The sequence below is a fragment of the Dendrobates tinctorius genome, unplaced genomic scaffold, assembly GCF_039654945.1.
Source record: "Dendrobates tinctorius isolate UK_male_01 unplaced genomic scaffold, ASM3965494v1 ptg000182l, whole genome shotgun sequence".
NCBI classification, from domain to species: Eukaryota; Metazoa; Chordata; class Amphibia; order Anura; family Dendrobatidae; genus Dendrobates; species Dendrobates tinctorius.
Genome location: NW_027361849.1, coordinates 726,204 through 870,382, shown reverse-complemented (window position 1 = coordinate 870,382; position 144,179 = coordinate 726,204). Strand labels below are relative to the sequence as shown.

Below are 144,179 nucleotides of genomic sequence, written 5' to 3'. Positions count from 1 at the left end.
CACCGTTTAGCTGGAACACATATCTCAGGTTCTGAAAGGATTAGGCTTCGCAAGAACCACGGCAGCGACGCTGTGACCGCCCGGATTACAAAAATGTGATTTTCATATCTCTAGGGTATTTGGTTCTTATGGTATAGTCTCTCATAGTTTTATTCGTTTCAAACAAAGAAGTTTTTCCCGCTCTGAAGAGGAGCCAAATGGTGATAGCAGGAAGTATCCTATTGCTAGCTGGAGAGGTGATAACACTTGGGGGAGGGTAGGCACTGCTATAGCTTCAGTGTGCCATGTAACTCAGAAGGGAAGGGGAGATTTCTACCACATTCCAACAGAAAACATCATATTTTGTGGACAAAACCCCATACCTCACAGACATTGTACATCACATAGACGCCTTAGGGAGAGACATACACAAAATGTGCCCCCTGATGTCCTCGCTAGGGAGGAGGACCCACCAGTGCGGATGGAGAAACCCAGACAGCCCGGTGTTGTTGGTACAAAAAAGGGGGTGTCTGCGGCTCGTTGTGGTGGGGCGTATTGCTTTTCCTGTGGGAAGCCGGGCCATTTCATGAGAGCCTGCCCAGTGCATGCCAAGTCTCCAGGCGAATCTATGCAAGTAGGAGGTGCTAGTTTGTGTATGGAACTGCCTACGGTTCGGGGAGTGGTGTCGGCATGTTTTTACTGTGGGCAGACTGGTCATGTCCTGAAGGCTTGCCCAACCCACGCCAAATTATCTATGCCATCTCAGAAGCCGCATTCCCCTGGTCGCTTGGAGGGAGACGACCAGGGAGTGTATATTTCCTCCATTTTGCCCTCCCAATTTACTATGTCAGCAGAGGTGTTGGCTGGCGGCGTACTGGAGGTGATAGATTGGCGGGCGAGGGAAGTAGTCAGCTGGGGGCAGTCGTGTGAGGGCTGCTGCCTAGGGACTACTGTCTCTGCCGTCTCTCCTCAACGGACCCCTTTCTCTCCAGTGAGAGCAGCAGATGTGCTGCAGGAGAGTAGGGGCAAGTCTCAACCCTCGCCATTAGCCAACCCTGGTAGGCGCAGACCTCATGGTGGAAGGGGTTGGAGGGTGGTGTACCCCGTGGTGAATTGCGGGGGGTGTGAGTGTGGTGACACAGGGGGACGCCTCTGTTGTCAATCCCAGAAAGAGTTCACCGAATTATGACAAACGAATGTTTGGCAATAAATGTTTGGGTCCGGACCTGTGTGTGAACGAGCATGTATGGGTGGCCACCAAAAAACATCCAGTGGAAGTGTGTTGTGGAGTCTTACCAGCTCGAGTTTTTCCCAAACATACACATACACAACTCGTTCCCCAGGTTGGCGCTTTGGAGATGTGTGGTGCCTCCAGAACATACATTGCCAATACCAGCAGTGCTCGTTTATCATAAACCTGAAGTGCAGGTAGTTGCAGGGGTGAACTCTGGACCTGGGCGTCACCGTGTAGGTGGTTCCCTGATGAGGAGCGGTCTTGAGGGTCCAGAGGCCCCTCATTAAGGGAGGGTACTGTCATGATCCATGCTGGATCATGACAGATAAAAGCACTAGTAACCTTTTCTTTCCTCACTGTGTGGTTTCAGTTCTAGTTTTGCCCCCGGTGGCCGTTAGGGTCATTGCACTTGATGTTTTCTTTGCTTTGCCTTTTGCCGCCGGTGGTCACTGGGGTTATAGCAGTTTTGGGCCCCTGGTCATTTGACCATTCCCTTTTCCTATATAGGGTCACATGGTCTATGAGCAGGTGTTGGTGATAGCGTCTTTTTGGGATTCCAACCATGGTGAAGGGAGCAGCTGACTGAGGTGTGAAACCACTGCAGAAACCTGGTGAAGTTAGCAGCTTGCTTGAAGGTTGGAGGCACTGCTGAAACTGGTGTTGAACTCTGGCTGCCCGGTGTCCGCAGCAGAGTGAGATGGTGAAGGTGGCAGCTGGCTCTGAGGTGTCGAGCCACTGCGAAAAGTTAATCCGGTGATGCACTCTGGTGCTGCAGCAGAGCAAGATAAGTCTTTTTGGTTTTTCCCTTGTTTGTATTTTTCCCTGGTGTGTATTAGTACAGCAGTGGGGCCAGTGCCTGCACCACCCAGCTTCCTAGCAAGGGATAGGTGTAGGGTGTGCTAAGGTGACTGGTATTCTGATCGGCGCCCGGTGCGGAATCGGCCTAGGGATCGTTAGGAGTGGAGGGACACTAACTCAGGGGAGTGCTGCAGGAGGTCTCCACGTCCCCGTTCCCTATCGCAGGGCCCACCGTTGTAACTGTTGCCCCTTTCCCCGTGTCTTGCTGTTTCAGTTACCGGCCTGCGGGTTGTGTCACACAAGACGGGTCCACGTGACACTGAGAAGGCCGTGGGACAGTCAACGGAGTGCTTCCGGCTGTGATGGGTATGCGACAGAGCAGGAAGAGACACCAGGCCAATAAACAATCAAGGTATACAGCAAATTGGTAGAAATTGTATATTAAAACGTAGCTTTTATTTAGCCCTTTAAAATCAACAAATGAGACAAAAAACCACAAACGGGTGCACGAAGTGCTGGTGTAAAGTGCTCTATAAAAACAAACCGTATTCTACCGCCGCAGTGTCCTATGGCAAAGGACAACAATTGGTTACATAACAAATGCCACTGTGTCCCGTTATATCACAGGTATCATAACCGTATAGACACAAATAGACAAATTGCTGGGCCTATAATCTAGATGTGAACCACCTACAGCATTAGGTCTCTAACAATGGTATAAATCTTTCTGAGGTTATCCAACGTGTCTCAGCATATATTCATGTGCGCTACTTATAGCAGTATATATTGCATATTAGCCATGGAACACAATGTATCAAGGTATAACTTCCTCCAAAGACCATTGCATTATTTTGTTCTCATGGTAATCTTAATAGCAAAAAAACGCTGTACTTCTCTTAGCTTGCGCCCATAGCGGAGGGGGATGAGAAGGTTCAGCATATTCATTATGCCCACAGTAGTGGCCTAGTCCCCATGAACGTCACCCAACGCATTTCATCTGTACTGGAATCATCAGGGCTACGTCTCAAGAAGAGATGTCAGGATACCCCTGATGATTCCAGCCCTATAGTGACCGGCTTTCGACGGACGTAGTCGTGTTCTACTCTGTTCGTGTTTGCTTGTATTGAGCCCCTGCGAGGGCAACTCTTGTTACCCCTTTGGTTGGTCAGGCTACGACTGAGGACAGTTACCTCTAGGCCTATAAACGTTATTACTAAAAGCACTAAATCGTCTCGCGCCTCGTCACTGCGTCCTGCGTACCTGCTAGTACCACATTTGGCGTAGTCGGCAGGATGCAGTCTCCGAGCGCAGACGGCTGTGCGCCCGACCAGAGTGGGGCTGTGGGTGCTGCCGATAATAGGAGCCCCCGCTCCAGCATTTCTTTGGGGGCTATGCTAAGTAACTTGCCCCGGTTTTCTGGCTCCAATACACTGCTGTGGAGCTGGACAGAGCACATGCGGGGCCTCTTCGGCATGCACCTGATGACCCCCGATTTAGAGGCTGAGGTGGCCCTCATGGCGCTGGATGGGGAAGCCCGGAGGTCTTGCAGATTCTGGAAGAAACCCACGGGGATCCAACAGACGTGGGAGAGTTGAGGACCCGGTTGTTCAGTCGGATGCAGGGGGAGGGAAAGATCATCACCCAGTATATGAGCGCTCTCCAGGAGCTATACATAGCCATAGAGCGGAAGGACGGAGTAGGGGTAGGGCCCATCGACATTACCCTGCGTGACCTGTTAGTGACTGGACTCCGGGATCCGTTAATCAAGCAGCCATTGCGGGAGCAGATCCGGGTGAACACACGCATAGCTTTCTCTAAGGTGGGGAGTCAGGCCCTGGTACGAGAGCAGGAGCAGGAGATGACGGTTCCCGTGGGGAAGGCCCGGAGCATGGAGGCTCCCGTAAGTATTGTCGGAGAGCTTCAGAGGATTGAGGAAATGAGACAAGAGCTGAAGAGTATCCAGGGGAGCTGGCCGAAGTGAAGAAGAGAACGGAGCCCGCGCCCGACCAGCTTGGCTACAATCCCGGGCCCTGGGGGGCCTCGCAATATCCGGGGTGGCCGGGCCTCACCGCCCCGGTGTTATGAGTGTGAAGAACTGGGCCACTTCGCACGAGTGTCCCCGGCGGACATTAAACTAGAGGGCTCCGGGCATGGGAGACGCCGCTCGGAGCCGGAAGCCACAACAAGGGGTGGTGGAAGTCCCGAAGATCTGGTCGCTAAGTGCCCAATAGTGTGGGCCGAAGTCGAGGGTCGTGCTGTACGGTGCCTAGTGGATATGGGGTCACAAGTAATGACCATGCCTGCAACTTACTTCCAGCAGCATTTCCCGGAAGCGGCAAGGCCCCAGTGGGTGCCCATGGTACGACTAGTAGCCGCGAACCAACTGCCGGTACCTGTCGCCGGAGTGGTGTGGCTCCAGATGATGCTGTGTGGTAAATCCCTCGGCCGCCGGGGAGTGGTCCTAACCCAAGGAGAAACTAACGACCATCATCCAGTTATCTTGGGCATGAACATACTACGGGAGTTCGGCAATCTACCCCTCAACGATCCCACGCAGGAGACCCTGAGCCAGTGGGGTTCTCGCATGGCTCAAGGGCAGGTCTTCCAGCGGTTGGTGCGGGAGGCGCGAGTGCTCCAGGAGTGCCAGGAGGGTGAGGCGCTGGGCAAATTCATCACGCCGGCGGCTCCCCCGCTCGTGCTTCCTCCAGGGCAGATGGTGGCGGCCCTGCCGATCCGCGCCCCAATGCCACTGGAGGGCGTGGAGGTGCAGGTGGAGCCATGCTACTCAGAGCGCCTGCACCCTGGCATACTGGTAGCCCACTCCCTGGCCACGGTGCGGGAAGGGACCATCCTGGTGCGTTGTGTCAACCTGGAAGACCAAGATATCGCTTTGAAGCCCCAGGCCAAAATGGCCAAACTAGTAAGGCCTTTGGAGGAGATGCTGCCAGACCCCGCGGTCCAGTTGAAGGTGCAGCCCAAAGATCCTTGGGCAGTAACGGTATGAACCCTACAGACTGCCGTATCCTCGACCCAGGAGAAAGGTAGAGCCATCCTGGAGAGAATGCGGGCCGAACTTTCCGGCCTAGCGCCAGCCCAACTCCTCCAGGTAGAGACACTTCTCGGACAATATTACAGTGTCTTCGCCAGTCATGAGGATGACTTTGGATGTACCACGGCTATCACGCATTGGATCCCCACAGCAGGAGCAGCCCCCATCAGGGAGCGATATCGGCAAATACCACCGCAGCTATACCAGGAAGTGAAAACCCTATTGGCTCAAATGCTTCGGAAGGGGGTCATACGGGAAAGCCAGAGCCCCTGGGCGGCCCCCATTGTACTAGTTCGCAAAAAAGATGGCACTCTGCGTTTTTGTGTGGATTACCGAAAGTTGAACACCTGCACCAATAAGGACTCGTATCCACTGCCCCACATAGAAGAGTCTCTGTCCGCCTTGGGGAACGCAACGTACTTCTCGACTCTAGACCTGGCCAGTGGGTACTGGCAGGTGCCGATGTCGGAGGAAGACAGCCAAGACGGCATTTATCCTTCCCGTGGGACTGTTCGTGTTTAATCGGATGCTGTTCGGGCTGGCCAACGCCCCAGGAATCTTCCAGCGGTTGATGGAGCGGTGTCTGGGAGACTTCAACTTTGACGCCACGTTGATATACTTGGACGATATCATCATCTATTCCGCCACGTTCGAGGACCACCTGCGGCGGTTGGGGCAGGTGCGCGGCTGGCTGCAGAAGTACGGGTTGAAGGTAAAGCCCCAGAAATGCCACCTGTTCCGCACCCAGATCGAATATCCGGGGCACACCGTCTCAGCGGAGGGTGTCAGACCATCCCTGGAAAAGGTTGCTGCCATCCAGGGGTGGCCTACCCCCGAGACGGTGAAAGACGTGCGGGCCTTCCTGGGGTTGGCCGGCTACTGCCGTCAGTTCGTGAAGAATTTTGCCCGCCGAGCCCAAGCCCTGCAGGACCTGCTGAAGGGGACTCCAGCCGGGGCGAATGGATGGAAAGTCCAGTGGCAGCAACCACAAGAGGATGCGTTTCTAGATCTCAAAGCTGCACTCTCGGAAGCCCCGGTATTGGCGTATGCGGATTTCTCGCAACCGTTCATCCTGCATACCGACCGGAGCCTCCAGGGACTAAGAGCTGTGTTGTCACAGGTGCAGGATGGCCGAGAGAAAGTGATCGCCTATGGCAGCTGGTCGCTGCACGACTCCGAACGCAACCTGGACATTTACAGCTCCTTTAAGCTTGAGCTCCTCGCGATAGTGTGGGCAATGACGGAGCGGTTCGCAGAGTACCTGGCGGGCTCCGAGGTGGTGCGGATTGACAACAACCCACTAGCCCATTTGGAGAATGCCAAACTAGGGGCCCTGGAGCAGCGGTGGGTGGCTCAGATGGCCAAGTTCAACTACAAGATCCTCTACAAAAGAGGGGCTGAAAACGTGCACGCTGACGTACTCTCCAGAATCCGACACACCACCCCAGGGAGGAATCGAGACGATGAATTAGGAGAAGAGACGCCGTTCGCCCTCACCACTGCCGCACTTACAGCCAACGCGCAAGAAGCGCCTCATCCGGGACCCTTAGGTGGAATGCTGGAACAGTCACGTGACAAGTGGATCCAGCAGCAACAGGAAGATGGAGAAATTGGACTCCTGTGCTGATGGGTGGCCACCGGCAAATTGCCCACTGGCTCACAGAGACAGACTTTGACCCATGATAGCTGATGTTGCGCCAATGGGAGAAACTACTCATCAAAAAGGGACTTTTATATCGGAAAGCTGTGTCATGAACAACGTCTGCTGCAATATGGCAGGTGATCGTGCCCAGAACCCATCTCAGCAAACTGGCTCGGGAAGCCCACGAAAAGTGGGCTCACTTTGGTGCTCAAAAGACTTTGCAATGGTTGCAGCAGATAGTGTACCATCCACGCTTGCACGCTGCTGATATAGAAGAGTTAATGGTTTGCTTTTATATCCCTTTAAATGCCTTTAAGACTTCAATTGCCTTTTGCCTTATTATTGCTAGAATTATTCTTATGTAGACTAGTAGTCTCTGTCTTCAAGGAAACTATACTTGTTATCATATTTGCATTCAGTATAAACTTATTACCCTCACCCACAAAGCCCTCCATGGCTCAGCACCACCCTACATCTCCTCCCTTGTTTCAGTATACCACCCTACCCGCGCCCTCCGTTCTGCTGATGACCTGAGGTTAGTATCCTCAATAGTCAGAACCTCCCACTCCCGTCTCCAAGACTTTACACGTGCCGCGCCAATTCTTTGGAATGCACTTCCCAGGTCAATACGATTAGTCCCCAATCCCCACAATTTTAAGCGTGCCCTGAAAACTCATTTATTCAGACTGGCCTATCGCCTCAACACATTAACCTAACCTATCCCTGTGTGGCAGAGCCAAAAATTTTACCATAACCAGGTTCCCAGCATCATGTTCCCACATGCTTTATGCATCCATTAGCCCTCTGTGTCTGTACTGTTACACACTTAACATTATGGCTGGTCCATACAATCAGGGCAACTGTTACCACCCACCTTTCGTGTCTAACTCTTTCCTCATAGACTGTAAGCTTGCGAGCAGGGCCCTCACTCCTCTTGGTATCTGTTATAATCTACTGTATGTGATTATTGTTATGCTGTAATGTCTATTGTCTGTACAAATCCCCTCCGAAATGTAAAGTGCTGCGGAATATGTCGGCGCTATAAAAATAAAATTTATTATTATTATTATATTTGTTCTCAACAACGTGTTCTGGGTACATTGTAAACAAGGTATGACCCTGAGGTGATGGTGGGGGCCAAATAAGCTCCATAGAGTCACATATTGTTGTAAATGGTATAAAAACATGTCTTGTATTTCATTACGTCAGATAAAGTGATTTGACCACGGCTTGTGTGTTGAAGTCTCTTTGTCTCCAAGCGTTTGCAACAGAAAGGGCGAAAAACCTCACAATTCGGACTCACTGGTGATCTGGACAGCTGACGCTTGGTCAGAACAAAAGCAGCTACGACAGTTTTTGACGCCCAACGGGGACCGTGGAAACCAGCCTATTCAGAATCCGTATGTGGGAGCTTCCTGGGAGGTTGAAAATGCAGAATCCAGGCTGCAGCAGGTGAGAACATTTATTCTTACGTTGATTCTGCATCTGCAACCTTTCTAAGGATGTCTACATATCTCTGGGTAAGACTGTACAAACACGGTTCAAAAGAACCCACATCACCAGTGAGTGGTGAGTATGTCTGTATGAGAGTTGAATAATAGAGTAATAAGATAATAATTGTCATCTGTATTATCTGTTAAACTGTTCTGGCAATATACTAATATACTAACTGGTTGTGTACTGGTGTACTGTGTAGCACAAAGTCTGGGATAGACTCTGTGCAGTGGTTATTTTGGATTGCCAGTAAATTTGTATAAGGCTGTGGTTTTTGGTTGCTCTGGTTTTCAATGTTTCTTGTTTAAGAAGTTGGCTTTGGTGTTCTCGGAGTGTCAGTGGACACTGCTGTAGGTTAAAGTGTCAATCAAATCCAAAGTGCAAGATAGGCAGGCTGTGTGAATCCTTGTATATATGTCTATGAGAACCTCTGAATAAGATGAGAGATGAGTAGTGTTGAGCATTCCGATACCACAAGTATCGGGTATCGGCCGATATTACCTGTATCGGAATTCCGATACTTAGTTCCGATACTTTTTTCATATCGAATACCGGAATCGGAAGTTCCCATAATGCTAGGAGCCCGCTCGATTTGATTCAGCCAATGGGGATCCTCAGAAGTGTGGGCATATCCTGTTAGGCATGTAGACATGTTAACTACTGGCATGGCTGTGATTGGCTGCTGAAATGATGTCATGATGCACTATAAAAAGTGCTGCAGCCGCCATTTCTGGTCACTCTGCTGTGAATTCAGTTAGGGACAGGCTGCTGTTGAAGACTGTGAGGGACAGTTAGAAATAGCGATTCCACAAAACATATAGTGCTTAACCCAGGCTACATAAACCACCACTGTAGCTTGCTTTTCCCTAGCAGCGCTGTTTTCACAGCTGTCTGCAAGGGCTGTGTGAGTGCAGACCCACGCTGTGTAGTGTGTCCTGCAGGCACGTCTGCTTGTAGGCCGGCCAGCGTGTGTCTCTGCCTCATACACATTTTTCTTTTATTGCTGCTTTTTTTTTCTCCTGTATAGTGTGCTTCCATACGTATCCATATACGTTGGTTGAAAACACTAAAGGAGTGGACAGCGGAGCCTTTCAGCAGCCTTTCAGTGCTATAGCCCATTTCTCTGCACTGTTTTTGGCTGTCTGATAGGTCTCTCTGTGTGTGAGTGCAGCTCACGTTGCAGTGTGTTCTACAGCCACCGCTAGCTGTAGTCCGCTCAGCGTGCCTCACTGCCTCATACATAGTCCTTTTTTTGCAGCTAATTTAGCCAGATTTTTGCTCCTATATTAGTGTGCTTCCAACCGCATCCATTGTCATTGGTTGGTTGCAAACACTATATAGGATTAGATAGAGGAGCCTTTTTGCTGGCTTGTGCCCTTCAGGGCCAGCCAGGCTAGTATCACCCTATTTTTTGGAGCCTCATCAATTGCATTGTAGGTTAGCTTCCTGCATTGTAATCGCTCCAAAAAGTTTGTGATACTATAGCTTTCAAACTTTGGTCACATCCTTTCCTTTCCCCCCACCCAAAAAAAAGGAAATAAAGTTCACCAAACACTCCACTTTACAGTTGTGTAGGCCACATTAGATCATATTAAAGTGTAGTACACACACTCTTAGCCAAATTAGTGTTTCTTATACTGGTTAGCAGGTGTTCAGGAATAAGAACACTAAGCCCCCCCTTTTTTACTTTTCTGCCTATCTTTATCAGTCTACCAAGATGAAGAAGGCAGGGAGTAAGGCACGTGGTCGTGGCCGTGGAGTTTCAGCAGGGAGAGGACGGGGGGATTCAGCAGGGAGAGGACGTGGGGATTCGGTGTCTGCTGCGGCCACCAGTGACCCGGCATCCCCCACTTTTACCAGGCAACAGTCCTTCATGCGCAGCTTTGTAGGACCTCGCCGTACCCCACTGCTGCGTGACGAACAAATTGAAGCCGTTGTCGGATGGATGGCAGCTAACGCATCCACTTCAATGACTTCCGCATCCTCCCAAGGCCAGAGCACTGAAGAGCAACCATCTGTCTCTTCACCTCCTGCCAAATTGCCCAGGCAGTCTGAGAGCCCTGGACAGGAGCCATCTCAATCTTTACTTCTGTTCTCAGAATCTGTTGGCTTGGAAAGAGGTGGCCAGCCAAGCAGCATTCTAGAGCGTGAAGAAGAGGGAGTATGCAGTGATGCGCAACTGCTTTGTCCCTCTGAATCTGAAGAGGCGGGTGGGCCAGTGCCTATGGTCAGCACACCTCAGTATGCATCAGATGATGATGAGACTCAGTTGCCAATTTCTGGTGCGTACGGTGCTGGCGAGACAACCCAGGACCAGCCGGTGCTTGAAGAGGGGAGTGGAGATGATGAGGTCCTTGACCCATCATGGCGTCAGCCACAGGAAGGTGGTGGGAGCAGCTCTGAGGAAGAGATTCCCCGAACGGCCAAAAGAGGAGGGAGAGGGCGGGGGCAGACTTGGTTGCCTGTAGCCTCCACTTTGGCACCCGTGAGGAGCAATCCTCTTCCAAAACACAAAAAGGGCGCTCCCAGGACTTGCAGTGCGTGGTCTTTTTTTGACACAGTTGCAGATGACATTTGCTTTGTTACATGCAAGCTGTGTCATCAGAAAGTGAAACGAGGGAAAAATGTGACCAACCTCAATACCACAAATATGTGGAAACATGTGCGTACCAAGCACGAGGTGGAGTTACACAGACACACTGAAGAAGATGTAGGCCAACCTTCAGCAGCACCTACCACCTCTTCAGCTCGTGTTGGGGCCTCTTCCTCCAGCTCACACACAGCTGGTTCGGCTTCCTCACTGGAACGCCATGGAAGAACCACTGCCACTGTTGTCCAGAGACCCAGTGAAATTCCACCCACTGAACCACGTTCGCAGTCATCAGCACACTCCCAGGCCACTCACCAGCAATCGGTAGCACAGGCATGGGAGAAAAAGCGGCCATACTCGGCAAACCATCCCCGAGCACTGGCTCTGAATGCCGGCATTGCCAAACTACTGGCCCTTGAGATGCTGTCATTCAGGCTGGTGGAGACTGACACCTTCCGGAACTTTATGTCATTGGCAGTTCCACAATACAATGTGCCCAGCCGCTTTTATTTCAGCAGGCAAGCTGTCCCTGCCCTGCAAAAGCATGTGGAGGGAAAAATTAAAAATGCGCTACTAAATGCCGTCAGTAGCAAGGTCCACCTGACCACCGATGCGTGGACCAGTAGCCATGGACAGGGACGATACCTTTCCCTCACTGCCCATTGGGTCAATGTTGTGGAGCCGGGTACAGATCTGGAGAGTGGCTCTGTACGTATTCTGCCAACTCCAAGGATTGCAGGAATGCAGTCTGTACATATTGAGTCCTCCTCCTACTCTAGTTCCTCGGAATCAGCACTGCGTGAGCCTGTTAGGCCAGATATGAGCACAGGTGTGGCCAAACGTCAACAGGCCGTCCTTAAATTAATTTATTTGGGGAATCGGAGCCACACAGCACAGGAGCTCTGGAATGCCATCAAGCAGGAGAGCGATGTGTGGTTTGTGCCAGCGAATCTCCAGCCAGGTTTGGTAGTGAGTGACAATGGCCGAAATCTAGTGGCAGCTCTGGGCCTAGGCAACCTCACTCACATACCATGTCTGGCACACGTGCTCAATTTGGTCGTGCAGAGCTTTCTGAGGGACTATCCAGATCTTGATGCACTGCTGCACAAGGTTCGCCTAGAGTGTGCTCACTTGCGGCGTTCCAGCATGGCAAGATCGCGCATTGCATCTCTGCAACGCCGATTCCGCCTGCCAGAACATCGCATCATATGTGACCTCACCACCAGGTGGAATTCAACGTTACATATGTTGGAGCGGTGTGTACAGCGAGGGTGGGGTGATGCAAAGCAGGCAGAGATGGCGCCTCAAGCTGGGGACAGCGTTTCCGGTCCAGTTGGCAGTCTGCAGCACATGGTTGATTTCATGCTGCAGTGCTTGTTAAATGACCGCCGCATCGCCAACATTCTCCACACGGCTGATTATTGGGTGTACACCCTCCTAGATCCTCGCTACCGGGACAACTTACAAAGCCTCATGCCACAGTTGAACCGGGAGCGAAAAATGCGGGAGTACCAAGAAACACTTGTGCAGGCCATCATGTTCTCCATTCCCCCCACAAGTGTTGCTGGTAGTGCTTTTCAAAGCGGCCATGTGGGTAGAGGCAGTGGAGGAAGCTCTGCACAAAGAGGTAGCAGAGGCAGTGCCGCAGGACAAGGCAAGGCCAGTATGGCCCAAATGTGGAAAAGTTTTGTGGGACCGCCACAAACGGCTACACCATCACAGACGGCTCCAGTCAGCAGGAGGCAACGTTTCCGTCAGATGGTGACAGACTACTTGTCGTGCCCTGTTAGTGTTCTCCCAGACGGCTCTTCCCCGTTCAAGTATTGGGTCTCTAAGCTGGATACATGGCCAGAGCTTAGCCAGTATGCATTGGAGGTGCTGGCTTGCCCTGCTGCCAGTGTATTATCGGAACGTGTCTTTAGTGCTGCAGGTGGTATGGTAACAGACCGTCGCACGCGGCTATCCGCCGATAATGTTGACCGGCTTACTTTTGTGAAAATGAACAAGGCCTGGATCTCACCTGAATTTGCCAGTCCTCTTCCAGAATAAATAATTGGCTGGCAACAGGATCCAGGTCTCCTGTTGTGTTCATGTTTCTATGACCTGAACTTTATTTCCTGGGCTACAGCAACGCCCGTTGTTGCTCAGAAGTGCTGTCCGCACAGACAAAACACTCGCTCATGTGTAAGTGGGGTTCGGTAATGTCAGCTGATCCCCTGCTGTGTGTATGGCAAAGTGTCCTGCTCCCTCCACAGTCAAACAACCTCAGATTTACACCTGGCTCCAAGTAGGCCTCGGCCTACTACCTCATTTTCCCTGGGCTCCGACAACGCCCGTTGGTGCTCAGAAGTGCTGTCCGCACAGACAAAACACTCGCTCATGTGTAAGTGGGGTTCGGTAACGTCAGCTGATCCCCTGCTGTGTGTACGGCAAACTCTCCTGCTGCCTACAACTTCTGACTACCTCTAATTTAATATGTTCTCTGATTTGCCCTCTGTCTCCACTCTGTTTTGAGTATTTCCTCCGGCCTACAACACCGCCTGTTTCTGCTCTCAAGTGCCGTCTGCACAATCCACACTTGTTCCTGTGGTACCTGGGTCCTGTAACATCTGCTCATCTCCAGAGTTGAGCACGGCAATGTCTCCTGCTTTGTCTACATTCCCACTACTTGTAGTGGAAATGTGGACAGAGCAGGAGACATTGCCTGACTCACCTCTAGGGAGAAGCTGCTGTTACAGAACCCCAGTAACACAGGAACAAGTGTGGGTTGTGCAGACGGCATTTCAGAGCAGCAACTGGCGTGGTTGGAAGCCAGAGGAAATACTCGAAACAGAGTGAAGACAGAGGCCTAATTGGAGTACGTTGACAGTTAGTAGTAGTCTAGAAACAATCGCAAACTGCCACCAAGTAGGCCTCGGCCTACTACCTGATTTTCCCTGGGCTCCGACACCGCCAGTTGGTGCTCAGAAGTGCTGTCCGGACAGACAAAACACTCGCTTATGTGTAAGTGGGGTTCGGTAACGTCAGCTGATCCCTTGCTGTGTGTATGGCAAAGTGTCCTGCTCCCTCCACAGTCAAACAACCTCAGATTTACACCTGGCTCCAAGTAGGCCTCGGCCTACTACCTCATTTTCCCTGGGCTCCGACAACGCCAGTTGGTGCTCGGAAGTGCTGTCCACACAGAAAAACACACTCGTTCATGTGAAAGTGGGGTTCGGTAACGTCAGCTGATCCCCTGCTGTGTGGAGGGCAAACTGCTGCTGCCTCCAAATTGTAACTACTTCAGATTTAAACATTCTCTGATTTGGCCTCTGTCTCCACTCTGTCTCTAGTATTTCCCCTTACCTCCAACACCGCCAGTTCCTGCTCACAGTTGCTGTCCACGCATTCCACACTTGTTCCTGTGTTGCTGGTGTTCTGTAACTTGAGCTGATCCCCCAATGTGTGTCCGGCACTGTCTCCTGCGCTGTCCACCTTCCCACTGCAAGTGGTGGGAATGTGGACAGAGCAGGAGACATTGGCAGACAAACATCAGGGGATCTGCTGACATTACAGAACACCAGTAACACAGGAACACGTGTGGATTGGGCAGACGGCTACTGTACGCATAAACTGGCGGTGTTGGTAGTCACATGAAATCCTGGAAACAGAGTGGAGACAGATGCCTAATTGGAGCACGTTGACAGTCTGTTGTAGCCTACAAACAATCTAAAACTGCCACCAAGTAGGCCTCGGCCTGCACCCTGGTTCTCCCTGGGCTCCAACAACGCTAGTTGGTGCTCAGAAGTGCTGTCCACACAGAAAAACACACTCGTTCATGTGAAAGTGGGGGTCAGTAACGTCAGCTGATCCCCTGCTGTGTGGAGGGCAAAGTGTCCTGCTCCCTCCAAAGTCAAAATACCTCAGCTTTACACCTGGCTCCTAGTAGGCCTCGGCCTGCACCTTGATTGTCCCTGGGTTCTAACAACGCTAGTTGGTGCTCGGAAGTGCTGTCCACACAGAAAAACACACTCGTTCATGTGAAAGTGGGGGTCGGTAACGTCGGCTGATCCCCTGCTGTGTGGAGGGCAAAGTGTCCTGCTCCCTCCAAAGTCAAAATACCTCAGCTTTACACCTGGCTCCTAATAGGCCTCGGTCTGCACCATGATTGTCCCTGGGCTCCAACAACGCCAGTTGGTGCTCGGAAGTGCAGTCCACACAGAAAAACACACTCGTTCATGTGAAAGTGGGGTTCGGTAACGTCAGCTGATTCCCTGCTGTGTGGAGGGCAAACTGCTGCTGCCTCCAAATTGTAACTACTTCAGATTTAAACATTCTCTGATTTGGCCTCTGTCTCCACTCTGTCTCTAGTATTTCCCCTGACCTCCAACACCGCCAGTTCCTGCTCACAGTTGCCGTCCACGCATTCCACACGTGTTCCTGTGTTACTGGGGTTCTGTAACGTCAGCAGATCCCCCAATATGTGTCCGCCACTGTCTCCTGCGCTGTCCACCTTCCCACTGCAAGCGGTGGGAATGTGGACAGAGCAGGAGACAGTGGCAGACACACATCAGGGGATCTGCTGACATTACAGAATCCCAGTAACACAGCAACACGTGTGGATTGGGCAGACGGCTGCTGTACGCATAAACTGGCGGTGTTGGTGGTCACGTGAAATCCTGGAAACAGAGTGGAGACAGATGCCTAATTGGAGCACATTGACAGTCTGTTGTAGCCTACAAACAATCTAAAACTACCACCAAGTAGGCCTCGGCCTACACCATGATTGTCCCTGGGCACCAACAACGCCAGTTGGTGCTCGGCAGTGTCTTTGGCACGGGGACTCCCTGTTGCCCAGCCTGGTTCCAGCACGCCTGCTGTTTCCGGGTAGTGTCAAGGTCACTATGCCACCAATCCGTTGTCCTGTTGTCTTGCGGCCGGGTTAGCCGACTCTACGGTGCCTGCAGTTTAGGTGACTCCTATGTGGGCTGCGGGAACTGGCACTGAAGGCTGGATCCGTAGTGCCAATGGGACATGGACCCCCTGTAGGACTGTGGGTTTCGGTAACTGCGGCCGGCTTGCGGCCTGGCTATTTTGCTTTGAATGGGTACCTTCTGCTACCCACCCGGGTTCCAGCACTGTCTGCTGGTTCTCGCCAGAGCCTTTGGCCTAGGTGCCTCCATCTCGGTATCCGAGGTCCAGCACCGTCAGCTGGTCCTTGGTAGTGCTTTCTAGCACAGGTACCTCCTGCCTAGTAACCGTGGTCCAGCACCGTCAGCTGTTCCTCGGTAGTGCCATTGGCTCTTGTAGCTTTTGCTACCCATCTGGGTTCCAGCACCGTCACCTGGTTCTCGGCAGTGTCTTTGGCACGGGGACTCCCTGTTGCCCAGCCTGGTTCCAGCACGCCTGCTGTTTCCGGGTAGTGTCAAGGTCACTATGCCACCAATCCGTTGTCCTGTTGTCTTGCGGCCGGGTTAGCCGACTCTACGGTGCCTGCAGTTTAGGTGACTCCTATGTGGGCTGCGGGAACTGGCACTGAAGGCTGGATCCGTAGTGCCAATGGGACATGGACCCCCTGTAGGACTGTGGGTTTCGGTAACTGCGGCCGGCTTGCGGCCTGGCTATTTTGCTTTGAATGGGTACCTTCTGCTACCCACCCGGGTTCCAGCACTGTCTGCTGGTTCTCGCCAGAGCCTTTGGCCTAGGTGCCTCCATCTCGGTATCCGAGGTCCAGCACCGTCAGCTGGTCCTTGGTAGTGCTTTTTAGCACAGGTACCTTCTGCTTAGTAACCGTGGTCCAGCACCGTCAGTTGGTCCTCGGTAGTGCCATTGGCTCTTGTTCCTTCTGCTACCCATCCGGGTGCCAGCACTGTCTGCTGGTTCTCGCCACAGCCTTTGGCCTAGGTGCCTCCATCTCGGTATCCGAGGTCCAGCACCATCAGCTGGTCCTTGGTAGTGCTTTTTAGCACAGGTACCTTCTGCTTAGTAACTGTAGTCCAGCACCGTCAGTTGGTCCTCGGTAGTGCCATTGGCTCTTGTTCCTTCTGCTACCCATCTGGGTGCCAGCACTGTCTGCTGGTTCTCGCCACAGCCTTTGGCCTAGGTGCCTCCATCTCGGTATCCGAGGTCCAGCACCATCAGCTGGTCGTTGGTAGTGCCATTGGCTCTTGTTCCTTCTGCTACCCATCCGGGTTCCAGCACTGTCTGCTGGTTCTCGCCAGAGCCTTTGGCCTAGGTGCCTCCATCTCGGTATCCGAGGTCCAGCACCGTCAGCTGGTCCTTGGTAGTGCTTTTTAGCACAGGTACCTTCTGCTTAGTAACCGTGGTCCAGCACCGTCAGTTGGTCCTCGGTAGTGCCATTGGCTCTTGTTCCTTCTGCTACCCATCCGGGTTCCAGCACTGTCTGCTGGTTCTCGCCAGAGCCTTTGGCCTAGGTGCCTCCATCTCGGTATCCGAAGTCCAGCACCGTCAGCTGGTCCTTGGTAGTGCTTTTTAGCACAGGTACCTTCTGCTTAGTAACCGTGGTCCAGCACCGTCAGTTGGTCCTCGGTAGTGCCATTGGCTCTTGTTCCTTCTGCTACCCATCTGGGTGCCAGCACTGTCTGCTGGTTCTCGCCACAGCCTTTGGCCTAGGTGCCTCCATCTCGGTATCCGAGGTCCAGCACCGTCAGCTGGTCCTTGGTAGTGCTTTTTAGCACAGGTACCTTCTGCTTAGTAACCGTGGTACAGCACCGTCAGTTGGTCCTCTGTAGTGCCATTGGCTCTTGTTCCTTCTGCTACCCATCCGGGTGCCAGCACTGTCTGCTGGTTCTCGCCAGTTTCTCAGCCTTCTTGTACCTTCTGCTACATTTCCAAGATCAAGCTTTTTGAAATTGTCTTTGGTAAGCCTTATTGATCTCCATGACGATGACCCTGATGATGACGACCCTGAAGACCACACCAAAGAAGACCAGAAATATGACCCTAAATAATAAGACCAAGAGGACAAAGAACATGAAGACAACCACCAAGATACAGAACAAAAGACAGAAGAACAAGAAGCAGAAGAAGCAAAAGCAGAAGAACAGAAAGCAGAAGAACATTAAGCATAAGACAAAAAATCAGCATAGAAGAAATCAAAATTATAAGCAGAAGAAGACTAAGCAGTAAATGGGGGTGAGTCCGTTCCTCCTCGTGGTGCCCCTGGAAAATGCCTGCTGCTGCAGGCCAAACTGAACGCGGACAAATCCTGTTGTAAATCTTTTGTGACAGGCAGAACAGAAGGTGTAATCTTATAACTTTTATAGATAAGTACTACAGGAATGCCTGTCACCATAAGAAAATGAAGAAAAAGAAGAATAGGAAGAAGATGAAGAAATAGCATATGAAAATTAATAATAGCTGAATAAGAAGAATATGAAGAATGGAAAAAAAAAATTAATGGGAAGAAGGTGAAGAAGAAGAAGATGAATAAGGTGAAGAAAAAGTTGATGAAAAAAATGCTACTGCTGCGGATCATGAAGGAGAAAGTGTGGGAGAAGTACAAAAGAAGGTGAAGAGCATGGAAGTTGCGAAACATACATATCTGACTAAATATAAAAAAGTTAACATAGTCAATATCTTTTTAACTCCGAACGTCTTGAAAAAAAAAATTGGAATTAATGCTATGCCATGTGATTTGAATAAACCACTATGCTTTTAATGTCTCCTCCACCTCCCACAATACATTCTACATGATTCTTATTTGTTTTCAATTATGTAGAATTAGCCAACAAGGAAATAAAGGCCTTTTTTTAATTCCGATACCGGAAGTCCCATTGACTTGAATGGGACTTCCGGTATCGGAATCGGCGATACCCGATATTTTTTTCGTATCGGGCGATACCATCCGATACAATATTTTTAGGTATCGAACGGTATCGCTCAACACTAGAGATGAGTAATTGAGTATAAAAAAATCCCTGAATGAGCACGTATGAATGAATCATCACACATCATTTTTGTGTCAAGAGATTTGTTACCTTTCTAGTTGTGGTGGAATCCCGGACAGATGCGTTATAGATATTTCAAATCTACATCTGAGACTGAATGAATTGAGTAATGATATAGCTCGTGTTATATGTGGAATTACATTGTAAAGTTTCCTGAATGCATTTGGCCAGAAAAAGGGCAAGGCATGGTTAATCTCATTATACAGTTATCTGCTCTTACAGTGAAATTCCGTGATTTTGAGTTTATTTGTAGAAATTGATTTTGATGAGTCTAAAGAACTACGGAATTCTGTGAAGGACGACGCTGCATTCTGATGGGAGGGGGGAATTATGCCGCTGCGCAGTTTTTCTTCTCCCTTCGCTCTTATCTCTGCTGAGTGTGAGCTGTGCTCAAAATTCTCTGTAATTCTATCCGTAAGGTACGCGCTGAAAGATTTGTGCATTTTAAAGCAACAGTACTTAATTGAAGTTGGAAGTTAAAAGTAAAATATGGTGCCTAATTTAGAAGGAAATTGTAAGTGATTGTTTGGTCATTATAAGTGATTGTTTGGTCATTGTAAGTGATTGGTAATTGTAAGTGATTGTTTGGTCATTAATGTGTTTGAACCTGCTTCTAGTTGTGTGATTGATTTGTATAGCAAATTGTGTATCAACAGAGGAGGTAGCCGACTGTACGGCTGATAAAGTAGGTCAGAGGCCTATCACACCTGGGCCTTCTTACTTTAGTCAGCGGGTTTTTTGTTGTGGGTGAGAGGCGAGGGCGAGGAGCCCTCTGGATATACCTTGGCAGGCTCACTCTGACTTGCTATGTGTGGGCTGTAAGACAGAGGTCCAGACACACAGAAGGGCATTTCAGAAGAAAGGTGAGCTGTCTAAGTTGAAGTAGCCTTCACACAATCCATGGAGCTGGGCTAGAAGGAAAAAGGCCTATTCCTATCTAGTCAGCTGATCTAGCGGGTGAGAGGCAGAGAGCCTTCCCGTTATATCCTGTAGGTCTACCGGGTGAGAGGCAAGGAGCCTTCCCGCTACACCTTGGCAGGCTCTCTCTGACTTGCTAAGTGTAGCCTGTAAGACAGAGGTCCAGGCACACTGGGAGGGCATTTCAGAAGAAAGGTGAGCTGTCGGCAGAAAAAGGTTGAAGCCATGGCAACTTTTTCTGTGTACAGTCGGTGCCCCCAATGAGATCCAAGACAGCTATGCAAATTGTAAAAGACAGAGAAGAAAGGAAGCAGTGGAACAGGTTGGACCAATATTTAAAAAGGCAAAAATACCAGAGTGTGAATGTTTGGATGTACAAAAAGGCACAGACAAGGAAAGAAAATAGCAAGTGAATAAATGATGCTGGAGAATGAATGTGCAGCAGTATGGAAGGTGTATTATGAATGTTTTGATTGACAAAATTTAACCAGAGACCCAGACAAAACAGATGAACTTGTAAACACTGTGATCATAGAATCATAGAATCATAGAATCCTAGAATCATAGAATCCTAGAGTTGGAAGGGACCTCCTGGGCCATCTGGTCCAACCCCCTGCTCAAAGCAGGATTCGCTAAATCATCCCAGTCAGATGTCTGTCCAGCCTCTGTTTGAAGACTTCCATTGAAGGAGAACTCACCACTTCTCGTGGCAGCCTGTTCCACTCATTGATCACTCTAACTGTCAAAAAGTTTTTTCTAATATCTAATCTGTGTCTCTTCCCATTCAGTTTCATCCCATTGCTTCTAGTCTTTCCTTGTGCAAATGAGAATAAAGTTGATCCTTCTACAATGTGACAGCCCTTTAGATATTTGTAGACAGCTATTAAGTCTCCTCTCAGTCTTCTCTTTTGCAAACTAAACATTCCCAAATCCTGCAACCTTTCCTCATAAGACAGGGTTTGCAGACCGGTCACCATTCTGGTCGCTCTTTTCTGAACTTGCTCCAGTTTGTTGATGTCTTTTTTAAAATGTGGTGCCCAAAACTGGACACAATATTCCAGATGAGGTCTGACCAAAGAGGAGTAGAGGGAAATAATGACTTCACGTGATCTAGACTGTATGCTTCTGTTAATACATCCTAGAATTGCATTTGCCTTTTTTGCTGCTGCATCACACTGTTGACTCATATTCAGTCTGTGATCTATTAGTATACCCAAGTCTTTTTCACATGTGCTGTCACTTAGCCCTATTCCTCCCATTCTATATATGCTTTTTTCATTTTTATTGCCCAGATGTAGTACTTTGCATTTCTCCCTGTTAAAAACCATTCTGTTAGTTGCTGCCCACTTCTCCAGTTTATTTAAATCTTTTTGAATCCTCTCTCTCTCTTCTCTAGTATTAGCTATCCCTCCTAGCTTTGTGTCATCAGCAAATTTAATCAGTTTACCCTCAATTCCTTCATCTAAATCGTTGATAAAGATGTTGAACAATACAGGGCCCAGGACAGAGCCCTGTGGTACCCCACTTGAGACATTCTTCCAACTGGATGTGCAGCCATTTACGACCACTCTTTGGGTCCGATCACTAAGCCAGTTATGAATCCACCTAACAGTTGCCTTGTCCATTCCATACTTAGTCATTTTTTCAATAAGGATTGTATGAGAGACTTTGTCAAATGCTTTGCTGAAGTCAAGATATACTATATCTACAGCATTTCCTTGATCCACCCAATCAGTGATACCGTCATAGAAGGAAATTAAGTTAGTCTGACATGACTTATTAGTTACAAACCCATGCTGACTCTGTTTAATCACTTCATTCTTATCCAGGTATTGACATACATGTTGTTTAATAATTTGTTCAAAGATCTTTCCTGGTATAGAAGTCAGACTCACCGGCCTATAGTTGCCTGGGTCCACCTTCTTCCCCTTTTTGAAGATAGGAACAACATTTGCTCTTCTCCAGTCTTCTGGCACTTCTCCTGTTCTCCAAGAATTTTCAAAGATTATGGAGAGGGGTTCAAAAATTTCTTCTGCTATCTCCTTCAGTACTCTGGGGTGTAATTTATCTGGACCTGGAGACTTGAATTCATTTAGGTTAGCTAAGTGTTTCCTCACTATCTTTCTGTTTATAGATATCCTGGATTCTTCTATTCCCTTAATAGGACAGTGAATAACAGTTGATGTTGCATTTCCTTTCTGAGAGAAAACAGATGCAAAATAGGAATTTAAAAGTTCAGCCTTCTCAACATCCTGTCTTACCATTTCATCATTTTCATCCTGTAAAAATCCTATAGCATCTTTGACTTTTCTTTTACTTTTGACATATCCCCAAAATCCTTTATTATTGCTTTTGACATCTCTTGCAAGCCTCAGTTCATTTTCAGCTTTAGATAATCTGATTTGTGCCCTGCACGTTCTGCAGACAGCATTATATTCTTCTTTAGATATGCCTCCCTCTTTCCATTTTATAAACATTTTTTTCTTCCTTTTTAGCATGTGCTTAAGTTCTGTGTTCATCCATCCTGGTTTCCTTAAATGCTTCCTATTCTTCCCTCTTTTCGGAATTGTTAACAACTGTGCTTTGAGAATTTCATTTTTCAAGATTTCCCATCCTTCCTGGACATTTTTGTCTTTAAGGATATCCAGCCATTGGATCCCTCCAATTCTCTTTCTGAATCCCTTAAAATCTGCCTTTCTGAAATCTAACCTTGACGTCTGAGTCTTCACAGGTCTTCCACCTCTAGTAATCCAAAATTCTAAAATAGCATGGTCGCTACCTCCTAGGGTCCCAGCCACTTTTACCTCCTCAACCATTTCCTCCCTGTTTATAAGGATTAGATCCAAGGTAGCAGTTCCCCTTGTTTTCTCCCTTACCTTTTGGAAGATAAAGTTGTCAGCAAGAGAGGATAAGAATTTCCTTGACCTGTTAGTTTTGCCTGAGAGAGATTCCCAACAAATGTCTGGATAGTTGAAATCTCCCATGACAACTATGTCATATTTTTTGGAGAACTTGGCCATCTGATGCATAAAGAGTTCATCTATATCTTCGGCTTGCACAGGCGGCCTGTAGTAAATGCCTACAATGGTGTCCTTTCCATTGTTCTGTCCTTGTATTCTTACCCAAACAGTTTCCACAGAACTCCCAGTCTCTGAAGCTTCAATCTCTGTGCAGATATACGTGTTTCGAACATACAATGCGACACCCCCTCCTCGTTTATCAAGTCTGTTTCTTGCAAATAAGTTGTATCCTTCTAGTCTTGTATTCCAATCATGTGTATTGTCCCACCAAGTTTCAGTGATTCCAATTACATCATATTTCTGTTCCTGTGTTAGTAGTTCCAATTCTCCTTGTTTGTTGTCCATGCTTTGTGCATTAGTATAGAAACATTTTAGTTTGTGATTGGTTTCTCTTTCTCCAATATTTTTATTAATTAGATTCTTTTGTCTTTGTTCTTCCTTTCCACTTCTAATAGCAGAGTTCTCAATAGCATTTGTCAGGTGTATGGCTTTTTCTGGTCTTTTGCTTCCCTTCCCATGTTGTTCTAGTTTAAAGCTCTCCTTACAAGTGTAGCAAGGCGACTTCCAAATACCTGCTTTCCAGTCTTCGTAAGGTGCACCCCATCTCTAGCAAGTAGTCCATCGTATAAGTAGTTCACTCCGTGATCCAGAAATCCAAATCCTTGCTGACGGCACCATCGACGTAGCCAGTTGTTCACCTGCAGAATCTTATTCCACCTCCTTGTTCCATGGCCATCCACTGGGAGGATGGAAGAGAAGACCACCTGCGCTCCCAGTTCTTTCACTTTCTTGCCTAAGTCTTCAAAGTCTCTGCAGATGATTTCCAGGTCGTTTCTTGCGGTGTCATTTGTCCCCACATGTAGTAGCAGGAATGGGTAGTCATCTGTAGGTCTGAAGAGTCCTGATATCCTGTCAGACACATCTTTAATTTTTGCACCTGGAAGACAGCACATTTCTCTTGAAGTTATATCCGGTCTGCAGATAGCGGCCTCTGTTCCTCTCAGCAGGGAATCCCCCATGACCACCACTCTCCGTTTCTTCTTCACAACATTTTTCTTTCTCCATCCAGGAGGACTCTGAGGGCGTACAAGGTTGCTGTTTGTTGGCAAAGTCTTATCCTGATGTATTTCTTCATTGTTTTCCTGCGTGAGAGCCTGGTACTGGTTCCTGAGCAGTATGGGTGCTGACTGCCTCCTGATCCTCCTGCTTCTCTGGGTCACATGTCTCCATTCCTCTGTTTCTTCAGGTGCACTTCGAATTTCTTCTCTTTCTGTAACATGAAGAGATAATTCTGCTCTGTCCAAGAACTCTTCACCTTCCTTAATGATCTTCAACGTAGCTAACCTCTCTTCGAGATTTTGCAACTTTTCCTCCAACAGGGACACAAGCTTGCATTTGTGGCATGTGAAGTTTGGCTTTTCCACTGGTAAATCTGTGAACATGTAGCAAGAAATGCAGCTCACTAATGGCTCCTGGCCTCTTCCATCTTGAGATTTCTTAAAAACGATGAAAGATGAGCGAAATATCGGCGCGCGGTTTTTCCAATTTCCTCTTTTCAGCTGCAACGGCCAAAACCCAGTGATCGTTGAGCTCGCGGAGACTCTTCACTTATCCCAGAAGGCACTGGGAATATGCAAATGATCTCCTCAAGACTCTTCCCCTGGTTTTGGATCAGACTCAGACAAACCCAGACTGAATAGCTACTTGTGTGACCTGTGCTACTGACCTAAGCGAGATGCACTAAATCCTGTCCAGACAGTACTAGTACCACACTGTAAGTGTCTGGGGTTACGGCATAATGCCCTAGAATGGCCTCTTTTACCTCCCCATACTCACAGTTCCACCGGGGGGTCCATAGCTCTATAGGCTTCAGCAGCTCCACCCTCTAAGAGCCCCACTAGATGTCTGACTCGCTCCCTTTCCGGGACTTCCATTAATCGACATTGGTGTTCGAAGTCCTGGAAGAAGTCCTCAATGTCGCCTGCAGCTTCGTTAAACGGTTAAGGCTACGTGCACACGCTGCAGAATGGGGTGCGGATTTGGCAGCGCAGATTTTGTAAAATCTGCAGGTAAATCCGCAGGTCAAAAGACCTGCGGTTTATCTGCGGATTATCCTGCGGTTTGGCCCTGTGGTTTCACCATCTCCACAATGGTGGAGATAGGAAACCGCTGCGGATTCCGCAGAAAGAATTGACAGGGAATAATGGTACTGTACACCGCAGCGGCCAAATCCGCTGCGGAACCGCAGCAGAATCCGCAGCGTGTGCACACACCCTTAAAGTCCTTACGGGACACCCTTGAGAATTCCCTCATGGTGGGTGCTGTGGTTTCAGTCTGGAGCTTCTAGCTGCTTCCACCATGCGCTGCCTCTCCTTACCTGTGCGAATGTCCTCCCTCTTATCCTCTATGGTGGCCTCATCCCCAAGAAATGCCATCTCCTCGTCATATCACACAACACACTGACCTTTAGGGGTATTTACCTCCAGCTCCCGACTTTCCTCCCCTTGCTGTGGAAATCCTTCATCTGTGCCATCTTGCAGGCAAGCTTCTTCCAGAGCCTCAATCAGTTGCTCCTTGGACAGCTCTTTATAGCCGACTCCTAATTCAGGGGCCTTTGTTTCTAAGCTCCCCACAGTCCAGGTCCTGTATCCTGAGGTTCTGGTTCCAGATGTTAATGGGTTACTGTCCTCCATTCCTTATGCTCTGATCCCGCCTCTGCCAACCAGGTTGGTTGTAACAGAGAGTCACCCCCCAGCCTGTACATAGGTGCAATGACCCAAGCAGGGATGGTTGCCCAAAAGGGGTGGAGCCCCAAAAGGGGGTGGTATTCAAAAAAGGAGCAGTTGCCCAAAAGGAGGCGGAGTCCCAAAAGGGGAAGTAACCCAAATTGGGGTGGTGGAAAAAAAGGCGGTGGTGAATGTGCCATTGGACTGTAGCTGGGAGCAGCGAAGTTCCTGCTATGCAGATCCATGCTATACTTTGGGTAGCTCGTTCAGGGAACTGACACTACAGTGCCCCTTCTGCTTGGATGGAAAACGGGTGATGGGACTGATAGGCCTGGGGAGTCAGGTGTCTGTGTAAGAGGGGGCCAGGACGGTAGTCGCAACTGAGGACATCGGGGCTCTGGTATCCTGACCTCCCACAGAGAAACCATCAGCTTCTACAGGCGTACCTGTTTGGAGTGCTGGTCCACAGACAGGGATTCCACTGCGGTGCGACCCAGCTCCTGCACTCTTGGTTCCAGTGCTCAGGGTTGAAATAATGGACACAGATACCGGTTCTGATGATCAACGATTTTACTTTATTCTTCAACGATCCCGGACACATCAGTTACATTACAGTCCACACAGCATTCCTATTGCACTTTCCTGCTTTCTTTGTTCTCACGCACATTCTGGGGTAGTAGTGCCCTTGGCGGTATCACAGCATCACTCCTGTAGGACCTCAAGGTCTAGGGGATCCCGTTCATCCGCTTCGCCTCAGACTTGCAGGCTTCAGCCCTATTTAAGATCTGCCACGATGAATACTCTGCGCCCTGCACGACTTTTGGACCACTTCATCCTTTCCGTTCCTGCTGTTGACATAAACTGTAATTTCCCCGGGCGTGCCGGTCTTATCCAGCATGGGTGCAGAAAGGAGATAGCAACGACGATTGTTCCACAAGGAAGCGCCTTTGCTGCGCGAAACGACCATTGTTGCTATCTCCTTTCTGCACCCATTCTCCCATTGATATGCTTTTACAATATAGCCTTGACTACACTACCCGGTGAGTGCTGCTCTTTTCTACCATTTTTTGCTATGTGGATTAGCTCATTTTTCATGAATGTGCACCTAAGGGTAAAACAGTTGTATTGCCGGCTGCGTCTCTTTTATACACGTATGATGGTTTGGATGTGTGGACTATTGTGATGGTGCTCGCCTTCTATTTCTGGACTTTATAGAACTACGCTTAGGCTAGTTTTGCATTTGGAGGCGCAGCGGACGCTCGCTGTGAAGCTCCGCCCCCTGCTGCGCCTCCTCTGGTCAGCTCCGCCTATGGGCACATGCCGCTGCATGCGGACTGCGTACCCTATCTTTAGTTTTGGGTATGCAGGCTGTGCGCAGGTATGCTTTTGCTGCCGCATGCGTCGTTTTGACGGTGCGGCGACCTGCGCCAAATGCAACGTGTTGCATTTTGGTGCGGTCGCCGCACCGTCAAACCAACGCATGTGGATGTAAATGCATACTTGCGCACGGCCTGCATACCCAATGCTATAGATAGGGTACGCAGTCCGCATGCAGCGGCATGTGCCCATAGGCGGAGCTGACCGGAGGAGGTGCAGCAGGGGGCGGAGCTTCACAGCGAGCGTCCGCTGCGCCTCGAAATGCAAATGTGAACCTAGCCTTACCCAGTCTATGGAACTATATACTAACAGTGGCCTCCACCATTGAACCCGAAGGATGCACTGGCTTACCCTAATCTATGCATTAATATACGCCATACAATATATCACATTACATCATGGTAACGCTTAATGTGGCAGTACCAATGAACGGGAGGTAGTACACCGGAGTGTAGCATTATCGAAACATCGTAAGATCTGTACATCAGTTACAATATATGTTGATATTAGAACTCCTTAAAGGGGAGGTGGCATTAAAGGGATATTCTGCTCAATCCCCTACATCTGTGCTGAGGACCCCTCCTGAACATTCTGTGTCGCCTGGGACAGGGCCAAGAGTAAAGGGCTCCGGTGGGGACGATAAAGGACCTCTGACAGCCTACCTCTACATTGACACGACTGAGGGGTACACATACCACGAAGAAACGGTAGTCCCGGACTTGCAGTATACTATGGTAATAGGTCGGGACTTGGAAGATCTGTGGTGGATAAAGGAAAAATTGTCTGTAGAATTAATGTGTGTCGGAGGTAATGATGTGGAGAATGCGCCCCCTAGAGTTGACAGTCCTACGTTAGGCGTATGACCAAGGGAAATGGTGGACGGGCCCAACTTAGTGACAATAAATAAGGCGGAAAAAGCGAATATATTACACACCTTCTTCTCCACGGTATTCACGATGGAAAATGAAATGCCGAGAGACAAAGAAAATCCGATATTAAGGGTCACCAATCTAACCCAAGAAGAGGGGCGAAACCGGCTACATAAGATTACAATAGATAACTCTCTGGGTCCGGATGGCATACACCCACGAGTACTAAGAGAACTAAGTAATGGAATAGACAAGCCATTATTTCTTATATTTAGGGACTCTATAGCGACGGGGTCTGTTCCACAGGACTGGCGCACAGCAAATGTGGTACCAATATTCATAAAGGCTCTAGAAGTGACCTGGAAATTATAGGCCAGTAAGTCTAACCTCTATGGTTGGTGAGATATGTGAAGGGTTTCTGAGGGACGTTATTCTGGATGATCTCAATGAGAATAACTGTGTAACGCCATATCAGCATGGGTTTATGAGGAATCGCTCCGGTCACACCAATCTGATCAGCTTTTATGAAGAGGTAAGCTATAGACTGGACCAAGGTGGGTCATTGGATGTGGTAGATCTGGATTTTTCCAAAGCAAATTGATACCGTGCCACACAAGAGGTTGGCGCACAAAATGAGAATGCCGGGTCTGGGGGGAACATGTGTGTAATGGGTAAGTAACTTGCTGAGTGATAGAAAGCAGAGGGGGGGGGGGGTTATAAATGGTATATTCTCTAACTGGGCCGCTGTGACCAGTGGGAACTGCAGGGGTCGGGGTTGGGACCTCTTCTCGTCAACATATTTATTAACGATCTGGTAGAAGGTTTACACAGTAAAATATCGATATTTGCAGATGATACAAAACTATGTAAAGCTGTCAATACCAGAGAAGATAGTATTCTGCTACAGATGGATCTGGATAAGTTGGGAACTTGGGCCAAAAGGTGGCAGATGGGGTTTACCAATGATAAATGTAAGGTTATACACATGGGAAGAAGGAATCAATATCACCATTACACACTGAACGGGAAACCACTGGGTAAATCTGACCTGGAGAAGGACTTGGGGATCCTAGTTACTGATAAACAATAATTATAGAGCAGAATTGGTTTCAGCCTCTTGGTTCGGCCTCCACAACAGTCACTGTCTCTCATGTGGCCCCTCGGGAATATTAACCCCTTTATGTCATATGACGTACTATTCCGTCCATGTGCCTGACTGCTGCCATGGTAACCCGATGTCGTCACGACGACATCCGGGTCTCCAGCGCTCAGAGAGTCCCTGTCATGCGCAGCACCGGTCTCTCAGGTCAGTGTCCAGCTCTGACAGCTCTTATGGCATGGCGATCTGCACGCTCTAGAAGCGATCAGCCCGCACAGAATGAGGGTCCCAGAGTGGGACCGGTGTAAAACACGGAATGAAGTAAAAAAATATAATAATTGTAAAAATATTCTTAAAAATAATAAATCAATATTTATTCCATGAACAAATACACAGGTCTGCGACTAAAAAGCTGTTTGATTATTTTCATCTAATTTCCATGTATTTTGGTGTGCTGAAAAGGAAAAAAGTATTGAAAAAAATCCTGGACGTCAGGATTTGCCACAAAATGCAACATTCTCTTCAAATTTAGTAAATTTTTCTCAATTTTTGTAGTTTTTTTATCTTAGGGTTTTGAAAGTCAAAATTACTATTAATTAATTCACATCAATGCATTGAAGATATACAATACCAAAAAAATATAACTTTCAAAGAAAAGAACTTGCAGAGTGAGCTAATGAAACCAGCATCAACATGTTGCAAGCTGAACGAGCGGGCTCTGACATGCCCGGGCTTGTTTCAATTGTTTTATCTTGGTTCTCGCCTGTTCTCACTTTTTAATCTCAGTTTGTGTTAGTTCATCATAGTCAACCATGTTTCCCAAAATTAGCATTAGCGGAAGTGTATTAATTCGCCTGACCGTTTCTGTTACATTTGTGGTGAATATACAGTGTTGAAGCAACAGCGGAATATTACAGACTTTGTGAAAAAAGTATACTTCGCATATTTCGGACTAAAGCTTGGAGATCAAGATAAAGCTTGGGCGCCTCATAAAGTGTGGTAACGGTGTGTTGCGGGCCTCTGAAATTGGTTCAAGGGTAAGAAAAAAGCTTTCTGTTATGGGATTCCTATGGTATGGCGAGAGCAAAAGAACCATAGTGACGATTGTTACTTTTGTTCATGCGATGTGAAAGGGTATAATTCAAAATGGAAGCATTCCATTTCATAACCCAATATTCACTCAGCAATTCGTCCCATCCCCCATGGCACAGATATACCAGTACCCATGGCCCCTGCTACCTTGGAAGAGATAACTAGCTCCGATGAAGGTGGAGTCATACCTGAACCAGATGATGAATCAAGTTCTGACTTTGAAGATGATACAAGACCAAAATTGTTTTCCCAGGAGGAGATGAATGATTTGGTAAGAGACTTGAATCTTCCCAACGATGCTGCTGAGTTACTCGGATCAAGGCTCAAAAGCAAGAATTTATTGTTGCCAGGAGTGTCTTTTCATGGTTCAGACATTGTGAAGACGGGTTTGTTCCTTACTTTGCCCAGGAAGATAAGGTGGTTTATTGCATCGATGTCGAAGGCTTGATGGGTCAATTCAAAATCCAATATGATTCAGCGCAATGGCGTCTTTTTATAGATTCTTCAAAAAGAAGTCTCAAAGCAGTTTTACTCAACGGCGGTTTTTATGCTTCCATCCCTGTAGGTCATTCCGTACACCTCAAGGAAACCTATGAGAACTTGGAATTGGTTCTTCGTAAACTTAAATATGAAGACCACGGTTGGCAAGTGTGCGGGGATTTGAAAGTCTTGTGCATGCTGCTCGGGCAACAAGCTGGGTATACCAAATACCCTTGTTTTCTGTGTCTATGGGACAGTCGAGACCGACAAAATCACTGGACCAAGAAGAATTGGCAGCCGAGGGTGCTCACAGCTGGTGAAAAAAATGTCCTCCGAGAAACATTGGTTCCTCCCTATAAAGTTCTTCTACCACCTCTCCACATCAAATTGGGATTGATGAAGCAATTCGTAAAATCACTTCCAAAAGATGGAGAATGCTTCAAATACTTGGTCACCAAGTTTCCAGGCCTCTCGGAGGCAAAATTGAAGGAAGGTGTGTTCGTCGGACCAGACATTAGAAGGCTTATAGCTGATCAAGAGTTTATCAATACCATGACGCATCCTCAAAAAGAAGGGTGGATTGCAACAAAGACCCTGACTACAAAAAAATCGTCGGACGAACGCTGAAAGCATTTCAAGCTTTAGGTTGCCTGATGAGTTTGAAAGTGCATTTCCTCCATTCCCACCTTGACAACTTTCCTGGAAATTTGGGAGCTGTGAGTGAAGAGCAAGGTGAACGATTCCACCAGGACATTAAAGAGATGGAAAGAAGATACCAGGGAAGATGGAGCATTCCAATGATGGCAGACTACTGTTGGACGCTTCAGAGCTACTCACAAGCGTATATGCACCAAGAGAAGCCTCACAGGGGAGAAGAATCGGTTCTAGTGTGTGTTAGTGAGCTCACTGCAGTTAAAAAAATGATTTTCATGAAACATTTGTAATAAAAAATTAATTTTATGAGTCTATTTTCATTTATTTTGAGGTATTGTCTTATTTAACATAGTTACTTAAATTGTCAGAAAACGTGATGTCCGATGACAAAACCGAGGTCATTTTCGGACTCAAAAACATGAAGATTGTGTGGAATAAAACCAAAACAGCTCTTGAAAAATTTTTTTTTGCAGACCTGTGATATTTAAATAAAAGAAAAAATCTACACAATAAAAGTACAGATATTTAGTATCACCGCGTCCGTAACGACCCGAACTATAAAACTGTCCCACTAGTTAACCCCTTTAGTGATCACCATAAAAAAGGCAAAAAAACTGCTTTATCATCATACCGCCAAACAAAAAGTGGAATAACGCGCGATCAAAAAGACGCATATAAATAGCCATGGTACCGCTGAAAACGTCATCTTGTCCTGGAAAAAACGAGCCACCACACAGCATCATCAGCGAAAAAATAAAAGTTGTAACTCGCAGAATAAAGCGATGCAAAAATAATTATTTTTTATATAAAATTGTTTTTATTGCATAAAAGCGCCATAACATAAAAAACGACCTAAATGAGGTATCGCTGTAACCGTACTGACCCGAAGAATAAAACCGCTTTATCAATTTTACCGCACGCGGAACGGTGTAAACGCACCCTGCCAAAAGAAATTCATGAAATGCTGGTATTTGTTCATTCTGCGTCCCAAAAATCGGAAAAAAAAGCGATCAAAAAATGTCACGTGCCCGAAAATGGTGCCAATGAAAACGTCAACTCGTCCCGCAAAAAATAAGACCTCACATGACTCGGTGGGTCAAAATACGGAAAAATTATAGCTCTCAATATGTGGTGATGCAAAAACTATTTTTACAATAAAAAGCGTCTTTTAGCGTGCGACAGCCGCCAAACATAAAAACCGCCATAAATAGTAAATCAAACCCCCCGTTATCACCCCCTTAGTTAGGGAAAAATAATAAAAAGAAAATGTATTTATTTCCATTTTTCCATTAGGGTTAGAGCTAGGGTTAGGGTTGGGATTAGGGTTAGGGGTGTGTGGGGTTCGGGTTGGAGTTAGAATTGGAGGGTTTCCACTGTTTGGGCACATCAGGTGCTCTCCAAACGCAACATGGCGTCCGATCTCAATTCCAGCCAATTCTGCATGGAAAAGTCAAACGGCGCTCTATCCCTTCCGAGCCCTGCCATGCGCCCAAACAGTGGTTCCCCCCACATATCAGGTATCGGCGTACTCAGGACAAATTGCACAACAACTTTTGCAGTCCAATTTCTCCTGCTACCCTTGGTAAAATAAAACAAATTGGATCTGAAGTAAATTTTTTGTGAAAAAAAGTTAAATGTTCATTTTTTTTTAATGATTCCAAACATTCCTGTGAAGCACCTGAAGGGTTAATGAACTTCTTGAATGTGGTGTTGAGCACCTTGAGGGGTGCAGTTTTTAGAATGGTGTCACTTTTCGGTATTTTCTATCCTATAGACCCCTCAAAGTGGCTTCAAATGTGAGGTGGTCCTTAAAAATAAATGGTGTAAAAATGAGAAATCGCTGGTCAACTTTTAACCCTTGTAGAATAATAGGGAAAACTTGTGGTTCTCATCCAAACAGCGGCCCGGTCCTGTAGATGGCGGAGAAATGGTGTTTCCTCCTCTGTCTTCTTCCTCGGGAGCTGCTCTATCTACGTGACTGCCCCGTTCTAGCAGCGCGGATGATAAGCACAATATCTGTTATACCACGATTCGGTGCTCTGTGTGACCTGGGGATCCAGTGCTCGGTGTGACCCGGGGATCCGGCGCTCGGTGTGACCCGGGGATTCGGTGCTCGGTGTGACCCGGGGGATCCGTTGCTCGGTGTGACCCGGGGATCCGTTGCTCGGTGTGACCCGGGGATCCGTTGCTCGGTGTGACCCGGGGATTCGGTGCTCGGTGTGACCCGGGGGATCCGTTGCTCGGTGTGACCCGGGGAATCCGGTGCTCGGTGTGACCCGGGGATCCGTTGCTCAGTGTGACCCGTGGATCCGGTGCTCGGTGTGACCCGGGGATCCGTTGCTCGGTGTGACCCGTGGATTCGGTGCTCGGTGTGACCCGGGGATCCGTTGCTCGGTGTGACCCGGGGATTCGGTGCTCGGTGTGACCCGGGGGATCCGGTGCTCGGTGTGACCCGGGGGATCCGTTGCTCGGTGTGACCCGGGGATTCGGTGCTCGGTGTGACCCGGGGGATCCGTTGCTCGGTGTGACCCGGGGAATCCGGTGCTCGGTGTGACCCGGGGATCCGTTGCTCGGTGTGACCCGTGGATTCGGTGCTCGGTGTGACCCGGGGGATCCGTTGCTCGGTGTGACCCGGGGATTCGGTGCTCGGTGTGACCCGGGGGATCCGTTGCTCGGTGTGACCCGGGGAATCCGGTGCTCGGTGTGACCCGGGGATCCGGTGCTCGGTGTGACCCGGGGGATCCGTTGCTCGGTGTGACCAGTGGATTCGGTGCTCGGTGTGACCCGGGGGATCCGTTGCTCGGTGTGACCCGGGGATTCGGTGCTCGGTGTGACCCGGGGGATCCGTTGCTCGGTGTGACCCGGGGAATCTGGTGCTCGGTGTGACCCGGGGATTCGGTGCTCGGTGTGACCCGGGGGATCCGTTGCTCGGTGTGACCCGGGGATTCGGTGCTCGGTGTGACCCTGGGGATCCGTTGCTCGGTGTGACCCGGGGATTCGGTGCTCGGTGTGACCCGGGGATCCGGTGCTCGGTGTGACCCGGGGGATCCGTTGCTCGGTGTGACCCGGGGATTCGGTGCTCGGTGTGACCCGGGGGATCCGTTGCTCGGTGTGACCCGGGGATCCGGTGCTCGGTGTGACCCGGGGGATCCGTTGCTCGGTGTGACCCGGGGATTCGGTGCTCGGTGTGACCCGGGGGATCCGTTGCTCGGTGTGACCCGGGGATTCGGTGCTCGGTGTGACCCGGGGATCCGGTGCTCGGTGTGACCCGGGGATCCGGTGCTCGGCGTGACCCGGGGAGTCGGTGCTCGGCGTGACCCGGGGATTCGGTGCTCGGCGTGACCCGGGGATTCGGTGCTCGGCGTGACCCGGGGATTCGGTGCTCGGCGTGACCCGGGGATCCGGTGCTCGGCGTGACCCGGGGATCCGGTGCTCAGCGTGACCCGGGGATCTGGTGCTCGGCATGACTCGGATCTGTCTATATTCCTTGGTACCATAAACACCAGGATTATTTTACCCACGGATGAGACCCATCTCTGCTCTTCTCTCCTGCAGTATTTTGCTTGGGTAACTTTTAACCCTATAACTTCCTAACAAAAAAAATGTTGGTCCCCAAATTGTGCTGATGTAAAGTAAACATGTGGGAAATGTCACTTATTAAGTTTTCTGTGTGCCGTATCTCTGTGATTTATGGGCATAAAAATTCAAAGTTGGAAAATTGCGAAATTTTAAAAAATTTTGCCAAATTTCTGTATTTTTTTTTTTCACAAATAAACACAAGTTATATCGATGAAATGTTCCCACTAACATGAAGGACAATATGTGACGAGAAAACAATGTCAGAGTCACCGGGATCCATGGAAGCTCCAGAGTTATCACCTCATAAAGGGACAGTGGTCAGAAGTGTAAGAATTGGCCCGGTCATGAACGTGCAAACCACCCTTGGGGGTAAAGGGGTTAACTGCCCCCCTGGTGTAGAGGGATCGTCACTGTTCTCATTTGCACATGGATGTGAATACTTTTCTGGCCAATGATGACAGAAGTATTCTTGGAGCGATACCTTTATTGGCGAACCAGAAAATAAGATGTCTGCAGCCTTCAGAGCACCGCCCATCAGACACCGCGACGCCTTCAGGCACAACGTTTAGGAGACATTACAGCCGGACATTGTTCAAGAGGTGGAGGTGAGGCCTCCCGAAGAGGCGCCAAGGAAAGCAAGTTAGGCATGGTCTTACAGATGGAGAGGTGGCAGGAATGGTCCGTCTGGTGGAGGTGTGAGCGGTGTCCTTGCAGCGAGGCGTAAGTCCTAGTGTCATCATTGGGCAGAATAGTCTTCACTAACTCAGCACCACAATGTGATCTCTACCAGGAAACATGAGGAGCGATGGCGAGAAGGTGGAAGGAGAAGACACAGATCAGATATTAGAAGGGCAGCAGTGAGGGGAACAGGCAGCCACGAGAGGGGGTGAGTTCTCCTTCAATGGAAGTCTTCACACAGAGGCCAGACAGACATCTGCCTGAGATGGCTTAATGATGCCTGCATAGAGCAGGGGTTGGACACAAGGACCCAATGACCCTGGAGGTCCTGATGACCCTGGAGGTCCCGATGACCCCAATGACCCTGGAGGTCCCGATGACCCCAATGACCCTGGAGGTCCCGATGACCCCAATGACCCTGGAGGTCCCTTCCAACTCTAACATTCTAGGATTCAGTGAGAGACTGAGCACAATGTTCCTTTTCTAAGGGGTGTACTCACTTCTGCCGCTCAGCGTGTGCATGGTTCCATGGCTCTGTACACAGGCGTATGTGTGATGTCTGCTTTCTTAGGGTTATTGATCGCCCACAGTCCCAGCACCAGCGGCAGCTTTGCTCCATGTAGTGTGTGATGAGGACCAGCAGGGGGCGCTGCGGGGCAGGTGGGCCGCACCACCACATCTGGGGGCACCACTGCTCTCCTGGGTTTGTTCGCTGAGCTGCCTCCTTGGGAGGCGCACACTGCCAGGCATTGCACCATTAACCCCACGGGCCTGCAGACTATTGCTCCATGCTTTCCGTCCATCTACAGAACATTGCACAATGTGACAACTTTCTGAGCGGCAGAGCATCACACAGCGCCGGAAACGTCTAGTGGTCGGACACTGGCAAACTGCCTACTCCTGCAGAGCATTGCGCAGCGTGAATTGCCTATCCCTGCAGAGCATTGCGCAGCGTGAATTGCCTATTCCTGCAGAGCATTGCGCAGCGTGAATTGCCTATTCCTGCAGAGCATTGCGCAGCGTGAATTGCCTATCCCTGCAGAGCATTGCGCAGCGTGAATTGCCTAATCCTGCAGAGCATTGCGCAGCGTGAATTGCCTATTCCTTCAGAGCATTGCGCAGCGTGAATTGCCTATTCCTGCAGAGCATTGCGCAGCGTGAATTGCCTAATCCTGCAGAGCATTGCGCAGCATGAATTGCCTAATCCTGCAGAGCATTGCGCAGCGTGAATTGCCTATTCCTGCAGAGCATTGCGCAGCGTGAATTGCCTAATCCTGCAGAGCATTGCGCAGCGTGAATTGCCTAATCCTGCAGAGCATTGCGCAGCGTGAATTGCCTATCCCTGCAGAGCATTGCGCAGCGTGAATTGCCTATCCCTGCAGAGCATTGCGCAGCGTGAATTGCCTAATCCTGCAGAGCATTGCGCAGCGTGAATTGCCTATTCCTGCAGAGCATTGCGCAGCGTGAATTGCCTATTCCTGCAGAGCATTGCGCAGCGTGAATTGCCTAATCCTGCAGAGCATTGCGCAGCGTGAATTGCCTAATCCTGCAGAGCATTGCGCAGCGTGAATTGCCTATTCCTGCAGAGCATTGCGCAGCGTGAATTGCCTAATCCTGCAGAGCAGTGCGCAGCGTGAATTGCCTAATCCTGCAGAGCATTGCGCAGCGTGAATTGCCTATCCCTGCAGAGCATTGCGCAGCGTGAATTGCCTAATCCTGCAGAGCATTGCGCAGCGTGAATTGCCTAATCCTGCAGAGCATTGCGCAGCGTGAATTGCCTATTCCTGCAGAGCATTGCGCAGCGTGAATTGCCTAATCCTGCAGAGCATTGCGCAGCGTGAATTGCCTAATCCTGCAGAGCATTGCGCAGCGTGAATTGCCTATCCCTGCAGAGCATTGCGCAGCGTGAATTGCCTATTCCTGCAGAGCATTGCGCAGCGTGAATTGCCTACTCCTGCAGAGCATTGCGCAGCGTGAATTGCCTATTCCTGCAGAGCATTGCGCAGCGTGAATTGCCTAATCCTGCAGAGCATTGCGCAGCGTGAATTGCCTATTCCTGCAGAGCATTGCGCAGCGTGAATTGCCTATTCCTGCAGAGCATTGCGCAGCGTGAATTGCCTATTCCTGCAGAGCATTGCGCAGCGTGAATTGCCTAATCCTGCAGAGCATTGCGCAGCGTGAATTGCCTATTCCTGCAGAGCATTGCGCAGCGTGAATTGCTTATTCCTGCAGAGCATTGCGCAGCGTGAATTGCTTATTCCTGCAGAGCATTGCGCAGCGTGAATTGCCTATTCCTGCAGAGCATTGCGCAGCGTGAATTGCCTATTCCTGCAGAGCATTGCGCAGCGTGAATTGCTTATTCCTGCAGAGCATTGCGCAGCGTGAATTGCCTAATCCTGCAGAGCATTGCGCAGCGTGAATTGCCTAATCCTGCAGAGCATTGCGCAGCGTGAATTGCCTAATCCTGCAAAGCATTGCGCAGCGTGAATTGCCTAATCCTGCAGAGCATTGCGCAGCGTGAATTGCCTAATCCTGCAGAGCATTGCGCAGCGTGAATTGCCTAATCCTGCAGAGCATTGCGCAGCGTGAATTGCCTATTCCTGCAGAGCATTGCGCAGCGTGAATTGCCTACTCCTGCAGAGCATTGCGCAGCGTGAATTGCCTATTCCTGCAGAGCATTGCGCAGCGTGAATTGCCTATTCCTGCAGAGCATTGCGCAGCGTGAATTGCCTAATCCTGCAGAGCATTGCGCAGCGTGAATTGCCTATTCCTGCAGAGCATTGCGCAGCGTGAATTGCTTATTCCTGCAGAGCATTGCGCAGCGTGAATTGCCTATTCCTGCAGAGCATTGCGCAGCGTGAATTGCCTATTCCTGCAGAGCATTGCGCAGCGTGAATTGCCTATTCCTGCAGAGCATTGCGCAGCGTGAATTGCTTATTCCTGCAGAGCATTGCGCAGCGTGAATTGCCTAATCCTGCAGAGCATTGCGCAGCGTGAATTGCCTAATCCTGCAGAGCATTGCGCAGCGTGAATTGCCTAATCCTGCAAAGCATTGCGCAGCGTGAATTGCCTAATCCTGCAGAGCATTGCGCAGCGTGAATTGCCTAATCCTGCAGAGCATTGCGCAGCGTGAATTGCCTAATCCTGCAGAGCATTGCGCAGCGTGAATTGCCTATTCCTGCAGAGCATTGCGCAGCGTGAATTGCCTACTCCTGCAGAGCATTGCGCAGCGTGAATTGCCTATTCCTGCAGAGCATTGCGCAGCGTGAATTGCCTATTCCTGCAGAGCATTGCGCAGCGTGAATTGCCTAATCCTGCAGAGCATTGCGCAGCGTGAATTGCCTATTCCTGCAGAGCATTGCGCAGCGTGAATTGCTTATTCCTGCAGAGCATTGCGCAGCGTGAATTGCTTATTCCTGCAGAGCATTGCGCAGCGTGAATTGCCTATTCCTGCAGAGCATTGCGCAGCGTGAACTGCCTATTCCTGCAGAGCATTGCGCAGCGTGAATTGCTTATTCCTGCAGAGCATTGCGCAGCGTGAATTGCCTAATCCTGCAGAGCATTGCGCAGCGTGAATTGCCTAATCCTGCAGAGCATTGCGCAGCGTGAATTGCCTAATCCTGCAAAGCATTGCGCAGCGTGAATTGCCTATTCCTGCAGAGCATTGCGCAGCGTGAATTGCTTATTCCTGCAGAGCATTGCGCAGCGTGAATTGCTTATTCCTGCAGAGCATTGCGCAGCGTGAATTGCCTATTCCTGCAGAGCATTGCGCAGCGTGAATTGCCTATTCCTGCAGAGCATTGCGCAGCGTGAATTGCTTATTCCTGCAGAGCATTGCGCAGCGTGAATTGCCTAATCCTGCAGAGCATTGCGCAGCGTGAATTGCCTAATCCTGCAGAGCATTGCGCAGCGTGAATTGCCTAATCCTGCAAAGCATTGCGCAGCGTGAATTGCCTAATCCTGCAGAGCATTGCGCAGCGTGAATTGCCTAATCCTGCAGAGCATTGCGCAGCGTGAATTGCCTAATCCTGCAGAGCATTGCGCAGCGTGAATTGCCTATTCCTGCAGAGCATTGCGCAGCGTGAATTGCCTATTCCTGCAGAGCATTGCGCAGCGTGAATTGCTTATTCCTGCAGAGCATTGCGCAGCGTGAATTGCCTAATCCTGCAGAGCATTGCGCAGCGTGAATTGCCTAATCCTGCAGAGCATTGCGCAGCGTGAATTGCCTAATCCTGCAAAGCATTGCGCAGCGTGAATTGCCTAATCCTGCAGAGCATTGCGCAGCGTGAATTGCCTAATCCTGCAGAGCATTGCGCAGCGTGAATTGCCTAATCCTGCAGAGCATTGCGCAGCGTGAATTGCCTATTCCTGCAGAGCATTGCGCAGCGTGAATTGCCTACTCCTGCAGAGCATTGCGCAGCGTGAATTGCCTATTCCTGCAGAGCATTGCGCAGCGTGAATTGCCTATTCCTGCAGAGCATTGCGCAGCGTGAATTGCCTAATCCTGCAGAGCATTGCGCAGCGTGAATTGCCTATTCCTGCAGAGCATTGCGCAGCGTGAATTGCTTATTCCTGCAGAGCATTGCGCAGCGTGAATTGCTTATTCCTGCAGAGCATTGCGCAGCGTGAATTGCCTATTCCTGCAGAGCATTGCGCAGCGTGAACTGCCTATTCCTGCAGAGCATTGCGCAGCGTGAATTGCTTATTCCTGCAGAGCATTGCGCAGCGTGAATTGCCTAATCCTGCAGAGCATTGCGCAGCGTGAATTGCCTAATCCTGCAGAGCATTGCGCAGCGTGAATTGCCTAATCCTGCAAAGCATTGCGCAGCGTGAATTGCCTATTCCTGCAGAGCATTGCGCAGCGTGAATTGCTTATTCCTGCAGAGCATTGCGCAGCGTGAATTGCTTATTCCTGCAGAGCATTGCGCAGCGTGAATTGCCTATTCCTGCAGAGCATTGCGCAGCGTGAATTGCCTATTCCTGCAGAGCATTGCGCAGCGTGAATTGCTTATTCCTGCAGAGCATTGCGCAGCGTGAATTGCCTAATCCTGCAGAGCATTGCGCAGCGTGAATTGCCTAATCCTGCAGAGCATTGCGCAGCGTGAATTGCCTAATCCTGCAAAGCATTGCGCAGCGTGAATTGCCTAATCCTGCAGAGCATTGCGCAGCGTGAATTGCCTAATCCTGCAGAGCATTGCGCAGCGTGAATTGCCTAATCCTGCAGAGCATTGCGCAGCGTGAATTGCCTATTCCTGCAGAGCATTGCGCAGCGTGAATTGCCTATTCCTGCAGAGCATTGCGCAGCGTGAATTGCTTATTCCTGCAGAGCATTGCGCAGCGTGAATTGCCTAATCCTGCAGAGCATTGCGCAGCGTGAATTGCCTAATCCTGCAGAGCATTGCGCAGCGTGAATTGCCTAATCCTGCAAAGCATTGCGCAGCGTGAATTGCCTAATCCTGCAGAGCATTGCGCAGCGTGAATTGCCTAATCCTGCAGAGCATTGCGCAGCGTGAATTGCCTAATCCTGCAGAGCATTGCGCAGCGTGAATTGCCTATTCCTGCAGAGCATTGCGCAGCGTGAATTGCCTACTCCTGCAGAGCATTGCGCAGCGTGAATTGCCTATTCCTGCAGAGCATTGCGCAGCGTGAATTGCCTATTCCTGCAGAGCATTGCGCAGCGTGAATTGCCTAATCCTGCAGAGCATTGCGCAGCGTGAATTGCCTATTCCTGCAGAGCATTGCGCAGCGTGAATTGCTTATTCCTGCAGAGCATTGCGCAGCGTGAATTGCCTATTCCTGCAGAGCATTGCGCAGCGTGAATTGCTTATTCCTGCAGAGCATTGCGCAGCGTGAATTGCCTAATCCTGCAGAGCATTGCGCAGCGTGAATTGCCTAATCCTGCAGAGCATTGCGCAGCGTGAATTGCCTAATCCTGCAAAGCATTGCGCAGCGTGAATTGCCTATTCCTGCAGAGCATTGCGCAGCGTGAATTGCTTATTCCTGCAGAGCATTGCGCAGCGTGAATTGCTTATTCCTGCAGAGCATTGCGCAGCGTGAATTGCCTATTCCTGCAGAGCATTGCGCAGCGTGAATTGCCTATTCCTGCAGAGCATTGCGCAGCGTGAATTGCTTATTCCTGCAGAGCATTGCGCAGCGTGAATTGCCTAATCCTGCAGAGCATTGCGCAGCGTGAATTGCCTAATCCTGCAGAGCATTGCGCAGCGTGAATTGCCTAATCCTGCAAAGCATTGCGCAGCGTGAATTGCCTAATCCTGCAGAGCATTGCGCAGCGTGAATTGCCTAATCCTGCAGAGCATTGCGCAGCGTGAATTGCCTAATCCTGCAGAGCATTGCGCAGCGTGAATTGCCTATTCCTGTAGTGCATCGCAGTGTCCGCGTTGGCGCTCCTCTGGGCTGGCGTTGACCTGCGGGGTGACAGCGCAGTGACTGCTGGATTCTCGTCTCTGTCCCTGGAGGGTAATTAGAGGTGTGTGACGGGGCGGTGGGAGCAGCCAATTTGTGTCTCACTTTACATATTCCTCCAGCAGCATGAATAAATCATCAAGAGCGACAGGCGAGGAATGGAAACAAGCGCCACCCGCGCCAGCCGTACTACTGGGGGTGACGCTGAAGGGCCTGGAAGTGGGGGGATCCTGCCGGGCGCAAAAATAGAGGGACGAGGTGGGGGACGAGGCGAGGGATGGCGCCATGTCTGGATGGAGTGAGGCGAGACGGGGAACGCTGCTGTGTCTGGATGGAGCGAGACGAGGTGGGAGATGCCACCGTGTCTGGATGGAGCAGGATGAGGTGGGAGATGCCACCGTGTCTGGATGGAGCGAGAAGAGGCGGGAGATGCCACCGTGTCTGGATGGAGCAGGACGAGGTGGGAGATGCCACCGTGTCTGGATGGAGCAGGACGAGGTGGGAGATGCCGCCGTGTCTGGATGGAGCGAGAAGAGGTGGGAGATGCCACCGTGTCTGGATGGAGCGAGAAGAGGCGGGAGATGCCACTGTGTCTGGATGGAGCAGGACGAGGTGGGAGATGCCACCGTGTCTGGATGGAGCAGGACGAGGTGGGAGATGCCACCGTGTCTGGATGGAGCAGGACGAGGTGGGAGATGCCGCCGTGTCTGGATGGAGCAGGACGAGGTGGGAGATGCCGCCGTGTCTGGATGGAGCAGGACGAGGTGGGAGATGCCACCGTGTCTGGATGGAGCAGGACGAGGTGGGAGATGCCACCGTGTCTGGATGGAACGAGAAGAGGTGGGAGATGCCGCCGTGTCTGGATGGAGCGAGAAGAGGTGGGAGATGCCACCGTGTCTGGATGGAGCAGGACGAGGTGGGAGATGCCGCCGTGTCTGGATGGAGCAGGACGAGGTGGGAGATGCCACCGTGTCTGGATGGAGCAGGACGAGGTGGGAGATGCCACCGTGTCTGGATGGAGCGAGAAGAGGTGGGAGATGCCGCCGTGTCTGGATGGAGCGAGAAGAGGCGGGAGATGCCACCGTGTCTGGATGGAGCGAGAAGAGGCGGGAGATACCGCCGTGTCTGGATGGAGGAGGATGCCGCCAGGTCTGGATGGAGCGGGATGAGGCGGGAGACACTGCCGGGTCTGGATGGAGTGGAACGAGGCGGGAGACGCTGCCGTGTGTGGAAACAACATTGTTTCCGTTCGGTGACAGAGAGCAGAGGGACAAGGGGCAAGGAAGCGGCCGTGATCATTCGCCACCGAATGACCGCTGACATCGGGGAGGACACCGATGCCACGCCTGAGATTCCGGGGTCCATGGGGAGGTGACCTCCACTGGTTCCTATACACATCGGGGTCTACGGGAAGGCGGCCTCCACCAATTCCTCTGCACATCGGGGTGTATGGGAAGGTGACCTCCACAGGTTTCTCTACACATCGGGGACTACGGGAAGGCGGCCTCCACAGATTCCTCCGCACATTGGGGTCTACAGGGAAGCAGCCTCCACCAATTCCTCCACACATCGGGGTCTATGGAGAGGCGACCATTACCTCTCTTAACCTCAGCATGTTGCAGGGAGCTCAGATTATAAGAACTATTGGTACAATGTTGGGTGTAGTAGTTGTGACTGATGATTTCTTTGCCTTCAGCTTTGTGGCTGTCACCTGGGGTTTCCCTGAGACTTCAGGCGTCTTTTCTTCCACCATCATGTTCGGAGCTGCACTCGCCTTGGTGGTATCACTAGACCATGTTGCTCCCGAGATGGCAGCAGTGCCGATACAAGGACACTACACAACGCTGGAGTCCAGGCCTGGCGGAGTGAAGGCCACGCGCTTGTCCAATTCCCACCCTCTGCGGATCTTCTTCAATTTCTGATTGATACACGGCAGGAGGAAGACGATTCTGCACCAGATGATGAGGAGCGGAAGCGGCAGCGTCAAAGTGAAGGTCGGAGGCAGATAAAACACGTAGCGACGCCATTCAAACGCCCGCTTCCATCCGTATGTAAGAGTGTGGAGAGTGCAGAGCACCAGAGCTGCAAACCCCAGGCGAGACTGCAAGTAGACAGAGGCACATGTCAAAAGGGCTGAAAACAGAGAGCAGACGAGCAGGTGCCCAACAACGAGAAAAGACTAAACATACATTACTGATCCTGAGTTACATCCTGTATTATACTCCAGAGCTGCACTCACTATTCTGCTGGTGCAGTCACAGTGGATATACATTACTGATCCTGAGTTACATCCTGTATTATACTCCAGAGCTGCACTCACTATTCTGCTGGTGCAGTCACTGTGTACATACATTACTGATCCTGAGTTACATCCTGTATTATACTCCAGAGCTGCAATCACTATTCTGCTGGTGCAGTCACTGTGTACATACATTACTGATCCTGAGCTACATCCTGTAATATACTCCAGAGCTGCAATCACTATTCTGCTGGTGCAGTCACTGTGTACATACATTACTGATGCTGAGTTACATTCTGTATTATACTCCAGAGCTGCACTCATTATTCTGCTGGTGCAGTCACTGTGTACATACATTACATTACTGATCCTGAGTTACATTCTGTATTATACTCCAGAGCTGCACTCACTATTCTGCTGGTGCAGTCACTGTGTACTTACATTACATTACTGATCCTGAGTTACATCCTGGATTATACCCCAGAGCTGCACTCACTATTCTGCTGGTGCAGTCACTGTGTACATACATTACATTACTGATCCTGAGTTACATTCTGTATTATACCCCAGAGCTGCACTCACTATTCTGCTGGTGCAGTCACTGTGTACATACATTACTGATGCTGAGTTACATCCTGTATTATACTCCAGAGCTGCACTCACTATTCTGCTGGTGCAGTCACTGTGTACATACATTACTGATGCTGAGTTACATTCTGTATTATACTCCAGAGCTGCACTCACTATGCTGGTGCAGTCACTGTGTACATACATTACATTACATTACTGATCTTGAGTTGACTCCTGTATTATACTCCAGAGCTGCTGTAATGTAATGTCTGCAAAGTATGATGTTTACTGTTGGAACCTTCCAGAATCCCCCCTTGCCTTCTGAGTTACATTGTACACTGTAAGCTTGTAGCAGTCCCTTCCCCCAAGTCTTATCAGCTCTGCCAGCATCTGAAACCTGAGAGCGAGCATTTCCTCTTGAAGTCTCCCCCCCCTTGGCCATGCCAGGACAGGAAGCCTTTGTCTCTAGACATGTGCTGGGATCAATATGAGAAGTATTAAAACAAGTCATATTGCAAAAACCATACACAGCACGGATATAACAATCATATTTCTGTGATCTGCGCGGACCCGGCTTCGCTACGGTGCCTCTTGCGTAGTTCTAGGACCTCCAGAAACTGATAGATGGATTGCTCCCAAACAGAGCGTCCTGTATACGGCATGCTTGGTGTCTTCGGATTCTATTCGGTGAATCACAAACAATGATGCCCTATGTGTGTTGGTACGGGTTTTTATCGTTTAGATATAGTTATTCTAAGTTTTGTAGTTTGATTCTAAATCCAAGAGTAGGGGGCAGACCCTCTCCAGACTGCCCCTTCCATGATGTCACACAGTAGAGTCTATAAGGCATTCCCTGGGCAAAACCAGGTCAGAGCAGCTCAAGTCCTTGTGCCAGAGAGACGTGCAGATGAGTGGAGATGTGTGGCCCCGCCTTCTCCTCCCAGCCACATGGTTTGCCTGATACCAACTGACCACATGTGAGTGTACTTTCTTCTTTCATCCACTTTGCTTTATATTTGTATTGTACCTATGTAATGTCTCAACTTTATAGCAACTTTTATCTGTATAATCACTGCCCGACTTTTCGGGGAATAAATGATAAAATTATTTAGTCTGTCTTCATGCTCTAGGAAATGAACTATACGCCTTGTTTAGATAATCGCTACTAATTCAAGGGGTTTGCCACGGACCCTCTTAATTTAACTCTGTTGATTAAGAAAAGCGTGGATGGTGGCAGCGTGGTGGTGTGTGCGGTTGTTTCGGCTAGTTGGCAGGACAGAAGGGTCTTATATTGCTAAGGGGGGGCTGCGGCCACAGCATTGATAATTCCCTTACTGCAGTAGCCTAATTGCCCGTGCACAACAAGCAGTCAGTCCGGTGATTAATTATCCGAGATGCAGTTCCAAAGTGGAACTGAGAAAGTGGGATATACATAAATCCCCGCAGTTCTTGGAAGGTTGTTAGCAGTGGTGGGGCATCCAAAATACCCCCCTGCAATAAATTGTTAGAGCAAGGTTAGCTTGCTGCATTTTTTGTCACATGGTGCCAGTGGTGGGATAACTAAGATAAGCCCCCACTGTGCCTGTGACCGCCATGTGCCGGCAGTGCGTCGCGTCCCTCCGTCCGCTGATACACCCGTGTCAGTGATGGGATTGTGACATATTGGCGAACAGAGGTGGGATGTTCATCACATATTGGTAGCAGCGGTGGGCTGTTCATCACAGCGATTATCTAAAAAAAGGCACATAGTTCGTTTCTTAGAGCATGGAGACAGAGCTAATAGATTTTATCATTTATTCCCAAAAGAATGCGGGCAGTGAATACATAAATAAAAGTTGCTATAATGTTGAGACATTGTTTTATATTTGTATTTGTACATATGCAAAGTGGATGAAAGAGCAAAAAGTAACACTCATATGTGCGTAGTTGGTATTAGGCAGACCATGTGGCTGGGGAAGGGGCGCTTAACCAAACGTCCCCACTCATCGGCACGTCTCTCTGGCAGGAGGACTCCAGCTGAACTGACTGGAATTTGGTAGGGAATACCTATAGCCTAGGGTCTGTGACCTCACGAAATGGGCGGTCTGGAGAGGTCCAACCTCCCTCTCTCCAAGTTATGATTTGGCTACAAAACTTAGAATAACTATATCTAAACGCGAAAAGCCCATACCAATACACATAGGGCATCATTGTTTGTGATTTACTGAATAGAATCCAAAGACACCAAGCATGCCATAATTAAGACCCTCCATTCGGGAGCAATCCATATATCAGTTTCTGGAGAGATTAGGATTTTGCCAGAGCCACCGTAGGGAAGCCGGGTCCGCGCAGATCACAGAAATGTTCGTTTCATTTTTCTGTCGCGATCGGAGCCCATGCTAGCCTATTTTAATATCTCTCATAGTTTTATTTCAGACACATGACCTGAGAGGACAAAGGACTTCCTTTAGCTGTGCAGGGAGGGGGAAGGAGAAGAATTCTACACTGAGGCTTCAGGTTTAACAGAGCTGCATGCATGAAGACACTGGTGTGTGTGCTGTGGGGGAAGATAGGGGGGGTTGCAGCTACATGACAGAGGGATTTTCTAGAATGTTCCAGAAACATATCTACAGTACATTACACCGCCCCCTTTTAGAGGGCGCTACGGAGGCATTACCTGTTGGTTAGCGGCCATGCGCACCTCAGCGGGTTTGCCCCGGCGGGACAACCCATCAGCATTTCCATGTTCGCTGCCCTTTTTGTGTTGTACAGTTAAGTCGTACTGTTGAAGGGCAAGGCTCCAGCGGAGCAACCTTCCATTGGTTCCAGATACTGTGTGCAACCAGCTCAGAGGGTTGTTGTCAGTTACCACCGTGAAGGTGCGCCCGTACAGGTAGGTGTTGTGAGTTCATTTTCCCCTTCACCTTTGATGTCTGATGAACTCCCTCTGCTGGTGAAGAGAGGTAGTGAAATTGATTGGGATGGGAAGAACCTGTTATCTGAACAGGCGGAGTGTGATTGGACATCTGGAATTTCTGAGTGGATATAAGGCAGCCGACGCCCTGCAGGGTTTGCTGGTGATCCTTTCTGCTCTGAGCTCTGGCATCCAGTTTTAGTTCCTGTCTACTAAAAGCTAAGTTTTAGCCCTGCTATTATTCCATGAGATTTTGTCTGGTTTCCTTAGTGTTTGTATTCAGACAGTCCTGGTTGGGACTGGCTGAATTCCATTTTTGTCTGTGATCAGTTGATCTCTTTGCTCTGTTTTCAGAATATACCTGAGTGCTGATATAGTGATTTTGAAGTCTAGCGACTTCAGGGCATTTTTTCCTATCAGACGGTTGGAACATTTTTGTAGGGTTTTTTGCGGATTGCAGCCAGCATCTTTTCTGTCCTGTCCTATCTAGTTAGTTGGGCCCCATCGTTTGCTCAGCCTGTCTTTCTGTCTGTGTTTGTGTTTTCATCTGTTTTTCACCGACAATACATGTTGGGGGCTGTCTGTTGCTTTGGGGCCGTTTAGATTTCCCCTTTCCTTCTTTAGGCTTAGGTAGTTCTCCGGCTGTGACGAGGGGTCTAGGGCACCATAGGAACCCCCCACGGCTACTGTTAGTTGTGGTGAATAGGATCAGGGGTCTGCAATCCGATAGCTAACAACCTCTCCGGTTTTCTGGACTTAGCTTGTATTTTTGTTTTCTCCTCCTCCGGTGATTCATTCATAACAGGTAGGGCTGCAAACGTTGCAGTGCCCACACCATGGCCAGACTCTCCTTCTCGATGGTCGAGTATGCCACTTCCCTCGGCAAAAGTTTCCGGCTCAGGTGCAACACGGGGTGCTCCTGGTTCCCCGAGTCGACCTGGCTGAGCACAGCACAGAGGCCAAACTCGCTGGCGTCAGTCTGTACCAGAAATGGGTGACTGCTGTCGACTGCTCTCAACACTGGAGCGTTGCACAGGGCTACTTTCAAAGCTTGGAAGGCCGCCTCACAGTCATCTGTCCAGTTGACTGATTGGGGTAGCCTCTGCTTGGTGAGGTCAGTCAAGGGTTTTGCAAGGGCGCTATAGTCTTGAACAAACTGCCTATAGTACCCTGCAGTGCCCAAGAAGGACTTCTGTTTCTTGGTCCTGGGGGTGGGCCAGGACGCGATTGCGTCCACCTTTTCTGGCTCCGGACTCATGGAACCCCCGCCTACCCGGTGCACCTGGTAGTGGACCTCGCTCATGCCCATCTGGCACTTTCCCGGCTTGATAGTCAGGCCTGCCTGGTGAAGACGCTTGAGCACCTCCTGGAGATGCTGAAGGTGTTCCTCCCAGGTGGAACTAAAGATGGCGATGTCATTCAAGTACGCCACCGCGTACTCCTCCAGTCCCCGAAGCAGGTGGTTGATCATCTGCTGGAAAGTGGCAGGGGCATTTTTCATGCCGAAGGGCATGACCGTGGACTCGCACAGTCCAAAGGGGGTGATAAAGTCGGATTTCTCCTACGCCTCAGGGGAATCTGCCAGTATCCCCGACTCAGATCCATGATGGATATGTACCTTGCTTTTGCCAACCGCTCAAGCAGATCCTCGATGCGTGGCATCGGGTGGGCATCAGAGGGTGTGATGGCGTTGAGCCCCCTGTAGTCAATGTGAACAAAAATGGAGGGCACCACTGGAAAGAGGGGTTCACCAGAGACTAGTCAAAAATATGTGACAGAAAAAAAGAACAAAGCGACCAGCCTATGAATAGGGAACACCACATGTATGAGTAAAAAATGTATGAAGTTTATTGAATACATCCAACACAGACATGAAATAACACAGACTCCATAAAAACATTTAAAAACATGTGGAAAAGTGGTAAGTCAAATCATGAAATAATGATATGATAAACCTCCCACATCAACAGACCCCACAGACAATGTATGAATGAGCACTATAAAGTGTCTAATGAGGAACAGTCTCTAAAACAAACAAATGAAAAAAGGCATTAAACATGAAAAATCAAAATGCCTGACTGGTTTGGAAAGAGAACTATTCACAGCACCATGAATATATTAAGCACATATGAAACCCCTGAACTGGCATCTGTGATGTACAATGTCTGCAAGATATGTATTCTGTTGGAATGTGCTACAAATCCTCCATTTTGTGAGAAGCTGCCTGCCAGTGTCTCAGTTACATTGCACACTGCAGCAGCTTCCCTTCCCCCAAGTGCCATAAACCAACTTCCTGTCACACCATTTGGCTTCTCTCAGCTGAAAGAGAAAAAAGTGCGGGAAATAAACTTTGTTTGAAATCAGGAGTTAGAAGTAAACCTTTAAGAGCCTGCCCTGCGAAAACCGTACCAAGTAGAGATATGAAAATCATATTTTTGTGATCCGAGCGCTCCCAGCTCCGCTACAGTGTCACTTCCGAAGTCCTAACATGTTGGGAACCTGAGATATGATTTGCGCCCAAATGGACGGTCATATCGCATAGATGTTTGATGTTTTCTTGATGGGCTCATTACGCTGGGAAACATGATACCACTGATGAGTCCATACCAGCTTCTCCCATAAAGTTATAGCTAATCTAAGTTTTGTAGCCAAATTATAACTTGGATGAGAGGGATGGGATTAACCCAGAATGCATCTCTCCGTGATGTCACATAGCAAAGTCTATAAGGCCTTCCCTTGGCAAAACCAGCACAGAAGAGCTCCAATCCTTGTGCTGAGCAGAACCCAGATGAGTGGAGACGTGCAGCTCCGCCTCCACCCCCCTTAAAGCCACATGGGATGCCTAACAACTAGAGTTGAGCGACTTTTGGTTTTTTAGGGTCGCGTTTCGTTTCGTGAAACCCTACTTTTCCAAAAGTCGGGTCGAGCAAGATCGTCCGATTATAGGGAAAAGTCGGGGTCGTCCCGAAACACGAAACCCAATGTAAGTCAATGGGGAATAAAAGTCGGCAGTGAGAGGAGGACAGGAAAGACACCTACAGTGCCCATGTGAATGCCAAAAGCATCAATTCTTCTTACTTAAGCTTGTCAACCTTAATTAACTTCATAATACAAGTTACGCACTGAAAAATGGGGGTTATTTGGCTAAAGTTGTGGGGGGGGAGGGCTGGCTGCAGGTTTTCATGTGCCCTGGGCGAAAGAGCGCCCCTTTAACACATACCACAACTCATCATGCTCCGATACTGCAGAGAAATAGCGGTATAGTACAATGAAAAATACTTCACTTTTTACATCTCATGACGAGGCCCATCTATTTCTCCATACAGAATCATTGGTCCCATATAATGTTTGAAACAGTATATGATGAGCTCCACATAATGCTACAGTATATGTTGGTCCCCATGGATGAAGCTCCACTGTCTTATGGGCCCAAATAATGCTCCAAACATAATGGGCCCCATTTATAATGCTCTAGTGTATAATGGGCCCTGTAAATGCTGCTCCAGTGTCTGATGTCCACCTTTGGAATGTTCCAGTGTATGGTGGGTCCCATCTATCATTCTCCAGAGTATAGTGCTCCCCAAAAATTGCTGTCCCAACATTGAAAACAATCAAATAAGTCTCCTCGCTAGGGAATCCCTGTACTAGTCTAGACTCCTTGTCGTCCCCATCTTCCATCTCACTGCACAGTATTTCAACTTTGCAAGTGCTGTGATCCTGGGCAAGCAGGGGGGGCCCACTCGTTGGCGACGGCACTGGCACAGGGCCCCTGATAGTACGGTGGTGTGTCTGATGGCGGATGGGCCGAACCTGCACTTTCATCTGCAGCTTCCTCTTTGTCACCGTGTAAGATGGAACTGTATATGGGAAGGGTAACCTGGGTTTCATCAGGGTCAGATTCAGGCCGGGTAGCGTGCGAGGGTAATGTAGTGGTCTGGGTCAATGTACCAGCAGATTCATCGAGCAGTGGCTGGGCATCAGTGCACTTGTGTCGCCCCCAGGAGTACGGTCGCCACAGTGGCATTACCTTCCTCCTAGGGAGTGTGATGTCATGCTTGGGAGCAACGAAGGATCTCTCTAGCAGGTTAACTGATTGGGCGGCGTTATTCCCACGAGTCATGACCCTCCAAACAGCGTTCATGAAGGCAAAGTGTTTGTTTTACGTGGGCAGTATGGTTGCAAAGTTGAACCTTAAAGGACTGTCCAGAAGGGCACCACCAGGAGTGGAGCCTATGGTTAAATTCGACTCCACCTGGGAAACCTCAACCATGCCAGCTACAGAACAGATGCACACATTGCAAGCTTAATTCCGTTAACGAACGAGACTCCGTCATGCCCCGCGGTCTGAGTCCGGCTTACTAGAGGGACACGTGAGGCTCTGGCACATGAGATTGGCCAATAACTGGTGTGTCATGCCCTTACGTGTCCGTGGCTGCATGTGCGCTACACTGAAAAGGCCAGCGTTTGTCGCTTACAGGTGCAGATAACCCGCTGAACAACGTTAGTGATGGGGATCACTGATTACAATTATTACCCGCGAACAATGATTTCCCAGTAAGTGCAGGTCAACCGCAGTTCCAGAATTAGGCCTAACCGTCATTCCTGAAAAAATGAAAAACTTACGTGTGCAAACCACAGGTGCTGTAGCTTGCTTAACAGCTCTCCAGCCGTTCTCACGCCCAGTATGGATTACACGTGATTGCACAAAGGTGAGAAAGGGTACCGTATCCCCGGATAACATGTATGGATATCGTACACATTCAAAATATATGTCTATACATCAGTAGGCAGGCTCAGACGGTGTCAGGCCCAGTATGGATTGCACGTGATTGCACAAAGGTTAGAAAGGGTACCGTATCCCTGGATAACATGTATGGATAGCGGTATGGATAGCGTACACATTCAAAATATATGTCTCAGGAGGCAGGCTCAGACGGTGTTAGGCCCAGTATGGATTGCACGTGATTGCACAAAGGTTAGAAAGGGTACCGTATCCCCAGATAACATGTATGGATAGCGTACACATTCAAAATATATGTCTCAGGAGGCAGGCTCAGACGGTGTTAGGCCCAGTATGGATTGCACGTGATTGCACAAAGGTTAGAAAGGGTACCGTATCCCCAGATAACATGTATGGATAGCGTACACATTCAAAATATATGTCTATACATCAGGAGGCAGGCTCAGACGGTGTTAGGCCCAGTATGGATTGCACGTGATTGCACAAAGGTTAGAAAGGGTACCGTATCCCCAGATAACATGTATGGATAGCGTACACATTCAAAATATATGTCTCAGGAGGCAGGCTCAGACGGTGTTAGGCCCAGTATGGATTGCACGTGATTGCACAAAGGTTAGAAAGGGTACCGTATCCCCAGATAACATGTATGGATAGCGTACACATTCAAAATATATGTCTCAGGAGGCAGGCTCAGACGGTGTTAGGCCCAGTATGGATTGCACGTGATTGCACAAAGGTTAGAAAGGGTACCGTATCCCCGGATAACATGTATGGATAGCGTACACATTCAAAATATATGTCTATACATCAGGAGGCAGGCTCAGACGGTGTCAGGCACAGTATGGATTGCACGTGATTGCACAAAGGTTAGAAAGGGTACCGTTTCCCCGGATAACATGTATGGATAGCGTACACATTCAAAATATATGTCTATACATCAGGAGGCAGGCTCAGACGGTGTCAGGCACAGTATGGATTTGACGGCCCAGATTACACAGCAGAGGAGCAGGGAGAGGTAAAGATTGCAAATGCTGGGGCCCTGCCCAAGCAAGGGGGGCCCACTCGTGGGCGTCGGTACTGGCACTGGGCCCCTCATAGCACAGCGGTGTGTCTGACGGCGGGTGTGCACCACCACCGTCAGAGACACTTGATTGCACTATGAGGGACCCTGTGCCAGTGCCGGCGCCCAAGAGTCGGCCTACCCACCTGTCCAGGGCAACGGCACTCGCACGGTGTCGTGCGCTAGGTGGTGACCCCGGCCATGGGGGGGGAGGCAGCACAGTTAGGGAGTTTTAGAAAGTGGCATATGTTGATGTTGGACATTCAGCTGATGCAAAAGGCGAAATAGGTGAAGTCCCAGGAAGAGGTGGACCAAAGCAAGCCATTTTTCTGTCACCCTATGTGTCATCAGGGGAAGGTGGGACAAAATCCTTGGAAACCCATGCGTGGTTCATTTTAATGAAGGTTAGATCATCCACATTTTGGGTTGACAGACGGGTCCTTTTTTCTGTCAGGATTGATCCAGCTGCACTGAAGACTCTTTCCGATAGCACACTTGCAGCTGGGCAAGCGAGCTCCTGTAAGGCATATTGGGCCAATTCAGGCCAGGTGTCCAGTTTAGCGGCCCAATAGTCAAAGGGGAATGACCTGTGTGGGAGAACATCGATATGGGAGGAAAAGTAGTTTGTAACCATAGTTGACAACTGCTGTCTCCTGTCACTTTCCATCGATGCAGTATTACCAGTTGTGTGAGCGGTACTTGAAAAATCAGTCCACAACATTGTCATGAAACCCCTGTCTCCAACGCCACTTCTGCTGTGTGCACCACGAACACCTCTGCCAAGCTGCCCCCGGCCCGTACGGCTCGTGTGAGAACCATCACCGCTGCTGTGTGCTGGGAATGCCTCAAGAAACCGATTTACCAGAGTTGCTTGTTTATTAGCCAATATTAGGTCAAGGTTCTCCTGTGGCATGATGTTTTGTAATTTGCCTTTATAGCGTGGATCCAGGATGCTGGCCAACCAGTAGTCGTCATCGTTCATCATTTTGGCAATGCGGGGGTCCCTTTTTAGGATCTGCAAGGCATAATCTGACATGTGGGCCAATGTTCCCGGTGTCAATGATGCACTGCGAGTGCTGGTTGGAGGAGCACTTTCTGGCAAATCCACATCCCTCCAGTCACGCACAAACCCTGTACCAGACCTTGCCACGCCAACATTTTCACTTGCCCCACGAGATGCATCCTCCTCCCCTAAGTAATCATCCCCATCATCATCATCCTCCTCCTCCTCTTCTTCCTCCACCTCGTCCAGGAGAGGTCCCAGAGCAGACATTGGCTGAATGTCATCAAGGATTCCCTCCTCCTCTTCCTCCTAATCAACATTGGCTGCAGACGCCTGCTCCTTAAGGTGCGTCAAAGTTTGCATGAGCAGACGCATAAGTGGGATGCTCATGCTTAGGATGGCGTCGTCTGCGCTTACCAGCCGTGTGCATTCCTCAAAACACTGAAGGACTTTACAGAGGTCTTTCAGCTTCGACCACTGCACACCTGTCAACTCCATGTCTGCTCTCAAAGTGCCTGGCCGTGTATCCTCCCACAAATGCATTATGGCCTGCCTCTGCTCGCACAGCCGCTCCACCATGTGCAGGGTGGAGTTCCACCTTGTTGCAATGTCGATAATGAGGCGGTGGTTGGGAAGGTGGAGCAATCGCTGCAGCTTCTGCATACGAACGGAGTGTACAGGCGACCGGCGGATGTGCGCGCACAGTCTTCGCACCTTCTGGAGCAGGGCTGTTAACTCCGGATAATTTTTGAGGAAGCACTGCACCACCAGGTTCAAGGTGTGAGCCAAGCAAGGTATGTGGCTGAGTTTTGAAAGGGCTATGGCTGCCACAAAATTACGGCCGTTATCACTAACTACCTTGCCTGCCTCAAGATGTACACTGCCCAGCCATGACTCAGTTTGTCGCTTCAAGTACTCGGCCAGCACCTCGGCGGTGTGTCTGTTGCCCAAACACATCATCTGCAACACAGCCTGCTGACGCTTTCCACTAGCTGCTCGATAGGGGGACACCTCGTGTGCAACAGTGGCAGCTGCAGATGGAGTGCTCGTACGACTGCGCTCTGTGGACGAGCTTTCGCTTCTGGAGGAGGAGGAGGAGGGTCGAACGCCTACAGCCAACTCTTTCCTATACCGTGGGCTAGGCAGCACTGTCCCACCACCGCTGTCCCCTGTGGACCCTGCATCCACCACATTAACCCAGTGCGCAGTGATGGACTCGTAACGGCCCTAGCCATGCCGACTGGACCATGCATCAGTTGTGAGGTGCACCTTTCCGCTCACTGACTGCTTGAGTGCATGGACAATGCGGTCTTTCACATGATGGTGGAGGGCTGGGATGGCTTTGCGAGAGAAGAAGTGGCGACTGGGTAGGTCATAGCGTGGTACTGCATAGGCCATGAGTTCGCGGAAAGCTGTGCTTTCCACCAACCGAAAGGGCATCATCTCAAACGAGATTAGTTTGGCAATGTGGGCGTTCAAACCCAGTGTACGCGGATGAGAGACTGAGTACTTTCTTGACCTACTCAGTGTCTGGGAGGGTGAGCTGGACTTGAGAGCTGCATATGGTGGAAGTAGCGGTGGACAGGGTGGACTGAGAGAGGGTTGATGATGGTGATGGAGTTGGTGTTCTTTCTGATGGCCTAGAATCAGTCTTTCGTTGATATAACAGTGGGATTCCCTGACTGCTGTGGCCTTGCAACGACACCTCAACATTTGCTGCTGTGCTAACCGGTGGGCTTACAGTGGGGGAAACAATGTAGCGTTGCTGACTACCTTTGTTGTGATCAGTTGCACATGTGGCACTTGAGGTTTGGTGTTGTGTCCACGCTTGCAAGTGCATGCTGGTTAAATGTCTAAGCATGCAACTGGTATTCAAATTTTTCAGATTTTTCCCTCGGCTAAAGGTCTTTGCGCACTTCTTACAGATAACCTTGGCCTGATCATGAGGATTTTGTTCAAAAAAGTGCCACACTGCACTCTTCCTACTTTGGCAGACATTTTGCGGCCTAGCACGCTGTGATCTTTTGACCCTCTGGACAAGCTGTCCAGCAACTCTTTTGATGTTTGGAACCTGTCTTTGGAGTGCTCCGGGCCTGCCAGATAACAGCTGTTGCGATGTCGATGTCTGCTGTGGATGCTCCTCATCTGAGCTATTGGAAGCAGCACCCTCTTCCCCCAATGGATGCCAATCTGGGTCAACAACTGGGTCATCCATCACCTCCTCTTCTATGTCATGTGCACCTTCCTCTGTGTCACCGTGTATGGTGGTATAGTGTGCGGGAAGGGGCACCTGAGTCTCATCAGGGTCAGAATCTGGCTCTGTACACTGCGAGGACAATGTAGTGCTCTGAGTGAATGTACCAGCAGAATCATCCATCAGCGGCTGTGCATCAGTGTACTCCATGTCAGATTCATCTTGGCCTGGGTAATTCACCATTTGACCTGATAATCCAGGCATGGTATGTGAAAACAGCTCCATGGAGTAATCAGTAGTATGGCCTGCGTCATCCTTCAATCTTGGTTGGGGTGAAGGACACAAGGAAAGGTGTGGTTCATGAACATGAGCCTCCAATGACGACTCAGTGCTTTTACTTTTTACAACTGAAGAAGAGGAGGCGATAGAGCTGGAGGCTGAGTCAGCAATGTAAGACAAAACTTTTTCCTGATGCTCTGGCTTTAAAAGCGGTTTGCCAACTCCTAGAAAACTAAGCGTTCGAGGCCTTATGTAGCCAGACGATGACGCAGGCTCAACACCTCCTGCATTCGGTCCTATTTTGCTCTTGCCACTACCATCAGATCCACCACCAACACCATCATTACCAGCTGCCAACCCCCGCCCAATTCCACGGCCTCTTCCACCAGCCTTCCTCATTTTTGGTAGAAATGTAGACAAAATCCAACAAACTATATAGTAATGTAAGACAAGGTACAAGGTGTCTATAGGACAGGGGAGATTTTGAATCTCTGCACACACTTTTGGACACTGGACACTTTTGGATTGTGTGAGGCCCAATGAATATCTGAGCGCTATGTGACAGGCTCGATGGCACAGCTGTGACAAAAGTGACTAGAGGATAAGGGAGATTTTGAATCTCTGCACACACTTTTGGACACTGGACACTTTTGGATTGTGTGAGGCCCAATGAATATCTGAGCGCTATGTGACAGGCTCGATGGCACAGCTGTGACAAAAGTGACTAGAGGATAAGGGAGATTTTGAATCTCTGCACACACTTTTGGACACTGGACACTTTTGGATTGAGTGAGGCCCAATGAATATCTGAGCGCTATGTGACAGGCTCGATGGCACAGCTGTGACAAAAGTGACTAGAGGATAAGGGAGATTTTGAATCTCTGCACACACTTTTGGACACTGGACACTTTTGGATTGTGTGAGGCCCAATGAATATCTGAGCGCTATGTGACAGGCTCGATGGCACAGCTGTGACAAAAGTGACTAGAGGATAAGGGAGATTTTGAATCTCTGCACACACTTTTGGACACTGGACACTTTTGGATTGTGTGAGGCCCAATGAATATCTGAGCGCTATGTGACAGGCTCGATGGCACAGCTGTGACAAAAGTGACTAGAGGATAAGGGAGATTTTGAATCTCTGCACACACTTTTGGACACTGGACACTTTTGTATTGTGTGAGGCCCAATGAATATCTGAGCGCTATGTGACAGGCTCGATGGCACAGCTGTGACAAAAGTGACTAGAGGATAAGGGAGATTGGATTGCTTTTAAAAAAGAAGTTTGCAGAGCAGTGGGTAAACAGCAATGCCAGCCTGTCAGGAAGCCTTAAAAGGCAGCCCAACAACCAACACCACTGATACACCACAATATAGCCTCCCCTTGCACTGCACACACAGTGACTGGTGTGTTGTGCAGGCCAAATCGCTAGCAGCAGAAGCAGTTTTTTTGTCTTCTTCCCTGCCTAACGCTCTCCCTACAGAATCAGCAGCAACCTCTCCCTATACTGAGATCGGCAGAAGTAAGATGGCGGTCGGCGTGCACGCCCTTTTATACCCCCTGTGACGCCCACCAAAGCAAGCCAATCACTTGCATGCCCTTCTGAAAGATGGTGGTGACCCCTGCCTATGTCATCACGTTGCCCACAGTGTCCGTGGATCCTGATTGGCTGAAAAAGAGCGCAAAACAAACTTTTGAAACGCGACTTTGGCGCGTAAGTTGCCGACCTCGTGGCCGACCTCATCCTAGGGTCGGGTTTCGTTTCATGAAACCCGACTTTGCCAAAAGTCGGTGACTTTTGAAATTTTTCGACCCGTTTCGCTCAACTCTACTAACAACAACTGACTAAATGTGAGTGTACCTTCTTCTTTCATCCACTTTGTTTTATACTTGTCTAATGTACATATTTTATGTCTCAATTTTATAGCAACTTTTATCTGTAATCACTGTCCTCTTTCGGAAAATAAATGATTTAATATTTAGCCTGTCTCCATGCTCTAAGAATCGAACTATACGCCTTTGATAGATAATCGCTACTAATTCAAGGGGTTTGCCACGGACCCTCTTAATTTTAACACTGTGAATTAAGTAACCGTGACTGGTGGCAGCGCGTTGTGTACGGCTATTGCGGCTTGCTGGCAGTACAGAAGGGTCTTATATTGCTGAATAAGGGGCTGCGGCCACAGCATTGATAATTCCCTTACTGCAGAAGCCTAATTGCCGGTTCACAACAGGCAGTCCGTCCGGCGACTAATTATCCTAGGTGCAGTTTCCTGACTGACCTGAGGGTAAGGGGGGCGCCGGAGAGCTGCGAGTTCCAAAGTGGAACTGAGAAAGTGGGATGTACATAAATCCCCGCAGTACTTGGAAGATTGATAGCAGTGGTGGGGCATCCAAATTAAACTCCCCCTGCGGCAAATTGAGAAGAGCGAGATTAGCTTGCTGGATATTTTTGGTCACATGGTGCCAGTGGTGGGATAACTAAGATAAGCCCCCACGGAACCTGTGATAGCCGTGTGCCAGCATTGTGTCACGTCCCTCCGTCCGCTGATACACCGGTATCAGTGGTGGGATTGTGACATAGTGGTGACAGAGGGTCCGCTGTCCGTCGTGTTTTGGTGGCAGCGGGACCCCCGTTAGTCGCCTCCGTATTTGGAAGAACGGCGGTGGGCCGTTCGTCACATATTGGTGGCAGCGCGGTGGGATAATCCTAGAGCATTAGTGATTTGGTTTGAGCAATCATTCCTCTCACTAAAAACCTGCACGGTTCCTGCGGGAATCCTGCATCATAAGTTTTGGAGAACAGACTCAGTGGTTACTAGTTCTGAGACATTGGTGTGTACGTACAAGTATTCCCTCCCATTTCTTTGTTTTTCTTTTCTATCTTTTATTTGGAAACCATGGCTACGTGGGGAGAATCTTATTATAAGCAGCTTAATAAGGACATCCTGAGGTCCCTGTGCACGTCAAAGCAGATTGATGTCGCCAACAAGACCAAAGCCCTGTTGGTCGCGGCTCTAGTGCAATGGGAAGAGAGCCAGGGCGCAGAAGGCAGCACCAGTGCCGATGGTGCAGCCGCAGGGGTCCAGATGGTGCAGACCGCCAGCCGGGAAGTCCTGGACCCCTATCTGCAATTGGCTCTACAGCAACTCCCTGCCGAAGACCATGTTGGACGTCTGCAGCTGATCCAGCAAGCTCAGGAGAGAGCTGAGCGCCAAAGAGAGGCTGAGAGAGCCGAGCGCCAGGCATAGAGGGCCCATGAACTGGAGGTACTCCAGCGGGGTGGGAATGCCCCCACAGCCCGAAGCAGTGATCCCAGCAGCGTCCAGACTCCTAAACCCCGGCCAGAGCATTTTCCCGTGATGGAAAAGGATGGGGACTTGGACACGTTTCTGCGAGCCTTTGAGAAAGCCTGCAGACAGTACCGACTGCCCGAAGACCAATGGGCCAGGTACTTGACCCCAGGGCTAAAGGGCAAAGCTCTGGAGGCGTTTGCTTTTCTTCCGCAAGCGCATGATGATGACTATCGTGCCATAAACGAGGCGCTGATCGCCAAATATCGGCTGACACCTGAGGTATACCGAAAGAAGTTCCGGCACCTCCAACGTGGCCCACACGATAGCTACAGTGATGTGGTGCAAGGACTCAGGACCCACTTTGACCAGTGGATCCATGGACTGTCCGTTGAAACCTTTGAGCAGCTACGGGACCTGATGATCAAAGACCAGTTCCTGCATCTCTGCCCAGCTGAGGTCCGACAGTTCATCCTGGACCGCAAACCAACGAATGCGGACAAAGCGGCGCAGATCGCCGACAACCATGAGGCCAACAGGAAGCCAGAGACGCGGAGGACAGTCACCACCAGCTGGAGAGGGGGTAAGCCTGCACCCAACCCCAGTGCCCCAGCTAGCCGTCCCTCCGGAGGCCCTGTCCCTGTTGCCAACAACAGGCCGGTTACTGACAATCGCCTGTGTCACCACTGCCAGCGGCCTGTTCTTTTACGCCTGTCCGAATAGGCCGAAGAACCCCCCAGCCAAGGCCCCTGGGCCCAACGCCTCTGTTCTTTTGGTGGGAGGTGTGGTTGGGAGGGCTGACGACAACGTTCAACCTGTTCAGGTGGGGGCCCGTCTTGCTACAGGCCTCAAGGACACCGGGGCTGAACGAACCCTCATCCGTCCTGGACTGGCGGCCCCTGAAGAGTTTGTTGAGGGGAAAACCCTGACTGTCACCGGGATTGGAGGCACCCGTTGTCCCTTGCCAGTGGCCCGGGTTTTTCTTGATTGGGGTGCCGGGAGCGGGTTGAGGGAGGTGGGAGTGTCTGAAAACCTGCCCACTGATGTTTTATTGGGGACTGACTTGGGGAGGATGGTTGCATACTATGTCCCTGACACCCTTCCCCAAACTGATAATAAGGGTAACGTTAACCCTGATGATGTTGATGATGGGAAACTGAATGTGTTACCTGCTAATGCCTTGATGAGTAATGATGCAACTAACAACCATTCTTTCCCCAGGTATGATGCTGATGCTGATGTGAATGTGCCAAAGCAAACTGATAACCACTCTTTTCCTAGGAAGGATGATGATGATGTTGATGTATCTGTGCCGACTTAACCCTTTCTTTGAAACGGTAGATGTGTCCACAGGTACCGAGGTGCTCAGCCCCGTCACTCTGCGGAGTGAGACGGCTGAGGAACCCCTTGCAGGAGCAAGCAACGGTGCTCAAGGAAATGGGGAGGTGCATGGGGACCATGAGGAAGGTAATGCCATGCAGCTGACCAGTGCCGCCGAGGAAGGTAACTGGCCCATAAGTAGCACTGCTCCTGAAGTGTTGGGGGTGGATGGGGAGGTAGAGCCCAGGGCAGCACCGGCTGGTGGGTCTGTAGAAATCCCCAGGGAGGCAGCGTACATAGCAGCTGTCACACGCAGTCAGAGTGCCCAGATCGCAGGTAACGCACTGTCTTCTGGACCCTCTGCTGCTACAGGAGAGACTGAACCAGAGGTGAACCCAGAGCCGGTTCCAGAGGGTCCCAGTAAAGGAGGTACCCTGACGTCACTTCTGGCAGCCTCCAGCATGGAGTTCCAGGCTGCTCTGCACTCAGATGCCAGCCTGGAGAAATTGAGAGGTCTCGCAGAGATGCCCACCTCCGAGTCTGATAAGGAGAGGGTGTTCTGGGAACGAGGAAGGTTGTACCGGGAGACAGTACCCGAAGATCCCCAAAAAGGAGTGGTTGAGGGAAAGACAGCTAGCCGTCCCCCTACAGTTTAGAACCGAGTTGTTGCGTATTGCCCATGATATTCCACTCGCTGGACACTTGGGGATCAGCAAAACAAAGACACGGCTGTCTCATCACTTCTATTGGCCCAAGATGGGGACAGATGTAACACAATACTGCCGCTCCTGTGACACCTGTCAAAAAGTGGGTAAGGCGGGGCCTGCTCTTAAGGCTCCCCTTATTCCTTTGCCGGTGATAGAGGAGCCTTTCCAGAGAATCGCGGTGGACATTGTAGGCCCACTGGCCGTCCCCAGCAGCTCTGGAAAGCGATACATTCTCACCGTGGTAGACTACGCTACCCGGTACCCAGAGGCAGTAGCTCTATCTTCAACAGAGCAGATAAGGTGGCTGACGCACTGGTGACCATGTTTTCAAGGGTAGGATTTCCCAGGGAGATGCTTACCGATCAAGGGACCCAATTCATGTCTCGCCTAATGGAGGCTCTCTGTGAGAAAATGCAGGTGACGCACCTGGTATCGAGTGCGTATCACCCACAGACTAATGGTTTGTGTGAACGCTTCAACGGTACCCTCAAACAGATGCTCCGCATACTGGTTGAGACCCAAGGGCGCGACTGGGAGCAGTACCTCCCACACCTGCTGTTCGCTTACAGAGAAGTTCCGCAGGCCTCGACCGGGTTCTCCCCCTTCGAGCTCCTGTACGGCAGGCGAGTCCGGGGACCCCTTGGGTTGATAAGAGAATCCTGGGAAGATGAGCCAAACCCCACAGAAGTGTCCATTGTGGATTATGTCATGCGCTTCCGTGACAAGATGCAGACCTTGACGCAGTTGGTGCATGACAACATGACGCAGGCTCAGGCTGACCAGAAGCGCTGGTACGACCAGAACGCCTGGGAGCGGACCTACCAGGTGGGTCAAAAGGTGTGGGTGCTGGTCCCTGTACCAACGGATAAGCTTCGGCAGCCTGGGAAGGCCCGTACGTCGTCCACCAACAGCTCAACCCGGTCACCTACGTGGTCACGCTTGACCATGCTCGGGGTAGGCGCAAGGCCTTTCACGTCAACATGCTGAAGGCGCACTACGAACGTGAAGCTTGCGTCCTACCGGTCTGCAATCTGCCAGAGGATGGGGAGGAAGATCCCCTCCTGGACATGCTGGCCCAGGCCAAGGCCGATGGGTCCATTGAGGACATGGAGATAAGTGGTTCGCTAAACGTATCCCAGCGGTTGCAGTTGATGGCCACCCTGGAACCCTTCCGGGCCGTGTTCACCAACCAACCGGGGAGGACGGAGTTAGCGGTTCATGAGGTGGACACCGGGAATCACGCCCCATTACGGCGAACACCCTATCGGATCTCTGAGACGGTGCAACAAGTCATGCGCCAAGAGATCGATGAGATGTTAAGGCTGGGGGTGATTCGATGGTCAAAAAGCGCGTGGGCTTCACCTGTAGTCCTCGTACCTAAAAAGGATCGGACCACGCGGTTCTGTGTCGACTACAGGGGGCTCAACGCCATCACAACCTCTGATGCCCACCCAATGCCGCGCATTGAGGATCTGCTCGAGCGGTTGACAAACGCCAACTACATATCCATCATGGATTTGAGTGGGGGATACTGGCAGATTCCCCTGAGCCCTGAGGCGCAGGAGAAATCCGCCTTTATCACCCCCTTTGGACTGTACGTGTCCACGGTCATGCCCTTCGGCATGAAGAATGCCCCTGCCACTTTCCAGCGGATGGTCAACCACCTGCTTCGGGGACTGGAGGAGTACGCAGTGGCGTACTTAGACGATATTGCCGTCTTCAGTTCCACCTGGGAGGAACACCTTCAGCACCTCCAGGAGGTGCTCAAGCGTCTTCACCAGGCAGGTCTGACTATCAAGCCGGGAAAGTGCCAGATAGGCATGCACAAGGTCCACTACCTGGGGCACCGGGTAGGCGGGGGTTCCATGAGTCCGGAGCCAGAAAAAGTGGATGCAATCGTGTCCTGGCCCACCCCCAGGACCAAGAAACAGGTGAAGTCCTTCTTGGGCACTGCAGGGTACTATAGGCGGTTCGTACAGGACTATAGCGCCCTTGCCAAACCCTTGACTGACCTCACCAAGCAGAGGCTACCCCAAACAGTCAACTGGACAGATGACTGTGAGGCGGCTTTCCAAGCTTTGAAAGCAGCCCTGTGCAACTCTCCAGTGTTGAGAGCAGTCGACAGCAGTTGCCCGTTTCTGGTACAGACCGACGCCAGCGAGTTTGGCCTCGGTGCTGTGCTTAGCCAGGTCGACTCGGGGGACCAAGAGCACCCCGTGTTGTACCTGAGCCGGAAACTTTTGCCGAGGGAAGTGGCATACTCGACCATCGAGAAGGAGTGTCTGGCCATGGTGTGGGCACTGCAACGTTTGCAGCCCTACCTGTACGGGCGCGCCTTCACGGTGGTAACCGACCACAACCCTCTGAGCTGGTTGCACACAGTGTCAGGAACCAATGGAAGATTGCTCCGCTGGAGCCTTGCACTTCAGCAGTATGACTTCACTGTAAAACACAGGAAGGGCAGTGAAAACGGCAATGCCGATGGGTTGTCCCGCCGGGGCGAACCCGCTGAGGTGCGCATGGCCGATTACCGAGAGGTAATGCCTCCTTAGCGCCCTCTTAAGGGGGGAGGTGTGATGTACAATGTCTGCAAGATATGTATTCTGTTGGAATGTGCTACAAATCCTCCATTTTGTGAGAAGCTGCCTGCCAGTGTCTCAGTTACATTGCACACTGCAGCAGCTTCCCTTCCCCCAAGTGCCATAAACAAACTTCCTGTCACACCATTTGGCTTCTCTCAGCTGAAAGAGAAAAAAGTGCGGGAAATAAACTCTTTGTTTGAAATCAGGAGTTAGAAGTAAACCTTTAAGAGCCTGCCCTGCGAAAACCGTACCAAGTAGAGATATGAAAATCATATTTTTGTGATCCGAGCGGTCCCAGCTCCGCTACAGTGTCACTTCCGAAGTCCTAACATGTCGAGAACCTGAGATATGATTTGCGCCCAAATGGACGGTCATATCGCATAGATGTTTGATGTTTTCTTGATGGGCTCATTACGCTGGGAAACATGATACCACTGATGAGTCCATACCAGCTTCTCCCATAAAGTTATAGCTAATCTAAGTTTTGTAGCCAAATTATAACTTGGATGAGAGGGGTGGGATTAACCCAGAATGCATCTCTCCGTGATGTCACATAGCAAAGTCTATAAGGCCTTCCCTTGGCAAAACCAGCACAGAAGAGCTCCAATCCTTGCGCTGAGCAGAACCCAGATGAGTGGAGACGTGCAGCTCCGCCTCCTCCCCCCTTAAAGCCACATGGGATGCCTAACAACAACTGACTAAATGTGAGTGTACCTTCTTCTTTCATCCACTTTGTTTTATACTTGTCTAATGTACATATTTTATGTCTCAATTTTATAGCAACTTTTATCTGTAATCACTGTCCTCTTTCGGAAAATAAATGATTTAATATTTAGCCTGTCTCCATGCTCTAAGAATCGAACTATACGCCTTTGATAGATAATCGCTACTAATTCAAGGGGTTTGCCACGGACCCTCTTAATTTTAACACTGTGAATTAAGTAACCGTGACTGGTGGCAGCGCGTTGTGTACGGCTATTGCGGCTTGCTGGCAGTACAGAAGGGTCTTATATTGCTGAATAAGGGGCTGCGGCCACAGCATTGATAATTCCCTTACTGCAGAAGCCTAATTGCCGGTTCACAACAGGCAGTCCGTCCGGAGACTAATTATCCTAGGTGCAGTTTCCTGACTGACCTGAGGGTAAGGGGGGCGCCGGAGAGCTGCGAGTTCCAAAGTGGAACTGAGAAAGTGGGATGTACATAAATCGCCGCAGTACTTGGAAGATTGATAGCAGTGGTGGGGCATCCAAATTAAACTCCCCCTGCGGCAAATTGTAGAGCGAGATTAGCTTGCTGGATATTTTGGTCACATGGTGCCAGTGGTGGGATAACTAAGATAAGCCCTCACGGCGCCTGTGATAGCCGTTTGCCGGCATTGTGTCACGTCCCTCCGTCTGCTGATACACCGGTGTCAGTGGTGGGATTGTGACATAGTGGTGACACGGTCCGCTGTCCGTCGCGTTTTGGTGGCAGCGGGACCCCCGTTAGTCGCCCCCGTAAGTGGCGAATGGCGGTTCGTGCTGTTCGTCACAGCATCTATGTACTCACTGATGTAGTTAATGAGCACACACTCCTGTGGAATGCATATAACAAAAAAAAAAAAAAGTTGAGCAGATGAATACAAGAATGGAAAAATATCAAAAGCCCATATGGGACAGCAGTACTAATGCCCTTGCACCTCTAATAAGGTTGTTGCAGACATACAGACCACATTTGGCAGAGACAATGAAGGCAGAAAAGGTCAAATAAACCAAAGCTCCATAATATGCCAGTGCATATGAAAAATAAAGTGCCTGGTGCTTCTGTGGGATGAGTGTGCGGGGGGAGCAAACCCCACGCGTATCGCCACCAGAAAGTGGCTTTCTCAAGGGAGAAATAAAGCGCTGTCAGCGCTTGTCTCTGCCATTTGTGGTCTGTATGTCTGCAACAACCTTATTAGAGGTGCAAGGGCATTAGTACTGCTGTCCCATATGGGCTTTTGATATTTTTCCATTCTTGTATTCATCTGCTCAACTTTTTTTTTTGTTATATGCAGTCCACAGGAGTGTGTGCTCATTAACTACATCAGTGACTACATAGATGCAAGTTCAGGGGTTTCATATGTGCTTAATATATTCATGGTGCTGTGAATAGTTCTCTTTCCAAACCAGTCAGGCATTTTGATTTTTCATGTTTAATGCCTTTTTTCATTTGTTTGTTTTAGAGACTGTTCGTCATTAGACACTTTATAGTGCTCATTCATACATTGTCTGTGGGGTCTGTTGATGTGGGAGGTTTATCATACCATTATTTCATGATTTGACTTACCACTTTTCCACATGTTTTTAAATGTTTTTATGGAGTCTGTGTTATTCCATGTCTGTGTTGGATGTATTCAATAAACTTCATACATTTTTTACTCATACATGTGGTGTTCCCTATTCATGAGCCCCCTGTAGTCCACGCAGAACCGGGTGATTCGATCCTTTTTAGGCACGAGGACTACAGGTGAGGCCCATGCGCTTTTTGACCGTCGAATCACCCCCAGCCTTAACATCTCATTGATCTCTTGGCACATGACTTGTTGCACCTCCTCAGAGATCCGATAAGGTGTTCGCCGTAGTGGGGCGTGATTCCCGGTGTCCACCTCATGAACCACTAACTCCGTCCTCCCAGGTCGGTTGGTGAACACGGCCCGGAAGGGTTCCAGGGCTTCCACCAACGGCGACCGCTGGGATACGGTTATCAAACCACTTATCTCCATGTCCTCATTGGACCCATCGGCATTGGCTTGGGCCAGCATGTCCAGGAGGGGATCTTCCTCCCCATCCTCGGGCAGGTTGCAGACCCGTAGGACGCAAGCTTCACGTGCGTGGTGCGCCTTCAGCATATTGACGTGAAAGGCCTTGCGCCTACCCCGAGCATGGTCAAGCGTGACCACGTAGGTGACCGGGTTGAACTGTTGTTGGACGACGTATGGGCCTTCCCAGGCTGCTTGAAGCTTATCCGTTGGTACGGGGACCAGCACCCATACCTTTTTACCCACCTGGTAGGTCCCCTCCCGGGCGTTCTGGTCGTACCTGTGCTTCTGGTCAGCCTGAGCCTGCGTCATGTTGTCATGCACCAACTGCGTCAAGGTCTGCATCTTGTCACAGAAGCGCATGACATAATCCACAATGGACACTTCTGTGGGGTTTGGCTCATCTTCCCAGGATTCTCTTATCAACCCAAGGGGTCCCCGGACTCGCCTTCCATACAGGAGCTCGAAGGGGGAGAACCCGGTCGAGGCCTGCGGAACTTCTCTTTAAGCGAACAGCAGGTGTGGGAGGTACTGCTCCCGTCGTGCCCTTGGGTCTCAACCAGCATGCGGAGCATCTGTTTGAGGGTACCGTTGAAGCGTTCACACAAACCATTAGTCGGTGGGTGATACGCACTCGATACCAGGTGCTTCACCTGCATTTTCTTACAGAGAGCCTCCATTAGGCAAGACATAAATTGGGTCCCTTGATCGGTAAGCATCTCCCTGGGAAATCCTACCCTTGAAAACATGGTCACCAGTGCGTCAGCCACCTTATCTGCTCTGTTGAAGATAGAGCTACTGCCTCTGGGTACCGGGTAGCGTAGTCTACCACGGTGAGAATGTATCGCTTTCCAGAGCTGCTGGGGATGGCCAGCGGGCCTACAATGTCCACCGCGATTCTCTGGAAAGGCTCCTCTATCACCGGCAAAGGAATAAGGGGAGCCTTAAGAGCAGGCCCCGCCTTACCCACTTTTTGACAGGTGTCACAGGAGCGGCAGTATTGTGTTACATCTGTCCCCATCTTGGGCCAATAGAAGTGTTGAGACAGCCGTGCCTTTGTTTTGCTGATCCCCAAGTGTCCAGCGAGTGGAATATCATGGGCAATCCGCAACAACTCGGTTCTAAACTGTAGGGGGACGGCTAGCTGTCTTTCTCTCAACCACTCCTTTTGGGGATCTTCGGGTACTGTCTCCCGGTACAACCTTCCTCGTTCCCAGAACACCCTCTCCTTATCAGAGTTGGAGGTGGGCATCTCGGCGAGATCTCTCAATTTCTCCAGACTCGCATCTGAGTGCAGAGCAGCCTGGAACTCCTTGATGGAGGCTGCCAGAAGTGACGTCAGGGTTATTTCTGTACTGGGACCCTCTGGAACCGGCTCTGGGGTCACCTCTGGTTCAGTCTCTCCAGTAGCAGAAGAGGGTCCAGAAGACAGGGCGCTACCTGCGATCTGGGCACTCTGACTGCGTGTGACAGCTTCTACTTATGCTGTCTCCCTGGGGATTTCTACAGACCCACCAGCTGGTGCTGCTATGGGCTCTACCTCCCCATCCACCCCTAACACTTCAGGAGCAGTGCTACTTATGGGCCAGTTACCTTCCTCGGTGGCACTGGTCAGCTGCATGGCATTACCTTCCTCATGGTCCCCATGCACCTCCACATTTCCTTGAGCACCGTTGCTTGCTCCTGCAAGGGGTTCCTCAGCCGTCTCACTCCGCAGAGTGACGGGGCTGAGCACTTCGGTACCTGTGGACACATCTACCGTTTCAAAGATATGGTTAACAGGTTCAGTCGGCACAGATACATCAACATCATCATTCCTAGGAAAAGAACAGTTATCAGATTGCTTTGATACATTCACATCAGCATCAGCATCATTCCTGGGGAGAGAATGGTTGTTAGTTGCATCATTACTCATCACGTCATTAGGAGGTAACACATTCAGTTTCCTGTCATCATCATCACAAGGGTTAACGTTACCCTTATTATCAGATTGGGGAAGGGTGTCAGGGACATAGTATGAAACCATCCTGCCCAAGTCAGTCCCCAATAAAACATCAGTGGGCAGGTTTTCAGACACTCCCACTTCCTTCACCCCGCTCCCAGCACCCCAATCAAGAAAAACCCGGGCCACTGGCAAGGGACAACGGGTGCCTCCAATCCCGGTGACAGTCAGGGTTTTCCCCTCAACCAACTCCTCAGGGGCCGCCAGTCCAGGACGGATGAGGGTTCGTTCAGCCCCGGTGTCCTTGAGGCCTGTAGCAAGACGGGCCCCCATCTTAACAGGTTGAACGTTGTCGTCAATCCTCTCAACCACACCTCCCACCAAAAGAACAGAGGCGTTGAGCCCAGAGGCCTTGGGTGGGGGATTCTTCGGCTTTTCCGGACAGGCGTGACGGAAGTGACCAGTCTGATTGCAGTTGAAACACAGGCGACTGTCAGTAGTAGGCCTGGTGTTGGCAACAGGGACAGGGCATCCGGAGGGACGGCTATCTGGGCACTGGGGTTGGTTGCAGGCTTACCCCCTCTCCAGCTGGTGGTGACTGGCCTCCGCGTCTCTGGCTTCCGGTTGGCCTCATAGTTGTCGGCGATCTGCGCCGCTTTGTCCGCGTTCGTTGGTTCGCGGTCCAGGATGAACTGTCGGACCTCAGCTGGGCAGAGATGCAGGAACTTGTTTTTTATCATCAGGTCCCGTAGCAGCTCAAAGGAATCAACGGACAGTCCATGGATCCACTGGTCAAAGTGGGTCCTGAGTCCTTGCACCACATCACTATAGCTATCGTGTGGGCCACGTTGGAGGTTCCGGAACTTCTTTCGGTATACCTCAGGTGTCAGCCGGTATTTGGCGATCAGGGCCTGCTTTATGGCATCATAGTCGTTGACGTCTTCTGACGGAAGAGAAGCAAACGCCTCCAGAGCTTTGCCTTTTAGCCCTGGAGTCAAGTACCTGGCCCATTGGACCTTCTCCAGCTGGTACTGTCTGCAGGCTTTCTCAAAGGCTCGCAGGAACGTGTCCAAGTCCCTGTCCTTTTCCATCACGGGAAAATGCTCTGGCCGGGGTTTAGGAGTCTGGACGCTGCTGGGCTCACTGCTTCGGGCTGTTGGGGCATTCCACCCCCGCTGGAGCATCTCCAGTTCATGGGCCCTCTGCGCCTGGCGCTCGGCTCTCTCAGCCTCTCTTTCGGCTCGCTGCTCCGCTCTCTCCCGAGCTTGCTGGATCAGCTTCAGACGTCCATCACGGTCTTCGGCAGAGAGTGCGTCCAACGCCGCTTGCAGGTAGGGGTCCAGCCTGCTCTGGTTGAATGTGGGGCCAGCACTCAGGAGTGGAGCCTCTGCTGAAGCCCCATTGTCACTTTGGCCAACTTCTGTGCCCGCTGGACTCTGGGTGTTGTCCAGCTGCACCAGAGCCGCAATCAATTGATCTCTGGTTTTGCTTGTGGCGTCAATGCCTCGGAACGTGTATACTGCAGCAAGGTTTTCCTTTTTCTGCTGTCTGTACCAGTGTTTTCCTTTTGCTGCCATGGTTGCCAAATAAAAGATAGAAAAGAAAAATGAAGAAGTAGGGAGGGAATACTTGCAAGTACACAAAAATGTCTCAGGACTAGTAAACAATGAGTCTGTTCTCCAAATCCTATGATGCAGGATTCCCGCAGGAACCGTGCAGGTTTTTAGTGAGAGGAATGATTGCTCAAACCAAATCACTAATGCTCTAGGATTATCCCACCACTCTGCCACCAAATTGTGATGAACATCCCACCGCTGCCACCAATATGTGAAGAACGGGCGGACCGCCGTTGCCAAATTGCGACGGACAGCGGACCCTGTGCCACCAATATGTCACGATCCCACCACCGACACGGGTTTGTCAGCGGACGGAGAGACGTGACGCACTGCTGGCACACGGCTATCACAGGTGCAGTGGGGGCTTATCTTAGTTATCCCACCACGGGCACCATGTGACAAAAACACAGCCAGCTAATCTTGCTCTAACAATTTATCGCAGGGGTATTTTGGTTGCCCCACCACTGCTAACAACCTTCCAAGAACTGCGGGGATTTATGTATATCCCACTTTCTCAGTTCCACTTTGGAACTTGCAGCTCTCCGGCGCCCCCCCTTACCCTCAGGTCAGTCAGGGAACTGCACCTAGGATAATTAGTCGCCGGATGGGCTGCTTGTTGTGCACGGGCAATTAGACTACTGCAGTAGGGAATTATCAATGCTGTGGCCTCAAACACTCATTCAGCAATATAAGACCCGTCCGTACTGCCTGCTAGTCTCGCCAGCCGCGCACACCACGCTGCCACCAGCCACGCTTTACTTAATCAAAGAGTTAATCAAGAGGGTCTGTGGCAAACCCCTGAAATTAGAAGCGATTATCTAAAAAAGGCACATAGTTCATTTCTTAGAGCATGGAGGCAAACTAATAGATTTTATCATTTATTCCCAAAAGAATGCGGGCAGTGATTACATAGATAAAAGTTGCTATAAAGTTGAGACATTACATATGTACAAATACAAATATAAAACAAAGTGGATGAAAGAACAGAAAGAACACTCACATGTGCGTAGTTGGTATTAGGCAGACCATGTGGCTGGGGGAGGGGCGCTTAACAAAACGTCCCCACTCATCGGGACATCTCTCTGGCAGGAGGACTCCAGCTGAACGGACTGGAATTTGGTAGGGAATACCTATAGCCTAGGGTCTGTGACCTCACAAAATGGGCGGTCTGGAGAGGTCCAACCTCCCTCTCTCCAAGTTATGATTTGGCTACAAAACTTAGAATAACTATATCTAAACGAGAAAAGCCTGTACCAACACACATAGGGCATCATTGTTTGTGATTTACCGAATAGAATCAGAAGACACCAAGCATGCCATAATTAAGACCCTCCATTTGGGAGCAATCCATATATCTGTTTCTGGCGAGATTAGGATTTTGCCAGAGCCACCGTAGGGAAGCCGGGTCCGCGCAGATCACAGAAATGATCGTTTCATTTTTCTGTCGCGATCGGAGCCCATGCTAGCCTATTTTAATATCTCTCATAGTTTTATTTCAGACACATGACCTGAGAGGACAAAGGACTTCCTTTAGCTGTGCAGGGAGGGGGAAGGAGAAGAATTCTACACTGAGGCTTCAGGTTTCACAGAGCTGCACGCAGGAAGACGCTGGTGTGTGTGTTGTGGGGGAAGAGAGGGGGGGTTGCAGCTACATGACAGAGGGATTTTCTAGAATGTTCCATATCTACAGTACATTACAATCCTGTATTATACTCCAGAGCTGCACTCACTATTCTGCTGATGCAGTCACTGTGTACATATATTACATTACTGATCCTGAGTTACATCCTGCATTATACTCCAGAGCTGCACTCACTATTCTGCTGGTGCAGTCACTGTGTACATATATTACATTACTGATCCTGAGTTACATCCTGCATTATACTCCAGAGCTGCACTCACTATTCTGCTGGTGCAGTCACTGTGTACATACATTACATTACTGATCCTGAGTTACATGCAGTATCAGTGGCGTATCTAGGGGGGGGCAGCCGGGGCATTTGCCCCGGGCGCAGCCAGCAGGGGGGCGCAGTTGGGCCGCCTAATGCAGTGGTCCGCAGTGTCCTCCCTGGTGGCTGCGTTCTTACGCCCCCCCTGGCCTGGGAGTCGGCGGTTCTCTGTGTCAGCTGTCAAGCTGACAGCCGGCGCAGAGAAGGAGCGCGTGCCGGCTCCCACGGAGCAATTGTACTGGCGTCTGTACAGACGCCAGTGAAATTGCAGCTTTGAACGCCGGGTCAGAGCGACGTTAGCAGCGTGATCAGGTCATGTGATCACGCTGCTGACGTCACTCCCCGGCGCCCAGAGAGAACCCTGGTGGTAAGTGTGCTCCACTGTGGAGCTGAAGAACCACCGAAGATGGGAGACGGGGGGGATTTGTAGAGGGGATGGGGATTAATGTGTGGGGGGATTTGTAGAGGGCATGGGGGTTAATGAATGGGGATGGGGGCTAATATGTGGGGGGGTTAATGAATGGGGATGGGGGTTAATGAGTGGGGATAAGGGTTAATGTGTGGGGGGATTTGGAGGGGGGGGCGCCGAACCGAATTCTTGCCCCGGGTGCTAGAAAGCCTAGATACGCCTCTGTCCAGTATTATACCCCAGAGCTGAACTCAGTGTTCTGCTGGTGCAGTCACTGTGTACATACTGTGGTGTAGTAACCACTGTGTCCGCTAGGGGGCGCTGGTGCAGTCACTGTGTACATACATTACTGATCCTGAGTTGCCTCCTGTATTATACTCCAGAGCTGCACTCACTATTCTGCTGGTACAGTCACTGTGTTCATACATTACATTACTGATCCTGAGTTACATCCTGTATTAAACTCCAGAGCTGCACTCACTATTCTGCTGGTGCAGTCACTGTGTATATACATTACATTACTGATCCTGAGTTACATACTGTATTATACCCCAGAGCTGCACTCACTATCCTGCTGATGCAGTCACTGTGTACATACATTACTGATCCTGAGTTACATCCTGTATTATACCCAAGAGCAGCACTCACTATCCTGCTGGTGCAGTCACTGTGTACATACATTATATTAATGATCCTGAGTAACCTCCTGTATTATACCCCAGAGCTGCACTCACTATTCTGCTGGTGCAGTCACTGTGTATATACATTACATTACTGATCCTGAGTTACATCCTGTATTATACCTCAGAGCTGTACTCACTATTCTGCTGGTGCAGTCACTGTGTACATACATTACTGATCCTGAAATACATCCTGTATTATACCCCAGAGCTGCACTCACTATTCTGCTGGTGCAGTCACTGTGTACATACATTACTGATCCTGAGTTACATCCTGTATTATACCTCAGAGCTGTACTCACTATTCTGCTGGTGCAGTCACTGTGTACATACATTACTGATCCTGAATTACATCCTGTATTATACCCCAGAGCTGCACTCACTATTCTGCTGGTGCAGTCACTGTGTACATTACATTACTGATCCTGAGTTACATCCTGTATTATACCCCAGAGCTGCACTCACTATTCTGCTGGTGCAGTCACTGTGTACATACATTACTGATCCTGAGTTACATCCTGTATTATACCCCAGAGCTGCACTCACTATTCTGCTGGTGCAGTCACTGTGTACATACATTACTGATCCTGAGTTACATCCTGTATTATACCCCAGAGCTGCACTCACTATTCTGCTGGTGCAGTCACTGTGAACATACATTACTGATCCTGAGTTACATCCTGTATTATACCCCAGAGCTGCACTCACTATTCTGCTGGTGCAGTCACTGTGTACATACATTACTGATCCTGAGTTACATCCTGTATTATACCCCAGAGCTGCACTCACTATTCTGCTGGTGCAGTCACTGTGTACATACATTACTGATCCTGAGTTACATCCTGTATTATACCCCAGAGCTGCACTCACTATTCTGCTGGTGCAGTCACTGTGTACATTACATTACTGATCCTGAGTTACATCCTGTATTATACCCCAGAGCTGCACTCACTATTCTGCTGGTGCAGTCACTGTGTACATACATTACTGATCCTGAGTTACATCCTGTATTATACCCCAGAGCTGCACTCACTATTCTGCTGGTGCAGTCACTGTGTACATACATTACTGATCCTGAGTTACATCCTGTATTATACCCCAGAGCTGCACTCACTATTCTGCTGGTGCAGTCACTGTGTACATACATTACTGATCCTGAGTTACATCCTGTATTATACCCCAGAGCTGCACTCACTATTCTGCTGGTGCAGTCACTGTGTCCATACATTACTGTGTTACCTCCTGGATTATACCCCAGCACAGAGATACCTCCCTGCAGGATATAATGGTTCGGCCCCCAGGGGCCACTTACCTGAATGAAGGTGAATTCCCTCCAGTTCAGGGAGCTGCTGACAGAGGGCAGAGAGGACACCGCCAGTATGGAGAGGATCCCCAGTGCCATAATCCCTGCAGACACATAGAGCTCCATCCTCCAGACTTCTTCCTCCACCCAGGCAGAGGTCACGTTGTTCTTCACCTGTAACACAGAGAAGTCATTGAGGTCAAGGTTCTGGGTTCTCGTTGTGTGCCGGGGTTCTAGGCTGTGTAGTATTGTGCTTATTACGTCCATCCACAGGTCTGTGATGTAACACCCCAACCACCTGGAGATCAATGGCTGCAATCTGCAAGTGAGCCGGCTACTAGCGCACAGTGATACAAAGGGAGCGTGCACTGCTGGAGGCACAGCCACTGACAGCCACTAGGAACTGGCGCTAGTAGCGTGTTTGTAGATTGTGTAGCAGGCGTTTGTTCCTCATAGCTCAGGGTTCAGCACTGTCTGTGTAAGACCCCTCCCCGACACAGCGCAGAGTCATAGATTCTGTGTGTAGACCCTGCCCTCGCACAGTTCTAGATTCTGTGTGTAGACCCCTCCTCCCTGGCACAGTTCTAGATTCTGTGTGTAGACCCCTCTCTTGCACAGTTCTAGATTCTGTGTAGACCGCTCTCTCGTAGAGCTCTAGATTATCTGTGTAGACCCCTCCTCCCTCGCAGAGCTCTAGATTCTGTGTAAACCCCTCCCTCGCAGAGCTCTAGATTGTGTGTAGACCCCTCCTCCCTCGCAGAGCTCTAGATTCTGTGTGAAGACGCCTCCCTCGCAGAGCTCTAGATTCTGTGTGTAGGCTCCTCCTCCCTCGCAGAGCTCTAGATTCTGTGTGTAGGCCCCTCCCTCGCGGAGCTCTAGATTCTGTGTAGACCCCTCCCTCACAGAGCTCTAGATTCTGTGTGTAGGCACCTCCCTCTTGAAGCTCTGGATTCTGTGTAGACCACTCCTTCGCAGAGCTCTAGATTCTGTGTGTAGGCCCCTCCCTCTTGGAGGTCTAGATTCTGTGTAGACCCCTCCCTCTTGGAGCTCTAGATTCTGTGTAGACCTCCATCGCAGAGCTCTAGATTCTGTGTAGACCTCCATGGCAGAGCTCTAGATTCTGTGTAGACCCCTCCCTCTTGGAGCTCTAGATTCTGTGTGTAGGCCCCTCCCTCTTGGAGCTCTAGATTCTGTGTAGACCCCTCCCTCGCAGGGCTCTAGATTCTGTGTAGACCTCCATCGCAGAGTTCTAGATTCTGGGTGTAGACCCCGCCCTCGCAGAGCTCTAGATTCTGGGTGTAGACCCTGCCCTCGCAGAGCTCTAGATTCTGGGTGTAGACCCCGCCCTCGCAGAGCTCAGGGTTTTGGACCCCCACGCACCTGTTGGAAGGCGTCGTTCAGGATCTGGTAGCGGGCCGATCTCCTCATGGGCAGGCACAGGCTGTAGACTGCGTGGAGCGCTGCCAGGAAGAAGCTGACCAGTCCCATCTGCTTCCGGTGGATCATCCACTTGTGCAGCCAGTCAGGGAAGCGCTTGTACTTGGTGCCATTGTGCAGTTGGTAGAGCGCAGCGAGGACACCGGGAGCGTACACCATTGACAGCAACACATAGGCCGCACATGGCAGCGTGACGTTCAGCAGCTCCAGCGGAACCTTGTAGAAAAGGCTCTTGTTATCCTGCAGGAAAGGGTGAAGCACGAGGCGCACAAAGTTATACATTACGAAGAAGACTAAGATGGCGAGCGCCAGCCTGCAGGGAAAACTCCACAGAGGCAGGAGGCGCAGAGGGATGTTCTCAACCTCACGAGCTGCACACAGCGCCCCCATGTCCAAAGGGAGGAAGCCCATACTGCGCCCTATGGAGGCAACGCGGCTCCTGGCTTCAGGGCAGTCAGAGCAGATCAGCACCTAGAAGAGAAGTACAGAGGGGGTGAGAAAAGTGTGCCCACCATCGACACCGGAGATCAGCAGCAACATCACCGAGAACACCGCTCATCCATCACCAGAGATCAGCGGTGACATCACTGAGAATGCCTCCTATCCATCACTAGAGATCAGAGGTGACATCACTGAGAATGCCTCCTATCCATCACCAGAGATCAGAGGTGACATCACTGAGAATGCCTCCTATCCATCACCAGAGATCAGAGGTGACATCACTGAGAATGCCTCCTATCCATCACTAGAGATCAGAGGTGACATTACTGAGAATGTCTCCTATCCATCACCAGAGATCAGAGGTGACATCACTGAGAATGTCTCCTATCCATCACTAGAGATCGGAGGTGACATCACTGAGAATGCCTCCTATCCATCACTAGAGATCAGAGGTGACATCACTGAGAATGTCTCCTATCCATCACTAGAGATCAGAGGTGACATCACTGAGAATGGCTCCTATCCATCACTAGAGATCAGAGGTGACATCACTGAGAATGTCTCCTATCCATCACTAGAGATCAGAGGTGACATCACTGAGAATGTCTCATATCCATCACTAGAGATCAGAGGTGATATCACTGAGAATGCCTCCTATCCATCACTAGAGATCGGAGGTGACATCACTGAGAATGTCTCCTATCCATCACTAGAGATCAGAGGTGACATCACTGAGAATGTCTCCTATCCATCACTAGAGATCAGAGGTGACATCACTGAGAATGCCTCCTATCCATCACCAGAGATCAGAGGTGACATCACTGAGAATGCCTCCTATCCATCACTAGAGATCGGAGGTGACATCACTGAGAATGCCTCCTATCCATCACTAGAGATCAGAGGTGACATCACTGAGAATGTCTCCTATCCATCACTAGAGATCAGAGGTGACATCACTGAGAATGTCTCCTATCCATCACTAGAGATCAGAGGTGACATCGCTGAGAATGCCTCCTATCCATCACTAGAGATCAGAGGTGACATCACTGAGAATGCCTCCTATCCATCACCAGAGATCAGAGGTGACATTACTGAGAATATCTCCTATCCATCACCAGAGATCAGAAGTGACATTACTGAGAATGTCTCCTATCCATCACCAGAGATCAGAAGTGACATCACTGAGAATGCCTCCTATCCATCACCAGAGATCAGAGGTGACATTACTGAGAATGTCTCCTATCCATCACCAGAGATCAGAAGTGACATCACTGAGAATGTCTCCTATCCATCACCAGAGATCAGAAGTGACATTACTGAGAATGTCTCCTATCCATCACCAGAGATCAGAAGTGACATCACTGAGAATGCCTCCTATCCATCACCAGAGATCAGAGGTGACATCACTAAGAATGCCTCCTATCCATCACTAGAGATCGGAGGTGACATCACTGAGAATGCCTCCTATCCATCACTAGAGATCAGAGGTGACATCACTGAGAATGTCTCTTATCCATCACTAGAGATCGGAGGTGACATTACTGAGAATGTCTCCTATCCATCACCAGAGATCAGAGGTGACATTACTGAGAATGTCTCCTATCCATCACTAGAGATCAGAGGTGACATCACTGAGAATGTCTCCTATCCATCACTAGAGATCAGAGGTGACATCACTGAGAATGCCTCCTATCCATCACCAGAGATCGGAGGTGACATTACTGAGAATGTCTCCTATCCATCTCTAGAGATCAGAGGTGACATCACTGAGAATGTCTCCTATCCATCACTAGAGATCGGAGGTGACATCACTGAGAATGCCTCCTATCCATCACTAGAGATCAGAGGTGACATTACTGAGAATGTCTCCTATCCATCACTAGAGATCAGAGGTGACATCACTGAGAATGCCTCCTATCCATCACCAGAGATCAGAGGTGACATCACTGAGAATGCCTCCTATCCATCACTAGAGATCGGAGGTGACATCACTGAGAATGCCTCCTATCCATCACTAGAGATCAGAGGTGACATCACTGAGAATGTCTCCTATCCATCACTAGAGATCAGAGGTGACATCGCTGAGAATGCCTCCTATCCATCACTAGAGATCAGAGGTGACATCACTGAGAATGCCTCCTATCCATCACCAGAGATCAGAGGTGACATTACTGAGAATATCTCCTATCCATCACCAGAGATCAGAAGTGACATCACTGAGAATGTCTCCTATCCATCACTAGAGATCAGAGGTGACATCACTAAGAATGCCTCCTATCCATCACCAGAGATCAGAGGTGACATCGCTGAGAATGCCTCCTATCCATCACTAGAGATCAGAGGTGACATCACTGAGAATGCCTCCTATCCATCACTAGAGATCAGAGGTGACATCGCTGAGAATGCCTCCTATCCATCACTAGAGATCGGAGGTGACATCGCTGAGAATGTCTCCTATCCATCACTAGAGATCAGAGGTGACATCGCTGAGAATGCCTCCTATCCATCACTAGAGATCAGAGGTGACATCACTGAGAATGCCTCCTATCCATCACCAGAGATCAGAGGTGACATTACTGAGAATGTCTCCTATCCATCACCAGAGATCAGAGGTGACATTACTGAGAATGTCTCCTATCCATCACTAGAGATCAGAGGTGACATCACTGAGAATGTCTCCTATCCATCACTAGAGATCGGAGGTGACATCACTGAGAATGCCTCCTATCCATCACTAGAGATCAGAGGTGACATCACTGAGAATGTCTCCTATCCATCACTAGAGATCAGAGGTGACATCACTGAGAATGTCTCCTATCCATCACTAGAGATCAGAGGTGACATCACTGAGAATGCCTCCTATCCATCACCAGAGATCGGAGGTGACATTACTGAGAATGTCTCCTATCCATCTCTAGAGATCAGAGGTGACATCACTGAGAATGTCTCCTATCCATCACTAGAGATCGGAGGTGACATCACTGAGAATGCCTCCTATCCATCACTAGAGATCAGAGGTGACATTACTGAGAATGTCTCCTATCCATCACTAGAGATCAGAGGTGACATCACTGAGAATGCCTCCTATCCATCACCAGAGATCAGAGGTGACATCACTGAGAATGCCTCCTATCCATCACTAGAGATCGGAGGTGCCATCACTGAGAATGCCTCCTATCCATCACTAGAGATCAGAGGTGACATCACTGAGAATGTCTCCTATCCATCACTAGAGATCAGAGGTGACATCGCTGAGAATGCCTCCTATCCATCACTAGAGATCAGAGGTGACATCACTGAGAATGCCTCCTATCCATCACCAGAGATCAGAGGTGACATTACTGAGAATATCTCCTATCCATCACCAGAGATCAGAAGTGACATCACTGAGAATGTCTCCTATCCATCACTAGAGATCAGAGGTGACATCAATAAGAATGCCTCCTATCCATCACCAGAGATCAGAGGTGACATCGCTGAGAATGCCTCCTATCCATCACTAGAGATCAGAGGTGACATCACTGAGAATGCCTCCTATCCATCACTAGAGATCAGAGGTGACATCGCTGAGAATGCCTCCTATCCATCACTAGAGATCGGAGGTGACATCGCTGAGAATGTCTCCTATCCATTACTAGAGATCAGAGGTGACATCGCTGAGAATGCCTCCTATCCATCACTAGAGATCAGAGGTGACATCACTGAGAATGCCTCCTATCCATCACCAGAGATCAGAGGTGACATTACTGAGAATGTCTCCTATCCATCACCAGAGATCAGAAGTGACATCACTGAGAATGCTTCCTATCCATCACCAGAGATCAGAGGTGACATCACTGAGAATGTCTCCTATCCATCACCAGAGATCAGAAGTGACATTACTGAGAATGTCTCCTATCCATCACCAGAGATCAGAAGTGACATCACTGAGAATGCCTCCTATCCATCACCAGAGATCAGAGGTGACATCACTAAGAATGCCTCCTATCCATCACTAGATATCGGAGGTGACATCACTGAGAATGCCTCCTATCCATCACTAGAGATCAGAGGTGACATCACTGAGAATGTCTCCTATCCATCACCAGAGATCAGAAGTGACATTACTGAGAATGTCTCCTATCCATCACCAGAGATCAGAAGTGACATCACTGAGAATGCCTCCTATCCATCACCAGAGATCAGAGGTGACATCACTAAGAATGCCTCCTATCCATCACTAGAGATCGGAGGTGACATCACTGAGAATGCCTCCTATCCATCACTAGAGATCAGAGGTGACATCACTGAGAATGTCTCCTATCCATCACTAGAGATCAGAGGTGACATCACTGAGAATGTCTCCTATCCATCACTAGAGATCAGAGGTGACATCGCTGAGAATGCCTCCTATCCATCACTAGAGATCAGAGGTGACATCACTGAGAATGCCTCCTATCCATCACCAGAGATCAGAGGTGACATTACTGAGAATATCTCCTATCCATCACCAGAGATCAGAAGTGACATTACTGAGAATGTCTCCTATCCATCACCAGAGATCAGAAGTGACATCACTGAGAATGCCTCCTATCCATCACCAGAGATCAGAGGTGACATTACTGAGAATGTCTCCTATCCATCACCAGAGATCAGAAGTGACATCACTGAGAATGCCTCCTATCCATCACCAGAGATCAGAGGTGACATCTCTGAGAATGTCTCCTATCCATCACCAGAGATCAGAAGTGACATTACTGAGAATGCCTCCTATCCATCACCAGAGATCAGAGGTGACATCACTAAGAATGCCTCCTATCCATCACTAGAGATCGGAGGTGACATCACTGAGAATGCCTCCTATCCATCACTAGAGATCAGAGGTGACATCACTGAGAATGTCTCTTATCCATCACTAGAGATCGGAGGTGACATTACTGAGAATGTCTCCTATCCATCACCAGAGATCAGAGGTGACATTACTGAGAATGTCTCCTATCCATCACTAGAGATCAGAGGTGACATCACTGAGAATGTCTCCTATCCATCACTAGAGATCGGAGGTGACATCACTGAGAATGCCTCCTATCCATCACTAGAGATCAGAGGTGACATCACTGAGAATGTCTCCTATCCATCACTAGAGATCAGAGGTGACATCACTGAGAATGTCTCCTATCCATCACTAGAGATCAGAGGTGACATCACTGAGAATGCCTCCTATCCATCACCAGAGATCGGAGGTGACATTACTGAGAATGTCTCCTATCCATCTCTAGAGATCAGAGGTGACATCACTGAGAATGTCTCCTATCCATCACTAGAGATCGGAGGTGACATCACTGAGAATGCCTCCTATCCATCACTAGAGATCAGAGGTGACATTACTGAGAATGTCTCCTATCCATCACTAGAGATCAGAGGTGACATCACTGAGAATGCCTCCTATCCATCACCAGAGATCAGAGGTGACATCACTGAGAATGCCTCCTATCCATCACTAGAGATCGGAGGTGACATCACTGAGAATGCCTCCTATCCATCACTAGAGATCAGAGGTGACATCACTGAGAATGTCTCCTATCCATCACTAGAGATCAGAGGTGACATCGCTGAGAATGCCTCCTATCCATCACTAGAGATCAGAGGTGACATCACTGAGAATGCCTCCTATCCATCACCAGAGATCAGAGGTGACATTACTGAGAATATCTCCTATCCATCACCAGAGATCAGAAGTGACATCACTGAGAATGTCTCCTATCCATCACTAGAGATCAGAGGTGACATCACTAAGAATGCCTCCTATCCATCACCAGAGATCAGAGGTGACATCGCTGAGAATGCCTCCTATCCATCACTAGAGATCAGAGGTGACATCACTGAGAATGCCTCCTATCCATCACTAGAGATCAGAGGTGACATCGCTGAGAATGCCTCCTATCCGTCACTAGAGATCGGAGGTGACATCGCTGAGAATGTCTCCTATCCATCACTAGAGATCAGAGGTGACATCGCTGAGAATGCCTCCTATCCATCACTAGAGATCAGAGGTGACATCACTGAGAATGCCTCCTATCCATCACCAGAGATCAGAGGTGACATTACTGAGAATGTCTCCTATCCATCACCAGAGATCAGAAGTGACATCACTGAGAATGCTTCCTATCCATCACCAGAGATCAGAGGTGACATCAATGAGAATGTCTCCTATCCATCACCAGAGATCAGAAGTGACATTACTGAGAATGTCTCCTATCCATCACCAGAGATCAGAAGTGATATCACTGAGAATGCCTCCTATCCATCACCAGAGATCAGAGGTGACATCACTAAGAATGCCTCCTATCCATCACTAGAGATCGGAGGTGACATCACTGAGAATGCCTCCTATCCATCACTAGAGATCAGAGGTGACATCACTGAGAATGTCTCTTATCCATCACTAGAGATCGGAGGTGACATCACTGAGAATGCCTCCTATCCATCACCAGAGATCAGAGGTGACATTACTGAGAATGTCTCCTATCCATCACCAGAGATCAGAAGTGACATCACTGAGAATGTCTCCTATCCATCACCAAAGATCAGAGGTGACATCACTGAGAATGTCTCCTATCCATCACCAGAGATCAGAAGTGACATTACTGAGAATGTCTCCTATCCATCACCAGAGATCAGAAGTGACATCACTGAGAATGCCTCCTATCCATCACCAGAGATCAGAGGTGACATCACTGAGAATGTCTCCTATCCATCACCAGAGATCAGAAGTGACATTACTGAGAATGTCTCCTATCCATCACCAGAGATCAGAAGTGACATCACTGAGAATGCCTCCTATCCATCACCAGAGATCAGAGGTGACATCACTAAGAATGCCTCCTATCCATCACTAGAGATCGGAGGTGACATCACTGAGAATGCCTCCTATCCATCACTAGAGATCAGAGGTGACATCACTGAGAATGTCTCTTATCCATCACTAGAGATCGGAGGTGACATCACTGAGAATGCCTCCTATCCATCACTAGAGATCAGAGGTGACATCACTGAGAATGTCTCCTATCCATCACTAGAGATCGGAGGTGACATCACTGAGAATGCCTCCTATCCATCACTAGAGATCAGAGGTGACATCACTGAGAATGTCTCCTATACATCACTAGAGATCAGAGGTGACATCACTGAGAATGCCTCCTATCCATCACTAGAGATCGGAGGTGACATCACTGAGAATGCCTCCAATCCATCACTAGAGATCAGAGGTGACATCACTGAGAATGCCTCCTATCCATCACTAGAGATCAGAGGTGACATCACTGAGAATGCCTCCTATCTGTCACCAGAGATCAGCGGTGACCACTGAGAATGTCTCCTATCCATCACTAGAGATCAGAGGTGACATCACCGAGAATGCCTCCTATCCATCACCAGAGATCAGCGGTGACATCACTGAGAATGTCTCCTATCCATCACCAGAGATCAGCGGTGACATCACTGAGAATGCCTCCTATCCATCACTAGAGATCAGGGGTGACATCACTGAGAATGCCTCCTATCCATCACTAGAGATCAGCGGTGACATCACTGAGAATGCCTCCTATCCATCACTAGAGATCAGAGGTGACATCACTGAGAATGTCTCCTATACATCACTAGAGATCAGAGGTGACATCACTGAGAATGCCTCCTATCCATCACTAGAGATCGGAGGTGACATCACTGAGAATGCCTCCAATCCATCACTAGAGATCAGAGGTGACATCACTGAGAATGCCTCCTATCCATCACTAGAGATCAGAGGTGACATCACTGAGAATGCCTCCTATCTGTCACGAGATCAGCGGTGACCACTGAGAATGTCTCCTTTCCATCACCAGAGATCAGAGGTGACATCACTGAGAATGTCTCCTATCCATCACTAGAGATCAGCGGTGACATCACTGAGAATGTCTCCTATCCATCACCAGAGATCAGAGGTGACATCACTGAGAATGTCTCCTAAACATCACCAGAGATCAGCGGTGACATCACTGAGAATGCCTCCTATCCATCACCAGAGATCAGAGGTGACATCACTGAGAATGTCTCCTATCCATCACCAGAGATCAGCGGAGACATCACTGAGAATGCCTCCTATCCATCAGTAGAGATCAGAGGTGACATCACTGAGAATGTCTCCTATCCATCACCAGAGATCAGCCCTGACATCACTGAGAATGCCTCCTATCCATCACCAGAGATCAGAGGTGACATCACTGAGAATGCCTCCTATCCATCACCAGAGATCAGAGGTGACATCACTGAGAATGTCTCCTATCCATCACTAGAGATCAGCGGTGACATCACTGAGAATGTCTCCTATCCATCACTAGAGATCAGCGGTGACATCACTGAGAATGTCTCCTATCCATCACCAGAGATCAGAGGTGACATCACTGAGAATGCCTCCTATCCATCACTAGAGATCAGCGTTGACATCACTGAGAATGTCTCCTATCCATCACCAGAGATCAGAGGTGACATCACTGAGAATGCCTCCTATCCATCACTAGAGATCAGAGGTGACATCACTGAGAATGTCTCCTATCCATCACCAGAGATCAGTGGTGACATCACTGAGAATGTCTCCAATCCATCAGCAGAGATCAGAGGTGACATCACTGAGAATGCCTCCTATCCATCACTAGAGATCAGAGGTGACATCACTGAGAATGCCTCCTATCCATCACTAGAGATCAGAGGTGACATCACTGACAATGTCTCCTATCCATCACTAGAGATCAGCGGAGACATCACTGAGAATGTCTCCTATCCATCACTAGAGATCAGAGGTGACATCACTGAGAATGCCTCCTATCCATCACTAGAGATAAGAGGTGACATCACTGAGAATGCCTCCTATCCATCACTAGAGATCAGAGGTGACATCACTGAGAATGCCTCCTATCCATCACCAGAGATCAGCAGTGACATCACTGAGAATGTCTCCTATCCATCACCAGAGATCAGCGGTGACATCACTGAGAATGTCTCCTATCCATCACCAGAGATCAGAGGTGACATCACTGAGAATGTCTCCTAAACATCACCAGAGATCAGCGGTGACATCACTGAGAATGCCTCCAATCCATCACCAGAGATCAGAGGTGACATCACTGAGAATGTCTCCTATCCATCACCAGAGATCAGCGAAGACATCACTGAGAATGCCTCCTATCCATCAGTAGAGATCAGAGGTGACATCACTGAGAATGTCTCCAATCCATCAGCAGAGATCAGAGGTGAAATCACTGAGAATGCCTCCTATCCATCACTAGAGATCAGAGGTGACATCACTGAGAATGCCTCCTATCCATCAGTAGAGATCAGTGGTGACATCACTGAGAATGTCTCCTATCCATCAGCAGAGATCAGAGGTGACATCACTGAGAATGTCTCCTATCCATCACCAGAGATCAGCGAAGACATCACTGAGAATGCCTCCTATCCATCAGTAGAGATCAGTGGTGACATCACTGAGAATGTCTCCTATCCATCAGCAGAGATCAGAGGTGACATCACTGAGAATGCCTCCTATTCATCACTAGAGATCAGAGGTGACATCACTGAGAATGCCTCCTATCCATCACTAGAGATCAGAGGTGACATCACTGAGAATGTCTCCTATCCATCACTAGAGATCAGCGGAGACATCACTGAGAATGTCTCCTATCCATCACTAGAGATCAGAGGTGACATCACTGAGAATGCCTCCTATCCATCACTAGAGATAAGAGGTGACATCACTGAGAATGCCTCCTATCCATCACTAGAGATCAGAGGTGACATCACTGAGAATGCCTCCTATCCATCACCAGAGATCAGCAGTGACATCACTGAGAATGTCTCCTATCCATCACCAGAGATCAGCGGTGACATCACTGAGAATGTCTCCTATCCATCACCAGAGATCAGAGGTGACATCACTGAGAATGTCTCCTAAACATCACCAGAGATCAGCGGTGACATCACAGAGAATGCCTCCTATCCATCACCAGAGATCAGAGGTGACATCACTGAGAATGTCTCCTATCCATCACCAGAGATCAGCGAAGACATCACTGAGAATGCCTCCTATCCATCACCAGAGATCAGCCCTAACATCACTGAGAATGCCTCCTATCCATCACCAGAGATCAGAGGTGACATCACTGAGAATGCCTCCTATCCATCACCAGAGATCAGAGGTGACATCACTGAGAATGCCTCCTATCCATCACCAGAGATCAGAGGTGACATCACTGAGAATGTCTCCTATCCATCACTAGAGATCAGCGGTGACATCACTGAGAATGTCTCCTATCCATCACTAGAGATCAGCGGTGACATCACTGAGAATGTCTCCTATCCATCACCAGAGATCAGAGGTGACATCACTGAGAATGCCTCCTATCCATCACTAGAGATCAGCGTTGACATCACTGAGAATGTCTCCTATCCATCACCAGAGATCAGAGGTGACATCACTGAGAATGCCTCCTATCCATCACTAGAGATCAGAGGTGACATCACTGAGAATGTCTCCTATCCATCACCAGAGATCAGTGGTGACATCACTGAGAATGTCTCCTATCCATCAGCAGAGATCAGAGGTGACATCACTGAGAATGCCTCCTATCCATCACTAGAGATCAGAGGTGACATCACTGAGAATGCCTCCTATCCATCACTAGAGATCAGAGGTGACATCACTGAGAATGTCTCCTATCCATCACTAGAGATCAGCGGAGACATCACTGAGAATGTCTCCTATCCATCACTAGAGATCAGAGGTGACATCACTGAGAATGCCTCCTATCCATCACTAGAGATCAGAGGTGACATCACTGAGAATGCCTCCTATCCATCACCAGAGATCAGCAGTGACATCACTGAGAATGTCTCCTATCCATCACCAGAGATCAGCGGTGACATCACTGAGAATGTCTCCTATCCATCACTAGAGATCAGCGGCGACATCACTGAGAATGTCTCCTATGCATCACCGGAGGTCAGTGGTGACATCACTGAGAATGTCTCCTATCCATCACAAGAGATCAGAGGTGACATCACTGAGAATGTCTCCTATCACTAGAGATCAGCAGTGACATCACTGAGAATGTCTCCTATCCATCACCAGAGATCAGCGGTGACATCACTGAGAATGTCTCCTATCCATCACCAGAGATCAGCGGTGACATCACTGAGAATGTCTCCTATCCATCACTAGAGATCAGCGGTGACATCACCGAGAATGTCTCCTATCCATCACAAGAGATCAGAGGTGACATCACCGAGAATGCCTCCTATCCATCACCAGAGATCAGCGGTGACATCACTGAGAATGTCTCCTATCCATCACCAGAGATCAGCGGTGACATCACTGAGAATGCCTCCTATCCATCACTAGAGATCAGGGGTGACATCACTGAGAATGCCTCCTATCCATCACTAGAGATCAGCGGTGACATCACTGAGAATGCCTCCTATCCATCACCAGAGATCAGCGGTGACATCACTGAGAATGCCTCCTATCCATCACCAGAGATCAGAGGTGACATCACTGAGAATGTCTCCTATCAATCACTAGAGATCAGAGGTGACATCACTGAGAATGCCTCCTATCCATCACCAGAGATCAGCGGTGACATCACTGAGAATGCCTCCTATCCATCACTAGAGATCAGAGGTGACATCACTGAGAATGCCTCCTATCCATCACTAGAGATCAGAGGTGACATCACCGAGAATGCCTCCTATCCATCACTAGAGATCAGCGGTGACATCACTGAGAATGCCTCCTATCCATCACCAGAGATCAACGGTGACATCACTGAGAATGCCTCCTATCCATCACCAGAGATCAGAGGTGACATCACTGAGAATGCCTCCTATCCATCACTAGAGATCAGAGGTGACATCACTGAGAATGTCTCCTATCCATCACTAGAGATCAGCGGTGACATCACTGAGAATGTCTCCTATCCATCACTAGAGATCAGAGGTGACATCACCGAGAATGCCTCCTATCCATCACTAGAGATCAGAGGTGACATCACTGAGAATGTCTCCTATCCATCACTAGAGATCAGCGGTGACATCACTGAGAATGTCTCCTATCCATCACCAGAGATCAGAGGTGACATCACTGAGAATGCCTCCTATCCATCACCAGAGATCAGAGGAGACATCACTGAGAATGCCTCCTATCCATCACCAGAGATCAGAGGTGACATCACTGAGAATGCCTCCTATCCATCACCAGAGATCAGCGGTGACATCACTGAGAATGCCTCCTATCCATCACCAGAGATCAGAGGTGACATCACTAAGAATGCCTCCTATCCATCACCAGAGATCAGAGGTGACATCTCTGAGAATGCCTCCTATCCATCACTAGAGATCAGGGGTGACATCACTGAGAATGCCTCCTATCCATCACTAGAGATCAGGGGTGACATCACTGAGAATGCCTCCTATCCATCACTAGAGATCAGCGGTGACATCACTGAGAATGCCTCCTATCCATCACCAGAGATCAGCGGTGACATCACTGAGAATGCCTCCTATCCATCACCAGAGATCAGAGGTGACATCACTGAGAATGTCTCCTATCCATCACCAGAGATCAGCGGTGACATCACTGAGAATGCCTCCTATCCATCACTAGAGATCAGAGGTGACATCATTGAGAATGTCTCCTATCCATCACTAGAGATCAGAGGTGACATCACTGAGAATGCCTCCTATCCATCACCAGAGATCAGAGGTGACATCACTGAGAATGCCTCCAATCCATCACTAGAGATCAGAGGTGACAGCACTGAGAATGCCTCCTATCCATCACCAGAGATCAGAGGTGACATCACTGAGAATGTCTCCTATCCATCACCAGAGATCAGAGGTGACATCACTGAGAATGCCTCCTATCCATCACTAGAGATCAGAGGTGACATCACTGAGAATGTCTCCTATCCATCACCAGAGATCAGAGGTGACATCACTGAGAATGCCTCCTATCCATCACTAGAGATCAGAGGTGACATCACTGAGAATGTCTCCTATCCATCACTAGAGATCAGCGGTGACATCACTGAGAATGTCTCCTATCCATCACTAGAGATCAAAGGTGACATCACTGAGAATGCCTCCTATCCATCACTAGAGATAAGAGGTGACATCACTGAGAATGCCTCCTATCCATCACTAGAGATCAGAGGTGACATCACTGAGAATGCCTCCTATCCATCACCAGAGATCAGCAGTGACATCACTGAGAATGTCTCCTATCCATCACTAGAGATCAGCGGCGACATCACTGAGAATGTCTCCTATGCATCACCGGAGGTCAGTGATGACATCACTGAGAATGTCTCCTATCCATCACAAGAGATCAGAGGTGACATCACTGAGAATCCCTCCTATCACTAGAGATCAGCAGTGACATCACTGAGAATGTCTCCTATCCATCACTAGAGATCAGAGGTGACATCACTGAGAATGTCTCCTATCCATCACTAGAGATCAGCGGTGACATCACTGAGAATGTCTCCTATCCATCACCAGAGATCAGAGGTGACATCACTGAGAATGTCTCCTATCCATCACTAGAGATCAGCGGTGACATCACTGAGAATGTCTCTTATCCATCACCAGAGATCAGAGGTGACATCACTGAGAATGCCTCCTATCCATCACTAGAGATCAGAGGTGACATCACTGAGAATGTCTCCTATCCATCACCAGAGATCAGAGGTGACATCACTGAGAATGCCTCCTATCCATCACTAGAGATCAGAGGTGACATCACTGAGAATGTCTCCTATCCATCACCAGAGATCAGAGGTGACATCACTGAGAATGCCTCCTATCCATCACTAGAGATCAGAGGTGACATCACTGAGAATGTCTCCTATCCATCACTAGAGATCAGCGGTGACATCACTGAGAATGTCTCCTATCCATCACTAGAGATCAGAGGTGACATCACTGAGAATGCCTCCTATCCATCACTAGAGATCAGAGGTGACATCACTGAGAATGCCTCCTATCCATCACCAGAGATCAGCAGTGACATCACTGAGAATGTCTCCTATCCATCACCAGAGATCAGCGGTGACATCACTGAGAATGTCTCCTATCCATCACTAGAGATCAGCGGGGACATCACTGAGAATGTCTCCTATGCATCACCGGAGGTCAGTGATGACATCACTGAGAATGTCTCCTATCCATCACAAGAGATCAGAGGTGACATCACTGAGAATCCCTCCTATCACTAGAGATCAGAGGTGACATCACTGAGAATGTCTCCTATCCATCACCAGAGATCAGAGGTGACATCACTGAGAATGTCTCCTATCCATCACTAGAGATCAGAGGTGACATCACTGAGAATGTCTCCCATCCATCACTAGAGATCAGCGGTGACATCACTGAGAATGTCTCCTATCCATCACCAGAGATCAGAGGTGACATCACTGAGAATGTCTCCTATCCATCACCAGAGATCAGAGGTGACATCACAGAGAATGTCTCTTATCCATCACCAGAGATCAGTGGTGACATCACTGAGAATGTCTCCTATCACTAGAGATCAGCAGTGACATCACTGAGAATGTCTCCTATCCATCACCAGAGATCAACGGTGACATCACTGAGAATGTCTCCTATCCATCACCAGAGATCAGCGGTGACATCACTGAGAATGTCTCCTATCCTTCACTAGAGATCAGCGGTGACATCACCGAGAATGTCTCCTATCCATCACAAGAGATCAGAGGTGACATCACCGAGAATGCCTCCTATCCATCACCAGAGATCAGCGGTGACATCACTGAGAATGTCTCCTATCCATCACCAGAGATCAGCGGTGACATCACTGAGAATGCCTCCTATCCATCACTAGAGATCAGGGGTGACATCACTGAGAATGCCTCCTATCCATCACTAGAGATCAGCGGTGACATCACTGAGAATGCCTCCTATCCATCACCAGAGATCAGCGGTGACATCACTGAGAATGCCTCCTATCCATCACCAGAGATCAGAGGTGACATCACTGAGAATGTCTCCTATCCATCACCAGAGATCAGCGGTGACATCACTGAGAATGCCTCCTATCCATCACTAGAGATCAGCGGTGACATCACTGAGAATGCCTCCTATCCATCACTAGAGATCAGAGGTTACATCACTGAGAATGTCTCCTATCAATCACTAGAGATCAGAGGTGACATCACTGAGAATGTCTCCTATCAATCACTAGAGATCAGAGGTGACATCACTGAGAATGCCTCCTATCCATCACCAGAGATCAGAGGTGACATCACTGAGAATTCCTCCTATCCATCACTAGAGATCAGCGGTGACATCACTGAGAATGCCTCCTATACATCACTAGAGATCAGCGGTGACATCACTGAGAATGCCTCCTATCCATCACTAGAGATCAGAGGTGACATCACTGAGAATGTCTCCTATCAATCACTAGAGATCAGAGGTGACATCACTGAGAATGCCTCCTATCCATCACTAGAGATCAGAGGTGACATCACCGAGAATGCCTCCTATCCATCACCAGAGATCAACGGTGACATCACTGAGAATGCCTCTTATCCATCACTAGAGATCAGAGGTGACATCACTGAGAATGTCTCCTATCCATCACCAGAGATCAGAGGTGACATCACTGAGAATGCCTCCTATCCATCACAAGAGATCAGAGGTGACATCACCGAGAATGCCTACTATCCATCACCAGAGATCAGAGGTGACATCACCGAGAATGCCTCCTATCCATCACCAGAGATCAGCGGTGACATCACTGAGAATGTCTCCTATCCATCACCAGAGATCAGCGGTGACATCACTGAGAATGCCTCCTATCCATCACTAGAGAACAGGGGTGACATCACTGAGAATGCCTCCTATCCATCACTAGAGATCAGCGGTGACATCACTGAGAATGCCTCCTATCCATCACCAGAGATCAGCGGTGACATCACTGAGAATGCCTCCTATCCATCACCAGAGATCAGAGGTGACATCACTGAGAATGTCTCCTATCAATCACTAGAGATCAGAGGTGACATCACTGAGAATGCCTCCTATCCATCACTAGAGATCAGAGGTAACATCACTGAGAATGTCTCCTATACATCACTAGAGATCAGCGGTGACATCACTGAGAATGCCTCCTATCCATCACTAGAGATCAGAGGTGACATCACTGAGAATGCCTCCTATCCATCACTAGAGATCAGAGGTGACATCACTGAGAATGCCTCCTATCCATCACTAGAGATCAGCGGTGACATCACTGAGAATGCCTCCTATCCATCACCAGAGATCAGCGGTGACATCACTGAGAATGCCTCCTATCCATCACCAGAGATCAACGGTGACATCACTGAGAATGCCTCCTATCCATCACCAGAGATCAGAGGTGACATCACTGAGAATGCCTCCTATCCATCACTAGAGATCAGAGGTGACATCACTGAGAATGTCTCCTATCCATCACTAGAGATCAGGGGTGACATCACTGAGAATGTCTCCTATCCATCACTAGAGATCAGAGGTGACATCACTGAGAATGTCTCCTATCCATCACTAGAGATCAGCGGTGACATCACTGAGAATGTCTCCTATCCATCACTAGAGATCAGCGGTGACATCACTGAGAATGTCTCCTATCCATCACTAGAGATCAGAGGTGACATCACTGAGAATGTCTCCTATCCATCACTAGAGATCAGCTGTGACATCACTGAGAATGTCTCCTATCCATCACTAAAGATCAGCAGTGACATCAATGAGAATGCCTCATATCCATCACTAGAGATCAGAGGTGACATCACTGAGAATGTCTCCTATCCATCACCAGAGATCAGAGGTGACATCACTGAGAATGTCTCCTATCCATCACCAGAGATCAGAGGTGACATCACTGAGAATGCCTCCTATCCATCACTAGAGATCAGAGGTGACATCACTGAGAATGTCTCATATCCATCACTAGAGATCAGCGGTGACATCACTGAGAATGTCTCCTATCCATCACCAGAGATCAGTGGTGACATCACTGAGAATGTCTCCTATCCATCACCAGAGATCAGAGGTGACATCACTGAGAATGCCTCCTATCCATCACTAGAGATCAGAGGTGACATCACTGAGAATGTCTCCTATCCATCACTAGAGATCAGCTGTGACATCACTGAGAATGTCTCCTATCCATCACTAAAGATCAGCAGTGACATCAATGAGAATGCCTCATATCCATCACTAGAGATCAGAGGTGACATCACTGAGAATGTCTCCTATCCATCACCAGAGATCAGAGGTGACATCACTGAGAATGTCTCCTATCCATCACCAGAGATCAGAGGTGACATCACTGAGAATGCCTCCTATCCATCACTAGAGATCAGAGGTGACATCACTGAGAATGTCTCATATCCATCACTAGAGATCAGCGGTGACATCACTGAGAATGTCTCCTATCCATCACCAGAGATCAGTGGTGACATCACTGAGAATGTCTCCTATCCATCAGCAGAGATCAGAGGTGACATCACTGAGAATGCCTCCTATCCATCACTAGAGATCAGAGGTGACATCACTGAGAATGTCTCCTATCCATCACTAGAGATCAGAGGTGACATCACTGAGAATGCCTCCTATCCATCACTAGAGATAAGAGGTGACATCACTGAGAATGCCTCCTATCCATCACTAGAGATCAGAGGTGACATCACTAAGAATGCCTCCTATCCATCACCAGAGATCAGCAGTGACATCACTGAGAATGTCTCCTATCCATCACAAGAGATCAGCGGTGACATCACTGAGAATGTCTCCTATCCATCACTAGAGATCAGCGGCGACATCACTGAGAATGTCTCCTATGCATCACCGGAGGTCAGTGGTGACATCACTGAGAATGCCTCCTATCCATCACCAGAGATCAACGGTGACATCACTGAGAATGCCTCCTATCCATCACCAGAGATCAGAGGTGACATCACTGAGAATGCCTCCTATCCATCACTAGAGATCAGAGGTGACATCACTGAGAATGTCTCCTATCCATCACTAGAGATCAGCGGTGACATCACTGCGAATGTCTCCTATCCATCACTAGAGATCAGAGGTGACATCACTGAGAATGCCTCCTATCCATCACAAGAGATCAGAGGTGACATCACTGAGAATGTCTCCTATCACTAGAGATCAGCAGTGACATCACTGAGAATGTCTCCTATCCATCACCAGAGATCAGCGGTGACATCACTGAGAATGTCTCCTATCCATCACCAGAGATCAGCGGTGACATCACTGAGAATGTCTCCTATCCATCACTAGAGATCAGCGGTGACATCACCGAGAATGTCTCCTATCCATCACAAGAGATCAGAGGTGACATCACCGAGAATGCCTCCTATCCATCACCAGAGATCAGCTGTGACATCACTGAGAATGCCTCCTATCCATCACTAGAGATCAGGGGTGACATCACTGAGAATGCCTCCTATCCATCACTAGAGATCAGCGGTGACATCACTGAGAATGCCTCCTATCCATCACCAGAGATCAGCGGTGACATCACTGAGAATGCCTCCTATCCATCACCAGAGATCAGAGGTGACATCACTGAGAATGTCTCCTATCAATCACTAGAGATCAGAGGTGACATCACTGAGAATGCCTCCTATCCATCACTAGAGATCAGAGGTGACATCACTGAGAATGTCTCCTATACATCACTAGAGATCAGCGGTGACATCACTGAGAATGCCTCCTATCCATCACTAGAGATCAGAGGTGACATCACTGAGAATGCCTCCTATCCATCACTAGAGATCAGAGGTGACATCACCGAGAATGCCTCCTATCCATCACTAGAGATCAGCGGTGACATCACTGAGAATGCCTCCTATCCATCACCAGAGATCAACGGTGACATCACTGAGAATGCCTCCTATCCATCACCAGAGATCAGAGGTGACATCACTGAGAATGCCTCCTATCCATCACTAGAGATCAGAGGTGACATCACTGAGAATGTCTCCTATCCATCACTAGAGATCAGCGGTGACATCACTGCGAATGTCTCCTATCCATCACTAGAGATCAGAGGTGACATCACTGAGAATGCCTCCTATCCATCACTATAGATCAGAGGTGACATCACTGAGAATGTCTCCTATCCATCACTAGAGATCAGCAGTGACATCATTGAGAATGTCTCCTATCCATCACCAGAGATCAGAGGTGACATCACTGAGAATGCCTCCTATCCATCACCAGAGATCAGAGGTGACATCACTGAGAATGCCTCCTATCCATCACCAGAGATCAGCGGTGACTTCACTGAGAATGCCTCCTATCCATCACCAGAGATCAGAGGTGACATCACTAAGAATGCCTCCTATCCATCACCAGAGATCAGAGGTGACATCACTGAGAATGCCTCCTATCCATCACTAGAGATCAGGGGTGACATCACTGAGAATGCCTCCTATCCATCACTAGAGATCAGGGGTGACATCACTGAGAATGCCTCCTATCCATCACTAGAGATCAGCGGTGACATCACTGAGAATGCCTCCTATCCATCACTAGAGATCAGGGGTGACATCACTGAGAATGCCTCCTATCCATCACTAGAGATCAGCGGTGACATCACTGAGAATGCCTCCTATCCATCACCAGAGATCAGCGGTGACATCACTGAGAATGCCTCCTATCCATCACCAGAGATCAGAGGTGACATCACTGAGAATGTCTCCTATCCATCACCAGAGATCAGCGGTGACATCACTGAGAATGTCTCCTATCCATCACTAGAGATCAGCGGGGACATCACTGAGAATGTCTCCTATGCATCACCGGAGGTCAGTGATGACATCACTGAGAATGTCTCCTATCCATCACAAGAGATCAGAGGTGACATCACTGAGAATCCCTCCTATCACTAGAGATCAGAGGTGACATCACTGAGAATGTCTCCTATCCATCACCAGAGATCAGAGGTGACATCACTGAGAATGTCTCCTATCCATCACTAGAGATCAGAGGTGACATCACTGAGAATGTCTCCCATCCATCACTAGAGATCAGCGGTGACATCACTGAGAATGTCTCCTATCCATCAACAGAGATCAGAGGTGACATCACTGAGAATGTCTCCTATCCATCACCAGAGATCAGAGGTGACATCACTAAGAATGTCTCTTATCCATCACCAGAGATCAGTGGTGACATCACTGAGAATGTCTCCTATCACTAGAGATCAGCAGTGACATCACTGAGAATGTCTCCTATCCATCACCAGAGATCAACGGTGACATCACTGAGAATGTCTCCTATCCATCACCAGAGATCAGCGGTGACATCACTGAGAATGTCTCCTATCCATCACTAGAGATCAGCGGTGACATCACCGAGAATGCCTCCTATCCATCACCAGAGATCAGCGGTGACATCACTGAGAATGTCTCCTATCCATCACCAGAGATCAGCGGTGACATCACTGAGAATGCCTCCTATCCATCACTAGAGATCAGGGGTGACATCACTGAGAATGCCTCCTATCCATCACTAGAGATCAGCGGTGACATCACTGAGAATGCCTCCTATCCATCACCAGAGATCAGCGGTGACATCACTGAGAATGCCTCCTATCCATCACCAGAGATCAGAGGTGACATCACTGAGAATGTCTCCTATCCATCACCAGAGATCAGCGGTGACATCACTGAGAATGCCTCCTATCCATCACTAGAGATCAGCGGTGACATCACTGAGAATGCCTCCTATCCATCACTAGAGATCAGAGGTTACATCACTGAGAATGTCTCCTATCAATCACTAGAGATCAGAGGTGACATCACTGAGAATGTCTCCTATACATCACTAGAGATCAGCAGTGACATCACTGAGAATGCCTCCTATCCATCACTAGAGATCAGAGGTGACATCACTGAGAATGCCTCCTATCCATCACTAGAGATCAGAGGTGACATCACCGAGAATGCCTCCTATCCATCACCAGAGATCAACGGTGACATCACTGAGAATGCCTCTTATCCATCACTAGAGATCAGAGGTGACATCACTGAGAATGTCTCCTATCCATCACCAGAGATCAGAGGTGACATCACTGAGAATGCCTCCTATCCATCACAAGAGATCAGAGGTGACATCACCGAGAATGCCTACTATCCATCACCAGAGATCAGAGGTGACATCACCGAGAATGCCTCCTATCCATCACCAGAGATCAGCGGTGACATCACTGAGAATGTCTCCTATCCATCACCAGAGATCAGCGGTGACATCACTGAGAATGCCTCCTATCCATCACTAGAGAACAGGGGTGACATCACTGAGAATGCCTCCTATCCATCACTAGAGATCAGCGGTGACATCACTGAGAATGCCTCCTATCCATCACCAGAGATCAGCGGTGACATCACTGAGAATGCCTCCTATCCATCACCAGAGATCAGAGGTGACATCACTGAGAATGTCTACTATCAATCACTAGAGATCAGAGGTGACATCACTGAGAATGCCTCCTATCCATCACTAGAGATCAGAGGTGACATCACTGAGAATGTCTCCTATACATCACTAGAGATCAGCGGTGACATCACTGAGAATGCCTCCTATCCATCACTAGAGATCAGAGGTGACATCACTGAGAATGCCTCCTATCCATCACTAGAGATCAGAGGTGACATCACTGAGAATGCCTCCTATCCATCACTAGAGATCAGCGGTGACATCACTGAGAATGCCTCCTATCCATCACCAGAGATCAGCGGTGACATCACTGAGAATGCCTCCTATCCATCACCAGAGATCAACGGTGACATCACTGAGAATGCCTCCTATCCATCACCAGAGATCAGAGGTGACATCACTGAGAATGCCTCCTATCCATCACTAGAGATCAGAGGTGACATCACTGAGAATGTCTCCTATCCATCACTAGAGATCAGGGGTGACATCACTGAGAATGTCTCCTATCCATCACTAGAGATCAGCGGTGACATCACTGAGAATGTCTCCTATCCATCACTAGAGATCAGCGGTGACATCACTGAGAATGTCTCCTATCCATCACCAGAGATCAGAGGTGACATCACTGAGAATGCCTCCTATCCATCACTAGAGATCAGAGGTGACATCACTGAGAATGCCTCCTATCCATCACCAGAGATCAGAGGTGACATCACTGAGAATGCCTCCTATCCATCACTAGAGATCAGAGGTGACATCACTGAGAATGCCTCCTATCCATCACTAGAGATCAGCTGTGACATCACTGAGAATGTCTCCTATCCATCACTAAAGATCAGCAGTGACATCAATGAGAATGCCTCATATCCATCACTAGAGATCAGAGGTGACATCACTGAGAATGTCTCCTATCCATCACCAGAGATCAGAGGTGACATCACTGAGAATGTCTCCTATCCATCACCAGAGATCAGAGGTGACATCACTGAGAATGCCTCCTATCCATCACTAGAGATCAGAGGTGACATCACTGAGAATGTCTCATATCCATCACTAGAGATCAGCGGTGACATCACTGAGAATGTCTCCTATCCATCACCAGAGATCAGTGGTGACATCACTGAGAATGTCTCCTATCCATCAGCAGAGATCAGAGGTGACATCACTGAGAATGCCTCCTATCCATCACTAGAGATCAGAGGTGACATCACTGAGAATGTCTCCTATCCATCACCAGAGATCAGAGGTGACATCACTGAGAATGCCTCCTATCCATCACTAGAGATCAGAGGTGACATCACTGAGAATGCCTCCTATCCATCACTAGAGATCAGAGGTGACATCACTGAGAATGCCTCCTATCCATCACTAGAGATCAGAGGTGACATCACTGAGAATGCCTCCTATCCATCACTAGAGATCAGAGGTGACATCACTGCGAATGCCTCCTATCCATCACTAGAGATAAGAGGTGACATCACTGAGAATGCCTCCTATCCATCACTAGAGATCAGAGGTGACATCACTGAGAATGCCTCCTATCCATCACTAGAGATAAGAGGTGACATCACTGAGAATGCCTCCTATCCATCACCAGAGATCAGAGGTGACATCACTGAGAATGCCTCCTATCCATCACTAGAGATCAGAGGTGACATCACTGAGAATGCCTCCTATCCATCACTAGAGATAAGAGGTGACATCACTGAGAATGCCTCCTATCCATCACTAGAGATCAGCGGTGACATCACTGAGAATGCCTCCTATCCATCACCAGAGATCAGCAGTGACATCACTGAGAATGTCTCCTATCCATCACAAGAGATCAGCGGTGACATCACTGAGAATGTCTCCTATCCATCACTAGAGATCAGCGGCGACATCACTGAGAATGTCTCCTATGCATCACCGGAGGTCAGTGGTGACATCACTGAGAATGTCTCCTATCCATCACAAGAGATCAAAGGTGACATCACTGAGAATGTCTCCTATCACTAGAGATCAGCAGTGACATCACTGAGAATGTCTCCTATCCATCACCAGAGATCAGCGGTGACATCACTGAGAATGTCTCCTATCCATCACCAGAGATCAGCGGTGACATCACTGAGAATGTCTCCTATCCATCACTAGAGATCAGCGGTGACATCACCGAGAATGTCTCCTATCCATCACAAGAGATCAGAGGTGACATCACCGAGAATGCCTCCTATCCATCACCAGAGATCAGCTGTGACATCACTGAGAATGCCTCCTATCCATCACTAGAGATCAGGGGTGACATCACTGAGAATGCCTCCTATCCATCACTAGAGATCAGCGGTGACATCACTGAGAATGTCTCCTATCCATCACCAGAGATCAGCGGTGACATCACTGAGAATGCCTCCTATCCATCACCAGAGATCAGAGGTGACATCACTGAGAATGTCTCCTATCAATCACTAGAGATCAGAGGTGACATCACTGAGAATGCCTCCTATCAATCACTAGAGATCAGAGGTGACATCACTGAGAATGTCTCCTATACATCACTAGAGATCAGCGGTGACATCACTGAGAATGCCTCCTATCCATCACTAGAGATCAGAGGTGACATCACTGAGAATGCCTCCTATCCATCACTAGAGATCAGAGGTGACATCACCGAGAATGCCTCCTATCCATCACTAGAGATCAGCGGTGACATCACTGAGAATGCCTCCTATCCATCACCAGAGATCAACGGTGACATCACTGAGAATGCCTCCTATCCATCACCAGAGATCAGAGGTGACATCACTGAGAATGCCTCCTATCCATCACTAGAGATCAGAGGTGCCATCACTGAGAATGTCTCCTATCCATCACTAGAGATCAGCGGTGACATCACTGCGAATGTCTCCTATCCATCACTAGAGATCAGAGGTGACATCACTGAGAATGCATCCTATCCATCACTAGAGATCAGAGGTGACATCACTGAGAATGTCTCCTATCCATCACTAGAGATCAGCAGTGACATCACTGAGAATGTCTCCTATCCATCACCAGAGATCAGAGGTGACATCACTGAGAATGCCTCCTATCCATCACCAGAGATCAGCGGTGACTTCACTGAGAATGCCTCCTATCCATCACCAGAGATCAGAGGTGACATCACTGAGAATGTCTCCTATCCATCACTAGAGATCAGAGGTGACATCACTGAGAATGTCTCCTATCCATCACTAGAGATCAGCGGTGACATCACTGAGAATGTCTCCTATCCATCACCAGAGATCAGAGGTGACATCACTGAGAATGTCTCCTATCCATCACTAGAGATCAGCGGTGACATCACTGAGAATGTCTCTTATCCATCACCAGAGATCAGAGGTGACATCACTGAGAATGCCTCCTATCCATCACTAGAGATCAGAGGTGACATCACTGAGAATGTCTCCTATCCATCACCAGAGATCAGAGGTGACATCACTGAGAATGCCTCCTATCCATCACTAGAGATCAGAGGTGACATCACTGAGAATGTCTCCTATCCATCACTAGAGATCAGCGGTGACATCACTGAGAATGTCTCCTATCCATCACTAGAGATCAGAGGTGACATCACTGAGAATGCCTCCTATCCATCACTAGAGATAAGAGGTGACATCACTGAGAATGCCTCCTATCCATCACTAGAGATCAGAGGTGACATCACAGAGAATGACTCCTATCCATCACCAGAGATCAGCGGTGACATCACTGAGAATGTCTCCTATCCATCACTAGAGATCAGCGGCGACATCACTGAGAATGTCTCCTATCCATCACCAGAGATCAGCGGTGACATCACTGAGAATGTCTCCTATCCATCACTAGAGATCAGCGGCGACATCACTGAGAATGTCTCCTATGCATCACCGGAGGTCAGTGATGACATCACTGAGAATGTCTCCTATCCATCACTAGAGATCAGAGGTGACATCACCGAGAATGTCTCCTATCCATCACTAGAGATCAGAGGTGACATCACTGAGAATGCCTCCTATCCATCACTAGAGATCAGAGGTGACATCACTGAGAATGTCTCCTATCCATCACTAGAGATCAGAGGTGACATCACTGAGAATGCCTCCTATCCATCACTAGAGATCAGAGGTGACATCACAGAGAATGACTCCTATCCATCACCAGAGATCAGCAGTGACATCACTGAGAATGTCTCCTATCCATCACCAGAGATCAGCGGTGACATCACTGAGAATGTCTCCTATCCATCACTAGAAATCAGCGGCGACATCACTGAGAATGTCTCCTATGCATCACCGGAGGTCAGTGATGACATCACTGAGAATGTCTCCTATCCATCACAAGAGATCAGAGGTGACATCACTGAGAATGTCTCCTATCCATCACTAGAGATCAGAGGTGACATCACTGAGAATCCCTCCTATCACTAGAGATCAGCAGTGACATCACTGAGAATGTCTCCTATCCATCACTAGAGATCAGAGGTGACATCACTGAGAATGTCTCCTATCCATCACTAGAGATCAGCGGTGACATCACTGAGAATGTCTCCTATCCATCACCAGAGATCAGAGGTGACATCACTGAGAATGTCTCCTATCCATCACCAGAGATCAGAGGTGACATCACTGAGAATGTCTCTTATCCATCACCAGAGATCAGAGGTGACATCACTGAGAATGTCTCCTATCACTAGAGATCAGCAGTGACATCACGGACAATGTCTCCTATCCATCACCAGAGATCAGCGGTGACATCACTGAGAATGTCTCCTATCCATCACCAGAGATCAGCGGTGACATCACTGAGAATGTCTCCTATCCATCACTAGAGATCAGCGGTGACATCACCGAGAATGTCTCCTATCCATCACAAGAGATCAGAGGTGACATCACCGAGAATGCCTCCTATCCATCACCAGAGATCAGCGGTGACATCACTGAGAATGTCTCCTATCCATCACCAGAGATCAGCGGTGACATCACTGAGAATGCCTCCTATCCATCACTAGAGATCAGGGGTGACATCACTGAGAATGCCTCCTATCCATCACTAGAGATCAGCGGTGACATCACTGAGAATGCCTCCTATCCATCACCAGAGATCAGCGGTGACATCACTGAGAATGCCTCCTATCCATCACCAGAGATCAGAGGTGACATCACTGAGAATGTCTCCTATCCATCACCAGAGATCAGCGGTGACATCACTGAGAATGCCTCCTATCCATCACTAGAGATCAGCGGTGACATCACTGAGAATGCCTCCTATCCATCACTAGAGATCAGAGGTGACATCACTGAGAATGTCTCCTATCCATCACCAGAGATCAGAGGTGACATCACTGAGAATGCCTGCTATCCATCACTAGAGATCAGCAGTGACATCACTGAGAATGCCTCCTATCCATCACTAGAGATCAGCGGTGACATCACTGAGAATGCCTCCTATCCATCACTAGAGATCAGAGGTGACATCACTGAGAATGTCTCCTATCAATCACTAGAGATCAGAGGTGACATCACTGAGAATGCCTCCTATCCATCACCAGAGATCAGAGGTGACATCACTGAGAATGCCTGCTATCCATCACTAGAGATCAGCGGTGACATCACTGAGAATGCCTCCAATCCATCACTAGAGATCAGCGGTGACATCACTGAGAATGTCTCCTATCAATCACTAGAGATCAGAGGTGACATCACTGAGAATGCCTCCTATCCATCACCAGAGATCAGAGGTGACATCACTGAGAATGCCTGCTATCCATCACTAGAGATCAGCGGTGACATCACTGAGAATGCCTCCTATCCATCACTAGAGATCAGCGGTGACATCACTGAGAATGCCTCCTATCCATCACTAGAGATCAGAGGTGACATCACTGAGAATGTCTCCTATCAATCACTAGAGATCAGAGGTGACATCACTGAGAATGTCTCCTATCAATCTGTAGAGATCAGAGGTGACATCACTGAGAATGTCTCCTATACATCACTAGAGATCAGCAGTGACATCACAGAGAATGTCTCCTATCCATCACTAGAGATCAGAGGTGACATCACTGAGAATGCCTCCTATCCATCACTAGAGATCAGAGGTGACATCACTGAGAATGCCTCCTATCCATCACTAGAGATCAGAGGTGACATCACCGAGAATGCCTCCTATCCATCACCAGAGATCAACGGTGACATCACTGAGAATGCCTCCTATCCATCACCAGAGATCAGAGGTGACATCACTGAGAATGTCTCCTATCCATCACCAGAGATCAGAGGTGACATCACTGAGAATGCCTCCTATCCATCACAAGAGATTAGAGGTGACATCACCGAGAATGCCTACTATCCATCACCAGAGATCAGAGGTGACATCACCGAGAATGCCTCCTATCCATCACCAGAGATCAGCGGTGACATCACTGAGAATGTCTCCTATCCATCACCAGAGATCAGCGGTGACATCACTGAGAATGCCTCCTATCCATCACTAGAGAACAGGGGTGACATCACTGAGAATGCCTCCTATCCATCACTAGAGATCAGCGGTGACATCACTGAGAATGCCTCCTATCCATCACCAGAGATCAGCGGTGACATCACTGAGAATGCCTCCTATCCATCACCAGAGATCAGAGGTGACATCACTGAGAATGCCTCCTATCCATCACTAGAGATCAGTGGTGACATCACTGAGAATGCCTCCTATCCATCACTAGAGATCAGAGGTGACATCACTGAGAATGTCTCCTATACATCACTAGAGATCAGCGGCGACATCACTGAGAATGCCTCCTATCCATCAATAGAGATCAGAGGTGACATCACTGAGAATGCCTCCTATCCATCACTAGAGATCAGAGGTGACATCACTGAGAATGCCTCCTATCCATCACTAGAGATCAGCGGTGACATCACTGAGAATGCCTCCTATCCATCACCAGAGATCAGCGGTGACATCACTGAGAATGCCTCCTATCCATCACCAGAGATCAACGGTGACATCACTGAGAATGCCTCCTATCCATCACCAGAGATCAGAGGTGACATCACTGAGAATGCCTCCTATCCATCGCTAGAGATCAGAGGTGACATCACTGAGAATGTCTCCTATCCATCACTAGAGATCAGGGGTGACATCACTGAGAATGTCTCCTATCCATCACTAGAGATCAGAGGTGACATCACTGAGAATGTCTCCTATCCATCACTAGAGATCAGCGGTGACATCACTGAGAATGTCTCCTATCCATCACTAGAGATCAGCGGTGACATCACTGAGAATGTCTCCTATCCATCACCAGAGATCAGAGGTGACATCACTGAGAATGCCTCCTATCCATCACTAGAGATCAGAGGTGACATCACTGAGAATGTCTCCTATCCATCACTAGAGATCAGCGGTGACATCTCTGAGAATGTCTCCTATCCATCACTAAAGATCAGCGGTGACATCACTGAGAATGCCTCCTATCCATCACTAGAGATCAGAGGTGACATCACTGAGAATGTCTCCTATCCATCACCAGAGATCAGAGGTGACATCACTGAGAATGTCTCCTATCCATCACCAGAGATCAGAGGTGACATCACTGAGAATGCCTCCTATCCATCACTAGAGATCAGAGGTGACATCACTGAGAATGTCTCCTATCCATCACCAGAGATCAGAGGTGACATCACTGAGAATGCCTCCTATCCATCACTAGAGATCAGAGGTGACATCACTGAGAATGTCTCCTATCCATCATTAGAGATCAGCGGTGACATCACTGAGAATGTCTCCTATCCATCAGCAGAGATCAGAGGTGACATCACTGAGAATGCCTCCTATCCATCACTAGAGATCAGAGGTGACATCACTGAAAATGTCTCCTATCCATCACCAGAGATCAGAGGTGACATCACTGAGAATGCCTCCTATCCATCACTAGAGATCAGAGGTGACATCACTGAGAATGCCTCCTATCCATCACTAGAGATCAGAGGTGACATCACTGAGAATGTCTCCTATCCATCACCAGAGATCAGAGGTGACATCACTGAGAATGCCTCCTATCCATCACTAGAGATCAGAGGTGACATCACTGAGAATGTCTCCTATCCATCACTAGAGATCAGCGGTGACATCACTGAGAATGTCTCCTATCCATCACTAGAGATCAGAGGTGACATCACTGAGAATGCCTCCTATCCATCACTAGAGATAAGAGGTGACATCACTGAGAATGCCTCCTATCCATCACTAGAGATCAGAGGTGACATCACTGAGAATGCCTCCTATCCATCACCAGAGATCAGCAGTGACATCACTGAGAATATCTCCTATCCATCACCAGAGATCAGCGGTGACATCACTGAGAATGTCTCCTATCCATCACTAGAGATCAGCGGCGACATCACTGAGAATGTCTCCTATGCATCACCGGAGGTCAGTGATGACATCACTGAGAATGTCTCCTATCCATCACAAGAGATCAGAGGTGACATCACTGAGAATCCCTCCTATCACTAGAGATCAACAGTGACATTACTGAGAATGTCTCCTATCCATCACTAGAGATCAGAGGTGACATCACTGAGAATGTCTCCTATCCATCACTAGAGATCAGCGGTGACATCACTGAGAATGTCTCCTATCCATCACCAGAGATCAGAGGTGACATCACTGAGAATGCCTCCTATCCATCACTAGAGATCAGAGGTGACATCACTGAGAATGTCTCCTATCAATCACTAGAGATCAGAGGTGACATCACTGAGAATGTCTCCTATCAATCACTAGAGATCAGAGGTGACATCACTGAGAATGCCTCCTATCCATCACCAGAGATCAGAGGTGACATCACTGAGAATGCCTGCTATCCATCACTAGAGATCAGCGGTGACATCACTGAGAATGCCTCCTATCCATCACTAGAGATCAGCGGTGACATCACTGAGAATGCCTCCTATCCATCACTAGAGATCAGAGGTGACATCACTGAGAATGTCTCCTATCAATCACTAGAGATCAGAGGTGACATCACTGAGAATGTCTCCTATACATCACTAGAGATCAGCAGTGACATCACTGAGAATGCCTCCTATCCATCACTAGAGATCAGAGGTGACATCACTGAGAATGCCTCCTATCCATCACTAGAGATCAGAGGTGACATCACTGAGAATGCCTCCTATCCATCACCAGAGATCAGAGGTGACATCACTGAGAATGTCTCCTATCCATCACCAGAGATCAGAGGTGACATCACTGAGAATGCCTCCTATCCATCACTAGAGATCAGAGGTGACATCACCGAGAATGCCTACTATCCATCACCAGAGATCAGAGGTGACATCACCGAGAATGCCTCCTATCCATCACCAGAGATCAGCGGTGACATCACTGAGAATGTCTCCTATCCATCACCAGAGATCAGCGGTGACATCACTGAGAATGCCTCCTATCCATCACTAGAGAACAGGGGTGACATCACTGAGAATGCCTCCTATCCATCACTAGAGATCAGCGGTGACATCACTGAGAATGCCTCCTATCCATCACCAGAGATCAGCGGTGACATCACTGAGAATGCCTCCTATCCATCACCAGAGATCAGAGGTGACATCACTGAGAATGTCTCCTATCAATCACTAGAGATCAGAGGTGACATCACTGAGAATGCCTCCTATCCATCACTAGAGATCAGAGGTGACATCACTGAGAATGTCTCCTATACATCACTAGAGATCAGCGGTGACATCACTGAGAATGCCTCCTATCCATCACTAGAGATCAGAGGTGACATCACTGAGAATGCCTCCTATCCATCACTAGAGATCAGAGGTGACATCACTGAGAATGCCTCCTATCCATCACTAGAGATCAGCGGTGACATCACTGAGAATGCCTCCTATCCATCACCAGAGATCAGCGGTGACATCACTGAGAATGCCTCCTATCCATCACCAGAGATCAACGGTGACATCACTGAGAATGCCTCCTATCCATCACCAGAGATCAGAGGTGACATCACTGAAAATGCCTCCTATCCATCGCTAGAGATCAGAGGTGACATCACTGAGAATGTCTCCTATCCATCACTAGAGATGAGGGGTGACATCACTGAGAATGTCTCCTATCCATCACTAGAGATCAGAGGTGACATCACTGAGAATGTCTCCTATCCATCACTAGAGATCAGCGGTGACATCACTGAAAATGTCTCCTATCCATCACTAGAGATCAGCGGTGACATCACTGAGAATGTCTCCTATCCATCATCAGAGATCAGAGGTGACATCACTGAGAATGCCTCCTATCCATCACTAGAGATCAGAGGTGACATCACTGAGAATGTCTCCTATCCATCACTAGAGATCAGCGGTGACATCACTGAGAATGTCTCCTATCCATCACTAAAGATCAGCGGTGACATCACTGAGAATGCCTCCTATCCATCACTAGAGATCAGAGGTGACATCACTGAGAATGTCTCCTATCCATCACTAGAGATCAGAGGTGACATCACTGAGAATGTCTCCTATCCATCACCAGAGATCAGAGGTGACATCACTGAGAATGTCTCCTATCCATCACCAGAGATCAGAGGTGACATCACTGAGAATGCCTCCTATCCATCACTAGAGATCAGAGGTGACATCACTGAGAATGTCTCCTATCCATCACCAGAGATCAGTGGTGACATCACTGAGAATGTCTCCTATCCATCAGCAGAGATCAGAGGTGACATCACTGAGAATGCCTCCTATCCATCACTAGAGATCAGAGGTGACATCACTGAGAATGCCTCCTATCCATCACTAGAGATCAGAGGTGACATCACTGAGAATGTCTCCTATCCATCACTAGAGATCAGCGGAGACATCACTGAGAATGTCTCCTATCCATCACTAGAGATCAGAGGTGACATCACTGAGAATGCCTCCTATCCATCACTAGAGATAAGAGGTGACATCACTGAGAATGCCTCCTATCCATCACTAGAGATCAGAGGTGACATCACTAAGAATGCCTCCTATCCATCACCAGAGATCAGCAGTGACATCACTGAGAATGTCTCCTATCCATCACCAGAGATCAGCGGTGACATGACTGAGAATGTCTCCTATCCATCACTAGAGATCAGCGGCGACATCACTGAGAATGTCTCCTATGCATCTCCGGAGGTCAGTGGTGACATCACTGAGAATGTCTCCTATCCATCACAAGAGATCAGAGGTGACATCACTGAGAATGTCTCCTATCACTAGAGATCAGCAGTGACATCACTGAGAATGTCTCCTATCCATCACCAGAGATCAGCGGTGACATCACTGAGAATGTCTCCTATCCATCACCAGAGATCAGCGGTGACATCACTGAGAATGTCTCCTATCCATCACTAGAGATCAGCGGTGACATCACCGAGAATGCCTCCTATCCATCACCAGAGATCAGCGGTGACATCACTGAGAATGCCTCCTATCCATCACTAGAGATCAGGGGTGACATCACTGAGAATGCCTCCTATCCATCACTAGAGATCAGCGGTGACATCACTGAGAATGCCTCCTATCCATCACCAGAGATCAGCGGTGACATCACTGAGAATGCCTCCTATCCATCACCAGAGATCAGAGGTGACATCACTGAGAATGTCTCCTATCAATCACTAGAGATCAGAGGTGACATCACTGAGAATGCCTCCTATCCATCACTAGAGATCAGAGGTGACATCACTGAGAATGTCTCCTATACATCACTAGAGATCAGCGGTGACATCACTGAGAATGCCTCCTATCCATCATTAGAGATCAGAGGTGACATCACTGAGAATGCCTCCTATCCATCACTAGAGATCTGAGGTGACATCACTGAGAATGCCTCCTATCCATCACCAGAGATCAACGGTGACATCACTGAGAATGCCTCCTATCCATCACCAGAGATCAGAGGTGACATCACTGAGAATGCCTCCTATCCATCACTAGAGATCAGAGGTGACATCACTGAGAATGTCTCCTATCCATCACTAGAGATCAGCGGTGACATCACTGAGAATGTCTCCTATCCATCACTAGAGATCAGAGGTGACATCACCGAGAATGCCTCCTATCCATCACTAGAGATCAGAGGTGACATCACTGAGAATGCCTCCTATCCATCACCAGAGATCAGCGGTGACATCACTGAGAATGCCTCCTATCCATCACCAGAGATCAGAGGTGACATCACTGAGAATGTCTCCTATCAATCACTAGAGATCAGAGGTGACATCACTGAGAATGCCTCCTATCCATCACTAGAGATCAGAGGTGACATCACTGAGAATGTCTCCTATACATCACTAGAGATCAGCGGTGACATCACTGAGAATGCCTCCTATCCATCACTAGAGATCAGAGGTGACATCACTGAGAATGCCTCCTATCCATCACTAGAGATCTGAGGTGACATCACCGAGAATGCCTCCTATCCATCACTAGAGATCAGCGGTGACATCACTGAGAATGCCTCCTATCCATCACCAGAGATCAATGGTGACATCACTGAGAATGCCTCCTATCCATCACCAGAGATCAGAGGTGACATCACTGAGAATGCCTCCTATCCATCACTAGAGATCAGAGGTGACATCACTGAGAATGTCTCCTATCCATCACCAGAGATCAGCGGTGACATCACTGAGAATGCCTCCTATCCATCACTAGAGATCAGCGGTGACATCACTGAGAATGCCTCCTATCCATCACTAGAGATCAGAGGTGACATCACTGAGAATGTCTCCTATCAATCACTAGAGATCAGAGGTGACATCACTGAGAATGTCTCCTATCAATCACTAGAGATCAGAGGTGACATCACTGAGAATGCCTCCTATCCATCACCAGAGATCAGAGGTGACATCACTGAGAATGCCTCCTATCCATCACTAGAGATCAGCGGTGACATCACTGAGAATGCCTCCTATCCATCACTAGAGATCAGCGGTGACATCACTGAGAATGCCTCCTATCCATCACTAGAGATCAGAGGTGACATCACTGAGAATGTCTCCTATCAATCACTAGAGATCAGAGGTGACATCACTGAGAATGTCTCCTATCAATCACTAGAGATCAGAGGTGACATCACTGAGAATGTCTCCTTTACATCACTAGAGATCAGCAGTGACATCACTGAGAATGCCTCCTATCCATCACTAGAGATCAGAGGTGACATCACTGAGAATGCCTCCTATCCATCACTAGAGATCAGAGGTGACATCACCGAGAATGCCTCCTATCCATCACTAGAGATCAGCGGTGACATCACTGAGAATGCCTCCTATCCATCACCAGAGATCAACGGTGACATCACTGAGAATGCCTCCTTTCCATCACCAGAGATCAGAGGTGACATCACTGAGAATGTCTCCTATCCATCACCAGAGATCAGAGGTGACATCACTGAGAATGCCTCCTATCCATCACAAGAGATCAGAGGTGACATCACCGAGAATGCCTACTATCCATCACCAGAGATCAGAGGTGACATCACCGAGAATGCCTCCTATCCATCACCAGAGATCAGCGGTGACATCACTGAGAATGTCTCCTATCCATCACCAGAGATCAGCGGTGACATCACTGAGAATGCCTCCTATCCATCACTAGAGAACAGGGGTGACATCACTGAGAATGCCTCCTATCCATCACTAGAGATCAGCGGTGACATCACTGAGAATGCCTCCTATCCATCACCAGAGATCAGCGGTGACATCACTGAGAATGCCTCCTATCCATCACCAGAGATCAGAGGTGACATCACTGAGAATGTCTCCTATCAATCACTAGAGATCAGAGGTGACATCACTGAGAATGCCTCCTATCCATCACTAGAGATCAGAGGTGACATCACTGAGAATGTCTCCTATACATCACTAGAGATCAGCGGTGACATCACTGAGAATGCCTCCTATCCATCACTAGAGATCAGAGGTGACATCACTGAGAATGCCTCCTATCCATCACTAGAGATCAGAGGTGACATCACTGAGAATGCCTCCTATCCATCACTAGAGATCATCGGTGACATCACTGAGAATGCCTCCTATCCATCACCAGAGATCAGCGGTGACATCACTGAGAATGCCTCCTATCCATCACCAGAGATCAACGGTGACATCACTGAGAATGCCTCCTATCCATCACCAGAGATCAGAGGTGACATCACTGAGAATGCCTCCTATCCATCACTAGAGATCAGAGGTGACATCACTGAGAATGTCTCCTATCCATCACTAGAGATCAGGGGTGACATCACTGAGAATGTCTCCTATCCATCACTAGAGATCAGAGGTGACATCACTGAGAATGTCTCCTATCCATCACTAGAGATCAGCGGTGACATCACTGAGAATGTCTCCTATCCATCACTAGAGATCAGCGGTGACATCACTGAGAATGTCTCCTATCCATCACCAGAGATCAGAGGTGACATCACTGAGAATGCCTCCTATCCATCACTAGAGATCAGAGGTGACATCACTGAGAATGTCTCCTATCCATCACTAGAGATCAGCGGTGACATCACTGAGAATGTCTCCTATCCATCACTAAAGATCAGCGGTGACATCACTGAGAATGCCTTCTATCCGTCACTAGAGATCAGAGGTGACATCACTGAGAATGTCTCCTATCCATCACCAGAGATCAGAGGTGACATCACTGAGAATGTCTCCTATCCATCACTAGAGATCAGAGGTGACATCACCGAGAATGCCTCCTATCCATCACTAGAGATCAGAGGTGACATCACTGAGAATGTCTCCTATCCATCACTAGATATCAACGGTGACATCACTGAGAATGTCTCCTATCCATCACCAGAGATCAGAGGTGACATTACTGAGAATGTCTCCTATCACTAGAGATCAGCAGTGACATCACTGAGAATGTCTCCTATCCATCACCAGAGATCAGCGGTGACATCACTGAGAATGTCTCCTATCCATCACCAGAGATCAGCGGTGACATCACTGAGAATGTCTCCTATCCATCACTAGAGATCAGCGGTGACATCACTGAGAATGTCTCCTATCCATCACTAGAGATCAGAGGTGACATCACTGAGAATGCCTCCTATCCATCACCAGAGATCAGCGGTGACATCACTGAGAATGCCTCCTATCCATCACCAGAGATCAGAGGTGACATCACTGAGAATGCCTCCTATCCATCACCAGAGATCAGCGGTGACATCACTGAGAATGTCTCCTATCCATCACCAGAGATCAGAGGTGACATCACTGAGAATGCCTCCTATCCATCACTAGAGATCAGAGGTGACATCACTGACAATGCCTCCTATCCATCACCAGAGATCAGCGGTGACATCACTGAGAGTGCCTCCTATCCATCACTAGAGATCAGCGGTGACATCACTGAGAATGTCTCCTATCCATCACTAGAGATCAGCGGTGACATCACTGAGAATGTCTCCTATCCATCACCAGAGATCAGAGGTGACATCACTGAGAATGCCTCCTATCCATCACTAGAGATCAGAGGTGACATCACTGAGAATTTCTCCTATCCATCACTAGAGATCAGCGGTGACATCACTGAGAATGTCTCCTATCCATCACTAGAGATCAGAGGTGACATCACCGAGAATGCCTCCTATCCATCACTAGAGATCAGAGGTGACATCACTGAGAATGTCTCCTATCCATCACCAGAGATCAGAGGTGACATCACTGAGAATGTCTCCTATCCATCACTAGAGATCAGAGGTGACATCACTGAGAATGTCTCCTATCCATCACCAGAGATCAGCGGTGACATCACTGAGAATGTCTCCTATCCATCACTAGAGATCAGAGGTGACATCACCGAGAATGCCTCCTATCCATCACTAGAGATCAGAGGTGACATCACTGAGAATGTCTCCTATCCATCACCAGAGATCAGAGGTGACATCACTGAGAATGTCTCCTATCCATCACTAGAGATCAGCAGTGACATCACTGAGAATGTCTCCTATCCATCACCAGAGATCAGCGGTGACATCACTGAGAATGTCTCCTATCCATCACCAGAGATCAGCGGTGACATCACTGAGAATGTCTCCTATCCATCACTAGAGATCAGCGGTGACATCACTGAGAATGTCTCCTATTCATCACTAGAGATCAGAGGTGACATTACTGAGAATGCCTCCTATCCATCACCAGAGATCAGCGGTGACATCACTGAGAATGCCTCCAATCCATCACTAGAGATCAGTGGTGACATCACTGAGAATGCCTCCTATCCATCACTAGAGATCAGAGGTGACATCACTGAGAATGCCTCCTATCCATCACCAGAGATCAGCGGTGACATCACTGTGAATGTCTCCTATCCATCACCAGAGATCAGCGGTGACATCAGTGAGAATGCCTCCTATCCATCACCAGAGATCAGCGGTGACATCACTGAGAATGCCTCCTATCCATCACAAGAGATCAGAGGTGACATCACTGAGAATGCCTCCTATCCATCACCAGAGATCAGCGGTGACATCACTGAGAATGCCTCCTATCCATCACCAGAGATCAGCGGTGACATCACGGAGAATGTCTCCTATCCATCACCAGAGATCAGAGGTGACATCACTGAGAATGCCTCCTATCCATCACCAGAGATCAGCGGTGACATCACTGAGAATGCCTCCTATCCATCACCAGAGATCAGCGGTGACATCACTGAGAATGTCTCCTATCCATCACCAGAGATCAGAGGTGACATCACTGAGAATGTCTCCTATCCATCACTAGAGATCAGAGGTGACATCACTGAGAATGTCTCCTATCCATCACTAGAGATCGGCGGTGACATCACTGAGAATGCCTCCTATCCATCACCAGAGATCAGAGGTGACATCACTGAGAATGCCTCCTATCCATCACTAGAGATCAGAGGTGACATCACTGAGAATGCCTCCTATCCATCACCAGAGATCAGAGGTGACATCACTGAGAATGTCTCCTATCCATCACTAGAGATCAGAGGTGACATCACTGAGAATGTCTCCTATCCATCACTAGAGATCAGAGGTGACATCACTGAGAATGCCTCCTATCCATCACCAGAGATCAGAGGTGACATCACTGAGAATGCCTCCTATCCATCACTAGAGATCAGCGGTGACATCACTGAGAATGTCTCCTATCCATCACCAGAGATCAGAGGTGACATCACTGAGAATGTCTCCTATCCATCACTAGAGATCAGAGGTGACATCACTGAGAATGTCTCCTATCCATCACTAGAGATCAGCGGTGACATCACTGAGAATGCCTCCTATCCATCACCAGAGATCAGAGGTGACATCACTGAGAATGTCTCCTATCCATCACTAGAGATCAGAGGTGACATCACTGAGAATGTCTCCTATCCATCACTAGAGATCAGAGGTGACATCACTGAGAATGCCTCCTATCCATCACCAGAGATCAGAGGTGACATCACTGAGAATGCCTCCTATCCATCACTAGAGATCAGAGGTGACATCACTGAGAATGCCTCCTATCCATCACCAGAGATCAGAGGTGACATCACTGAGAATGTCTCTTATCCATCACTAGAGATCAGAGGTGACATCACTGAGAATGTCTCCTATCCATCACTAGAGATCAGAGGTGACATCACTGAGAATGCCTCCTATCCATCACCAGAGATCAGAGGTGACATCACTGAGAATGCCTCCTATCCATCACTAGAGATCAGCGGTGACATCACTGAGAATGCCTCCTATCCATCACCAGAGATCAGAGGTGACATCACTGAGAATGCCTCCTATCCATCACCAGAGATCAGCGGTGACATCACTGAGAATGCCTCCTATCCATCACCAGAGATCAGCGGTGACATCACTGTGAATGCCTCCTATCCATCACCAGAGATCAGAGGTGACATCACTGAGAATGCCTCCTATCCATCACTAGAGATCAGCGGTGACATCACTGAGAATGCCTCCTATCCATCACTAGAGATCAGAGGTGACATCACTGAGAATGCCTCCTATCCATCACTAGAGATCAGCGGTGACATCACTGAGAATGCCTCCTATCCATCACTAGAGATCAGAGGTGACATCACTGAGAATGCCTCCTATCCATCACTAGAGATCAGCGGTGACATTACTGAGAATGCCTCCTATCCATCACCAGAGATCAGCGGTGACATCACTGAGAATGCCTCCTATCCATCACTAGAGATCAGTGGTGACATCACTGAGAATGTCTCCTATCCATCACTAGAGATCAGAGGTGACATCACTGAGAATGTCTCCTATCCATCACTAGAGATCAGAGGTGACATCACTGAGAATGTCTCCTATCCATCACCAGAGATCAGAGGTGACATCACTGAGAATGTCTCCTATCCATCACTAGAGATCAGTGGTGACATCACTGAGAATGTCTCCTATCCATCACTAGAGATTAGAGGTGACATCACTGAGAATGTCTCCTATCCATCACTAGAGATCAGAGGTGACATCACTGAGAATGTCTCCTATCCATCACTAGAGATCAGAGGTGACATCACTGAGAATGTCTCCTATCCATCACTAGAGATCAGAGGTGACATCACTGAGAATGTCTCCTATCCATCACTAGAGATCAGAGGTGACATCACTGAGAATGTCTCCTATCCATCACTAGAGATCAGAGGTGACATCACTGAGAATGCCTCCTATCCATCACTAGAGATCAGTGGTGACATCACTGAGAATGCCTCCTATCCATCACTAGAGATCAGTGGTGACATCACTGAGAATGCCTCCTATCCATCACTAGAGATCAGAGGTGACATCACTGAGAATGTCTCCTATCCATCACTAGAGATCAGAGGTGACATCACTGAGAATGTCTCCTATCCATCACTAGAGATCAGAGGTGACATCACTGAGAATGTCTCCTATCCATCACTAGAGATCAGAGGTGACATCACTGAGAATGTCTCCTATCCATCACTAGAGATCAGAGGTGACATCACTGAGAATGTCTCCTATCCATCACCAGAGATCAGAGGTGACATCACTGAGAATGTCTCCTATCCATCACTAGAGATCAGTGGTGACATCACTGAGAATGTCTCCTATCCATCACTAGAGATCAGAGGTGACATCACTGAGAATGTCTCCTATCCATCACTAGAGATCAGAGGTGACATCACTGAGAATGTCTCCTATCCATCACTAGAGATCAGAGGTGACATCACTGAGAATGTCTCCTATCCATCACTAGAGATCAGAGGTGACATCACTGAGAATGTCTCCTATCCATCACTAGAGATCAGAGGTGACATCACTGAGAATGCCTCCTATCCATCACTAGAGATCAGTGGTGACATCACTGAGAATGCCTCCTATCCATCACTAGAGATCAGTGGTTACATCACTGAGAATGTCTCCTATCCATCACTAGAGATCAGGGGTGACATCACTGAGAATGCCTCCTATCCATCACTAGAGATCAGTGGTGACATCACTGAGAATTTCTCCTATCCATCACCAGAGATCAGAGGTGACATCACTGAGAATGTCTCCTATCCATCACCAGAGATCAGAGGTGACATCACTGAGAATGCCTCCTATCCATCACCAGAGATCAGCGGTGACATCACTGAGAATTTCTCCTATCCATCACTAGAGATCAGAGGTGACATCACCGAGAATGCCTCCTATCCATCACTAGAGATCAGCGGTGACATCACTGAGAATGCCTCCTATCCATCACCAGAGATCAGCGGTGACATCACTGAGAATGCCTCCTATCCATCACTAGAGATTAGGGGTGACATCACTGAGAATGTCTCCTATCCATCACTAGAGATCAGCGGTGACATCACTGAGAATGCCTCCTATCCATCACTAGAGATCAGCGGTGACATCACTGAGAATGTCTCCTATCCATCACCAGAGATCAGCGGTGACATCACTGAGAATGTCTCCTATCCATCACTAGAGATCAGCGGTGACATCACCGAGAATGCCTCCTATCCATCACCAGAGATCAGCGGTGACATCACTGAGAATGCCTCCTATCCATCACTAGAGATCAGGGGTGACATCACTGAGAATGTCTCCTATCCATCACTAGAGATCAGCGGTGACATCACTGAGAATGCCTCCTATCCATCACTAGAGATCAGCGGTGACATCACTGAGAATGTCTCCTATCCATCACCAGAGATCAGCGGTGACATCACTGAGAATGCCTCCTATCCATCACTAGAGATCAGCGGTGACATCACTGAGAATGTCTCCTATCCATCACCAGAGATCAGCGGTGACATCACTGAGAATGCCTCCTATCCATCACTAGAGATCAGCGGTGACATCACTGAGAATGTCTCCTATCCATCACTAGAGATCAGAGGTGACATCACTGAGAATGCCTCCTATCCATCACCAGAGATCAGCGGTGACATCACTGAGAATGCCTCCTATCCATCACTAGAGATCAGGGGTGACATCACTGAGAATGTCTCCTATCCATCACTAGAGATCAGCGGTGACATCACTGAGAATGCCTCCTATCCATCACTAGAGATCAGCGGTGACATCACTGAGAATGTCTCCTATCCATCACCAGAGATCAGCGGTGACATCACTGAGAATGTCTCCTATCCATCACTAGAGATCAGCGGTGACATCACTGAGAATGCCTCCTATCCATCACCAGAGATCAGAGGTGACATCACTGAGAATGCCTCCTATCCATCACCAGAGATCAGCGGTGACATCACTGAGAATGCCTCCTATCCATCACCAGAGATCAGCGGTGACATCACTGTGAATGCCTCCTATCCATCACCAGAGATCAGCGGTGACATCACTGAGAATGTCTCCTATCCATCACCAGAGATCAGAGGTGACATCACTGAGAATGCCTCCTATCCATCACTAGAGATCAGCGGTGACATCACTGAGAATGTCTCCTATCAATCACTAGAGATCAGAGGTGACATCACTGAGAATGCCTCCTATCCATCACTAGAGATCAGAGGTGACATCACTGAGAATGCCTCCTATCCATCACTAGAGATCAGCGGTGACATCACTGAGAATGCCTCCTATCCATCACTAGAGATCAGAGGTGACATCACTGAGAATGTCTCCTATCCATCACCAGAGATCAGAGGTGACATCACTGAGAATGTCTCCTATCCATCACTAGAGATCAGCAGTGACATCACTGAGAATGTCTCCTATCCATCACCAGAGATCAGCGGTGACATCACTGAGAATGTCTCCTATCCATCACCAGAGATCAGCGGTGACATCACTGAGAATGTCTCCTATCCATCACTAGAGATCAGCGGTGACATCACTGAGAATGTCTCCTATTCATCACTAGAGATCAGAGGTGACATCACTGAGAATGCCTCCTATCCATCACCAGAGATCAGCGGTGACATCACTGAGAATGCCTCCAATCCATCACTAGAGATCAGTGGTGACATCACTGAGAATGCCTCCTATCCATCACTAGAGATCAGAGGTGACATCACTGAGAATGCCTCCTATCCATCACCAGAGATCAGCGGTGACATCACTGTGAATGTCTCCTATCCATCACCAGAGATCAGCGGTGACATCAGTGAGAATGCCTCCTATCCATCACCAGAGATCAGCGGTGACATCACTGAGAATGCCTCCTATCCATCACAAGAGATCAGAGGTGACATCACTGAGAATGCCTCCTATCCATCACCAGAGATCAGCGGTGACATCACTGAGAATGCCTCCTATCCATCACCAGAGATCAGCGGTGACATCACGGAGAATGTCTCCTATCCATCACCAGAGATCAGAGGTGACATCACTGAGAATGCCTCCTATCCATCACCAGAGATCAGCGGTGACATCACTGAGAATGCCTCCTATCCATCACCAGAGATCAGCGGTGACATCACTGAGAATGTCTCCTATCCATCACCAGAGATCAGAGGTGACATCACTGAGAATGTCTCCTATCCATCACTAGAGATCAGAGGTGACATCACTGAGAATGTCTCCTATCCATCACTAGAGATCGGCGGTGACATCACTGAGAATGCCTCCTATCCATCACCAGAGATCAGAGGTGACATCACTGAGAATGCCTCCTATCCATCACTAGAGATCAGAGGTGACATCACTGAGAATGCCTCCTATCCATCACCAGAGATCAGAGGTGACATCACTGAGAATGTCTCCTATCCATCACTAGAGATCAGAGGTGACATCACTGAGAATGTCTCCTATCCATCACTAGAGATCAGAGGTGACATCACTGAGAATGCCTCCTATCCATCACCAGAGATCAGAGGTGACATCACTGAGAATGCCTCCTATCCATCACTAGAGATCAGCGGTGACATCACTGAGAATGTCTCCTATCCATCACCAGAGATCAGAGGTGACATCACTGAGAATGTCTCCTATCCATCACTAGAGATCAGAGGTGACATCACTGAGAATGTCTCCTATCCATCACTAGAGATCAGCGGTGACATCACTGAGAATGCCTCCTATCCATCACCAGAGATCAGAGGTGACATCACTGAGAATGTCTCCTATCCATCACTAGAGATCAGAGGTGACATCACTGAGAATGTCTCCTATCCATCACTAGAGATCAGAGGTGACATCACTGAGAATGCCTCCTATCCATCACCAGAGATCAGAGGTGACATCACTGAGAATGCCTCCTATCCATCACTAGAGATCAGAGGTGACATCACTGAGAATGCCTCCTATCCATCACCAGAGATCAGAGGTGACATCACTGAGAATGTCTCTTATCCATCACTAGAGATCAGAGGTGACATCACTGAGAATGTCTCCTATCCATCACTAGAGATCAGAGGTGACATCACTGAGAATGCCTCCTATCCATCACCAGAGATCAGAGGTGACATCACTGAGAATGCCTCCTATCCATCACCAGAGATCAGAGGTGACATCACTGAGAATGCCTCCTATCCATCACCAGAGATCAGCGGTGACATCACTGAGAATGCCTCCTATCCATCACCAGAGATCAGCGGTGACATCACTGTGAATGCCTCCTATCCATCACCAGAGATCAGAGGTTACATCACTGAGAATGCCTCCTATCCATCACTAGAGATCAGCGGTGACATCACTGAGAATGCCTCCTATCCATCACTAGAGATCAGAGGTGACATCACTGAGAATGCCTCCTATCCATCACTAGAGATCAGCGGTGACATCACTGAGAATGCCTCCTATCCATCACTAGAGATCAGAGGTGACATCACTGAGAATGCCTCCTATCCATCACCAGAGATCAGCGGTGACATCACTGAGAATGCCTCCTATCCATCACCAGAGATCAGCGGTGACATCACTGAGAATGTCTCCTATCCATCACCAGAGATCAGAGGTGACATCACTGAGAATGCCTCCTATCCATCACTAGAGATCAGCGGTGACATCACTGAGAATGTCTCCTATCCATCACTAGAGATCAGAGGTGACATCACTGAGAATGCCTCCTATCCATCACTAGAGATCAGAGGTGACATCACTGAGAATGCCTCCTATCCATCACTAGAGATCAGCGGTGACATTACTGAGAATGCCTCCTATCCATCACCAGAGATCAGCGGTGACATCACTGAGAATGCCTCCTATCCATCACTAGAGATCAGTGGTGACATCACTGAGAATGTCTCCTATCCATCACTAGAGATCAGAGGTGACATCACTGAGAATGTCTCCTATCCATCACTAGAGATCAGAGGTGACATCACTGAGAATGTCTCCTATCCATCACCAGAGATCAGAGGTGACATCACTGAGAATGTCTCCTATCCATCACTAGAGATCAGTGGTGACATCACTGAGAATGTCTCCTATCCATCACTAGAGATCAGAGGTGACATCACTGAGAATGTCTCCTATCCATCACTAGAGATCAGAGGTGACATCACTGAGAATGTCTCCTATCCATCACTAGAGATCAGAGGTGACATCACTGAGAATGTCTCCTATCCATCACTAGAGATCAGAGGTGACATCACTGAGAATGTCTCCTATCCATCACTAGAGATCAGAGGTGACATCACTGAGAATGTCTCCTATCCATCACTAGAGATCAGAGGTGACATCACTGAGAATGCCTCCTATCCATCACTAGAGATCAGTGGTGACATCACTGAGAATGCCTCCTATCCATCACTAGAGATCAGTGGTGACATCACTGAGAATGCCTCCTATCCATCACTAGAGATCAGAGGTGACATCACTGAGAATGTCTCCTATCCATCACTAGAGATCAGAGGTGACATCACTGAGAATGTCTCCTATCCATCACTAGAGATCAGAGGTGACATCACTGAGAATGTCTCCTATCCATCACTAGAGATCAGAGGTGACATCACTGAGAATGTCTCCTATCCATCACTAGAGATCAGAGGTGACATCACTGAGAATGTCTCCTATCCATCACCAGAGATCAGAGGTGACATCACTGAGAATGTCTCCTATCCATCACTAGAGATCAGTGGTGACATCACTGAGAATGTCTCCTATCCATCACTAGAGATCAGAGGTGACATCACTGAGAATGTCTCCTATCCATCACTAGAGATCAGAGGTGACATCACTGAGAATGTCTCCTATCCATCACTAGAGATCAGAGGTGACATCACTGAGAATGTCTCCTATCCATCACTAGAGATCAGAGGTGACATCACTGAGAATGTCTCCTATCCATCACTAGAGATCAGAGGTGACATCACTGAGAATGTCTCCTATCCATCACTAGAGATCAGAGGTGACATCACTGAGAATGCCTCCTATCCATCACTAGAGATCAGTGGTGACATCACTGAGAATGCCTCCTATCCATCACTAGAGATCAGTGGTGACATCACTGAGAATGTCTCCTATCCATCACTAGAGATCAGAGGTGACATCACTGAGAATGTCTCCTATCCATCACTAGAGATCAGAGGTGACATCACTGAGAATGTCTCCTATCCATCACTAGAGATCAGAGGTGACATCACTGAGAATGCCTCCTATCCATCACTAGAGATCAGTGGTGACATCACTGAGAATGCCTCCTATCCATCACTAGAGATCAGTGGTTACATCACTGAGAATGTCTCCTATCCATCACTAGAGATCAGGGGTGACATCACTGAGAATGCCTCCTATCCATCACTAGAGATCAGTGGTGACATCACTGAGAATTTCTCCTATCCATCACCAGAGATCAGAGGTGACATCACTGAGAATGTCTCCTATCCATCACCAGAGATCAGAGGTGACATCACTGAGAATGCCTCCTATCCATCACCAGAGATCAGCGGTGACATCACTGAGAATGTCTCCTATCCATCACTAGAGATCAGAGGTGACATCACCGAGAATGCCTCCTATCCATCACTAGAGATCAGCGGTGACATCACTGAGAATGCCTCCTATCCATCACCAGAGATCAGCGGTGACATCACTGAGAATGCCTCCTATCCATCACTAGAGATCAGGGGTGACATCACTGAGAATGTCTCCTATCCATCACTAGAGATCAGCGGTGACATCACTGAGAATGCCTCCTATCCATCACTAGAGATCAGCGGTGACATCACTGAGAATGTCTCCTATCCATCACCAGAGATCAGCGGTGACATCACTGAGAATGTCTCCTATCCATCACTAGAGATCAGCGGTGACATCACCGAGAATGCCTCCTATCCATCACCAGAGATCAGCGGTGACATCACTGAGAATGCCTCCTATCCATCACTAGAGATCAGGGGTGACATCACTGAGAATGTCTCCTATCCATCACTAGAGATCAGCGGTGACATCACTGAGAATGCCTCCTATCCATCACTAGAGATCAGCGGTGACATCACTGAGAATGTCTCCTATCCATCACCAGAGATCAGCGGTGACATCACTGAGAATGCCTCCTATCCATCACTAGAGATCAGCGGTGACATCACTGAGAATGTCTCCTATCCATCACCAGAGATCAGCGGTGACATCACTGAGAATGCCTCCTATCCATCACTAGAGATCAGCGGTGACATCACTGAGAATGTCTCCTATCCATCACTAGAGATCAGAGGTGACATCACTGAGAATGCCTCCTATCCATCACCAGAGATCAGCGGTGACATCACTGAGAATGCCTCCTATCCATCACTAAAGATCAGGGGTGACATCACTGAGAATGTCTCCTATCCATCACTAGAGATCAGCGGTGACATCACTGAGAATGCCTCCTATCCATCACTAGAGATCAGCGGTGACATCACTGAGAATGTCTCCTATCCATCACCAGAGATCAGCGGTGACATCACTGAGAATGTCTCCTATCCATCACTAGAGATCAGCGGTGACATCACTGAGAATGCCTCCTATCCATCACCAGAGATCAGAGGTGACATCACTGAGAATGCCTCCTATCCATCACCAGAGATCAGCGGTGACATCACTGAGAATGCCTCCTATCCATCACCAGAGATCAGCGGTGACATCACTGTGAATGCCTCCTATCCATCACCAGAGATCAGCGGTGACATCACTGAGAATGTCTCCTATCCATCACCAGAGATCAGAGGTGACATCACTGAGAATGCCTCCTATCCATCACTAGAGATCAGCGGTGACATCACTGAGAATGTCTCCTATCAATCACTAGAGATCAGAGGTGACATCACTGAGAATGCCTCCTATCCATCACTAGAGATCAGAGGTGACATCACTGAGAATGCCTCCTATCCATCACCAGAGATCAGCGGTGACATCACTGAGAATGCCTCCTATCCATCACCAGAGATCAGCGGTGACATCACTGAGAATGTCTCCTATCCATCACCAGAGATCAGAGGTGACATCACTGAGAATGCCTCCTATCCATCACTAGAGATCAGCGGTGACATCACTGAGAATGTCTCCTATCCATCACTAGAGATCAGAGGTGACATCACTGAGAATGCCTCCTATCCATCACTAGAGATCAGAGGTGACATCACTGAGAATGCCTCCTATCCATCACTAGAGATCAGCGGTGACATTACTGAGAATGCCTCCTATCCATCACCAGAGATCAGCGGTGACATCACTGAGAATGCCTCCTATCCATTACTAGAGATCAGTGGTGACATCACTGAGAATGTCTCCTATCCATCACTAGAGATCAGAGGTGACATCACTGAGAATGTCTCCTATCCATCACTAGAGATCAGAGGTGACATCACTGAGAATGTCTCCTATCCATCACCAGAGATCAGAGGTGACATCACTGAGAATGTCTCCTATCCATCACCAGAGATCAGAGGTGACATCACTGAGAATGCCTCCTATCCATCACTAGAGATCAGCGGTGACATCACTGAGAATGTCTCCTATCCATCACCAGAGATCAGCGGTGACATCACTGAGAATGTCTCCTATCCATCACTAGAGATCAGCGGTGACATCACTGAGAATGCCTCCTATCCATCACCAGAGATCAGAGGTGACATCACTGAGAATGCCTCCTATCCATCACCAGAGATCAGCGGTGACATCACTGAGAATGCCTCCTATCCATCACCAGAGATCAGCGGTGACATCACTGTGAATGCCTCCTATCCATCACCAGAGATCAGCGGTGACATCACTGAGAATGTCTCCTATCCATCACCAGAGATCAGAGGTGACATCACTGAGAATGCCTCCTATCCATCACTAGAGATCAGCGGTGACATCACTGAGAATGTCTCCTATCAATCACTAGAGATCAGAGGTGACATCACTGAGAATGCCTCCTATCCATCACTAGAGATCAGAGGTGACATCACTGAGAATGCCTCCTATCCATCACTAGAGATCAGCGGTGACATCACTGAGAATGCCTCCTATCCATCACTAGAGATCAGAGGTGACATCACTGAGAATGCCTCCTATCCATCACTAGAGATCAGCGGTGACATCACTGAGAATGCCTCCTATCCATCACTAGAGATCAGCGGTGACATCACTGAGAATGCCTCCAATCCATCACTAGAGATCAGTGGTGACATCACTGAGAATGCCTCCTATCCATCACTAGAGATCAGAGGTGACATCACTGAGAATGCCTCCTATCCATCACCAGAGATCAGCGGTGACATCACTGTGAATGTCTCCTATCCATCACCAGAGATCAGCGGTGACATCAGTGAGAATGCCTCCTATCCATCACCAGAGATCAGCGGTGACATCACTGAGAATGCCTCCTATCCATCACAAGAGATCAGAGGTGACATCACTGAGAATGCCTCCTATCCATCACCAGAGATCAGCGGTGACATCACTGAGAATGCCTCCTATCCATCACCAGAGATCAGCGGTGACATCACGGAGAATGTCTCCTATCCATCACCAGAGATCAGAGGTGACATCACTGAGAATGCCTCCTATCCATCACCAGAGATCAGCGGTGACATCACTGAGAATGCCTCCTATCCATCACCAGAGATCAGCGGTGACATCACTGAGAATGTCTCCTATCCATCACCAGAGATCAGAGGTGACATCACTGAGAATGTCTCCTATCCATCACTAGAGATCAGAGGTGACATCACTGAGAATGTCTCCTATCCATCACTAGAGATCGGCGGTGACATCACTGAGAATGCCTCCTATCCATCACCAGAGATCAGAGGTGACATCACTGAGAATGCCTCCTATCCATCACTAGAGATCAGAGGTGACATCACTGAGAATGCCTCCTATCCATCACCAGAGATCAGAGGTGACATCACTGAGAATGTCTCCTATCCATCACTAGAGATCAGAGGTGACATCACTGAGAATGTCTCCTATCCATCACTAGAGATCAGAGGTGACATCACTGAGAATGCCTCCTATCCATCACCAGAGATCAGAGGTGACATCACTGAGAATGCCTCCTATCCATCACTAGAGATCAGCGGTGACATCACTGAGAATGTCTCCTATCCATCACCAGAGATCAGAGGTGACATCACTGAGAATGTCTCCTATCCATCACTAGAGATCAGAGGTGACATCACTGAGAATGTCTCCTATCCATCACTAGAGATCAGCGGTGACATCACTGAGAATGCCTCCTATCCATCACCAGAGATCAGAGGTGACATCACTGAGAATGTCTCCTATCCATCACTAGAGATCAGAGGTGACATCACTGAGAATGTCTCCTATCCATCACTAGAGATCAGAGGTGACATCACTGAGAATGCCTCCTATCCATCACCAGAGATCAGAGGTGACATCACTGAGAATGCCTCCTATCCATCACTAGAGATCAGAGGTGACATCACTGAGAATGCCTCCTATCCATCACCAGAGATCAGAGGTGACATCACTGAGAATGTCTCTTATCCATCACTAGAGATCAGAGGTGACATCACTGAGAATGTCTCCTATCCATCACTAGAGATCAGAGGTGACATCACTGAGAATGCCTCCTATCCATCACCAGAGATCAGAGGTGACATCACTGAGAATGCCTCCTATCCATCACTAGAGATCAGCGGTGACATCACTGAGAATGCCTCCTATCCATCACCAGAGATCAGAGGTGACATCACTGAGAATGCCTCCTATCCATCACCAGAGATCAGCGGTGACATCACTGAGAATGCCTCCTATCCATCACCAGAGATCAGCGGTGACATCACTGTGAATGCCTCCTATCCATCACCAGAGATCAGAGGTGACATCACTGAGAATGCCTCCTATCCATCACTAGAGATCAGCGGTGACATCACTGAGAATGCCTCCTATCCATCACTAGAGATCAGAGGTGACATCACTGAGAATGCCTCCTATCCATCACTAGAGATCAGCGGTGACATCACTGAGAATGCCTCCTATCCATCACTAGAGATCAGAGGTGACATCACTGAGAATGCCTCCTATCCATCACCAGAGATCAGCGGTGACATCACTGAGAATGCCTCCTATCCATCACCAGAGATCAGCGGTGACATCACTGAGAATGTCTCCTATCCATCACCAGAGATCAGAGGTGACATCACTGAGAATGCCTCCTATCCATCACTAGAGATCAGCGGTGACATCACTGAGAATGTCTCCTATCCATCACTAGAGATCAGAGGTGACATCACTGAGAATGCCTCCTATCCATCACTAGAGATCAGAGGTGACATCACTGAGAATGCCTCCTATCCATCACTAGAGATCAGCGGTGACATTACTGAGAATGCCTCCTATCCATCACCAGAGATCAGCGGTGACATCACTGAGAATGCCTCCTATCCATCACTAGAGATCAGTGGTGACATCACTGAGAATGTCTCCTATCCATCACTAGAGATCAGAGGTGACATCACTGAGAATGTCTCCTATCCATCACTAGAGATCAGAGGTGACATCACTGAGAATGTCTCCTATCCATCACCAGAGATCAGAGGTGACATCACTGAGAATGTCTCCTATCCATCACTAGAGATCAGTGGTGACATCACTGAGAATGTCTCCTATCCATCACTAGAGATCAGAGGTGACATCACTGAGAATGTCTCCTATCCATCACTAGAGATCAGAGGTGACATCACTGAGAATGTCTCCTATCCATCACTAGAGATCAGAGGTGACATCACTGAGAATGTCTCCTATCCATCACTAGAGATCAGAGGTGACATCACTGAGAATGTCTCCTATCCATCACTAGAGATCAGAGGTGACATCACTGAGAATGTCTCCTATCCATCACTAGAGATCAGAGGTGACATCACTGAGAATGCCTCCTATCCCTCACTAGAGATCAGTGGTGACATCACTGAGAATGCCTCCTATCCATCACTAGAGATCAGTGGTGACATCACTGAGAATGCCTCCTATCCATCACTAGAGATCAGAGGTGACATCACTGAGAATGTCTCCTATCCATCACTAGAGATCAGAGGTGACATCACTGAGAATGTCTCCTATCCATCACTAGAGATCAGAGGTGACATCACTGAGAATGTCTCCTATCCATCACTAGAGATCAGAGGTGACATCACTGAGAATGTCTCCTATCCATCACTAGAGATCAGAGGTGACATCACTGAGAATGTCTCCTATCCATCACCAGAGATCAGAGGTGACATCACTGAGAATGTCTCCTATCCATCACTAGAGATCAGTGGTGACATCACTGAGAATGTCTCCTATCCATCACTAGAGATCAGAGGTGACATCACTGAGAATGTCTCCTATCCATCACTAGAGATCAGAGGTGACATCACTGAGAATGTCTCCTATCCATCACTAGAGATCAGAGGTGACATCACTGAGAATGTCTCCTATCCATCACTAGAGATCAGAGGTGACATCACTGAGAATGTCTCCTATCCATCACTAGAGATCAGAGGTGACATCACTGAGAATGTCTCCTATCCATCACTAGAGATCAGAGGTGACATCACTGAGAATGCCTCCTATCCATCACTAGAGATCAGTGGTGACATCACTGAGAATGCCTCCTATCCATCACTAGAGATCAGTGGTGACATCACTGAGAATGTCTCCTATCCATCACTAGAGATCAGAGGTGACATCACTGAGAATGTCTCCTATCCATCACTAGAGATCAGAGGTGACATCACTGAGAATGTCTCCTATCCATCACTAGAGATCAGAGGTGACATCACTGAGAATGCCTCCTATCCATCACTAGAGATCAGTGGTGACATCACTGAGAATGCCTCCTATCCATCACTAGAGATCAGTGGTTACATCACTGAGAATGTCTCCTATCCATCACTAGAGATCAGGGGTGACATCACTGAGAATGCCTCCTATCCATCACTAGAGATCAGTGGTGACATCACTGAGAATTTCTCCTATCCATCACCAGAGATCAGAGGTGACATCACTGAGAATGTCTCCTATCCATCACCAGAGATCAGAGGTGACATCACTGAGAATGCCTCCTATCCATCACCAGAGATCAGCGGTGACATCACTGAGAATGTCTCCTATCCATCACTAGAGATCAGAGGTGACATCACCGAGAATGCCTCCTATCCATCACTAGAGATCAGCGGTGACATCACTGAGAATGCCTCCTATCCATCACCAGAGATCAGCGGTGACATCACTGAGAATGCCTCCTATCCATCACTAGAGATCAGGGGTGACATCACTGAGAATGTCTCCTATCCATCACTAGAGATCAGCGGTGACATCACTGAGAATGCCTCCTATCCATCACTAGAGATCAGCGGTGACATCACTGAGAATGTCTCCTATCCATCACCAGAGATCAGCGGTGACATCACTGAGAATGTCTCCTATCCATCACTAGAGATCAGCGGTGACATCACCGAGAATGCCTCCTATCCATCACCAGAGATCAGCGGTGACATCACTGAGAATGCCTCCTATCCATCACTAGAGATCAGGGGTGACATCACTGAGAATGTCTCCTATCCATCACTAGAGATCAGCGGTGACATCACTGAGAATGCCTCCTATCCATCACTAGAGATCAGCGGTGACATCACTGAGAATGTCTCCTATCCATCACCAGAGATCAGCGGTGACATCACTGAGAATGCCTCCTATCCATCACTAGAGATCAGCGGTGACATCACTGAGAATGTCTCCTATCCATCACCAGAGATCAGCGGTGACATCACTGAGAATGCCTCCTATCCATCACTAGAGATCAGCGGTGACATCACTGAGAATGTCTCCTATCCATCACTAGAGATCAGAGGTGACATCACTGAGAATGCCTCCTATCCATCACCAGAGATCAGCGGTGACATCACTGAGAATGCCTCCTATCCATCACTAGAGATCAGGGGTGACATCACTGAGAATGTCTCCTATCCATCACTAGAGATCAGCGGTGACATCACTGAGAATGCCTCCTATCCATCACTAGAGATCAGCGGTGACATCACTGAGAATGTCTCCTATCCATCACCAGAGATCAGCGGTGACATCACTGAGAATGTCTCCTATCCATCACTAGAGATCAGCGGTGACATCACTGAGAATGCCTCCTATCCATCACCAGAGATCAGAGGTGACATCACTGAGAATGCCTCCTATCCATCACCAGAGATCAGCGGTGACATCACTGAGAATGCCTCCTATCCATCACCAGAGATCAGCGGTGACATCACTGTGAATGCCTCCTATCCATCACCAGAGATCAGCGGTGACATCACTGAGAATGTCTCCTATCCATCACCAGAGATCAGAGGTGACATCACTGAGAATGCCTCCTATCCATCACTAGAGATCAGCGGTGACATCACTGAGAATGTCTCCTATCAATCACTAGAGATCAGAGGTGACATCACTGAGAATGCCTCCTATCCATCACTAGAGATCAGAGGTGACATCACTGAGAATGCCTCCTATCCATCACCAGAGATCAGCGGTGACATCACTGAGAATGCCTCCTATCCATCACCAGAGATCAGCGGTGACATCACTGAGAATGTCTCCTATCCATCACCAGAGATCAGAGGTGACATCACTGAGAATGCCTCCTATCCATCACTAGAGATCAGCGGTGACATCACTGAGAATGTCTCCTATCCATCACTAGAGATCAGAGGTGACATCACTGAGAATGCCTCCTATCCATCACTAGAGATCAGAGGTGACATCACTGAGAATGCCTCCTATCCATCACTAGAGATCAGCGGTGACATTACTGAGAATGCCTCCTATCCATCACCAGAGATCAGCGGTGACATCACTGAGAATGCCTCCTATCCATTACTAGAGATCAGTGGTGACATCACTGAGAATGTCTCCTATCCATCACTAGAGATCAGAGGTGACATCACTGAGAATGTCTCCTATCCATCACTAGAGATCAGAGGTGACATCACTGAGAATGTCTCCTATCCATCACCAGAGATCAGAGGTGACATCACTGAGAATGTCTCCTATCCATCACCAGAGATCAGAGGTGACATCACTGAGAATGCCTCCTATCCATCACTAGAGATCAGCGGTGACATCACTGAGAATGTCTCCTATCCATCACCAGAGATCAGCGGTGACATCACTGAGAATGTCTCCTATCCATCACTAGAGATCAGCGGTGACATCACTGAGAAAGCCTCCTATCCATCACCAGAGATCAGAGGTGACATCACTGAGAATGCCTCCTATCCATCACCAGAGATCAGCGGTGACATCACTGAGAATGCCTCCTATCCATCACCAGAGATCAGCGGTGACATCACTGTGAATGCCTCCTATCCATCACCAGAGATCAGCGGTGACATCACTGAGAATGTCTCCTATCCATCACCAGAGATCAGAGGTGACATCACTGAGAATGCCTCCTATCCATCACTAGAGATCAGCGGTGACATCACTGAGAATGTCTCCTATCAATCACTAGAGATCAGAGGTGACATCACTGAGAATGCCTCCTATCCATCACTAGAGATCAGAGGTGACATCACTGAGAATGCCTCCTATCCATCACTAGAGATCAGCGGTGACATCACTGAGAATGCCTCCTATCCATCACTAGAGATCAGAGGTGACATCACTGAGAATGCCTCCTATCCATCACTAGAGATCAGCGGTGACATCACTGAGAATGCCTCCTATCCATCACTAGAGATCAGAGGTGACATCACTGAGAATGCCTCCTATCCATCACCAGAGATCAGCGGTGACATCACTGAGAATGCCTCCTATCCATCACCAGAGATCAGCGGTGACATCACTGAGAATGTCTCCTATCCATCACCAGAGATCAGAGGTGACATCACTGAGAATGCCTCCTATCCATCACTAGAGATCAGCGGTGACATCACTGAGAATGTCTCCTATCCATCACTAGAGATCAGAGGTGACATCACTGAGAATGCCTCCTATCCATCACTAGAGATCAGAGGTGACATCACTGAGAATGCCTCCTATCCATCACTAGAGATCAGCGGTGACATTACTGAGAATGCCTCCTATCCATCACCAGAGATCAGCGGTGACATCACTGAGAATGCCTCCTATCCATCACTAGAGATCAGTGGTGACATCACTGAGAATGTCTCCTATCCATCACCAGAGATCAGCGGTGACATCACTGAGAATGCCTCCTATCCATCACTAGAGATCAGAGGTGACATCACTGAGAATGTCTCCAATCCATCACTAGAGATCAGAGGTGACATCACTGAGAATGTCTCCTATCCATCACCAGAGATCAGAGGTGACATCACTGAGAATGTCTCCTATCCATCACCAGAGATCAGAGGTGACATCACTGAGAATGCCTCCTATCCATCACCAGAGATCAGCGGTGACATCACTGAGAATGCCTCCTATCCATCACTAGAGATCAGAGGTGACATCACTGAGAATGTCTCCTATCCATCACTAGAGATCAGAGGTGACATCACTGAGAATGTCTCCTATCCATCACTAGAGATCAGAGGTGACATCACTGAGAATGTCTCCTATCCATCACCAGAGATCAGAGGTGACATCACTGAGAATGTCTCCTATCCATCACCAGAGATCAGCGGTGACATCACTGAGAATGCCTCCTATCCATCACTAGAGATCAGAGGTGACATCACTGAGAATGTCTCCTATCCATCACTAGAGATCAGAGGTGACATCACTGAGAATGTCTCCTATCCATCACTAGAGATCAGAGGTGACATCACTGAGAATGTCTCCTATCCATCACCAGAGATCAGAGGTGACATCACTGAGAATGTCTCCTATCCATCACCAGAGATCAGAGGTGACATCACTGAGAATGCCTCCTATCCATCACCAGAGATCAGCGGTGACATCACTGAGAATGCCTCCTATCCATCACTAGAGATCAGCGGTGACATCACTGAGAATGCCTCCTATCCATCACCAGAGATCAGCGGTGACATCACTGAGAATGTCTCCTATCCATCACCAGAGATCAGCAGTGACATCACTGAGAATGTCTCCTATCCATCACTAGAGATCAGAGGTGACATCACCGAGAATGCCTCCTATCCATCACTAGAGATCAGGGGTGACATCACTGAGAATGTCTCCTATCCATCACTAGAGATCAGCGGTGACATCACTGAGAATGCCTCCTATCCATCACCAGAGATCAGCGGTGACATCACTGAGAATGTCTCCTATCCATCACCAGAGATCAGCGGTGACATCACTGAGAATGCCTCCTATCCATCACCAGAGATCAGCGGTGACATCACTGAGAATGTCTCCTATCCATCACTAGAGATCAGCGGTGACATCACTGAGAATGCCTCCTATCCATCACTAGAGATCAGCGGTGACATCACTGAGAATGCCTCCTATCCATCACTAGAGATCAGCGGTGACATCACTGAGAATGCCTCCTATCCATCACCAGAGATCAGCGGTGACATCACTGAGAATGTCTCCTATCCATCACTAGAGATCAGCGGTGACATCACTGAGAATGTCTCCTATCCATCACTAGAGATCAGAGGTGACATCACTGAGAATGTCTCCTATCCATCACTAGAGATCAGCGGTGACATCACTGAGAATGTCTCCTATCCATCACTAGAGATCAGAGGTGACATCACTGAGAATGCCTCCTATCCATCACTAGAGATCAGAGGTGACATCACTGAGAATGTCTCCTATCCATCACTAGAGATCAGAGGTGACATCACTGAGAATGTCTCCTATCCATCACTAGAGATCAGCGGTGACATCACTGAGAATGTCTCCTATCCATCACTAGAGATCAGCGGTGACATCACTGAGAATGTCTCCTATCCATCACCAGAGATCAGAGGTGACATCACTGAGAATGCCTCCTATCCATCACTAGAGATCAGCGGTGACATCACTGAGAATGTCTCCTATCCATCACTAGAGATCAGCGGTGACATCACTGAGAATGTCTCCTATCCATCACTAGAGATCAGCGGTGACATCACTGAGAATGCCTCCTATCCATCACTAGAGATCAGAGGTGACATCACTGAGAATGTCTCCTATCCATCACCAGAGATCAGCGGTGACATCACTGAGAATGTCTCCTATCCATCACCAGAGATCAGCGGTGACATCACTGAGAATGTCTCTTATCCATCACTAGAGATCAGAGGTGACATCACTGAGAATGCCTCCTATCCATCACTAGAGATCAGAGGTGACATCACTGAGAATGTCTCCTATCCATCACTAGAGATCAGAGGTGACATCACTGAGAATGTCTCCTATCCATCACCAGAGATCAGAGGTGACATCACTGAGAATGTCTCCTATCCATCACCAGAGATCAGCGGTGACATCACTGAGAATGTCTCTTATCCATCACTAGAGATCAGAGGTGACATCACTGAGAATGCCTCCTATCCATCACTAGAGATCAGAGGTGACATCACTGAGAATGTCTCTTATCCATCACTAGAGATCAGAGGTGACATCACTGAGAATGTCTCCTATCCATCACCAGAGATCAGAGGTGACATCACTGAGAATGTCTCCTATCCATCACCAGAGATCAGCGGTGACATCACTGAGAATGCCTCCTATCCATCACCAGAGATCAGCGGTGACATCACTGAGAATGTCTCCTATCCATCACCAGAGATCAGCGGTGACCACCTGATTGGCGCCGTTTCTCCTTCTCACCTGTTTGCTTCCTTCCTTGGCTCCTGACTGTAGGGCCCATGCAGACACCACATTGAATGCTTTGACCACAGTGCATTGTGGGAATAGACTGGCCAGATACTCGGCGTTGGACTGTCGGTCTACGTTGATCACCTGGTTGTTACTGACGTCTATCAGTGTTTTCCCAGTCATGGCGTCTGAAAGTGCGATCAGCGAGGAATAATGTTCCCGAAATATCGCCACAAACAGCAGCTGCGCGCGTTTTACGGCCTCTTCCTGAGGCAGCACTTCAGCGTCGGCAGGAAAGAGTGCGGAGTTCATCTTCGGATTGCGACTTCCAACCACGACCTTAAATCCAGAATATAAAAGGCGCAAAGCCAGAGAGCGGGCGAAGTCTCCAGTGCCCAGAATCCCGATAGTGTCGCCACACGGCAGGACGCACGGCGAGCATGAAGCGCTCCTCTCACCTCCAAGCAACGGCTTCGCCATCTCAGATCTCACCATGCCTGGAAGAGAAGTGTAATATACTGATAATGTACAAGCGAAGTACGACCACGGCACGACCACGATGGCCACACTGCCACCCTGTAGAGAGAGGGATAGCAGCGCGCTACGCCGTGTCCTAGCCTCGTCCATTTACCACTTTCTTCTACCCTGCCTGAAGGAGGTGTCAGAGGGGCGGTGGTTATTGCTGCCTTTTCCCCCTTATATAATGCGTTTTTAGTGCAAATGTTAACCCCTTAATAAAGTATCTGCAGTTTTTTCCATGAGTCTTTTATGTCTCCACAGAGAAGCCTCAAGAACACACGTCAAACTCTGGGCACAAGTGATTATATGTGGCCTGCAATGCCAGCACCGGCATGCCAATACAGCTTAACGCAATATGAAAGAGGGAGCCGTCAACTGACGTTCCCTCTGCATCTGACAGCGCAGCAAGCGTGATGACGTCACTAATTCATAACCGTTGTGACTAGTAGTGCAGACCTGCAGAAGGCACGCTGAGGAGACCGTAGCAGCGAAATTGAGAATTTTTTTTTCACTGTCGGGTCCATTATAGTCTTCCATGCAATATGTGGGGGGCATTATACTGTATGGAGGACAGTGGGAGTCATTATACTGTATGGAGGACTATGTGGGGGGCATGATACTGTATGGAGGACTTTGGGGGCCATGACTCTGTATGGAGGACTATGTCGGGGCATTATACTTGATGGAGGACTATGTGGGGGCCATGATACTGTATGGAGGACTGTGGGGGGCCATGATACTGTATGGAGGACTATGTGGGGGGCCATTATACTGTATGGAGGACTATGTGGGGGCCATGATACTGTATGGAGGACTATGTGGGGGCCATGATACTGTATGGAGGACTATGTGGGGGGCATGATACTGTATGGAGGACTGTGGGAGTCATTATACTGTATGGAGGACTATGTGGGGGAATTATACAATTATACTGTATGGAGGACTATGTAAGGGGCCATTATACTGTATGGAGGACTATGTCGGGGCATTATACTGTATGGAGGACTATGTCGGGGCATTATACTGTATGGAGGACTATGTGGGGGCCATGATACTGTATGGAGGATGATGTGGGGGGCCATTATACTGTATGGAGGGCGATGTGGGGGGCCATTATACTGTATGGAGGACGATGTGGGGGGCCATAATTCTGTATAGAGGACTAAGCCATTATACTGTATGTAGGATGTGAGGAGCTGGCCGCTTCCTAAAGACTATTGGACAGAGTGGGGTCCATGGCTCTAAGGGATGCAGACTTTTTTCAGCATGGAACACCAGCTCTGCCAACCCTTATTGTTGTGTTCTAGTAGAGATCTGAGCACTGTGGCCTGCCGGCTAGATCTCATGTATACATAAGGCCAGACAGATGGTTTGGATTAGTAAAGCAATCATTCCACTACTCTCATCAGTGTCTCAAGGACCTCAATGAGGCCACTGTTTTCTCAGCTACTAGTTCCATTATGTGGATGTTGATAGTAGACCCAGTAGAGCAGTCACCACATGGGATCTCACATGCAGTCCCAGGTGATGGACTTGGCCTTAAGAAAATACCTCCACCAATGCACAGTTAGCTTTATGAGGGGGCGGTGTCACGATGAAATGAATATGCCCATATTTAAAGTTCACTTCTAGAACTTCACACTGCCCTACCCCCACTAGGTGTTTACAGTGTGTTTACAGTGCACACACAAAGCCCTTTGCAGACACAGGCTGCAGAATCCCCCCCCCCTACAGCCCCCCTTCTCACACATGGCAGCGTTTCTCCTCACTCAGCCTGCTTGTGTGATCCTATCTCCCTCCTCTTCCCCCCTCCCTCAAGAATGTGTTGTGAGCAGCCCCCTCCTTTGCAGAAGCATATGACAAACCAAGATTTCTGTGTCTAGGTACAGTGTTCCTTTAAGACCAAATTTATTAACAGAATATTCACAGGAATAGGAAGCTCATAGTTCTGGAAACTGCAGGGTCAGAGCTCCCAACTGGTGGGTTTTGGGAGCTCAGCACCTATCAGGAGCTGAGAAAAGGGTTCCTGCTTACCCCTAGCTGGCAGACAGTTTGGTGTTTGGACTTAAATGAACGGCAATCTCATACTCGGAAAAATGATAGTTTTACCGTCATCCTACGAGCCTCGCAGCTCGAGTTATGACGGTTATGAGTTTTAGCATGTTCTTTGTAACTTTGAAAAAGGGGGAGTGCATCCCATAGCTCCTCCCCCTCAGTGAGGTCACGAACCGAGGGGATAACATCAGGGAGTGCAGTTAGGAGGGTGTCTTTCTGCCAGGGGAGCCAGCTAGTGGAGGCTGTGCATTTTGACCTGAGGATTTGGGAAGGTTCCCCTCCCCCAACAACCATCTACACATGGCTTGCCTGTAACTAAATATACTTTAGTCCCTTTTATTTTATAATTGTCTGTATATATTATAATTGTCTCATTTTGTAACATGTTTTTATACTTTTGTAAACACTGCCTATTCTTTTTGGAGTAAAATATAAAACTTTACTAGCTTTGTTCTCCTTGCTCTAATCGTAGCCCCACGTCCTCTCACTAAGTCAGCGCTACTGATTAGGTTGACTCCTGACCCGATATTAATTCAAATCAGGGGCTGGTGCCAGCGAAGTGTGTTCTGGGGTATTGGGGAGACTCTGGCAGTGACGGACAGAGTTTGATAAGTGTATATCCCGCCGGGGACTGGGAATAGTCATATCGCCCTCACTGCAGCATGTCCAATAGCCAGCATGCAGCAAGGCCGCCTCTCTGGCGACTACTTATCCTAGGTGCAGTTCCCTGACTGACCTGATAGTAAGGGGGGCGCCAGACAGCTGCAAGTTCCAAATCGGAATTGGAATGTGGGATATACAAATAAAATCCCTCCTGAAGAAGAACTGGGGGCAACCAAACACTCCCATTTCTTGACATACTGGTGGCAGAGCGGTGGGATAATAGAGCATTAGTGATTGAGTTTGACCAATTATTCTTCTCACTAAAAACTTGCACGTTCTTGCGAGGTCCCTGCCAAAAACTTTTGGAGAACAAACGCAGTGTTTAGTAGTGCTGAGACAATACAGTGTGTATAGCAGTTATTTTCTACCCTATCTTTTGTTTGGCAACCATGGTTAAGCTGGGAGAAGCATTTTATAAGCAGCAGAACAAGGCCACTCTTAGGCAGATTGACCCCCACGGGCAAAAACAAAGACCAAATGGTTGCGAAACTGGTGCAACTTACAGAGTCAGGACCGTGCCCAGAGCCCAGGGGGGCTGGGACCAGCCAAAGTATGGACGTTACGGAACCAGAGGTCCAGCAGGTGCAGGCTGGCCCCACCAGCAGCCAGGGTAGCGTGCACAGCTATCTGCAAATGGCCCTACAGCAATGCGCCCCAGATGATACGGACAGACCTCTGCAGCTGATCCAGCAATACCAAGAGAAAGCTGTGCGGGAGGCAGAGAGAGCCGAGCAGCAATTGGAAAGCTGAGCACCAAGCGGAGCGGGAGTACCAGCTGGACTTAGCCCAAATCCAGGGGCAGAGGTCGTCCCAGCCCAGCGGCGAGCCCAACATCGATCGGATCCATAAACCCCGGCCAGAGCACTTTCCTGTGATGGCAAAGGACGGGGACTTGGACATGTTTCTGTGGGCCTTTGAGAAAGCCTGCAGACAGTACCAGCTGTCTGAGAACCAATGGGCCAGGTACTTGACCCCAGGGCTAAAAGGCAAAGATCTGGATGCATTTTCTTCTCTCCCTCAAGACCAAGATGGAAACTATGAGGCCATCAAGCAGGCCCTACTAAAGAAATACCAGCTAGCTCCTGAGGTTTACAGTAAAATGTTCCAGAACATCCAACGTGGCCCACATGATAGTTACAGCGATGTGGTGCATGGACTCAGGACCCACTTTGACCAGTGGATCCAAGGACTGTTAGCGACCACCTTAGAGCAGCTGAGGGATGTGATGATGAAAGACCAGTTCCCGCATCTCTGCCCAGCTGAGGTGCGACAGTTTGTCATGGACAGAGAGCTAAAAGACACGGACAAAGCATCACAGATCGACGACACCTATGAGGCCAACTGTGTTAAATATTAATCGGTTGTTAAATTATATTTCTTATTACACTCAGTTCTGTACTGAACATTGCTTTCGCTGACACTACATATGTAAGTTTAGCTCATGGTAAATCTCAACTCCATATATAGAGACTTACAGTTCCTTTCAGAATTCCAGAAAAGAAGGATACAAGCTTAGCTATGAACAAATGGACAATCTCTTTATAATCATTTCACCTATTTTTATGTTTTTCTGTAATAATCTTTTTTGATGGAAGACTCTAAATAAACCACTACATTTTTTGTATAAGAACATTGTCATATTTTAGAGTATCACATCTGATAACAAGTCCTGAATAATATACAAGAATATGTCTATTTAACACTGGAGAGCCAGCCATACCTTAATTTTTGTATTTTTTTGCGGATTTCCCTCAACTTGCCAAAGGGGGAATGAGCTTTGCTAACGTCAGATGTGCAAGTTATCAGGAACTCCACTACTATGGACAAGTCACAAGAATCATACAGAACCTAGAAGTGAGGACTAAGAATTGCCAGATGGGTTGAGAAGTACTACAAAGGCAGACGTACTACAAGACAGACGTGTGAAGACAAGAGCCCAGCGTTGTCCATCAAAGGAACTACGAGCTGAGATATTTCAAGGTAAGAAACATGGATGTCATTACTTCTTTTTCTAAGCAAAGTAAACTGAAATTTATGTCTGTAGACGAGTCTAATTTAGACGTTTTATGGCTCAGCTTATATGCAGAATGTGAAGTGGAAAATCTAAAGTTAGATTCTAAGCTGGTGTCCTTTAATAGAGAAAGAGAGAAATTGAAAAATATTTTACAAATGATTGATGTATTTCACAAGCTTGTGTCAGAGAAATCCAAAAATGATTGTGTAAAAGGAAAAAAGTGAAGTTCCTGAGATTGACTGTAATCGTGTCTGTAGCAGCCATTCAAGGTGACCTTGCAGACTTGGAACAAAATGGACAAGTAGGAGGAGACTTCAGAACTGACGCAGATGCCGTACAAGGGACAGACGGACCACTAAGAATAGACCAATCAGAGGCCCAACTCCAAATTAAAGTTAGGAAAAATTTGTTAAAATTATGCAAAATCATTCCTGCATATGATAACAAAATCCATGTTTGTGGAAACTCTGAGGTTTTTGAAAGCTTTACTGATAAGTTTGATTTGACTAATGAGGAGAAAAACCTGTTGTTTAAAATGTGGATTCCAGTAACCTTTTCCAGGTGGTTATCTTTAAGGATATCTGGTGAAACACAGGTGAACTTAGATGATAAAGTCAGATTAAAAGTTCTGTTTTTTGTGCATCAAATGAAAATGATCCAGATATTGATATTCTTCGACAATTGAGGATTGGTCGGAAGGATTGTACTTTTACATTCATGTTCATATTTGACCGCTTGTACAGAATGCTCATTGGAAATGTCAAAACACCGTCCATGATAAAGAGTTTTGTAACCAAATTTGGGTTTCTAAATCCTGCATCTCGTGTTATTGCGTCACAGAGAGTCTTTATTTGAATGTGCGCAATCCCTTGATTTTGCCAGAAAACACGAGAATCGTGTAAGGAAGATAAATCGTGCTAACTTTATAAAATCTTCTCAGAAGCCAGGATCAAAATCTCCTGAGCTGAGTTATCTCCGTAATCAAATCTGTGAAGAGAATCCCATATATGTTACATGCCGTATGAAATGATGCAAAAGACCACCGGAAAAGCTTCACAGATGGAGTTAAAAATTCAAAGTTCTGACCTTCTTTCTGTAAAAAAGATGGCGGAATCTGACAGACAGAAGCAGGTGGTGAGTGACATCATGGGCTGTAAGCTGAAGGGTCCATTATCGGAGCTGATCAGAGAATTTTTCAGAACAATTTTTACAGAGAAATAAGATTGGGTTTAGGAATTGGCTAAAAATGTACTAGTCAGTTATATGTAATTATTACATAAAACACACTGACACCTATGGGTTGAAAAAGGTAATTACACCTATGATGACAAAAAAATGTTCTATCACATGAAGAATACGGTTAATAATGTATTATCACTTATTATTGTTTTATTATTCCAAACATGAAATCCATATATGGTACAAATTCTGATAATAATTATATGGATATTACTGACTGCTATGGTACGCTGTGATATTATGAGTTAGGAAAATTACCAGATTTGGTATAGAATAGGGAACGAAGACTTCAAACAAGATACTGGAATTACGCTAATAAAGACTTTTCATATTTCTAAATTCAATTGATTCTTACCAATTGCAAGAAGAATGCCGCTATCCAGAAGTCCCAGAAGGTAACAAAGCTGTGATTTCTGAGTAATAGACTGTGTCAATTACAAGTGCAGTATCCACCACTGACAGTCACAAGTGCAGTATCCACCACTGACAGTCACAAGTGCAGAATCCACCACTGATAGTCACAAGTGCAGAATCCACCACTGACAGTCACAAGTGCAGAATCCACCACTGACAGTCACAAGTGCAGAATCCACCACTGACAGCCACAAGTGCAGAATCCACCACTGACAGTCACAAGTGCAGTATCCACCACTGACAGCCACAAGTGCAGAATCCACCACTGACAGTCACAAGTGCAGTATCCACCACTGACAGTCACAAGTGCAGTATCCACCACTGACAGTCACAAGTGCAGTATCCACCACTGACAGCCACAAGTGCAGAATCCACCACTGACAGTCACAAGTGCAGTATCCACCACTGACAGCCACAAGTGCAGTATCCACCACTGACAGTCACAAGTGCAGTATCCACCACTGACAGTCACAAGTGCAGTATCCACCACTGACAGTCACAAGTGCAGTATCCACCACTGACAGTCACAAGTGCAGTATCCACCACTGACAGCCACAAGTGCAGTATCCACCACTGACAGTCACAAGTGCAGTATCCACCACTGACAGTCACAAGTGCAGTATCCACCACTGACAGTCACAAGTGCAGAATCCACCACTGACAGTCACAAGTGCAGTATCCACCACTGACAGCCACAAGTGCAGAATCCACCACTGACAGCCACAAGTGCAGTATCCACCACTGACAGCCACAAGTGCAGTATCCACCACTGACAGCCACAAGTGCAGTATCCACCACTGACAGTCACAAGTGCAGTATCCACCACTGACAGTCACAAGTGCAGTATCCACCACTGACAGCCACAAGTGCAGTATCCACCACTGACAGTCACAAGTGCAGAATCCACCACTGACAGTCTCAAGTGCAGTATCCACCACTGACAGTCACAAGTGCAGTATCCACCACTGACAGTCACAAGTGCAGTATCCACCACTGACAGTCACAAGTGCAGTATCCACCACTGACAACCACAAGTGCAGAATCC

The 144,179-nt window shown here is 48.6% G+C and overlaps 1 protein-coding gene across 1 annotated transcript; it reads right to left on the bottom strand.

Moving 5' to 3' along the window:
- Nucleotides 1–43,472: 43,472 nt before the first annotated feature.
- STEAP3 (STEAP3 metalloreductase) lies at nucleotides 43,473–136,725 on the bottom strand. The gene is made up of 4 exons (XM_073551890.1): nucleotides 136,243–136,725; nucleotides 76,591–77,118; nucleotides 75,220–75,384; nucleotides 43,473–43,751 (listed from the first exon to the last, which is right to left on the bottom strand). The coding sequence occupies exons 1-4, from the start codon at nucleotides 136,723–136,725 to the stop codon at nucleotides 43,485–43,487; spliced, it is 1,443 nt and encodes a 480-aa protein (XP_073407991.1). The 3' UTR covers nucleotides 43,473–43,484.
- Between the last annotated feature and the right edge of the window lie 7,454 nt (nucleotides 136,726–144,179).

What these genes read in the sequence shown, in the direction of transcription:
- STEAP3 (XM_073551890.1), bottom strand. Translation starts at nt 136,725, where the DNA reads ATGGTGAGATCTGAGATGGCGAAGCCGTTGCTTGGAGGTGAGAGGAGC. An exon ending in TGAACGACGCCTTCCAACAG is followed by an intron (nt 75,385 to 76,590) that starts GTGCGTGGGGGT and finishes TCTGTGTTACAG; the next exon opens with GTGAAGAACAACGTGACCTC. An exon ending in GGGAATTCACCTTCATTCAG is followed by an intron (nt 43,752 to 75,219) that starts GTAAGTGGCCCC and finishes GTCTACTTGCAG; the next exon opens with TCTCGCCTGGGGTTTGCAGC.